The sequence below is a fragment of the Erpetoichthys calabaricus genome, chromosome 18 (genome assembly GCF_900747795.2).
Source record: "Erpetoichthys calabaricus chromosome 18, fErpCal1.3, whole genome shotgun sequence".
NCBI lineage: Eukaryota > Metazoa > Chordata > Cladistia > Polypteriformes > Polypteridae > Erpetoichthys > Erpetoichthys calabaricus.
In genome coordinates, this window is record NC_041411.2 from 75344484 (window position 1) to 75488662 (window position 144179).

The 144179-nt window shown below is 41.1% G+C and overlaps 2 protein-coding genes across 5 annotated transcripts; one reads left to right on the forward strand and one right to left on the reverse strand.

The window, feature by feature from the left end:
• Nucleotides 1–224: 224 nt before the first annotated feature.
• Nucleotides 225–53101, reverse strand: crbn (cereblon). The gene is made up of 11 exons (XM_028825143.2): nucleotides 52975–53101; nucleotides 42547–42656; nucleotides 41613–41815; nucleotides 37932–38081; nucleotides 30979–31141; nucleotides 22843–22905; nucleotides 20190–20274; nucleotides 14490–14605; nucleotides 13414–13478; nucleotides 10402–10533; nucleotides 225–4195 (listed from the first exon to the last, which is right to left on the reverse strand). Exons 1-11 carry the CDS (start codon nucleotides 53042–53044, stop codon nucleotides 4012–4014), a joined length of 1341 nt encoding a protein of 446 aa, XP_028680976.1. The 5' UTR covers nucleotides 53045–53101; the 3' UTR covers nucleotides 225–4011.
• An 8504-nt stretch (nucleotides 53102–61605) lies between these two features.
• On the forward strand, nucleotides 61606–68952 carry zgc:152986 (uncharacterized protein LOC101884054 homolog). Of its 4 annotated transcripts, none has more exons than XM_028825146.2 (3): nucleotides 61606–61683; nucleotides 63573–63795; nucleotides 68475–68952. In XM_028825146.2, the coding sequence occupies exons 2-3, from the start codon at nucleotides 63576–63578 to the stop codon at nucleotides 68795–68797; spliced, it is 543 nt and encodes a 180-aa protein (XP_028680979.1). In that variant the 5' UTR covers nucleotides 61606–61683; nucleotides 63573–63575; the 3' UTR covers nucleotides 68798–68952. The 4 variants fall into 4 exon arrangements, with proteins under 4 accessions (XP_028680979.1, XP_028680978.1, XP_028680980.1 ...); XM_028825145.2 differs by having other exon boundaries at nucleotides 61652–61703; XM_028825147.2 differs by lacking the exon at nucleotides 61606–61683 and adding an exon at nucleotides 61712–61815.
• Nucleotides 68953–144179: the final 75227 nt, after the last annotated feature.

Genomic DNA, 144179 nt, shown 5'->3' on the forward strand with positions numbered 1-144179 from the left:
ACAGAAGAAATACCATAGTTATAATATTATCAAAACTTTTCTTGGCAATTCCAAAACAGCCAATACTTTAGGAATAATTCACATACATAAAATTAAACACAGTGAACTTTTATAAAAATCATTACAATCTATATTCATACATAAATAGAAAAATATGCATAGTATAGGAGTTCCAAATTACACCATTCATTAAGAATCAACAAAAAATAATGTGAGACACAAAGTTAAATTTTCATAAATTATCTGTTTATTGCTGACTTAAGTTTACAAATCTCAAACTTTATTTAAAACCAATGACCATAAACAATACCTGATATGCGCTGTGGGTGAGCAGAGATCTAGAAAATAAACATTATTTAGGCTTCACATAAGCAGAAAAATAGTCATGAATTTATGTAATAAAATACATCCTTAATTTAGAAAAAAAACAAAAAAACTTAAAAATAAGACAATTATTTTATACAAAGTAATATAACCTGTCACCACTGTTGTGTGATATATATTAACATACCTCAATCACGCCATGCTACCTGCCCTCAACTGTGCACTAATGCCTGGAACCTAAACTAGACCAGCGGACCACCCCATTCCCCACAACAACTTAATAGAAATGGACTGCACAACACTGTTTATTTTTATTAGATGCAAACTATTCCTAAGGTTTACGATTTAATGTGAAGGAGGAAAGGGAAAAGGTTCCAAGTCAAACTGCTAGCAAATAAATGAATTATGAACTTGAGCTTTAAGGCACATTTTCACTATTAATTCTGATTTAGATCAAACACTACCAGAAGTCCGGTCAAGTTTAAATTTTTTGACCAGATCAGGCACCCATTTTGAACTTATCCAGAAGACTCAAGAGACCCAGCATATACGCAGCAGTAAGTACATAAAGATATTGGGCTTGCTCAACACACATACAAATAGGGTTATATGATACCTTGTGAAAGTATTTAAACCCTTTAAAAGCTTAAACATTTTGCCGACGTAAAAATGATAGCTACACATCTTTATTTTAATCAGTAACTGCATGCTCAAAATGAAAACAGTTTAAAGGCAAAATTATTTAATTGCTGGCAAATACTTTAAACATTAAAGGAATACTGCACCCAAAAATTATATTTATTCATATGTTAACTACACCATACGGTTTGTAATGATGACCAAAGGAAAAAAAAACGTAATCTCATGTTTTCATGGAGAATGGATATAGTAACATTTTTGATAGAACAGGAGCTTACGACGACTAACACTAGAAAACAGCAACTAATGTCAAAAATGTCCATGAAAAAAAATCTTGTTAGTTGTGTCGCATAATCCATATGTTAAGGCATCCAGTTGTATGCTCACAACATGCAAAGCAAATGCGTTTTTTTGCTAAAATATTCAAGTTTAAAGAATTACACCAAAAATTAATTTTTGTGGACTACTTTCATTTTCTAGAAATACTTATGTACCATTATTTTAGCAAAAAGTTTCTTTCGCATGCTGTGAGCATATGACTGGATGAATTGAGATGTGAATTTTGTGTCACAAATAACAAAAGGTTTCTTTCATAGATGCTTTTAATATTTTTTATCATGGTTCGTCACCATGCGACTCATTTTGTCAAAAATGTCCTTATCTCCGTTCTCCATGAAAACATGAGATTAAAAAAATGGTTTTGGCCATCAGTACAAACCAGACAGAGTAAGTAACATATACAAAATATAATTTTTAAAAATTGACGCTTGCCTAAGCTTTAGCTCCAACGTTCATGTACTATTGGTCACTCTCTGTATTCAAAAGAGAGTAACTGCATTCTTATTGGCCTCTGCCAAAATAAACTCGGGATGTCTCAAGAACTATTGGTCACACAGTAAATATTAAGGGAGGACAATGAAGACTAGAGTAACAATCTGAGGAAGACTGAACAAATGTGATAAAAATGAAAAGGCTGGAACAAAGTGGAAAACAACATGAAGGTCAGTCTCCCCTCTGACCACCACTGGCTTAATAACAAAGATATGGATTCAGCATCACTCCACCCAGGTACTTCTTCTAATATATATAAAGGGTAAGTCAGAGCTCAATATGCAAACAAAAATGAGACTTATGAGGGATGTCACTAAAAGACTAACAATCATCTTTGAAAATTTCAAATCATCAGGGGCTGACAATTGAATAAACGTGCATTGGTCAACTATAACAACTGTCTGTATGGGAGATTGTAAAGAAAAAAAAAGAGTTACTCTCTCATCATCACCTGGCAAAATCATTATGTGTAATGCATAATAGAGAACCACTTACATTTTGGGTACAGTCTTGTGGTCTGATGAGATCAAGTTTGAGCTTTTTAGCCAAAAATTCAAAGTACCCATTCTCTAGAGAAAGTCATCCACAGAGTGAAGTATGGATATAAACAGAATGCATTCTGCTTCAAGGATGCTCATCAGTAGAAAATAACTGAGATTTTAAAAATAAAAAAACGAAATGGAGTACATTATTGGATAATACTGTAAGAAAGCATGTTCTAGTATATCTTAGGAGATGAGTCACCTTTCAAGCAAGTCAATGACCTTAAGTAAAATGTCAAACTGAAAATGGTGTTCCACAAGTGATGTCCTAGGAACTTAAATAAGCTGGAACAAATGTAACAAAATGACTTGAAACTACTCACATTTAACCGGTAGCCGAGTATTAACGTCTAGGGTCTGAATTCTTAAGGAAGATACCTGTGTTTGATATCCAAGATATGTGCGGACAAAGATCTAATTTTTTGCCTTTAAAATTTCTCTTCTTGAGCACTGAAGTTTGAGACTGGAAGGATACGACTAAATACCACATGTAATCAAGCAAAATTTGAAAACCTTTTAATGGACTTGCATACTTTTCCAAGGCACTGCAGAGTACAGTAAACACAACTTTTCAGATTTGGTAGTATTTGCTCTGGATCAAACTATAGCAGATTTCAATCCAACAGGTATTAAAAAAGCAAGCAGATATGCCAAAGAGATTCACAACAATCTTTACTGAAAGAAACAAAGAGCATTTGCTGTTACAGAGGTATTAGACACATGAAAGGAAATATGACATAAGGTTTGCTAGGCTGTACATTTTGAATTATTATAAATGTTATCAAAAGTCTACTGGGGAAGAAATGAATCTGTAAGTGCAGAGAAATGAGAGTCAGGGTGAAGTAGTTACTAAGTCTCACTTTAATGTCTAAACAGCAGCTCCAGAACCTATTTTGAACAATCAAAAAGATAATAATAATAATAATAAAACTTTCATTGAACTATAAACAAAATCCACAAAATAAAAAATGCAAAAGAAGTGTATACACCAATTTTTAAAATTATAAATAGTTCCATTCAATAGAACTACAGCAACATTAAAGAAAGGTGTGATAGTTTTAACTGCTCTTATCACAGCCTTTTTCATAATACTAGATCACTTTCCTTAAGCACTTTAATAGTTTATCAGAGGTTCAGATTCACTTTACATATCAAGTTGCATCTGGTTGAAATGTACAAGTCACAGAGACGCTCTTCTTAAAATGCTTGTAAAGCAAAATACAAAAATTGCCTTGCCGACTTTTCTCAAGATTTCCATTTAAAGGTACGCGGTTGCAATTGTGCAGTACTTCAGTGGGGCATCCAAAGCTACTGTATTAACAAATAGCTGCAAAGTTCAGCATCATTATACATATATACAAAAACGCACAATACTGAGGAAACACAAATACCTGGGAGGAATTATGCACTGAGTAGGGGTTTTTCATTATGCAGTTCCCTCTCTTTGAGGGCTTCTTACCTGTTTATCAAAGCATGCTGCTTTACATAGGACCTTGGCACTGATTTACTAAAGAAAGTGTGTGTGTGTGTTACTAGCTCAAACAGAACAACAATAAACCTAACCTCGAGCTGAAGCCAAGTCACAGAACAGTACCTTAGTGTTCCAAGTAGATTCAGATAAAGAAACTAAATTATTTTAACAAACACTTTGTTCACTTTTTTTTCGCAAACATGTTTACAGACAAAGAAGCCTGGTGTTTTGCTCCCCTTCATCATCTTCTGTCTTAGGGATCTGAGGAAGAAGTGCAGAACGTGTTAATCCCCAAAACTTCTGTGGGGACATTTCTTTTTTAGTTGCAGTAAATTTCCAGCCCATATGTGACCCGCAGTTTCTGCACTGAGCTATTGTCCAGGCATATCTACAAAACAAAATGACAGTTGTTTATATTCCACTTTAATATTAAAGCACTATTTCCTTAGTTTCACCAACAAGATGAAAAAAAATATATATGTTATTTACAAAGGTATACGACGTAGGCTGAAAATTTGGTTGGAAGTTGGTTTTCTTCTCTTTGTATGGGAAGCGAATTCAAAAATATTTTGTACTGGTTTTATAATGCTCTCCAAAATAATGAATATTGACAACAATCTCCTTGAAGTCATCTGAGGTCCATTTAGTTGTTTTTCACTTATCTCTCAGACAAAAATTATTTGTGTTTGTCTTCTTTACACAAGTAGAAGGCATCTCAGACTGTATAATGATGACTAGTGATGAGCAAACCTTGGTGAATTCGCTTCACCTCAAGTTTGGCGAAAATGTGGAAATGCTCAGAAAATTCAGTGAACTCTGCAAAATGCTTTGAAAGTCAATGGGGAAGGAGAACTTAACTAGTTGTGAGTGGATTATAATGGTCCAATGGTCTTTAAAATTGTTCCTGAGGGCTAGAGAAATATGTGCCAACTATTCTGGACTAGGCCACCATGCCTCCCTGAGATGAGATTATATTCTGAGTCCACAATATTTCAAGTCCTACCCTCTCTATGCATTTCCTGAGCTTCTATCAGTAAGACTAACTAACACCTTCAGAGCAAGTGATGCAAGGGATTTGTGCTGTATACTCGGGCGGCTACCCCTGTCACTACCTGATCCGCGCTACGTAGCAAGGCACATAACATTCTTATTCTAGCAGTGAAGACACAACGTACAATGAACCTCTGCAGAACAACAAAATATTTTTCACAATATTCTCATTATAGTTAGCTAATATACCCCTCAAATGAAACAGTTTTTTTTTAAAAAAAGAAAAAGACTTGCAGAGTGCAAATCTGGCTAGAGTACTGATCGGGCAGTGGTATCACACATGCATATATGCCCAGCAAATTATTTACGCATGTGCAAAGCAGATTAAGAAGTACCATAAAGCGTAAGATGGAGTAGCGCGGATCAGGTAGTGACCTCTCCAACTAAAATAGTGGCTACAACTCTGTGAAGTCACGTGTCCTCACAAAGTACGATGGGACACTGGGAAAAACATGTCTGTCTATGCTGGAAGCACTGAGAATTTTCAGGGAAAACTTTGGTGAACAAGATCACTGCCAAACCTGGCAAATTCACTTTGGAAAAACGGTTTGGTGAATTTCACTGATCAACTCTACTAATGACAGATTGGGTAACTTGGTCTCCAATTATTTTAGCACCTGATTATAATAAAATAAATTAATTTGTGGTTTACCTACTTTGCAAATAAATGAATCCCAAGTTACCTAATACGTTTTCAATTACATGCTGTAATCCTTTTTAAAATATGCAGAATTTTTATATACAACTCTTTTGTTTTAAAAAGAACTATTGTTGGCTAATCAAAGCTGTAATGTAATTAAATGCAATGCATATATAAATACACAAAAACAAAATAGACTCAAATTTAATAAGTCCAAGTTAAAATCCACAATAGGAAAAACTTGAGATGGTGATTTTAGCTTTTTTCTGTGATGCAGCTACATTATTTCCTTAATATTTTCACTTGTACAATTATTAGAGGAATGATTCAGCTGATACATGGAAAGGTATGATGGTTTCCATAACCGTCTAAGAAATTCTACAAATCTCTGCATTACTCTGACAGCTGGACATTGAGTTGAGAATTTTACTAAAAATGCATCAACCCACCAATTAATTTTGCGTTTGATTGTCAGAGTAGTTAATCATTGCTGTCCACCTTTGAAATATTTGTGCCAAAACTACCACTCAATTTGTATTGCATCATACAAGTTTAGAAAGATTACAAACAGCTGCACTTCCTTATAGGAAAGAATGCAGATTCAGGAACTGTATGAACACAGAAATCTATAATGAAGTTACAAGAACAATTTCATTTAATTGGATAACACAAGGGGCAGCACGGTGGCGCAGTGGGTAGCGCTGCTGCCTCGCAGAAAGGAGACCTGGGTTCGCTTCCCAAGTCTTCCTTGCATGGAGTTTGCATGTTCTCCCTGTGTCTGCGTGGGTTTCCTCCGGGTGCTCCGGTTTCCTCCCACAGTCCAAAAACATGCAGGTTAGGTGCATTGGTGATCCTAAATTGTCCCTAGTGTGTGCTTGGTGTGTGTGCCCTGCGGTGGGTTGGCGCCCTGCCCGGGGTTTGTTTCCTGCCTTGCGCCCTGTGTTGGCTGGAATTGGCTCCAGTAGACCCCCGTGACCCTGCAGTTAGGATATAGCGGGTTGGATAATGGATGGATGGATAACACAAAAATCAATCTTTATATTATCTACAACCTGTTATAGCATTCATGCCCAAAGCAATGCAAGTATGTATATATAAAAAACTATCAGTTCTGATAATATAAATTTAACAATTAGAAAACTACTTGTATGAAAATAATTGAGTAAATACAATCAGCATGTGTTTATGAGAAAATAATCTTTTATGAACAGGCTATTAGAGTAGGAGACAAATACAAAGCTTACAACATACTCAAGTACCTGGTACTTTTTCTAATTTATAATAATGCATTGATTCTGGTATTGTTAGTAAACTTGCAGAATTCTCAGATGGCACAAAAAAATGGAGAGATGACAGATTTTGAAGATCCACCAAAATAATTCAAGAAGGCCAGCGCACTTATCAAATCTGGTTAAACACTTGTAAGATGAGGTTTAATTTAGGAAAGTGCAAAGTGCTACACGTGGGCAAAAGACAAATTCATTATAAATACAAGATAAAGCTAACTAAAACAATTACAATATGCAAGCTTTCGAGACAACTCAGGCCCCTTCTTCAAACAAGATGAAGGGACCTGAAGAAGGGACCTGAGTTGCCTCAAAAACTTGCATATTATAATCGTTTTAGTTAGCCAACAAAAGATGTAATTTTGCTTGATTTCTCACTAAATACAACATAAGAAACACTTTCTTAAAGTTAGAAACCTCTGAAAAGGATTTAGGGGTATGCATCAACAGAAGTGATTAAAAAAGACAAAATTATTATGTATTAATGTAATATCTTTTACATATACAATAAAGAAGGGATGCAATGCTCAGGCTACCTCATGTGCTTATGAAACTCCATCTGGAATACTGTGTGTAGTTCTAACCACCACACTACAAAACAGGCACTACAGCAGTAGTAGCTGTGCAGAGAAGAGCAACCAAGTGCATCCTGGGACTACAAGGTATGTCTTACACTGAGAGACTTTGGAATGTTCACCTCTTCAGTCTTGAGCAGAGAAAGCTATGTGGTGCTTAGTCTAGGTGTTCACAATTGTACAAGACATTGAAATAGTTGGTACAGCAGACTTCTTTCAGTTAAACAGTGAATCACATTCTTGAGGACGGCAGTAGAAATTAACAGGAAGGGCATTGAAGACTGAAGCCATGGTGTTAACATTCACACTAAAAGATGTGGGGTTGTGGAACAAATGACTGAGTTCTGTAGTTAAAGCCAAAATGTTTAGAACCTTTAAAATTAAATTAGGACAACTTAGTTAACAGCTATAGAAACAAGATTGATGGAATGAGTGGTTTCCACACATTTACCTGACTTCTATTTTTATTTTGTTAATATCAGTGATATGTGTGGATTAAAATATCAGTACTATGCTTAAGATTGAACAAAATCAACTAAATACAATATTAAATAATAACATAAGGTCTGAGTATGTCAGTGTAAATTCAGAATAGATCAAAATGTAGGTGACTAAATAAAATAAAATGATGATAAAATTAGATGACTCAGGCGCCGCTGCGAGTGGCAGCCTTTCCAGCAGCTCCGTGTACGACTTTATCTTTCTATCTTTTTATCTATTTCACTGATCACACCCACCACTTTCTTTTATGTGGACTCATTCCCTGGACACTTTTTACTACTTGGACATGGATTTTTACGCGCCGAGACTCGTCTTGTGAATTTCCCTTTGGGATTAATAAAGTAAGTATCTATCTATCTAAATGTAATGCATTAGTATGCTTAGGAACTGATAAAATTAAGTTTTTTTTTCAGTAAAGGAGTCAGTGGTGGCAGTTTTTCTAGATATACCAAAATAATAGGACATATTCTAGAGGGAGGGCATCCATTTCAATCAGATGAAATGTGTATTGGTGGTAGATGATATGCAGCCTACCACCAATGCCATGTAACTGGATGAATTTTTTGAATGTTCATTTACAATAAGGGTCAGGAAGGAATGATTGATTGACTTCATATTACATAATAGAATACTACAAGCCAAGGTGATATTATTAGTCCTGTATTGCTTAAGGAAGACAGAGGTTTCTAAGTAAGGTAGTTCTTCTCACTAATCACAGAGCCAGGGATGGCAATGCATTGCATACTGAAGTAAGAATTTCAGAGTACTCTGTACACAAGACAGTAACGATTCCATAAACCTACTGTTATGTAGGTTGAAGAAGAGCACAACCCTGGCAATCCAAGCATTTACATCTGCTCCTTAAATTTAAGTTTCTTAGAAACTATTGCACAAGATATAGCACATGCGGTAGTACAACTTTTTATGCAACTTACAAACAAGACCAGAAAAAAACTTCTAGGAAGCAATTTCCAGAAGACACGTAAAATCCTATGCATGTCTGTGGACCACTTGAAACAAGTCAAAGCTAAAAACAGCTAACCACAGCTTTAAGTTTACTTTGTGCAAAGGAGAATTGCAATGATTGCTTTCCGTGGTACATTTACTACTACTGAATTACAAAACTTTATGCCCTCTTAAAAACAACAGATCAAAATACCACTTCTTGTGGTTTGCAAAGCAAAGAAACATGTCAAAAGCAACCTTCAAAGAAATGCAACTGTTTCTCTATGTGGGGCTTAAGTAAATAAGCAAAAGAAGATTTTCTGTGTGGATATAAAAAACTGGTGTTAACTATTTTTCTGCACTTCACAAAAACAGCTAAAATAATATGAAAGCTCTTCCTTGTATGTCCTGTGAGATATGTTACCCTCTAAATAAAATGATGGCATATTTTACAGTAACCAGATTAAGGGTTTATCTGGCCACATAATCAGATTATTCGTGGAGTAGTCTACCTCTGTTAATCAGGTTTCTCAGAGGCCAATAACCTGATTTCTCTAACTGGAATAACGGTTCACATGGCATTGTAGAAATCAGGTTCATATGAGATGCCAGTAAATGCTCTAAGTAATACAATATGCTACAAAGAGTATCTGATGAATTACACTACAGGATTAGATAGATAGATAGATAGATAGATAGATAGATAGATAGATAGATAGATAGATAGATAGATAGATAGATAGATAGATAGATAGATAGATAGATAGATAGATAGATAGATAGATAGATAGATAGATAGATAGATAGATAGATAGACAGACAGACAGACAGACAGACAGACAGACAGACAGACAGACAGACAGACAGACAGACAGACAGATAGATAGATAGATAGATAGATAGATAGATACTTTATTAATCCCAAGAAAATTAAAGGGCACCATGTGACATAAGGAGTGCAAGTTGAGCGTTTGTAAGATTAAGAAAAAGCAGAGACAGCTACTTTACAAATTACTTTACAGTACATGTTCACATGATACTTAATGAGCAATTCTTTTGCATGTAACTACTTCTTTGATATTTTGTAAAGCACTTTGAGCTACATCCTTTATTAGAAAAGGTGCTATAGAAATAAATGTTGTTGTTTTACGTTTTTGAACGTGTTCAGTTTTATAAATAACTCTTTTTTCAGCCTGATAGCCCATGTGGATCTTTTAATAGTAAGAAATGAGAAACTGGTCTTACAGGAGCTAATGCTAGTTAATAAAGAAATGGTAATCACACATGCTCATTCACATATTTAATCGTGTAAATTTCAAGTAAGCGTACCAGCACTCTACTACGTTTAACCAAACAGAAGTACTCTATTTGCTGCATACGATATCTATTAAAATTCGTCTCCGCTAAACACACAGGTTAATAGTGTCTCCCTCTATTTTTGAACCCTTTAACCTTAAAGTAATCTTAACTGGGGTCTAGACTACACTTACACAATTTAATTTTTGAAAATGTTGGGTGCTTCCAGAAGACATTTTACATTATACAAAGACAAAGGTAACTTGATACATTGAAAATATAGAGCAAAAAGTTCACTTACCCAGGAAACCAACTGTGTTGGGTAGAAGGGCGGCCTATCAGGTTGAGATTGCAAGTCTTGTACACTGTCAGTGTCTCGTGCACATAACCATGTGGATTGACATATGCAGCCATGGGTCCACAGAGAGACAAACTGTGAAGAAATAGAAAGGAATCTTTTGCATCGTAATTATTTTGATTAGACTAGTATTACTACAGTCTGAAAAATCACTTTGTGTATTCTAAGAGTTTTGAAATGTTCAGGTAATTTGAAGTATTCTTCCTATACCTCGATTTAAAGTAACTATTCCAATGGAAGGTTATTTAACTAAGGTCTTCACTAAAAATGTACTCTGACATGATGGTTCTGGATTTTATACGTTCTTGTTCATGGTAACTATATTTGGCACAATTATAAAACTGGAGATCAGACATGGGAGGGCAGGCTCTTTCAAGCTCATTCAAATGATACAAAACGTCAGATATTGCTTGACAAACCCTACAAGCACACTCACTGGTAAAAGGAATAGAAAAACCCTTACAAAACCTTCAAAAACCTTCCTTACAAAAAAAAAAAGCAGGGTTACCCCATTCACCTTGATAAATTCTTTCAGTTTTGCAGAAAGTTGTTCAATGAATGCTAAATATTATCATTATATGTTGTAACAGAGGGGTATTAAATTACCATCAAGAAAGTGTAGGTTTAACATGGAAAATGTATGATCAGACCAATAAGATAGATAGAAAGAAAGATAGAAAGATAGATAGAAAGAAAGATAGAAAGATAGATAGATAGATAGATAGATAGATAGATAGATAGATAGATAGATAGATAGATAGATAGATAGATAGATAGATAGATAGATAGATAGATAGATACTTTATTAATCCCAATGGGAAATTCACATTAAAAGGGAGGAGAGTGATTTGGGAATTAAAATCCAATCAATACTAAAAACAGAATTACGGAGTGCAGAAAATAAAGAAAATTCTTTCATAGATGGATTTAGGAGTCAAAACGTATCAACAATATTTAGATCAGAAACAAACTTGTCCAGAGAGGAGGAGGCTGGAAGGAACAGAGTGACTGATCTGGGTGTTGCTTTATTGAAAAGCAGGTCAATAAAGAAATTCACATCAATCCTAGCAATTAGTTCAAAACTATTGTATGAAAAGAAAGTATTTTTATATGATGCAGTGGCATAAATTTAGCAAGTGTCATCCACTTCAAGCATAACACAGCAGAACCATACTGTATTGTCAACCCCAGAGGTAACATTCTTGAGCTGAAACTACTATCAGACTAAAATCATGAGATCAATTTTACAGGAGGACATGGAAGAAGAGGCAGCAAAGACAGGGCCTAGACGAAGCACATTGAGCATGTTTAGAAATTAGATATTTTCTTTGTAAAAACTCTGTCCATCTTATTATACAGTATTGTAAAAGACCATTAACTCTCAATCTCATCTGATGGGCAGACAATGACATCACATTCCACAAGAGAATGTTAAGACTAGCCATTATAAAAAAAGAAATACATGAGAGTCTAAAAGAAAGAATTAATGTTAGAGGACATTTAGCAAATAGAGGAGGGGGGTGAGGTATTGATCACCTCTAAAGCCATCTTGGGTTCAGAGAAGAGCTGTTGTGAGCCTGTGTGAGTTAGGTGAACTACGGCCCCATACAAAAGTCAGGCCTGAATACCTTCATGATCTGGGACATTGGTTGACAGGACTGCCTGGTCTGGGTGCAGTAATAGACAAGAAAAGGATTCTGTAACCTCCAAAGTGATCGATTATGCCTTCTGGACTTCTTGTCAGAAGATTTGATAGTCGTTATATCTTAAAGACTTGACAATCACCAGAGGACTCAGCCAGTGCTATGAAGGTGTAGGAGTCGGAGTGACCATCGTGACTCAAGAAATAACAGCATGCAGTATAACCTTACTCAGTATCTGACAGAATACCCAGGATTCTAAGGCTGTCCCTTCTTAGTTTATCCACTTGTTCAATTAATTTAAAACATAAAGCAGCTATTCCTGAGTTGACGGAGGACATATTGAAGTCATATCATTCAATCCGGCCTTGAAAGAAACTGAAGGATTTAGAGAGTTTATTCTATTCACACTTCAAGCAAGTGAAGCGAGCTCTTAAATCTGAAAATTTCCTTTGACTAACTGCATTCAACAAAGCCTGGAATATACTATAACTTTGTTTTTTGACAAACTTTTCAACTAACAAAGCTGAATGACTGGGATCAGCCACCTAGGTACCATCATGTCTGGCCTTGAGAGTTTGCTTAGGTGGGATGAGATTCATCTGTTCAGGAGGTGTTCTTCTGCTAAGGGCATCATTTCAAGTAGGTAAGGCAATATAGTCTTTTTTCTGGGTGAGTACTAATGCAGGGAGCAACTTATTAGATGGTAAAGAGCAAAGAGTGACTTGCAGAAAACAGCTAGTGTGTAGCCATTCCCTAGCCAGTATTGCATGAAATCCCACACAAATAAAATGATAATAGACACCGCTTCTTGTCTATTTTGCTTTGGAAAGGAAAATCAGTTTAATTTTTAACTATAATTTGACAAAAAAAAAACAAAAAATCAAGAGGTTAAATGTGAGAAAACTATTACATGAGGCTGCTTATATCAGCATTTGAAGCTGTGATGTTAACATGTTCCCATGTAGTATTCTCGAAAAAAAAACTCATTTGTTAGGAAATAAAACAGCATGCTTTATCTATCTATTCATCTACTTTATGAACCAATGCCATCCTTTACAGAGTCACCTGTACAGCCCACCCTGGCATTATCTGCCTCCATCTCAGCCTATACACATGATTTAGTAAGAAGAATTAAGTTTAGTCAGGCATGTGGCTCACAGAAACTTCTATTTGACTTTGAATTCAAATACATTACAAAAATCATTATTAACAAAAGCAGATAAACTCATAACATAAGTGGTTATTTTCTAGTGAGCTTCCAATTAATCCAAGTCTATAGTAATAAAACTAAATGGGAAAAGAAGGGTCTAACCTGAAGATTTCATTTTTTGATGTTATTTCTGTGTCTTGGCATTGTTTACAGCAAAGCAAAGTACACTGTAGGTTTAAAAAAACAAGACAAATGAACAGGAAGACTTCAGAACACTGTTCTTCTATACTGATCTGCTATAACAACACATAAAACATCATTTAATCAATAGTCATTACATGTATAATAAATATTCAGCATATTTGAGTTGTACAGTAAGCAGTCACTGAGTGAAGACTTTTTTTTCCTCCGCAACAGTCAACACACAAATCTTCATCTAATCAATAGTCATTACATGTATAATAAATATCCAGCACATTAGAACTGAATAGTAAGCAGCTGTGAGTGAACACCATCCTCCCTTCGCTTACAATGACTGAACATAATGATAATTGGTATCACGCCAGAATGATTAATTGCTATTTATTGCTGCAATCCTAACAAAGTAAATGGTTTGACAGTGTTTAATTAGTTGTTACACACTCCTGTTCAACCAAATCAATGGCTGATTTTTTTGAAGACCCTTTCAAAGCAGTCAAAATTAAAAGACACTTTAAAGACAATAAAAATATTAAATAAAGAAAATGCTCCTATCTGCAAAGAATATAAGTTTTATATTATTACTCTGAAACATACAAACTAAGTTATTTTTCGCAAGCTTTGAATAAAGTAGTGCTCAGATACAAATATTTAGAAAAATTATTCTACTTCATTAATTAGGAAAACTGGTCAATGTGACCAGCATCTGACAAGAAATAAAATTCTCTATCTAATGACACAAAACAGCCAGCACTCAAATAACAGAGGCCAGAAAATTAGATGCATTGCAATAGAAAACATACAATTTTCAGATGGTGTGATATATACTGTCCCACAAGGAGGAAACAAATTCAACATTTAAATCATTATGTATGTGAAATCACTAATTTAAAAAATATAGTTTATATGTGTTGTGGTCTTAACAAGGATAAAATTGTTGCTTTCAAAAATAGACTTCAGAGTGCATGATCATTTCTTGCTTCTAACTAATCAAGTGCACTTGCTCTGTTTAATTAAAAAAATGCAAAAACTATACTTACTCGATCCATTATGTCCAGCTCACAACGCAATCTCTGGATAGCACTGCCTATTTTCAAAAGCTGTATTCTTAATGCATCATCAATTGGCAGACATGCTGCAACTCTGTACGAAAAGTCTACACGGGAGAGAAGCAATATGACAATTAAAATACTTTGAAGAAACGCAAATGACTCCAAAGCACACATTTACTTACTGTTAGATTATTCATAAGAAGTGTTTTTTACATCGAAATTGTCAAGAATGTTTACATAGGGATAGGTTCACATACTATGTGAAAATAATTTTCTTGTGTTTGTAAAATAAATCAACAATGGCGTAATTTTATTCTTACTTTCAACAAAAGTAGCAAACATCACTAAAATAAACTGACAGTCAAAGACATGCCATTTCTGCACTAACTTGCAATGATATTCTGCTAAGAGCATACCGTTGTGCTTGAAAGTTTGTGAACCCTTTAGAATTTTCTATATTTCTGCATAAATATGACCCAAAACAACATCAGATTTTCACTCAAGTCCTAAAAGTAGATAAAGAGAAATCAGTTAAACAAATGAGACAAAAATATTATACTTTGTCATTTATTTATTGAAGAAAATGATCGAATATTACATATTTGTCAGTGGCAAAAGTATGAGAACCTCTACGATTAGCAGTTAGTTTGAAGGTGAAATTCGAGTCCGGTGTTTTCAATCAATGGGATGACAATCAGGTGTGAGTGGGCACCCCGTGTTATTTAAAGAACAGGGATCTATCAAAGTCTGCTCTTCACAACACATGTTTGTGGAACTGTATCAAGGCACGAACAAAGGAAATTTCTGAGGACCTCAGAAAAAGAGTTGTTGATGCTCATCAGGCTGGAAAAGGTTACAAAACCATCTTTAAAGAGTTTGGACTCCACCAATCCACAGTCAGACAGATTGTGTACAAATGGAGGAAATTCAAGATCATTGTTACCCTCCCCAGGAGTGGTCGACCAACAAAGATCACTCCAAGAGCAAGGCGTGTAATAGTCGGCGAGGTCACAAAGGACCCCAGGGTAACTTCTAAGCAACTGAAGGCCTCTCTCACATTGGCTAATGTTCATGAGTCCACCATCAGGAGAACACTGAACAACAATGGTGTGCATGGCAGGGTTGCAAGGAGAAAGCCACTGCTCTCCAAAAAAACATTGCTGCTCGTCTGCAGTTTGCTAAAGATCACGTGAACAAACCAGAAGGCTATTGGAAGAATGTTTTGTGGACAGATGAGACCAAAATAGAACTTTTTGGTTTAAATGAAAAGCGTTATGTTTGGAGAAAGGAAAACACTGCATTCCAGCATAAGAACTTTATCCCATCTGTGAAACATGGTGGTGGTAGTATAATGGTTTGGGCCTGTTTTGCTGCATCTGGGCCAGGACGGCTTGCCTTCACTGATGGAACAATGAATTCTGAATTATATCAGAGAACTAGCAAAATACCCGCGCTTCGCAGCGGAGAAGTAGTATGTTAAAGAGGTTATGTAAACGTATATATACATATACATATATACATATTTATACATATCTACATATACACATATCTTTGGTTTCCTCCCACAGTCCAAAGACATGCAGGTTAGGTGCATTGGCGATTCTAAATTGTCTCTGGTGTGTGGGTGTGTCTGGGTGTGGGTGTGTGCGCCATGCGGTGGGCTGGCACCTTACCCGGGGTTTGTTTCCTGCCTTGTGCCCTGTGTTGGCAGGGATTGGCTCATGTATTTAGGATATAGTGGGTTGGATAATGGATGGATGGACATTTGTATGCATAGCCCCATTTGCCCGTTTTCGTTTTTTTTTCTTTATTCAGTAATATTTCAGCAAACCCGGAGCTTGTCAGTTCAAATCCTGGTACTGACACCACTGTGTGACCCTGAGGAAGTCACTTCACCTGCCTGTGCTGCAAAAAACAAAAGTAATGTAACAAATTGTACCTCAGATGTTGCAAGTTGCTGGAATAAAGGCATAAGTCAAATAGATAAATATGTATTATACACATAGGAACTATTCATTTATTTTCAGTTAAGTCATCTGCAGCAAACCTTTATAAATGAGGGTTTCTCGTTTTTAGATAGTGCAAACTGTTTCTTCTTCATTGAGGTTTTCTCTTGGAGAGCTTTTTTCATTTCATTGAAAATTAAAGCAGCAGCTGCCAAAATATGTAGCTTTCTTATTAATTTTTCAACATTGTGTAAAATAACTTTATAAAGTAACATAAAAGGTTTAAATACTCGTTATCCTTTTACATTAAAATATTACTAAAGAGATACAAAAAAAGTAAAATGCATATGTTGTTTTTCTTTAAGGAGATTAAATATTACTGAAGAAAAAAAAAAAACTTAAACAACCAAATGGGGCTATGCATACGAACTTAAAAGGTTTAAATAAAACAGAAATATATACCTTTTATTTTTACTTCCTTAACTTGTGGAGGGTGTATCTTGTAGCAAAGCCCTAAGTTTTTTCATGAAAGCCCGTTTCAGTCAATAAGTCTTAAAAAGAGGTGTAAAGATATTGACAATAAGCTATGCAAACCCACCAAGACATGCAATCGTTTAAATCAAGGTGCGAGTCGAAAAACACCACCCGATACTATTAGTTAATGATTAACACATTTCTATATGTATTGTAAGCATACAATACAACTGATAATATGTTGCGCTTATTTATCTGGTGTACCGACATTTTTGCGTGTTTAACGGCTGAAATCTAACGTGGTTTGTGCCCTTCAGAATGAAAACAGTTAGCATTTACCTTTTTAATAAAAAGCGAGCTTTTAAGCCTGAGAAATCACTCCGTAAATGCACACGTTTAATTCTTGATCACTTCAAACAACTGAACTATCCAGAACATTTCAGGCATACATCCAGCATTCAAACTATGTATAAAAAGCACAACTGTTAAAGGAATTCAGCATTTCTTAATTGAAAATGTTCCTTTAATCCTCAACATGTCTCAATGAGTCGTTCTGGTGGTTTTACTTGACATTTTGATATTCTGGTTAATTGTGTTTGCAGTTGAGATGTTCTTTCCTGATTTATACTTGTTTTCTCGTTAATATTTGTTTTGCTGGTGTTAGTGTTCTGATTAGAGGTTATTGGTCCTTTGATGTCTTGACGGTTTCTTCTTAGAACAGCTCCTATTACGCAATTCCGTCACATACTGCTCTATTGTTTCTCCGCTTTTCTGGAAACGTAAAAAAACTTGTGCCACTCAAACGTCACATTGCGCTTTGCGTTGCAATACGTTTCGAATTTTTTAACAATTTTGTTCAATTTCATATTGTCTCCATCTTCTTCAAACTGAAAATTGTTATACACCTCTAGCGCCTCTTCACCAATTACATGTAGAAGCATAGACGCTTTCATTTTTTCACTTTTCCTATCTGCTTCAATCGCAACAAGATACAACTCGAATCTCTGTTTAAATCTTTTCCAATTTTCAGCTACATTTCCCTTTAACTGGAGATTTGGTGGGGGCTGTAATCCTAACATATTTGTTTTTCTCTTTTGCTAGAACGTCTTAGCGCTTTCTGATCACGTTTTCGGGTTACTAACAGACACGCGACTCGTTCAAAAGCTGAACCTCTTCTTCACATTCCTCTTGCAATCCGCCACTTCTGACACCATGTAATGATCTTGTTAGGTTCGTAGTTTAATCAATACACACGATTGAAAGATATAATAACTTTTTAATAGACAGACTTTAGAGATATTTACTGTACAAGTTACTAATCGTTCTTTAGTTCACGCCCATTCTCCTACTTGCATCGGCATTCACAGGCATTACTAATCATTCTGTACGTATCCCTTAATAGACCTTACTCATCAACTATCATTACAAAATCCAACGTGGTTTGTGCCCTTCAGAATGAAAACAGTTAGCATTTACCTTTTTAATAAAAGGCGAGCTTTTAAGCCTGAGAAATCACCCCGTAAATGCACACGTTTAATTGCACATGTGTTAATATGCATGCTTACACAGTATTAAAAGACACTCAAAAATGAACGTCATTTACCTTTGTTCTCGCGTTTGATAATAGGCGAGCTTTTATGCCTGAGAAATCACCCCGTAAATGCACACATTTAATTGCACATGTTTTAATATGTATGCTTACACAGTATTAAAAGACACTCAAAAATTAACGTCATTTACCTTCATCCCGCGTTTGACTCGTGCTGTAAATCTCTTCCTTGTTTTTAGTTCAAGTGATTACGTAGGAGGTGTGATGACGCGATACGTGACTCCGCCTCCTCCATTAGAGTATATGGACAAAAAACAGGTTCCAGTTATGACCATTACACGTAGAATTTCGAAATGAAACCTGCTTAACTTTTGTAAGTAAGCTGTAAGGAATGAGCCTGCCAAATTTCAGCCTTCCACCTACACGGGAAGTTGGAGAATTAGTGATGAGTCAGTCAGTCAGTCAGTGAGTCAGTGAGGGCTTTGCCTTTTATTAATTAGTATAGATTCTAAAGGAAAATGTCAGGACATCTGTCTATGAACTGAATCTCAAGAGAAGGTGGGTCATGCAGCAAGACAACGACCCTAAGCACACAAGTCGTTCTACCAAAGAATGGTTAAAGAAGAATAAAGTTAATGTTTTGGAATGGCCAAGTCAAAGTCCTAACCTTAATCCAATCAAAATGTTGTGGAAGGACCTGAAGCGAGCAGTTAATGTGAGGAAACCCACCAACATCCCAGAGTTGAAGCTGTTCTGTATGGAGGAATGGGCTAAAATTCCTCCAAGCCGGTGTGCAGGACTGATCAACAGTTACTGGAAACATTTAGTTGCAGTTATTGCTGCAAAGGGGGGGGGGGGGTCACATACTTTTGCCACTCACAAATATGTAATATTCGATCATTTTCCTCAATAAATAAATTACCAAGTATAATATTTTTGTCTCATTTGTTTAACTGGTTTCTCTTTATCTACATTTAGGACTTGAGTGAAACTCTTATGATGTTTTAGGTCATATTTATGCAGAAATATAGAAAATTCTAAAGGGTTCACAAACTTTCAAGCACAACTGTATGTACACTCTTGTGTCTAATTCTTCTCATTTTTTATGTCATCTGAAACTGGTTATACATACATACATACATACATACATACATACATACATACAAAAAAAGAAACTATTAAACATACTCAATGAGTATGTTTAAATATACATAATCCAAGCTTTTTAGTTTCTCATAAGGGTGTCACGGTGGCACAGTGGGTAGCACTGCTGCCTCCCAGTTAGGAGACCCGGGTTCACTTCCCAGGTCCTCCCTGCGTGGAGTTTGAATGTTTTCCCCGTGTCTGTGTGGGTTTCCTCCGGGTGCTCCGGTTTCCTCCCACAGTCCAAAGACATGCAGTTAGGTGCATTGGTGATCCTAAATTGTCCCTAGTATGTGCTTGGTGTGTGGGTGGGCTGGTGCCCTGCCCAAGGTTTGTTTCCTGCCTTGCGCCCTGTGTTGGCTGGGATTGGCTCCAGCAGATCCCCGTGACCCTGTAGTTAGGATATAGCGGGTTGGATAATGGATGGATGGGTTCTCATAGAAGAATCACAAGAACAACAGAGGTGTATTTTTTTTCTCTTTTTCTAAATTCACATTAATGTTGTCCTATATATACAGTATGATCTCTTACAGACAAAGCCATGAGAATGAACTAAATCTAACTTAATAAGCTTACCTATTGCATTTGAGGGGAGAGAATCATCTTTTAGATTTTCATCCCATTCGTGCAACTGTCTCTTTACTCTGTCCATTAATATTTCCTCAAGATTAGGCAGACAAAAGAAAAATCATTAACATTCAATGAAATACTACACAGGTTGTAAAAGGAGTAATCAATGAGAATTAATACCATAAGAATCTTTGCACCAACTGATGCTTTATTTAAAACTTTACTATTTTTTAATAATATTAATATTTATTTGTTCTAGGTAAAAGTATTCCAGAAAAGGTTAAATAACATGCTATTCAAACATAAGTTTCAGTAAAACAAAATTACAAGATTTAAAAAAAAAAAAAATCTGTTCAATCAGAACTGCAAACAATCACATATATTACTGAAACAGTTAAAATATATAATAATAAAACACACTAAAACCTCCACCCTCATTCAGATAATTAAAAAACTAAAGAAAAAAAATAAACACATGTGTGCAAAATGTATGCCTCCTAAAATATAAATAACTGTGTGTATGTATGCATGTGTGGGTGTATACACACACACACACACACACACACACACACACACACACACACACACACACACACATTATTTCAATTAATGGTACAATATATTCATATCTTGATTTGCTTTGATGTAATATACTTTAATAATCCCCGAGGGGAAATTTTCACATGACCTCTGGCGGTCAGAGCGCAGGTTCAGCCATTGTATGGGACCCCTGGAGCAATTTTCAGGTTAAGGGCCTTGCTTAATTGACTTTTTATATGTGTAATAATTCATTCAGGTATCTGTTTAAATACAACCACTTACATATAACCACACAATAAAAGAGATACATGAGTAAAATAAGCTAACATATGGCAATTTAAAAAAGACAATTGTAATCAACTTTAACCAACAGACAGTTAACATAATATTGTAAAAATGAATGTGAAATTTCAAATGAAAAAAAATACAAAAAATGAATGAAAGTGCTATGAACTACACATCTTCAAATTGCTAGAAAATGTAAGCTAATGAATATATTACAAGTACAACTATTTATGCCAGTTTCTCCCTCTCTAATTGTTAAAGTATATGAAACCCAGCAGCCAGTAGGGTACTTGGAAAGCTACAGAGGTGAAAAGGCCTTTGTTAAATTAACTTAACATTTAACATATACCGGCATGCTTTGTTTTTAAAAAATTAAAAACTGGAGGGGTTTTGGATTGAAGGTGGGTGGAGGCAGATTCAGTAGTGTGCTTCAGAAATTAGAGGCATAAAAACTAAAAAGTGAGCTCTTTCTCTTCATATTTCTCAGACGACTGAATCAGATATTGACATTCATAGCTGTGCATTTTACATTACTTTATGAGTTTAGAAATATATTAAGAAGGATGATGAACATTGTTCAAATGGGTTTTGAGTAAAATAACCTATTAGTATCTGTTACACACGTTTCAGTGGCAGCTCGGGGGTCTAAATAAGATTAAATCACTGGGACAGGGGCTAAATGAGTGGACTAACACTTCTTCTTTCGCCTTTTTCAGATGCTCTGAAGAGAATAGCCAAACCTAATCTTCCTCTTCCGGTTCCTCACCACGCCCATGATGACCTCATTTCTGTCAGCTACCTCATTATCTCGCCTCTTCCTTCTTTTGGGGCTATTTAACCACCCGCATAACCTTTGTTTTCAGTCTTTTCTTTTGTTGGAGACTCAGTGTATAGTGATTACTCTGCGGAATTGCCTTTAATAGTTTTGTTGTTTTCTGTACAATATATGGGGTGAATCCCCACAAAACTTTTTCTGCCTTTGTCTCTATTTTACATGTACCACTTTCAAAAACAATGTTGATAGGCTGGCCTGTTGGTCAGTTTCACAATTACTTCCATTCTTACACACAAATCAAGGTTCTTCAACTCTTTCACTTGGGGCAGCTGTTCTGTACTAACCTAAAAGCTACTCTTTTCCGATGAAAGCCTATGATCTTAGATTTGGTGACAGAACTTTTCACACTGGCCTCTCTACACACAAACCTTACTAGAAAGAACAGGTCTTATATGACACTAATAAGACCAGGCATGCAGCATCTTCCAAAAACAGTAGAGATGCAACCCCAAGGTCCCCATACTGGATTCTCTCCTAGTTTTGTCATGACATCATGTCCATGAAAAACATGAACAGCAGAGTTGAGTAAAAAAAGATGCATCCTGGGCAGAAATCTCAAATTAAATAGACTTGACTTACCACCAAGTATGCAAAATGCATGATCAGAAAGTCAAGAGTATCCCAACTCTACATTCTTCAACTCTGAAGTATGTACATAATCTATTTACTTGTATTACTTTTAGTGGCCTCCAAAAGATGTCAATACATATTCTGCAATTAAGTTTGTTTTACCCAGAATTATTTCCTTTGAATGCATTAATCTTTGTAACACAAAACCCCAAGAGATAGTTAGTACTAATTCCTTCTCATTATATTTTACTTCTCCTATAAACTCCCAATATACTTTTCTTTGTCTTAAATTAATGAAAAACCAATTAGGATATCAGTGTTGATAAAGGTACTTCTCTTGCAAGAACTCTAATATATACATGCAAGAAAGCATCACATCAAAAGCTAATAGTAACATAATTCAAGTTTTAATCAAAACTATTAACTTACAGAGTCATACAGAGCATAGACCCAAGCAGGCCATGATGTAAAACTTGCACTGTTAAACTTCCTCTGAAAAAGAAACACAAACATGAAACGAGATAAAAGCCAATTCTGGGACTCAAACTTGTAATAATTTATTTCAATAAAAGTGAAAATGAATTAACAATATACATAGTATCTGGTGGCATAGTGAACCAGAATACAGTGGAACCTCGGGTCACGACCATAATTCGTTCCAAAACTCTGGTCGCAACCCGATTTGATCGTGACCCAAACTAATTTCCCCCATAGGACTGTATGTAAATACAATGAATCCGTTCCAGACCGTACAAACTGTATGTAAATATATTTTTTTTAAAGATTTTTAAGCACAAAAATAGTTAATTATACCATAGAATGCACAGTGTAATAGTAAACTAAATGTAAAAACATTGAATAACACTGAGAAAACCTTGAACAGAGAAAACTAACATTGCAAGTTCACGCTACAACCTTACAAACTGCTCGCTGTAAACAATTTTTTTTAATGAATTTTAAAGCACAGGGAAAAAAATGAAAATTTGAAAAATCCTTAATTTATACAAAAACTAACCATAAACAACCAAGAAAACTAACCTTGCATGAGTCGAGTTCTGGCATGAAGGAAGTGAGGAGGAAGAACTAGCCACTCGTAGAAGGAGGGTTTTGCAGCAAATCTGTATGAATCTTCCTGGCTTTCTCACATAACATTGCCTCGCTTACGCTATCCCCTGCAAGTTGCTTCTCATTCAACCACACTAGTAACAGTTTTTCCACCTCTTCCAGCACTTGAGGGCTCTGCTTGGTTAACACTGTAACTCCTTTTGCAACATCAGCTGCTTTAATGGCCTCTTTCTGCTTTAGAATAGATTTTGACTTCTTGTACTCAGCTGCAATATCAGTAACACAAACGCCACGCTCATACTTTTCAATGAGTTCTTTCTTTAATTCGATTTCAATTTATTCGAACCTTTCTTCTCACCAACACTACCACTCTTCACTTGCTTAGAGGCCATGGTTAATTGCAAAATTAACGCAAAAGCACACAAAATAGAGCACAAAGAGTTCACAGCGACTGCACAAGCGTCTGACCGAGAACAATGTTCAGAAAGAGACTGAACACATGCGGAAATCATCGGCGCGTACGAACCAGAAGGGAAACTGGCTTGTTCGTCACCCGAGTGTGTGGTCGTAAACAAATGCAAAAGTTTGGCAAACTTTTTGGTCTTAACCCGATTTGTACGTGTTCCAAGACATTCGTGACCCGAGGTTCCACTGTACTTAGATAAACCCTAAAATGTGGTAACATTTTTAAGTTTTATTTTTTCCTTCTCAGTTTTCAAAGTCCAAAACCCTGACCCTTTTAGCAAGAAAAAGAAATACAAACTACTAGGTGGGTATAATGAGCAAAATTGGAGTACAATGGGGGACTATAATGAACCACACTGGAGCATAATTAATAATTGGTTTAATAACATACATAAGGCCTTATTACAAGAATACCCATATAAACTTGTCATCACGTGCCATTTAAAACACATCTTTAATGAGTTTTTATTTTGCAAGCACAAGAGATAACCAAGGGAAGGGTTAGTGACTGCACAGCGGACTACTACTTATTCTGTGACACAAAGCAATGCATAAAAAACTATTAAATTGACCCATTCATGTTAGAAAAAATGGGAAAATTACAAAAGTAGGAACAAAAAACAAAACATGCTGTGGCTCCCAGGCACTTCAAATCCACATCTGCATGTTATTGCATTGACTGGAGCACCTGACTCCACTTTTTCTCTTTCTGACATATGTTTTCCATCTTTGACTTTGAATATTTAATTAACACAAATGAAAATGCACTGTGTTGGGTGTGCAGTATACAATATGTGATTAATGTTACTGTCTTTATCTGTTATTATAACTTAAATACAGATCAGAGTACATTTTAGGAGTCCTTCTTAAGCCTAAAGAATTTCTGCATGAAACTTTCTTGTATTGTTTGTTAAGCCCAAGACTGACTTCATATTCCTTTTTCCAATTTGAACTTAGGTTACTGGTTGGAGTCTTCTTTCTAAGCAGCAGCCACCATATAACCAAGGCATCCTTACCTCTATCTCAACTAGCAAGGGGCTGAATGGTGTCCATTCAAACATGAAACAACCCTGTGGACTTATTAGTTGAGAGGTATACACAGGGCAATATCTGCAGGCATACCACTAATGAAGCACTGTTAAAAGTCATTGATTATGACTGTTAAATGGTTTAAAAATAACAGGAGACTTTGGGCAATTACATATTTAAGTTCTAGGAAAAATGAGGCTGTCAAATTAACAAAAATGATTCCCTTTTTTAAACAATTTAATATTATATGAAGGACTGAAAAGTAAATATAACGTGGGAAAATAAATGCTGTGCTTTTCTTCACCTTTTTTTTCACACAATGGCAGTTATTAAATGCCCACTACTACGATTACTGAAAGGAGGCAATGACTGACTCTGTATAAAATAACACATTAAATCACTTTTTCCATATACAGTGGAACCTCGGTTCACGACCATAATTTGTTCCAAAACTCTGGTCGTAAACTGATTTGGTCATGAACCGAAGCAATTTCCCCCCATAGGATTGTATGTAAATACAATTAATCCATTCCAGACCATACGAACTGTATGTAAATATATATTTATTTTAAGTTTTTAAGCACAAATATAGTTAATTAAACCATAGAATGCACAGCGTAATAGTAAAATAAATGCAAAAACATTGAATAACACTGAGAAAACCTTGAACAACAGAGAAAACTAACACTGCGTAATTTAATAAACACCCAAAAAAAAGTAACCTTGCAACAATGCCGCTACGAACCAATCGCTGTAAACAGAAGTGAAAACAAAATCAAGCCCAGTGCATTCTTTAACTGCCTTCCTACCTTATGTATCCAGCTCTCTCTCTCCCGCTGCCTGTGTGTGTGCCTCCGTCTCTCTCTCGCGCTGCCTGTGTGTGTGCACGGCTCTCTCTCTCACGCGCTGCCTGTGCGCGGCGCTCTCTCTCGGGCTGCCTGTGTGTGTGCACAACTCTCTCGGGCTGCCTGTGTGTGTGCACGACTCTCTCGGGCTGCCTGTGTGTGTGCACGACTCTCTCGCGCTGCCTGTGTGTGTGTGTGTGTCGTGCTCTCTCTCTTGCTCGCTGCACAGGAAATGCCCAGAGAGAAACTGAACATGTACAAACCGAAAGGGAAACTGGCTTGTTCGTATACCGAGTGTGTGGTCATGAACCGAGGCAAAATTTTGGCGAACTTTTTGGTCGTAAACCGATTTGTACGTGTACCAAGACGTTCGTGAACCGAGGTTCCACTGTATATATATATTGGGGCAGAGTAGATATTCTCAATGACATCAGGTAATTAAAACAAGTAACAGCATCCTATTTTTTTCATTGCTGTCTAGCTTACTCGCAAAAAGGGTAAAAACCTGAACTCAATGGCACTACTGTTATCCAGGATTATGCAACATTTAATAATTTGAGAAAAATAACATTTGATTGTGAGCTACCTTTCTAAAGCACTGAATAACGACTATTTGGTACTAATTTACAGATTATTTGAAAAATAACAATTTGAAAGAATACAATAACCGATATACAGTACCTAAATCAGACATTGTTGCACTTGAAAAAAACCCTGCGGGGAGGCAACGTCTGAAAAACTTTCAACTGATCTACAGAAGTTAATTCTCTTTCTGCATTAAAAGTCAGTAATACAACCTTGTTTGATGAATTTTTAGCTGCATAACCAGAATATTTCAGTATCAGTTTATCATATTTATAGTATATACCTACACTAGTACAATGTAATGTTGGTACATGAGGTTGGTGTAATTCAAATAATTTAAGGGTAATAACTATTAAAGGAAAATGGCGCCCAAAAATATTTTCTTATATGTTACTTACCCCATGCTGATAAAAAATTCAATCTCATGTTTTTATGCAGAATGAAGATAACAAAGTTTCTAATATAACAGTGTTTTATAGTGACCAACACTGGACAATAGCAAACAATATCAAAAGTCCATGAAAAAAATCTCAAATCACTTGTGATTCATAACACATATGTTAAGCCATCCAGTCATAAGGTCATGGCGTCTTTTTTACTAAGATGTTGTTAAACAAGAAGCTTCCCAAAAACACTCTTGTGAATGAAAATGGAACATGCTCTGAGTCCCCAAGACTATTAATTGAATATACAACACCCCATCTCATTCATTGGTTAGAAGTCCAGAACAGTAACAGCTTATTGATTGGTTAACATTGTGCTTCATGTGACATTAATAAAATTACAAATAGAATATGCCTCATGTGAATTTTCTCATTGGGATTAATAAAGTATCTATCTATCTATCTATCTATCTATCTATCTATCTATCTATCTATCTATCTATCTATCTATCTATCTATCTATCTATCTATCTATCTATCTATCTATCTATCTATCTAGTTTGGCGTATCCAAAATGCTTTAACAAACAGCAGGCCAATTTGCCTGTGTAGTTTTACAGTCTGCCACTAAACAAGGTTCTTCTGCTGTTGAATATACTGTAAGTGATGGGAGGTGGGGGCCTACAATTCAAAATGTTGCTCACATCTGAGCATGTTCCCTTTTCATTCACAACAGCATTTTCTGGAGGTGGTTTATTTAACAATATTATAGTAAAATTCATGTTTTTGGGATATTGTGAGCAAACCACTAGTTGACTTGGAATATGGACAATGTGACATGAGTAATATGTGAAATGAAAGTGTTTTTGAAATTGTTTGCCGTTGTCAAGCACTGGTCACCATAGACACCTGTTATATCAGAAAATTTGTTATTGAAATAAAACATTTTTCTTAGCCATCACTGCAAACTACATACGGTAAATGACATATACGGTAACAAAAAAAAAAATCTGGGCTGGAGTATTTCTTTAAGCTGTTCACGTAGTATAAACACAGTAAAATTAACAAGTGCATGGCAAAGCAAAGTAAGAGACAACAATTAATAACAGTATAATGTTTGTGTATATACTTTAAAACCTTTGCCCTAATAATGTCAGAGTTCTTCAAAAACAAACTGTCACGATGGCTTGTTGTCAAATGATTGTTACTACAGAAGTGAAATAGCAATTCATATTTTACTTGGGAAAATCTATACTCTTAAAAAAAAGTGTCATGATTAATTTTGCTTTCTGAGTTTAGAGGAGTTAAAAGGTGTCTGAAGACTCTGGTATCTCTTATATATATTTCTCTTCTGGTTCATCCTGCTTCCTGTTCAAAAGCGGTCCCGCCCACACGCAGCCGACACGGCATTTCTCGATTCCTATTCCTGCTCTTCCAAACCCCTCTCCATGCTGCCTGAGGCCTCCCATACACCCCCACGCCGCTTTTCTCGATTCCTATTCCTCCTTCAGACTACCGCGTTCCCCGCTCCTCTCTCATGACCTCATTGGTGTCACGTCACCGCCCTATATCTAGCCTGACCACGTGACCTTTTACTTCAGTCATGTGTGTGCCTGGGAGTCTTTTCTGTAGCCTGCTACAGAAAGGTACTCTGTCAACCATTGGCATTGGTTTCGCTCCTTGCTAATGGTTTTGCTCCCTTCGTATTTTCGTTATACTGCGACTGTTGTTTCCTAAGCCTTTATTATAAAGTGAACGACAGTATCTTCTCTGTCGACGGGTTTTTGCACAATTTCATCTCTATTCTGGGATCCGGCAACTGCCTGTTTCTATCAGTGGGTTATTTCTTGACACAAACGGTTGACGAAGGCAATGCACTCTCACTACGACATAGGGGAGTAGATTTCATTGCATCACATTAGGACAGATTTGGAGACATTCTTCCTGTTCTTTCCAACGCAAGTCGAGTCATTACAACAAGTCAGGAGTACTATCAATACATGGCAACATCTGGAGTTTATGGTGGTGAAGCAAAAATTCAAGCTCTATCTGAGATTCTCCATGCTACCATTGTCATTTACTTCAAACACGACCCCAACATCCCGCCTGGCATTTACAATTCTGGAAATACTCTCTTCATTATCTGTCGTCTCCACCAAAACACCTATTCACAACTGTGTCTTTCTAGAAGTATTTATTCTTCTTGATTTCTGAATTCCTTTCTCACCGTTTTCCGTTCCTATTCTTACACCGCTGTATGCTACGGCGGGCGTCGGCTAGTATTAAATATTTCATTAACAACAAAATTTCTGAGTTTATTGCTAAGAGACAACCCCACTGAAATGCAGAAGGTAATTTTTCAGAAAATATAGACAATCTGTTCTTCCTCCGTTAAATAGTTGGCTCCACAATTATTGGTATCCTTAATTAAGATAATGGAAAATTATATACGAAATAAACACAGAAAATGAACTACATATCATGCCCCAAAAATGGCAAACTAAAACCTTCATCCTAACAGAATTATTTTAAAAGAAATGGTTAATATTATATTATTTGCAAAGTCATGGGAGTCAAACTTGTTTGGAGAGGATAAAAGTACATATTTTTTATTACAATATTTAATAAATAATGAAATAATGTCACCGTTGTTAGCACTGCTACTTCATAGCTCTATAGTCTCAAGGATGATTTTTGATCTGTTTAATGTCTGTGTGGAATTCGTACTTTCTCCAGTGTCCTTGTAGGTTCAACCCCAGTACTCCAATTTTCCATCCATATTCTGAAGATACACATGTTAAACTACACAGAAGCTCAAAACTTTGTAAGTGAATATGAGTGTATCTACTCCATGTCTGTGTGTGTGGATGTGCACTACCCAGAACTGCTCCTTGCTTTGCACCCAGAGTTTCAGAGATAAGCAGACTAGATAATGGATGTATGCTTAACAAGTGTGGAGAACACCGGAAGAAATCTTTATTGTGCCATACTGAAAATTTTCATATCCTTAATGTCTAAGTTCTGTGCTTATGGAAGGTCCTATTCACTTACTTCCACATTTTTTAGTTCAGCCTAGAGAATGAAACTATACATTGCTGATTTTGTTTTTCAGTCAACCACTTTTAAGTGTATTTTAAGGTGTATTTAGGGCTAATTTTGAAGAAGCAGATTCACCAGGTATCGAAAACACAGCTTCCCGGTGAAGGCAAGCAGGCTTTTTTTTGCCAAAATATTCAGATATATATATTGCCAATATTTTTTTAGCAAAGGTCCCATAGTAAACAGAGCAAGACAGCCCAGCAACCTCAATAATGTTACATTACTTTTTACAGTTGGAAAAATATTATTTTCTTTGTATGCACACCAAACATACTGATAATGTTAAATTTTTGTCTCAGATGTCTACAGCAGTCAGTCCTAATCAATATCACTATGGCTTCTGGCAAACACCAGCCACTTCAGTTTGTTTCTTGTTTCCTCTGGCATTCCTTCAAAATGTACTATTGGAACAGATGTAGCATTTCATTTCTGGTTTGGAGGTTGGGTGACTTCAATATGCAACAAGGCACAGCAGTCCTTCACTCACAGCCATTGTATTTTTTTTAACCCCACAAAATCCAACTTCTTTAACGTGTAAGGGGCAAGATATATTTATATCCCTTTGATAAATAAATCACTAATGTAGTGGCTCAGAACCTCTCGGTCCTAACAGTGCAAAGAGGAATATTTACCTTGTTATGTAGTCTATATCATTATCTAATTTGTTAGGATCAACCATATCTGTACCTTTGTATTAGTTTTTCTGACTTTTCACACCATAATTGATTGCTCAAAAAATGTATTTTCATTTCAAACCAATGTGAAAAACTGGTAGGTACATATCCCAAAATACTTAAAAGTATTATTGTGGTAAAAAAAAAAAAAAATGGCTCAACCAAATATTAATGCATGATGAGTTTTGCAAGCAACACAGTACAGATCTGACTTTGAGATATTTGGCAATAAACATTTAACTTTTTCTTGTTGGTGCATGTGAGTTTGCAATAAAAACATAGATGGTGAAAAAGCTGAGTAACTGTCATATTCTCTAGCAAAATTTGAAAAGGTCCAAGTATCTGTCTAAATAAATTATGTAGGGCTGTCATCTGATTCAATAAGTGAAACTCGAATGATTTGTATTAAATCTAAAATTACCTTCTGGTACTTCTGCCACCAGTGCTGAGCTTGTCGGTGCTGCTTTGCTGGAGGTCGAGTGGCCGTATTCAGCTGGAGTCCATATATCGATCTGGGATGGACGAAGTACAGTGATGAAGGAAGGATTCTTTCGGGAAGTATCTGCACCTTGGCCAGTCTAATTCTGAAAAATATTAAAAGTATACCAATTATACTTTATTAGTCAATCAAAAAACGGAATATTATATTAAGAAGCAAATCATATACTTTATACACAGTTAAAATGTCTGTTTAAATATTTAGCACTTGTATGAACAAGACCTCTAAAGCTACAAAGAACAAAAGAAAACATTTCAGTCCAAGAAGACTGTAGTCCAGCACAACTCAATTCACAGCTTACAGAATATGGACATTATGGAATTTATTTGGAAGTACTATAGATCTGGCGGAAACCCAAGTGTTCGGTATTAGGATCTGCTAAAGCCTTGTTATTTGCCTTTAATCTTTAATGAAATATAAGCTACTGTTAGCATTACTTCAATATGAAGTTGACCTGGAATCCTCACAAATACAGTAGAATCCTAAGTACCCACTATAAGCATCTATAATTCTGTTACTCCATGTAAAAACTCCCCAGCAGCATCTGATATCTCTCAATAAGTATTCAAAACTTCTGTTCTGTCACATATGAATATCCAGGCTCCTGATACACATCTGAGATTTTAATGCTTCATTTTTTTGAATAACAGTATTACTGCAGACCTCTGTTGCTGAATCTATTGAAGCCAATGATGAAATCCTAAACTCAAGCAGTAAGTGCTGAATTATTATTTTTGTTGAACTCCATGAATAACAGCTTTCTGCTGTTATGCACCTAAAATCTGGAGTAGCTTGCCAATAGGAATTCGCCAGGCTAATACGGTGGAACACTTAAAAAAACTGATAAAAACTCATTATTTTAACATGGCTATCTCATAGCTTCATTTTAGTTTAATCCTGATACTCTGTATATGCATTTAATTATCAATATCATTCCTGGTGGCTCCATTATCCGTACTAACCCCTACTTTCTCTTCTGTTCTTTTTCTGGTTTTCTGTGGTGGCAATCTATGCCACCACCGCCTGATCAAAGCACCATGATGTCCCTACATTGATGGATTGAAGGCCAGAGGTCCACATGACCGTCATCGTCAAGTTCTTCCATGTGAACCCTGAATACAATGAGGACTGATTGTGAGGGCATTTATGTTAGGTAGAATGCCTAGAGGGGGCTGAGTGGTCTTGTAGCCTAGGAACCCCTGCAGCTTTTATTTTTTTCTCCAGCTGTCTGGAGTTTCTTCTGTCCTCCCTGGCCATCTGACCTTACTTTTATTCTATGTAATATTTATTTGTCTTTTTTCACTTTCTTCATCGTGTTAAGCATTTTGAGCTACATCATTTGAATGAAAATGTGCTATATAATTAAATGTTGTTGATGTACAAAATGTCAATGACAAACTGGCACCCATGGTAGAGACATGAGTGTTCTTTTTTAACAACACAGCTCATTTCGAACAGAAGGGAGAAGAGCTCTGTATTTAAGCAAGCTTGGTATGTTATACTGAAATGTGCTTCTTTATACTTTGTTTACTGCATTTTATCATTCCTTACTAGTGTTGTGTATTTTAAGAGGAAGAATGTGTTTAGTTTAGGCTCATAGTGCACATTTATCTAGCTTGGGGTAGCACAGATATATACTTTTTTGTTGCAATATAAAAAATTGTAAACAGGACTATCATAAGTTAATCACTATGCTGAGGAAAAAAGAAGTAAATCTGTACATGCATGACATACTAAGTAGCCTAATTATACGATCCTTCAGCATAAAACAACAACAATACCCTTATCTGCTTTAGCCCCAAAATATAAGGCACAGCTACTTCAAGTATAGATGACTTCAGCTTCAAAAGTAATTACTCAATGACCGGAACTGTGATACACATGCATGTATTCATAGAAAAGCTCTAGAGAAACAAAACCAGATGCCTTTGGAATTCAAAGAGGCTTCTAAATGTAGTTTTAAAAGTGCACTTCCTTCAAAGTACAAGAAAGGATCAGCAGTCTACACATTCACACCAGATGTTCAGCAGCTCACCAAGTTGTTATAACATGTAGCTATTAAAGAAACACAAGCAATATTTAAGCTGTCCTGAAAGTTAGCACAGCAAATTTCATGATTGTGTTCTAATACTTTCAAATACTTCAATGACCAAAGTTGATCTTTTCAATGAAAAACCTTCAAAAAACACATGTTTTCAAATAACACTTTGTAGTTTAACTTTTCATTTGTTTCTTTAAATTTCTGTAAACTCTTCAAAGGAAGAAGGATCTATTAACATGTCACAAATATAAGTTGCAACTATCGTGATTAATGAATGATTGCTGAAATTATTTTTTTTTAAGTTAAAACAATATACAGGTGGAATCCTGTTATAACAAAACTCATGGGACTTTAAAAATATTTCGTTATAACAGAAATTTCATTATAAATAACATAGGGAAAATATGTATAATACTGGGAGTGTGGCCATAGGCAATTAGTCATGTTGAATGGCAGCGGTGCAAAGACAGCTCCTTGGCTGCTCTGCTGCATCTGGTAAACAGTAAACCAAAGGCAAAGCAGCTGGTTTTCCTCTGCGGAATCAGGGATACCATGCACCATGCTTGTCACACAATGTTTAACATTTAACACTGGGCTTTGAACTGCACTTCCTCACACCCTCCTGATCTCTCTTCTCCGGACTGTGTCTGCCACAGCAGTGATGTCAAGCCGCTGGTGCTCCTCTAATCTGAAGATGGAAGCTAAAGCAGGACAGTCATCCATGCTGTGGCTCCTAACAGCTCCTATTCTGAATGAAGTCTTGATACTGTACCTGCCTTCTCTATACAGTAATAAAGTATCTATATTTTCCTTGAAAACCTGGACTCCTCTTCCTGTCTCTCATGCAACTCTGTGACTCAAGCTTGACAATCTCTCTATTATAAAAAAAAATCTTGGAAGGAAGGAGACGAGACGTGATTTTCTCGGAAAGACATTTATACGTCCCGCAAGAAAGAGATTTGACCACGCCCGGGGCCAGAAATAAAGGACAAAGAGTAGATGACAAAGTAGAATGTTGTAAAGAATTCAAAAATGTTGGCGCGGTACACATGCAGAGCAGGTTAGAGGTAATGGAAGTACGAAAATTCCAAAGTCTCAAAAAAAGGATAGGAAAGATCGCATTAGCGCAAACAAATGGAAATTATTACTCTGAAATAACGGAACAGCGAAAAGAGATCGAATATATTGTTCGGATTTAAACTTTAAGTCGGAGACTTGTAGATCGTCTAATTCATGTTGCTATCAGAGAAAAAAAAAGTAGTGTTTCTTCCCAATGAAGAGGCATATCTGCGAGAATTAAAAGATAAAAATGTTGGCTCAATACACATGCAGACCAGGTTAGAGATAATGGAAGTACGAAAATTCGAAAGTCTTAAAAAAAGGAGAGTAAAGATCGCATTAGCGCAAACAAATGGAAATTATTATTCTGTGAAATAACAGAACAGCGAAAAGAGATCGAATATATTGTTTGGATTTAAACTTTAAGTCGGAGACTTGTAGATCGTCTAATTTGTGTTGCCAGCGAGAATTAAAAGATTCTAAAAACGTTGGCGTGGTATTTAGTCCTGTGAGACGACTTTTAAAATGAGATTCTTTCAAGTCGCGCTCTACTTACAACTATTTTCAACAAGACCACGGTCATCTAACCTCAGTCGTGTGAATGCTTTTGTCAGACACACTTCCTGCACTCTCAGCTCTTATAAATTTTATCAGGACAATAATTTTATACGTTCTAGATGACACGTCAACAACAAAGTAACGAAAAAAGAGCATGGACAAACAATCGAGAAAGTCATTTTATGTATTAGAGAGAAAGAAATGATATTCACTCACAGGCAGTTATACGTTGTGTTTTCACGATGCAAGTCCAAACACGGAATCAAAATTCAATGAGATCTTGAAGAAAAGTTAATTCCAAATATTGTTTTTACTAAAGTTTTAAAGTAAAAGTGAAAATAATGCATACAATATGTAACAATTCCCATGAAAATAACAATCTCTTTAAATTGTATATCCGGTAAACCAAACCCGGGGATGGCTGAGCGAAGCGAGCAGTGGGCAGAGCCCCTTAGTATTTGTATAAAAAAACAGTGCCTCTTAAACTGCAAGAACTACTTTATTTGAAAATGAGACGTTAGACGTAAGCTTTTTTTTTTTTTTATAGAAATACAGGTATGAATACAGAATGAAAACGAGATGTTAGATGAAGATGAAGGCATGATTCCAAAATGCTTTCGCCACGTCATTTTTCTTCATTCCAGAATCAACTTTTTCCAGAATTGTTCATTTTTCTTTCAATGTAAACAGACGCTGTTTCTCACTTTTTTATTCATCTCAAAGAAAACTCTGAAAAGTGTTGTGTACGATGTGCCTACACTCTCGCCGAGCCAGCCTAAGACCGGAAATTTTACAAGAGAATGTCTTTGTCTCTTTGAGACAACCTGTTGACAGTGATACCGAGACTCCGCATGAGGAAGTGTAGGAATGGCCTTAAGTATTTTTTGCATTGCATTATTATCTTCAGTGGCCATTTTTTGGTTGAAAAAATGTTTGTTATACTTCTTTTTTTCTTTTTTTTTTTTTACTCTTCATTTCCTTAAAATGAGATTAGTTTAACATGATGTTCTATGAACATTTGACCCAAAAAAAGTATTCATTATTCTGAAAATGTCATTACTTCAGTATTTGCTATAATGGGATTTAACCTGTGTGTGTATATATATATATATATATATATATATATATATATAAAGAGGGTAGTGAAGGGTTTTTTGCAGGTATCAAATATAACGCATGGAGATTAAGATACTACTGTTACTTAGTATATTTTAAGGCAAAAAGTTTTAACATTATACTATAAATATACAGAATAAACAAATGACTGCAAAACAATTTTCATAAATGACAAAAACAAAAAGTAAAAGCAAACTATTAGTACAAGTTGGAGAACAATGATTTAGGGCAGTGGTCCCCAACCTTTTTGACAGCAAGGACCACTTTATTAGATGCAAATTTTTTCCACGGACCGGTCGGGGGGGGGTGTGGGGGGGGCAATTTTATACACAATTTACATAACATTTCTTTTATTATTAAGTTATTAAGCAGTTCGCATACGTTTGCAACCTGAGCTTTTTCTTCTTTTTTTGCATATAACAAAGACATATGCTTTGCATTTGCCATTCCAAAAGATTGCACATCACAAACATTAACACTGTTATCGTTTTTTTCGTGTCTGCCGTTTCTATAGGAGGGTGACAATGAGTTAAATTCCAATGGATGTTTTTCAAATGTTGACAAGCAATAAGCAAAAGGTAACACTGAAAACCACAGAAAACAAAAACAGCAAAAAAAAAAAAAACAACAGTACGTGGAAAGTTCGAAGAAAGAATTTTTTTACAATGTTTCTGTTTGGGGACCGTTGTGCAAACGTGCACATCTGAGCTGTGGCCACAGATCTAACTGCTCTGTGGATGATTCATTCAGGCATTTCAAGGTCACTTCGTTGTAATGAAAGCATCTGCTGAATGTACTTCGTAGTAACGCGATTTCTATAGACTCGTGTCATATGGGGAAACTGTCGGGACCGTAACAATACTTTGTTGTAATGCTCTCTCACCTCGGTCTCTCTCCTCTCTCTGCGCTGCTGCAAAGCCCCGCCTGCCAAGCGTTCTGAAAAGTCGGAGTGAGTCTCCGTTACCGGCAATTCTCTCGCGGCCCGGCTGTCAGACGGCTGCGGCCCGGTAGTGGGTCGCGGACCGGTGGTTGGGGACCCCTGATTTAGGGCACGCTAAAACAGAGCTTATTTTTATATTCAGCTGGAGAGTGCAAAACTATCACTAAAGACGACAATATTATTATTTATTTTCATCTGTAAAGCCTTATTATCATAGAGTGAAAGGGTAACATCTCAGGCAAAAATCCTCCTTGAAAGTACTTTTAATGAATGAATTATCAGATTAGGCGGCACGGTGGCGCAGTGGGTAGCGCTGCTGCCTCGCAATTGGGTGATCGGGGGACCCGGGTTCGCTTCCCGGGTCCTCCCTGCGTGGAGTTTGCATGTTCTCCCCGTGTCTGCGTGGGTTTCCTCCGGGCGCTCTGGTTTCCTCCCACAGTCCAAAGACATGCGGATTAGGTGGATTGGCGATTCTAACTTGGCCCTAGTGTGTGCTTGGTGTGTGGGTGTGTTTGTGTGTGTCCTGCGGTGGGTTGGCACCCTGCCTGGGATTGTTTCCTGCCTTGTGCCCTGTGTTGGCTGGGATTGGCTCCAGCAGACCCCCGTGACCCTGTGTTTGGATTCAGCGGGTTGGAAAATGGATGGATGGATTATCAGATTAATATACATATATATATATACATATATATACACATATATATATATATATATATATAGATACATATATATATATATATATATACATATATACATATATATATACATATATATATATACATATATACATATATATATATACATATATATATATACATACATACATATAAAAAATAACCTAAGGGAATCCCAATGAATATATGGAGAATGTTAAAATTTCACACATGAGGCACCACAGCAGGATTCAAACTAAGGTGAAAGTGCTGGGTTGCATAATTACTATCTCCTGAAAAACCCTGAGACCCTCTGCAAAAGTGTTCACTGACAATTTACCAGCCACCTTGCCACTAAAGCCCATCATGTGTTATATGTAAACAGCCAGCTATATGTACCACAAAGAACAAGAACACAGAGACCCAAGATTCACCCAAGCCATTGATGACATACAGTACTGTAGTTTTTGATCCAAAGATTCAGACAGTGTTATAATATAACTTTGCATACCCATCACTCTGCGATCTTAATTCGTGGACCTTAAATCGTTGTCTTCCAATTGCTTTTACTTTTACGGTTTCAATACCAAATTCTTGTTCTTCTCGAAAAGCGTATATCTCTGCAGTTGTGCCAAATTCTGCCTGCATGTCATTCATGTCACTGGAAGAGAAAAAAGGAAGCAGAATAAAATAAATAAGGAAACAACTTGGCCCATATTTCAGTAATAAGAAACTATTCACTAATATATCATAAACATAACTACATACAAGTGTGTGTTTCCAAACCAGATATATGGGTGTTCTGACCAAAGGATGGGGAGAACAGAGAGAGAGAGAGAAACAAAGAAAATGGCAGAGGAGCAGACCTGTCCCATTATCAAGCAGACATTCCTGCACCTGCCAAAGTGGAATGCCAAGCCACTGTAACAGCTCACGGTCGGCAATTACTACCTGGGAAAGCTGGGGGCAAGCAGTTCATTCATGAACTAGTCAAGGAATGACAAGAGGAAATAACTTACCTTTCTAAGCAAAAGAGGGCAGTACTGACTTGGATGAGAGTGACAGTGCCAATACTAGTAGTCAACGGGAAGATAAGCAACCTGGAAAACCTGGGTCTTTAAGGCTAACAGGGCTGATAAAGGGAGTCATTGATCTTGGAAGTGAGGATGGTTTGGGGAAAAACTCAACAGGAGAGAGGAAGAGGGGCAGTGCTTTTGTGGCTGATAATCGAGAAAAGTTGCCTAGAACACATTATTTATTTAAACCATGCGATTAAGTTGAATCGCACACCATTTATTTTCAAAAGCATCAAATACCAGAGATTGCTCTTTTCAAAAGAAATCCTCTGCAGAAAATGTTTTGTATATTGTTGATAGTATGGATTCTGCACTGTCAGATGAGGATAGTCAGTTGTCAGAAGAAAGTGAGAGTGTGGTGCTGAGAATCAGCATTAGCAGTACAATACGTATAGCAAGCAGCGTGACTTAGCACTGCATGAAATGGATTGCCTTCAGTGATATCATATACAGTAGAGTCTAACATAGTTTGACGTTTAATAGGCTTTTTCTTAACACCTCCCATTATCCAACATTTTCGCTTATCCGACGTTCTGCCGGCCCGTTTATGTCGGATAAGCGAAAATGTCGGATAATGGGAGGTGTTAAGAAAAAGCCTATTAAACGTCAAACTATGTTATAATTTTACACATTACAAGCCTAATACAGTGGAACCTCAGTTCACGAACATCTCTAAACACATACAAATCGGGTTATGACCAAAAAGTTCGCCAAACTTTTGCCTCTGTGCACGACCACACACTCGGTGTAGGAACAAGCCAGTTTCCCTTTCAGTTTGTGCGCGCCAATGATTTCCGCACGTGTTCAGTCTCTCCCTGTGCATTCCCTGTGCAGCGTTAGAGCGCGAGAGAGACACAGACACATGCACGCGCAAGAGCGAGAGAGAGAGACACACACACATGCGCGCGCAAGAGAGACACACGCACGCACACACACGCGCAAGAGAGATGCACGCACGCGCGCACACACAAACACACGCGCGTGCGCGAGAGAGAAAGAGAGACACGCATGCACACACACAAGACAGAGACACACATGCGAGAGAGACGCATGCACACACACATGCGAGAGAGACGCACGCACGCACGCACACACAAGCACCTGCGAGAAAGAGACAAACGAACGAACGAACGCACACACACGCGCATGAGAGACACACATGCACGTGCGTGAGAGACACGCATGCCAGAGAGGGCCAGCCACATAATTCACTGTAATCATGTTTTGCAATAAAACAACAGAAAAATTTAACTGAAAAAATGAACTTAGCAACAAAAAATAGACTACGCTCACGCTCGCAACTTGCAGTTCTTGTTGCTGATTGATGCGTTTTTTTTTTTTGTGGTTGGACGTCGGATAATACAGAATGTTGGATAAGCGAGACTCTACTGTACTATAAAGTAATAAAATACTGAGTGTTCATAGAGTTGTTAGTTATATGCTTTCCAGAATTTGAACAATAAAAAAGGCTGTTGATATTTTTTGAAAAAAAAAAAAAAAAAAAAGACTTTTTCTGAAAAAAAAGAAATGCTGCCTAAAGCCATGACAAAAAAAAAAAAAAAAAAAAAATCGGGCTTAGTAATTAATGTTACTTTTTTATTCAATGACAATTATATGTATTGAATATTAATGACATTTCATAGCATATTGTTATACTATAAGGAAAAAATGTCACTTTTCTATCAACAGTGCTAGGAATGAGCAAGAGATTTTCATTAATTATAAAGACAATTTTGGTCAGAATACCATAAAAGATAAAAAAATCAGAGTTATTATGTATAAAGAAGAGGGATGAATGTAAACATCAAATAGTTCATTTGAACTGAATGTAATAATTTATTTATTTTATTTTTTTTTGCTGAAACACAAATGAAATATGACAATCATCCCAACAGCCTGTGTTTAGCCTGTGGGAGAAAGATCTGTGTTCCTAGTGGAAATCCACCATTTCCTTCTCATTTATGAAGCCATAAAACCTACACTGTTTTCAACATGTGATATACATTCAGAGTTTTGGCATCTCAAACATCCAGGTAACAGTAAAGACAATGTGAAAGATTACCAAAGACATAAACCGCAAGGCTGGATTGCATTAGAGTTGAAAACAGAGTTCTCTGAGCCACAATTGGCTTGATTAAATTTTGCAGTATTGCCATTGGCTACTTGGAAAACTATCAGCCAAAAGGTTAACAACCAAACCTCGAGCTGTAGTGTAGCTCTCACAATGAAAAAAGTCTGGAGGGAAGCTGCATCAGTTACAGTGAAATCTTTGTGGAGATCCTTTATTTAGTATAGATTCTATGAACGAAACAAAAATACATTTAAAATCTAAATGGTTTATTATTATTCTGTAATGAAACCTGGAAGTCCAATGTAGTAGTTGATCTCTGGGTAGCACTATTTGAGTAATTATGATGATTTAATCCTTTGTACTGCTGCAAATAAAGTTCCCATTTTGCTTTTAATTATTGTTTTACTTATGGTCATAGTAACATCATAAAATTAAGACAACCCCCAGAACAAACAAGGATGCTCTGTGTCAAAACAAATACTGAAACTGGTAAACCATTTCAAAACTGCCGTTTGCTTGAAAATTAATATATATTTAATTTCATTACAAAATTCATGCTGGCAGCGACATGACCACGGTTTACAGTGACCCTAAAAATGACAGAGCTTACCTTAAGCTGCTCCTGCAGAAATCTCTACATTTATGTTTCCTTATTTATTTTCTTTATTTTCTTTCCTTACCAACTTATTAACTTAATTCTATACTACTATTCAGGCGTGTACCCAGTAGCCCATTTTAAGAAATTATCCTTTCATCTTTGAAGCTTCCCCTCAATTCTCATCCTTTTTTACCCTCTCCAGATTCCATTTTTGTTCAGCAAGAACTCAATACTGTAGAGGGTTAGTGTTTCCATACAGAAAAAGTAAATGAGGAGAGTAGATACCATTCCACTAGCACTTTCTTACAAATTATTATAAAACAATTTGTCATATACAAGTAGCTTTTATCTAATCCATAGCATGGTATTAAACATAACTAAGCAGTCACCCATAAAACTCTTTAGAAAACAGAACACAGACAGCAGCAATGCACAAAACACCCATACCTGTTAGCAAGAACAGCAAAGGTCCGGTCATGCTGGATCAGATTTCTCATCATACTGACTTCCTGTGGTCGAAACAACTGCAATGGGAGCGTCTGCCCAGGAATCAGCATCAGAGAGGAGTGAGGCAGCACGGGGATCAACTGGCAGCTGTCATCATCATGCACTGTTCGGCCATGAAATTCTTCCATGTCAGAACCCAGATACTAGACAATCATTTGAAAATAGAGAGAGGGATAGCATTTTCCATTAATATGGAACACAACATGATGCACAGTATTGTATTGTGAAAATTTACGGTCAAGTCTGAAGAAGACACAGAAGATTAGGATAACATACTTCATGGAATGAGCTGCTATGATCCTTTATATTTCTTAACTTAAACTGCATATGTGGCAGACTGCTTCATTCAATAAGTGTGTGTGTGTATGTGCATGAACAGACTAGAAACTATTTCAGAATGCGGTAATGTATCCATATTAGCCAAATCCCAAATGGAACTAACATTAGTTTACAAAAAGGAAGGTGATTCTTGATTTAAAAGTGCATATGCTGCTTCTTTATTTAAAAGTATCAACTCTGCCTATTTTACACCTTTAACAACACAAAAATGTGATTTAGTAAAATATTTGGAAATACTGTTTGGGGACAAGGAGCATTTTCTGTATACTTAAGGTATAAATGTAAACCTAATTTTTAATTACAAGCAAAATGATATTTGTTATTGTTACCACTAAACATTGCTGGTACAAACGAGGAAAACATGCACGTCTGTTTGAAACTCACAGGAGTGACCCTCCTGTGACATATTTAAAAAATGTTCATTTGTTGTCATGGCTAAAGAAATATTGTTGTATTTGTAACTTTTGTGAGTCAGATGGAATAAAATTAAAGTAAACTACGATGTTTACAGTAAATAAAAGCAGGCAGTACTCACTACATGTGATGTTGGCAGACTGGTGTCAAAGTTAATTATGTTTGGTTTTTCAGTGTCTTCTGCATCATTTTCTTCAGACTCCATCTCATCATCATCATCCTCATCATTTTCTAAAAATACACAATGATAAAAGAAAAAAAAAAATTAAATGTTATGATGACATGGACAGAAAAAACACTTAAAGAAAGATATCCCAAACTAAACGCCACAGCCATTTTTTGAGTATTGTACGAGTCTCACTTCAAAATAAAACGGATAGAGAAAAACACTGCTTGAACTGTACTGCATCACGCATCACGTTACATACTGACAGAAACAATATAACACACTCGTCAAACTTCAGCTTAGGGGGGCCACTGCGCAACAATCAGTCTTTTTGGATTGAGGGGGTTTTTCAATGTGTTTATCAAGTGGTAAATCTCACACTGAGGTGAACTTTTTTACATAATTTGACTTGTTGACTTGAGAGTGTTGTTCACTTGGTTGGCTGTTGTGAAGGGGCTTGTCTTCACCATGTAAATGATTCTGCGATCATCCACCACTGTTGTCTTCTGTGGACGTCCAGGTCTTTTTGCATTGCTGAGTTCACCAGTGCTTGCTTTCTTTCTCAGGATGTACCAAACTGTAGATTTTGCCACTCGTAATATTGTAGCAATTTCTCGGATGGGTTTTTTCTGTTTTCAGCTTAAGGATGGCTTCTTTCACCTGCATGGAGAGCTCCTTTGACCGCATGTTGTCTGTTCACAGCAAAATCTTCCACATGCAAGCACCAAACCTCAAATCAACTCCAGGCCTTTTATCTGCTTAATTGATAATGACATAACGACAAACTTGCCCACACCTGCCCATGAAATAGCCTTTGAGTCAATTGTCCAATTACTTTTGAGTCCCTGAAATGAAGGGATTATGTTAAAAAAATGCTTTAGTTGCTTCACATTTTTATGCAATCGTTTTGTTCACCCCACTGAATTAAAGCTGAAAGTCTGCACTTCAACTGCATCCGAGTTGTTTCATTTAAAATTCATTGTGGTAATGTACAGAACCAAAATTAGAAAAAAGTGGTCTCTGTCCAAATATTTATGGAGCTAACTGTAGCTTGTATTGATGGCCAAGAAAAATTTAGAATCTCAAGCTATCATGCAAAATGGACAGAAAAACATTTATAATATAACAGAACCCAATAGTGACCAAATAATAACGATCATAATTCTTTACATTTATATAGCGCTATTCTTGCTACTCAAAGTACTTTTCATAGGGAGTGGGGAGCCACTTCATCCACCATTAATGTGTAGCACCCACTTGGATGATATGACGGCAGCCATTTTTGCGCCAATTAGAGACAGCCGATGATTTGGGAGCTAGAATGACCAGGCCATGGTGGGCAATTAAGTCAAAACATCGGGAAATACCCTACTCTTTACGAAGGATCCCTAGGGTTCTTTAATGACCACTTAAGAGTCAGGACCTCGGTTTTACTTCACATCTGAAGGACAAAGTCATTTTTACAGCACAGTGTCCATTATCACAGCACTGGGGCATTACGGTCCACATTCAGACCACCTGCTAAGCACCCCCTGCTGGCCACACCAACACCTCTTCCAGCAACTTCCTGAGCTTTTCCTGGCTAGTCTCCCACCCAAGTATTGGCCAGGCTTGAACATGCTTAGCTTCAGGTGGATGACCTCTTCTGACGTGAATTTGGTATCATGTGGCTTCATATACATATGCAATGCTGTACAATGGGCAAATGAGTTAACAAAGTCAATGAAAAAATCACATTACTCATCTCGCGTAATGTAAATGTCAGTTATCCAGTTGTAGGCTCAAAACATGTAAAACAAATGCATTTGTGCTAAAATATCATGGAATAATCATTGTCGGGCTTAAACAAAACACTAAAGCCTTGTGGGATTGAACTGAAGTCAGGACTCTTGCCCAATGAAAGGTTAACTCTACTTTTATTCAAGTATGGCTGTTGCTTCCAGGGTACTTTTCAAGTTTCTAGCCCAGAGCCCTGCCACTCGCCCACACTGGCACTTAGAAGGCTCACTCTCCACTATGTCTCTTTGTCCTTAGCCACTTCTGCTTCTGACAAAATCCTGGCAGCTGGGCCACATGAAAAGCTGTTAGTTTAAAACAGACCCATAAACTGTTACAAAAACCAGATATTTGCTACAAATGAGCAGAGGTGTTGCTCATAATCAAAGGTAAGAAAAACAAGTCAGTCAATGATTTCCTCTTTAAAAGGAACCATTTAGGTAGAAAGAGCTTACTTAACAAGTATACACAGGACAGGACACACAAAGTTCTGTAAATAAAACATTCTGCCATAGGCTCATTTCCAAATATCTCCGGGAAAGCAAAACACATCACTGCAGGGCTGATTTAGAACCACATGGGAAGACCAGAAAGTAGTCAAGAAGAAGAAGAAGAAGTCAATTACGGCAGGAGTTTAGTGGAAAGGAAAAAAAAAAGAAAAAGAAAAACAGTCTCCTAATGACTGATTGCTTTTAGGGAAAACGTAGAGCCTGCCACCCACCCATGACCACAGTTAAACACCCTCGCTTTAAGCGTTTGCACAAACGGCAAAACCACAAATTAGAGCTCAGTGGTTTAAAGTCAATAACGCAGGGGCAAACAAGACAAGCCTCCACTGTAGGCCCCTGTAGTTAATCACTTGGCAAAACTGTTTTCTCTTTTCAGGAGAGTTTTCAACACACTTAAGCACCTTTACGTTCATCTACCTCCAGTGTTTTAACCCTGGCAGTAGAATGCCAATGCGGTGAACATTCCTGAATATCAAAATGTGGCTTGGGTAAACAAAACTAAACCGCTTAATCCAGTTCAGGGTCACAGGGGATTGGAGCCAATTCTGGTAGCATCTGGCGGAACTGAGGAAAGGGGCAACAAGCCACTTCAGGGCCCACTCACATAGGGCCAATTTAGAATTGCAATTTAATGTAAAACATACGTACTATGGGATGTGTCATGAAAACTGACGTGGACACAGAAAGAATGTGAGAACAACATCTAAGGGAGTGAGTTGAATACAGGTTGCTCATGTAATCTGTATGTGTGTGTGTGTGTTTACTGTCATAATCTTCTTTATTTATTTATCTGGTTTGTACAATGCTATATACTGTATACCCTGCCGTTCTTTCTTATATTCTGTAAGTGCCTTGAGCATGGGAAAGGTGCTATATAAATAAAACGTATTATTATTATTATTATTACAGGAAGATGGAGCCTTGAGCCAGCAGCACTAACCACTGAACCATCCAACTGCCAAATGTCAGTCAGTCAATCATTGTCCAACCCGCTATATCCTAACACACGGTCACGGGGGTCTGCTGGAGCCAATCCTAGCCAGCACAGGGCCCAAGGCAGGAACAAACCCGGGCAGGGCGCCAGCCCACCAGACAATTTAGGATCGCCAATGCACCTAACCTGCATGTCTTTGGACTGTGGGGGGAAACCGGAGCACCTGGAGGAAACCCACACAGACACGGGGAGAACATGCAAACTCCACACAGGGAGGACCCGGGAAGCGAACCCAGGTCTCCTTACTATGAGGCAGCAGCACTACCACTGCACCTCCGTGCTGCCCACTGCCAAATGTAAGTGCATTAATTTGATATCACACATATACACATTTTCCTTTATTCACCACTAACTAGCAAAAGTAGAAAAATGGCAGCTGTCATAAACCAAATCACAGACTGGACAGTATGGTCTCCATGACACTGAAGGTGTTGGACTGCATATTACAGATCTGAGCCTCAATCTCAGTTGTTTGCTCCTGGCCAAGTTCCTTAAGACACCACCGATATATTAGCGGCAAAATGACTTGGTGTGATTTTAGGAGGGTAAAGCTGCTATTAAACAACAGGAATCAATACAACACTGGCTTATAGACTTCAATATAGTTAGAAAACTTTGCAGACAATTCTAAAATTGGAACAATGGTATAGACTGAGGAGGCAGCAAAAACAATTTAAAAAAAAAAAACACCTCAGACAAGTTTCAGAATTTGGCAAACACTTGGAAAATGCAGTTTTAATGTAATAAAGTGCAACACAGGGGCAAAAGGGACGTCAATTGTAATAGCCTGATGGTAGACACTGCCCTACAAGAAGCAATCGCTCTATTATAAAAAAAAAAATCATGGGAGGGAGACTAGGGAGACGAGATCTTCTCGGAAGACAATTTGACGTCCCGCAAGAGACACTCTAACGTCACGCGAGACAAGGCAGTGAGACAACATTTAAAACAAGTTCACGGACATCTAACCTAGCAGTAGTTGGAATGCTTTTGGCAGACACACTTCACGTGCTCCCAGCTCTTAAAACAATGACAAGCGACAAGTAGAACACGCAGCTCGCCAGCAGCACCAAGCCAGTAGATGATCCAACCGCTTCTCCTAAGTGTGCGTTCAGCCCCCATCCCTCAAAACGCGAGCAGCAGAGACGCGAAGTGACAAAAGGAGAGCTGCTGTACAGGCTTTTAAGTGATCAACGTGCAGCGCGACAAGAAGAATACGCAGCACGCCCCCCAACACAAGCAGCGTTACACGTCCGGCGAGAAAGAGATTTAACCACGCCCGGGGGCCGGAAATAAAGGACAAGTATTGTTTTTACAAAAGTTTTAAAGTAAGAGTGAAAATAATGCATATGTGACAATTCTCATGAAAGCAACAATATCTTTAAATTGTATATCTGGTAAACCAAACCTGGGGGTGGCCGACCGAAGCGAGCAGGGGGCAGAGCCCCCTCGTATCTGAAACAGATTTAGAGGCTTATGTTGACACAACATTTTCATCATCTAAGCCAACGGTTCTCAAACTGTGGGGCGCGCCCGAAGTAACAAAAAAGGGGGTGCAAATGTTGCCATATGTGACGTAATTTAGCTATTCGTAGGAAAATTTTAAACTTGTAGTGGTGTATCGGCAGAAAAAAATATAGGAATAAATTTTATTAGGGTTTCAAAAAAAACGCTAGGGGGGGCGCGATTAAAACTGTTATGAAAACTCAGGTCGCAAATACTTAAAGGTTGAGAAACGCTGATCTAAGCAATGCAGGGAAGCAACTGGGTTATATTGTAAAAACTGTTGAATTTAAATCAAGGGACAGTATGCTCAGCCTATACACCAGGGGTAGGCAATGTCAGTCCTGGAGGGCTGCAGCTTTTTGTTCCAACCCAGTTTCTTAATGAGAAGTCGTATTTCAATGTTTCATTTTAGTGGTTCTCGCTTGTTAAGGTTCCCCACCCTTAATTACTTATTTCACTCTTAAACAGTTGCATTCCCTGTTTTTAATTCTCCTTATTAGCAATATGATGCAAATGACAAAGGAGCCAGCAGTTACACCTGTGTGGATTCATCCTGCACTGTTTGGTTTAATAAATTATTTGAGAGAAAAATGTGACAGACTGAAAAATGATCCATTTTAGGTTTCAAATCATTTGGATGATATCCGTGGAAAGGAAAAATAAGACCCTAATACTGCAGACTATCAGGCCATAAAATGAAATAATGTCTGTGATTGGCAAAGATTGGTTTCTAATTAAGCAATTGGGTTGGAACGAAAACCTGCAGCCACTGTGGCCTTCCAGGACCGCTGTTGTCCACCCCTGCTATACACCGATCTGCCACAACATTAAAAGCACTGACAGGTGAAGTGAAAACTATCAATTATCTCGTTACAATGGCACCTGTCAAGGGCTGCGATATATTAGGCAGAAAGAGAACAGTCACTTATGGAAGGTAATGTTTAAGAAGCAGAAAAAATAGGCAAGCATAAGGGTATGGGCAACTTTGAAAAGGGCCAAATTGTGGTGGCTAGACGACTGGGTATCCACAAAAAGAAAGGTCTTGTGTGGGTGCTTCCTGATATGAAGTGGTTAGCACCTACCAAAAGTGGTACAAGAAAGGAGAACCGGTGATGCGGTCATGGGCACCCAAGTCTCACTGATGCATGTGGGGGAGTGAAGGTGGCTAGCCCGTCTGGTCTTATCCCACAGGATAATGTGACCCACCAACACTGCAAAAAAGTATTCAGGAATACTTGGAGGATCATGACAAAGAGTTCAAGGTGTTGACTTATCCTCCAATGTTCTCAAAAACACTTCCAAGCACCTACCTATAACCATTTCAATCTGGAGTTTGAAGAGAAGAATTAAAATTGTTGCAAAGTTTCACCTTATCTCATATTTTATAATTTTAAAGTCAGAACAGAAGCCTATCTATCTATCTATCTATCTATCTGTTATGAATCTAGAAATGCAAGATGTGAAATGGCTGACACCTGCTGGCAGTACGATTAAACTGCAGAGGACAAATCTATGTGACTTGTTTAACTTCCCCATTTTAAAGTAAAGCACTGTATTTTTTTTTATCAACCCACAAAACACAAATACAGAAAGAAAATCCACACGCATATTAGAATGATCCGATTTGCCATATAGACAGTATGAATATGTGAAAGCAGCAAAACAAAGAAAAGAAGCCATCAAATAGCAAGAGGACGACAAGGTTAAGCACATAAGAAATCTGACAACCGAATCTAGACCATTCAGTCCATCGAGCATGTTTGTTTAGCTAACAGCTAAGCTAGCCAGAGCCGGTTAACCGACTATAAAAAACATTTTTAAAATACAAAAGTTATTTAGACCTTTCATTGAATTATCTTTCAAAATGTGTGCATTATGTGGATTTATTTATGCAAAGGTTGGCATGTGCAGATGATTCTGTTGAATCAGGACTACTTTGTACCCTATGTTACCAGGGCAGGCACCGGTCTCTCGTCACCATGAACTGGATTAAGCAGGTTTCAGAGTGTTCTTACAGACTCTGTCATGCATACTAAAGTTGCAGATTTAGTATGGTGAGCAGAAGATGACTGCACATATTGGACACAGATAAGAAGATGCAATTTAATTTGTCTGCTCACCTGGGCAAAGGTGGCAGCACTGCAAGGATGAAGTTTTCTGATTTCTCCAGTGCCTTCAGTACCATCCAGCCACCCCTGTTAATGGGTTATCTCAGAGATATATGCCAGTGGATGAACCTATGGTGTCCTGGATTGTAGACTATCTGTCTGGCAGACTGCAGTCTGTGAGCCTCAAGGATTGTGTCTCTGGTACGGATGTGAGCAACACTGGTGCACCACAAAGACCGTGTCTCCTTTTCCCTTCACTCTTGATACCTCAAACTATAAATATAACACCAGGTCTTGCCACTTGCAGATGATTCTGCACTTAATACATAAACATTAAACATTACAGGTCCTCAATTGGCTTCACTCTTAAACACACACCATATACCAGTGTCATCTGTGACAGTGAAAAGATGATTCCAGGATGCGGACCACAAAACACTAACCCAGTCATCATCGGTCCATTCATTTACTCATTTTAACCTTCTCTTTTTTATTTGCTAGCTTCAGATATGGCCTTTTCTTTGAAACTCTGCCTCTTAGGTCAGCATCCCAGAGTCGTCTTCTCTTTGTTGCAGACACCATTGCTGTATTTAAGGAAGAAGCCAACTGAGGACCTGTAAGCCGTTTGCTTCCCAAACTACACACTTTGATGTTCCTATCTTCTTATGCAGATGCCCATCTGGGTCTTGTCCCTTCTATTTCTATCCTGGTTTGATCCAGTTGGCCCTCTGCTCTCAAGACAGTATAAAAACCACCTTTGTACGAAATCTTCAGTTTCTTGGCACTCTATCGCATGGAATAACCATCACTATACAAAAAGAAAAAAACAACAGACTGGCACACTTCTCAAGAAAGTGGTTTAATTTACTGTAGGTCAGTTTTGAACGTAGAACTGAACTTTAGGAATGCCAGTACCTTGCCACCCAAGTGAACAGAACAACAGTTTTCAGTGGTGCTAATGCAATTACAAAGGTTTCTCTAATAACCAATTAGCATTTAAACCTGATAATTAGAGACCGGCAAAGGGAGTTGAATCATAGGACACTGAAGCAATGGCTGCTGAAAATGGGGCTTTGCATTCACATGTGCATAACAGATTTTTTGTTTTTGCATTTCTTTTTCACCTGAGTGTTTTTAGTTTATTGTTGTGTATTTGTGTCTATTGCTAGATGACTCGCAGAGTAAGATTTTCATTGTACTGAGTACATATGTCCATAAAGATGAAGTTGAAACAGATTAAAAATCAATCATTAGTGACACTAGTAATGTTCAAAAAGCTAACAATGTTCAAAATGAAAAGAAGACACTATGCTTTACAATAAGCATCAGCAAAAACCAAGATCACTCACTGAGAAAACAGAACTGATCTGATGCAAGAACCTTTTACTCCTGAGCAATTCTGTATTTGTGTTTCCTCCGGGTGCTTCGGTTGCCTCCCACTGCCCAAAGACATGCATTTTAGGTGCATTGGCAACACTAAACTGGTGGTCCCATTGTGTGTTCACTCTGCGATGGACTGGCACCCTGTTCAGGGTCTGTTCCTGTCTTGTGCCCTACGCTGTGCTAGCAGGGTTAGGCTCCAGCACCAATGACTCTGGTCTGGAGTAAGCAGGCTAGAAAAATGACATGTCATGTTCAAGAGTGAGCAGCTCCAGTGACCTTACAATATTATTATTATTACGCTTTATTTGACTGATGCCTTATCCAAGGTGAATTCCAACACTCGAGGTACTCTTGGTTACATTGTTTTTATTTTTCAAGTTGTAACACAGGCAGGTGAAGTGACTTGTCAGTAGCAGGATCTGAACCCACAACCTCTGGGTTTGAAGTCCAAAGCCTTAACCACTACACCACTCTGCCTGCCAACAATATTAAATAGTGGCAGATAAAAGAAAACTGTAAACATTATATACACAAAAGTATTACCTACCTAGTACTTCTGAAACATTTACAATTACTTATTTGGCTGACAACTTTATCCACAGTGGCAGATAAATAAAAAAACACTGTAAATATTATACACAGAAAAGTATAACCTACATAGTACTTCTGATACATGTACTTATTTGTCCGATGCCTTTATCCAAGATGGATTACATTATTTAGGATACAACTGGTTACAATTCTTTTATCTTTCCAATTGGAGCACAGGCAGGTCAAGTGACTTGCCCTGGGTCACACAGGTGTCAGTAGTGGGATTTGAACCTACAACCTCAAGGTTTGAAGTCCAAATCCTTAACCACTACACCACCCAGCTTACCAACAATATGAAATAGTGGTAAATAAAAACAAAACTGCAAATATTACATATAGAAAAGTATCAGCTACATAATACTTCTGATACATTTACGGAATGTAAAGGCGGCTCAAAACATTTATGATACAATTGGTTACATTTCATTTATCTTTCCAATTGGAGCACAGGCTGGTGAAGTGATTTGCTTAGGGTCACACAGCGTCAGTACTGGGATTTGAACCCACAGCTTCAGTCCAAAGCCTTAACCACTACACCACACCACACCGCTTGCCTGATACACCCGATTAAGTGATGGTATTATAACGGAGGCCCATTGTCTTATGAAATTTCCTGGGCAAAGTCGGGTAACAGAGCTACTATCTTTATATTATTACTAGCTGCGCTACCCACCTAATACTGAATGAAATTTAAATAATCAACATAGACCTCTGTATTAATGTTTGCAGTCCACCATACAATGCATATGTCTGTTATATGCCGTTTGGAATTGGATTCCTATGGGATGCATTTTGTTACTACAGATTTTTGTGATGTGCCATCTGTTGGAATGAAAGAAACAACAGGGCGGGCACACAGACAGACACCCTTTTATTAAGGTGGAAGATAAAGCCTACTACTGCAGTCCTTGAACTTTTTTATTAATATTTATAGAATTGTGCATTGACTGCCTTTTGCATTCTTCTTCTAATGCACAGTCATGGAGATTAACAACTCAGCATTTCACTATTGTACTGTGTGTGTCACTGTATGTGACCTGTCAAATTTGACTTGGTATGGCAGCCGCTTCGGTCACTATTTCTTCTGCAGTGGGTGAAGCACATCAGCACCTCCTACATCAGAACCTATAGCAGTTGTCGTCCAACGACTTAAATTGCAATTTTTTTTTCCTTTTCAAGTACGTAACGAGGCACCCGAACATTCACAGGAAGACGAGACGCGCAATAACAGAAACTAAAACTAAACCTCACTGTGCGGAACTTAAGCACGTTCCAGACCCTGATATATCTGCCGTACTTCATTCAGCCTGCGACTTTAGCGACACTTGACGATCGGCTAATTCTGCAGGGTTTGGCCCGTCTCCTTCAAGACGGTGCGCAGCTTTCTTAAAAAAAGTAAAAGCGAACAACACGAACGCGACGACAACATTCTACCCCGCAAAAGAACGCAAACAGCATCACGGACTTTTACTCTGTCAGGAAATATGGTGTGTAAATCTTTTTCTTTTAATTTTACCCGGTAAAAGCTGTAGCTGATTGCCCATGTTGTTGATATTCTGCTCCTCCCCGCCTTCTTCTTCGGCCATACTCTCTGTTTACATTGAGTGGACACCGACGACTGTGCAAAAACCGGGAAGGAGAGAGAGAACGGCGGAGCAAAGAGTAAGCGAGCGTCGGCGAGCAGGGCGGCATCTGCTGGTGAGGAAAGGTAAACGCACGTGCCTTTCGCTGCAGCGATCATGGCTTAAAATGTGTTGTCTTCAAAACTCCCTAAGAGCGGCTCTTTTTTTTGTGTCCCAATTTTTATTTGTTTATATGTGGCACAGAGGGTAATGCTGCTATTTCTTAGACACAGGGTCCCACTTTAATTCCTACTATCTGTTAGATTAATGGGCTTGCAATATACAAGCATGGGACCTACATTGCACATCTGGTGAAACATCCCAAGCCAATGAGACCCTGGCCTTGACAAAACATCAGTCTCCCCCAAACTCTGCCATCAGCCAAAATGAACCTACAGACACATTTATACACTCACTGGGCCAATTCTTAAGACAACTATGCTAATTCTTTGCAGGGCCTCCTTTTGCTCTCAAAACAGCTTCAGTTCTTCACAGCATGGGTTCCACAGGATGCTGGAACCATACATATTGATGTGATCGCATCACACAATTTCTGCAGATTTGCCAGCTGCACATTCATTCTGTGAATCTCTCATCCTGACATGTCCCAAAGGTGTCCTATTGAATTCAGATCCAGAGACCGAGGGGACCAACGAAGAACACTGGACTCATTGTCATATTCATGAAACCAGTCTGAGACAGCTTTAGCTTTGTGACATGGTGGATTATCCTGCTGGAAGAAGTCATTAGAAGATGGGAAATTGTGACCATGAACAGATGCACATGACCAGCAGCAATACTCAAGCAGAACATGCCAATGAAGCAATGATTGATTGGTATTAAGGGGCCCAAAGTGTGCCGGGAAAACATTCCCCTTGTTAAATTCTGACTCTACCATCACTATACCTCAGCAGCAATCGAGATTCATCAGACCAGGCTATGTTTTTCAAGTCTTCAGCAATTCAATTTTGGTGGCTCTGTGACCACTGCAGCCTCAGCTGGCTGACAGGAATGAAACGCAATGTGGTTGTCTACTGTTGTAGTCCATCCACCTTAAGGTTTGAATTATTGCACATTCTGAGATACATTCCTGCTCACTTCAGTTGTTCTGAGTGCTTATTTGAGTTACTGTAGCCTTTCTGTCAGCTTGAACTAGTCTGTCCATTCTCCTCTGACCTCTTCCATCAACAAGGCATTTCCGTTCACAGAACTGTTACTCACCAGATGTCTTTATGTTTTTCACACCATTCTGAGTAAACTCCAGAGACTGTTGTGAGTGAAAAACCCCAGGTGGTCAGCAATTACAGAAATACTCACACCAGCCTTTTTGGCAGCAACATGCAAGCCATGGTCATAACCACTGAGATCACATGTGTTCCACATTCTGGTGTTTGAACTTGATTGGCTGATTAGATAACCACATGGAGAAGCAGGTGTGCAAGTACTCAATGAGTGTATGTTGCTGCTGTCAGCAGGGTATAGATAGATAGATAGATAGATAGATAGATAGATAGATAGATAGATAGATAGATAGATAGATAGATAGATAGATAGATAGATAGATAGATAGATAGATAGATAGATAGATAGATAGATAGATAGATAGATAGATAGCACTATATAATAAAGTAAAACTTTATTTGCTCTAAGGGGGAAATTTGGCTTTTTACAGAAGTTCATTAAATAACACAAAAAATTTATGTAGATAATAATAAATAAATTAATACATACTGTACATATACAGGTATATATATCTACAGTGCATCCGGAAAGTATTCACAGCGCATCACTTTTTCCACATTTTGTTATGTTACAGCCTTATTCCAAAATGGATTAAATTCATTTTTTTCCTCAGAATTCTACACACAACACCCAATAATGACAACGTGAAAAAAGTTTACTTGAGGTTTTTGCAAATTTATTAAAAATAAAAAAACTGAGAAATCCCATGTACATAAGTATTCACAGCCTTTGCTCAATACTATGTTGATGCACCTTTGGCAGCAATTCCAGCCTCAAGTCTTTTTGAATATGATGCCACAAGCTTGGCACACCTGTCCTTGGCCAGTTGCGCCCATTCCTCTTTGCAGCACCTCTCAAGCTCCATCAGGTTGGATGGGAAGCGTTGGTGCACAGCCATTTTAAGATCTCTCCAGAGATGTTCAATCGGATTCAAGTCTGGGCTCTGGCTGGGCCATTCAAGGACATTCACAGAGTTGTCCTGAAGCCACTCCTTTGATATCTTGGCCGTGTGCTTAGGGTCGTTGTCCTGCTGAAAGATGAACCGTCGCCCCAGTCTGAGGTCAAGAGCGCTCTGGAGCAGGTTTTCATCCAGGATGTCTCTGTACGTTGCTGCAGTCATCTTTCCCTTTTTCCTGTCTAGTCTCCCAGTCCCTGCCGCTGAAAAACATCCCCACAGCATGATGCTGCCACCATCATGCTTCACTGTAGGGATGGTGCCTGGTTTCCTCCAAACGTGACGCCTGGCATTCACACCAAAGAGTTCAATCTTTGTCTCATCAGATCAGAGAATTTTCTTTCTCATGGTCTGAGAGTCCTTCAGGTGCCTTTCGGCAAACTCCAGGCGGGCTGCCATGTGCCTTTTACTAAGGAGTGGCTTCCGTCTGGCCACTCTACCATACAGGCCTGATTGGTGGATTGCTGTAGAGATGGTTGTCCTTCTGGAAGGTTCTCCTCTCTCCACAGAGGACCTCTGGAGCTCTGACAGAGTGACCATCAGGTTCTTGGTCACCTCCCTGACTAAGGCCCTTCTCCCCCGATCACTCAGTTTAGATGGCCGGCCAGCTCTAGGAAGAGTCCTGGTGGTTTCCAACTTCTTCCACTTACGGATGATGGAGGCCACTGTGCTCATTGGGACCTTCAAAGCAGCAGAAATTTTTCTGTGACCTTCCCCAGATTTGTGCCTCGAGACAATCCTGTCTCGGAGGTCTACAGACAATTCCTTTGACTTCATGCTTGGTTTGTGCTCTGACATGAACTGTCAACTGTGGGACCTTATATAGACAGGTGTGTGCCTTTCCAAATCATGTCCAGTCAACTGAATTTACCACAGGTGGACTCCAATGAAGCTGCATAAACATCTCAAGGATAATCAGGGGAAAGAGGATGCACCTGAGCTCAATTTGGAGCTTCACGGCAAAGGCTGTGAATACTTATGTACATGTGCTTTCTCAATTTTTTTATTTTTAATAAATATGCAAAAATCTCAAGTAAACTTTTTTCACGTTGTCATTATGGGGTGTTGTGTGTAGACTTCTGAGGAAAAAAATGAATTTAATCCATTTTAGAATAAGGTTGTAACATAACAAAATGTGGAAAAAGTGATGCGCTGTGAATACTTTCCGGATGCACTGTATATATATATATATATATATATATATATATATATAATGGAAATCAGCCTCGACACAGACAGACAGACACCAATGGTTCAATCACCAACACACGTTTATTATACATTTCTATTTACAAGTGTATCGCACACAACCCAGTGCCCCTGCACCACACACCCTCAGTCCAGGCCTCTCACACTCCTGTCCTCTCTTCACCGCCTCCACTCCACTCCTCCGAGCTCTGTCCTCTTCCAGCCGACGAATGGAGGGAGGCGGCCCCTTTTCAGTCCACCCGGACATGCTCCAGGTGCCTCCTGATGAGCATCCAGCAGCACTTCCTGGTGTGGCGGAAGTGCTGCCCTTGCACCCAGAAGCACTCCGGGTGTACACGGTTCCTGGAGCGGCAGCACTTCCTGGTGTGGCTGAAGTGCTGATGTCCAGGGCTTCCTAGGCATCTGGGCACCCCCTGGCAGTGACCACAAGTCCCTTTAGGGTTGAGCTTCCATGCTCTGTTCCCGTGGTCCCCATACCAACCAGGGCGGCTGCGCTCTCATGGTCCGGAGGAGGCGTAGTTCCTCTTCCGGTCCTTCCAGGCGTCCCGGCTGGGTAACGCCCCCAGCCGCTCGCCACAATATATTGTCACACACGTGCGAATGGGAGGCAGTCAAAGGGAATGCTGTATGCCAAAACAGGGGTTGACTGAATGCACTAATATTCTTTCTCCTTCCACTACAGATCCCCAGAAGGGAAACCGCATCTGGTTCCTCCACAGACTCCACTTCCTCCTCTGATGTCACTTCCAGCAACCTCCAAAGACACGCCTCTTCCTCCCTCCTCCTTATAAAAGCCCAGCAGATCCCTAATCCTGACAGTTCCAAAGGACTACTCTGCATCTTTGTTGCTGTTTTTTTGCCAACCTTAATTTCAAGTGTACAGAGTGGAACCCCAAACCTTTTCACGCTTCTCTTGTCTTTTCCTCACAATTGTGGAAACCAGGGGTGCTCCAGCCGCCCCAACCCTGATACAGACAGGCAGAGACACAAGTTCCAGCACAGCACACGTTTATTTACAAGTGGGCAAGCGCTTTTTCCCTCGCTCCATAAAGTGGTACAGTACAATAGCACGCCAAATACACAGTCCCTACTGTCTCCTTTTCCTCTCCTTTCCGCCTCTACTCCTCCACGGTCAAGCATCGTCCCTCTTCCTCCCGACTCTGGCTCATCGAATGGAGTAAGGTGCCTCCTTTTATGTTGCACCTGGGAGTACTCCAGGTGGCTCATCAGGGATAAGTGGAATCAATCCCAGGTGTGATTGAAACCCAAAGTAGGGTTCTACAGCCCCCCTTGGCAGCCCCCACAGAACCAACAGGGCTGTGCCAAACTCCAACTCCTTATGCGTGCCCTGTGGGAATCTGTGGTGCTACAGCTGCCCAGAAGGACTGCCCTCTAGCATCCTGGGGAGGGTAGTGCCTTCTGGATGTTTTTTCCACCGGTCCTTCCATCCAGCTGGCATCCTGGCACACACACACACACACACACACACACATATATATATATAGTTACGTCCATACGCATTGGTGATGGTAATCTCTCACCGAAACACAGGATGGTGCTAGTTATGATTATGGATTGCCCTGTAAGGAGAGGACAGATTTGATCTCTCATTTTGAGATACTCAGCCACTCTAAAAGAGGTCCTTGCTTAATTAAGAATCTTCTCATTTTCTCACATTTTAAATATGTGCTTGCTCAATGCCTAAGTATTTCTACTAAACTTTGTAGAAAAAAAATGTTTCCCTTCAGTGAATACTCTAACAGATGGCAGATTTCAATTACTTTTGGCTGTAGTTTTCATTTTGCTGTCCTCTGTTGCGAAATGCAGCCTTACAAATTTCTGGAGCCCAAATGACTTTGAGTCAGATGATGAACTGAATCTGGCAACTTTGCAGTCTGGAGTTCACTTCTTTTAGAATTTATGACAAGTATACGGAGTATTGCAGTTTTAGATATCTTAGAATTTGAACTGCGTTTCTGGATGTCTTAGGGTGCATTGCGAGATATCTCTGAATTTTAATTCAGCTTACCATAAGTGGCTCCCACTATGTAAAACGTGGCGGAGATTGGTTCTGCAGTGTGAAGTTGCCTAGAAGGCAAACACACATTCAGCTACAAATATTAAAATAAACTCATAAATAAACAACTGTCAAAGTCTGAAAAACACATGAATTAATATGAAGCAAAAGATAGAGACAATTAAGAGACCCCCGTGCATTAGAAGTTATGCCAGCAATAGACCTCAATATACTGTGGATAATTGGTGTGGTTTCATAGTAATAAGAATAAGACATATTACTGGTGGTGTGCACCACCTGGGGCCATACAGCTCCCCAACTCCGACACAGACAGACTCAGATTCCCAGTCAGTACGTCTTTATTTAAGTTGGGAAGCGTTTTACTTTTGCCCCCCATAACATAATACAAGCACTTAATAACGCAGACCCTTATTTTCTTCTGGCCTCTTTCCATTACCATCTCTGTCTCCGTCTCCACTCTCCCTCCAGCAAGCTTTGTCCACCTCTTCCCGACTCTGGCTCCTCAACTGGAGTGAGGCGACTCCTTTTATAGTCCACCCAGAGGTGCTCCAGGTGTTCCCTGACCTTCTTCCGGCAGCACTTCCGGGTGGGGTAGAAGCGGTGCCACAATGGGTTCAGCTATACCTGCAGAACCCCCTGGCGGCACCCACGGAACCCAACAAGGCTGCTCCAAACTCTAACTCCCAGCATGCCCTGCAGGGATCCATGGTGCTGTAGCAACCCAGAGGGTCTGCCCTATAGCATCCCGGGGAAGATAATGCCCCAAAGTGCTCTCTCCCTCGGTCTTTCCACCCAGCTGGCATCCGAGCCAGGTAATGGCCCTGGCCATCCATCACACTGGACTGATATAAATAGTTTTGATATTTTGAATAATTCTGTTATTGTGAACGTGATATTTTTATTGATTACATTTTTTTCTGGAAAGATGGAAATACTGTATATGACTCTTGTCTGGAATGCTGGTTCTTTAATGGCACTTTATGGTTCTCTACTGGGTTGTATGGTTCCTTGAAGACCTTTTGCTTTATTAAGCACCATTTCATTCTGGTAGGAGTTCTTTACATATGAAGTTGGTTCTTTGGGCAATCAAAGCCTAGAATGAAAAGGACATGTGATAGACATGGATTGAGAGGAAGGGGCCCACAGAGACGGCTTATGTATAGGGCACAGAGTTCTGTGCTACACCCCTGGTCCAGGTTTTCTCCATCTGTTAGTGCCCTACTATATAGGTAGCCTACCATATATTAAAGATTTTCTTTCCTACATATTACAAAGTTTTCTCAAAGCATGAAGAACCAACTTCATATGCAAAAAAACTCTTCTCAGAATGAAATGGTGCTTTGGCAAGCATTAACTCTATGAGGAACCATGCAACCCAGTAAAGAACCATAAAATGCCATTAACGAACCATTTTTTTAGAGTGTTAAACAAAATCCAGTTAAAATACATTACACCAACTGTGTATTTTCACAGTAAAAAGAAACTATTACAATAGATATACATGTAGATGTACATTTAAGCAATGTTTTAGCTGTCAATATCAATTAATTGTATCAATATGCACGGTCATGGTTTCATTGCCCTAAACTCTTTATTTGCATAAAGTTCGTATATTTGCATAAGAGAACGCCCCCTTGCAGCAAACTGCGCGTTCTTCCTTATACAGTAATCCCCATGTTCATGCACAGCGAGAAACTAAAATTTATTAATAGTTTTTCAGCGGGCCTGAATGTTTTTTGTGGTTATGGAAGCTGATTTATGTACAGTTATTTTTAATACACTGGCGAAACTGTAGCACACGCTGTATTAGGAAAACAACGCTTTATTCTCCACTTGACAACATGAATTGTGTTTTTCTAAACATTGACCCTGTGTTAGGATATAGCGGGTTGGATAATAACTTACTGACTGTTTTACATCAGATGATTAAAATAGTTGTTAACTTTTTTCATTATATAAGCGACGTTGTTAATCTCATACGGGTAAATGAAATGTGTTATGTATAGGTATAAGTTAAAAGTTACATCACTGAGCTACTTCCTTTGAGTCAGTTTGTTTTGTCATAATACTAAAATGATAAAATTATAATTGTTGAGTTCGTTAATTTTACTGGGACAAACCTTGCACCAGTCTGTGTTGCTGACTATTTTGACAGTTAAATGAGTGACAGCTCATCTGCCCGTCAATTAACGGTTCACTTACGAGCGCACATTCTTAAGATTGCACTCAGGGTTATTTACTCCATGCAGCCTGTTACAGATCGAAAACAATAAATGGGTCTTTCCGGAACCTTCAGGGGGCTGAGTCTTTTGGAAAGGTAAAAAAAAAGGCTCCTCTATAGCATCACTCTGAAGAACTACTCGGACAAAAAAGGTTGATAGGAACCAGGAAGGCTTAAGGTTCTATTGGCTTCATATGCCAAAGAAGGTGATGACTTAAAAGAACTCGAAACCCCACCGGCCTGACGTGCCATTTCGTCATTCGTCGATCTTTTAATAAAAAAGTCTCCTCGTTCGGAATTTTATTCATTTCGACCACAGATGACACAGACCGGTCCAATTAACAATGAGATGGACATTACATTAAGAAGTTGGTTGCACCCACATGTAGCCTCTGTGGATCTCAGGCATCGGGAATTGTCATCCATGACATACAGAAAGACGGGAGATCTGAGCAGTAAATGCCACTGATCAGGAAACTGATTGAACAGAAAGTTGGCTGTTCCCAACAACAGAAAACCGAAAAATAAACCTGCTTATAATGCACGGCTACACCCAATAATGGGCCAACAATATTTAAACAAAAAAAACATTCAAGAGATAACGTAATAGAAAATTAGAGTTTAATCGGTCAGGTGCTCTTTCAGATTCACAAACGGTGAAATGGTGCGTTAAATCACAAATCGGACATTATTAATAGAGAAATCGGTTGGAAAGAATGAGCGATTCTGCCAAACCAGGCGTGTAGTAACAGTTGTTTCAGATCCAAGATTAAACACGCAACCTAAACTCGTTAATTAAACCCATGATCGAGCGCGCCCAATTCCTCGCTTTAATCACTAAATGCCAAATCGCCGCCCCTCGCCTTTTATTTAACCATCCGGTTAGTTCTGAATTTAAATACATGAAGAAGAGAGATCAACTTGATTGATGTCCCTCAGTAAGTGGCTTGCACGTACTGTACGTAACCTTTTCCCGTAGGTTGTTATAATCCCGAAGCTTTTGAAGAAATGTCTGCGAGATCTTTCGAGTATAAGATTGATGTGTTCCTTCACGCGTAGAAGCAAATCGGGTAGGTCGGTGCAACAAGCCGTCTCGAGTCGGTTATGCAAAAAGGTGTTCCAGGGCGACAGACTTTGGAGCGCTAAAGCGGGTGTTCTGTCGATTTGTGCTGCCTTGTCGAAATAAGATACACCTACAAATTTATGTTTAAAAGTGAAACCGAAGTGAACGTAACATTTTTATGGTATTACTCCTCCTCCGCCAACATTTTCTGGGGTAGCACCTACCAATCGCGTTCAGCTTACAATCACAACAATGCTGAACAAAAGATAAACGGAGATTATAATGGGGAAAAGCATTGCAGTGAGACGTTGGATACACTGGACAGGGTTTAAACAATAAATGATTTTAGTAGGGTCTGTTTAACTTTTATTAATTCATTTACAAAACTTTATTGAATTGTTTTAGAATGATATTACGCATGAGCAGAAGCGCATTTTGATAGTTTGTATCGTTCGACAGAACACCGGGATGAGGTCCCGGATAACGCCAGATCGACGTAATTGTGTCCTCCATGACCCTTTAGGCCAAGGCGATGTACTGTTCTTTCGCTCGCCTTTGCAGTGGCTGTGCAGTAATAAAAACATTTTAAATAAGAACTTTGAGACCTCCTGTAACACGAAAGTTATTTAAAGTTAAAGATATTTCGCTTTATCTCCTTAAATTTTCTGGTTGTGGCATCATTTACTAATTGGGGGTGCACTGCTGCCTTGCTACATAGAGACCAGGGTGCTCCTTGTGTTCAGGTGGGTTTCGTTCTGCTTCTGTTTTCCTCCCATAGTCCTAAACCATGCAGGTCAGGTGAATTAGTGTCGCTAACCTTGTGCTCTGTGTGTGTGATCCTCCTATCGATGGACTGATGGACTATCGGATTGTTCCTCCATGTGATCCTCCTCCTGGATAAATGAGTTTAGAAAACTGATGGACTCCCAAATGTCCACAGGTGTGTAACACTCCACAGTTGTTGACTAGCAGGTATTTTTGGTGTCCGCCATGCTTGCCTTTGAACTGATTGTGTTCAGATAAAAATTACCATACCCTTTTCTAAATCCCCTTGATCCTAAGAAGGGTTTTTTGGGGGGGCTGGAGCTTATTCCAGGAAGCACAGGGTGCAAGTAAGGAACAATCCTTGGACAGGGTGATGGCCCATTCCAGGGCAAATAAGCACACATATGGGCAGATTTAGTGTTGTACATCCACCTTACCTGCCTGTCTTTAGTTTGGGGGGATTTGGGGGGGGGGGGGGGGGGGATGAGAAAACCCAGTTGGACATGGGGAGAACATGCAAGCTCCATGCAGGGTGAACCTGTGAACGGAACCCTGGTCTCTTTACTGCCAGGTAGCAGCACTACTACTGTGCCCTTCCATTCCTCTGATGGAACTGTGCTTGAGTTGATCACATTTTCTTCTGTTTTTCACCTCCACCTAAGACAAGACCTCTTTAGGATAGAAATGCAGGCCTGGAATGCATCCTGCACCATCCATCCTGCCATTCATTTTTGCCTACTTCAGTTGCTTGACTCAATAGGGTTGGTACCCATCTTGTTCACAATAGATACGTGCTGAGTGTCAACCCTGGATGATATGCCAGTTGCCCACACGGTGTTCCAAACCCCTCAAACTCAGTCCTGCATTTCTGCATCCTGTGCTATGTTTGGTAGTGTATCCTTCCATTAAAGTCTGTTTAAAGCTGCCTGTCTTAATATATGAACTGTGGATTATGGGGACACATCTGCCTCTTTTCTCATTTTCCTTCCTCTTCCTTAGGCCATGAAGGACCCACTTCTCATTCCTCAGCTAGCCCTCTTGTGGCTGCTGCTACTTCTTGATCCAATGTTAGCCGTGAAGGACTACTATGATATTCTCGGCATGTCCCCATCTGCCACTGGCCAGCAAATCAAAAAAGCCTTCCACAGACTTGCAATGAAGTACCATCCAGATAAGAACAGAAGTCCCGGTGCAGAAAGAAAGTTTAGGGAAATTGCAGAAGGTAAGTTGGTCTCTGCTGATGCCCACCATGGTGCCAAGAACTTGTAACTTAATTCAGATCAGGATTATGGGGTGGAGCCTAACCCAGTTAGCAGAGGGCACAAGGCAGGGACCATGGTCAGGGTGAACCCACACAAGGACCAGTTTGGTGTCATCAGTTTACCTAACAGGCTTGTCTTTGGACAGTGGGATGAAACCCACCCAGACACGAGCAGATTCCATGCATAGATGACCTGAGATGCAAACCCTGGACTCCTTACTACTGTGTGGGAACTGCTTGTCAGTAAAGGAATGTAAATGATACAGCTTAAACATCTATGCACCAGGGTGGCTGTAGTGTAGTGTGTGGCAGTCGGGTGACACCTTGGGAGGAGGAGAAGGCTATTTTCACATGCATGTCTCAATTATTTATTCCTATGCAGAAGGTAATTTTTTTATTTTTGTGCACTGACTTGAGAGAAGACCATAAAAGATTAATGGAAGGAATTATTAAGGATTAGATTGAGCAACTCCTCGCAAGGACAGGAGTTATTGTGAACAGACAGCATGGGTTCAGAAGATGGAGGTCGTGTTTTACTAATCTGCTGGAATTCTATGAGGAGGCAACAAAAAGATACAATCAAAATGAAGCAGATATTCTTGATCTGGACTTTCAGAAAGCATTTGATAAGGTGCCACATGAGAGGGTGGGCATCAAATTTAAAAAGTGGCAGTTCAGGGTGATTTTAGATGGGTGCAGAATTGTCTCTGACACAGGAAGCAGAGGGTGATGATGAGGAATGTCATCAGAATTGGGTGAAGTTAAGAGTGGTGACCAGCAGGGGGCAGTGCTGAGGCCGCTGCTATTTTTAATATACATACATGATTTAGATAGGAATATAAGTAACAAGCTGGTTAAGTTTGCAGATGATGCCACGATAGGAGGGTTAGCAGATAATTTGGAATCCGTTGTATCATTACTGAAGGACTTGGATAGCATACAGGCTTGGGCAGATTTGTGGCTGCTGAAATTTAATGTCGGTAAATGTAAAGAGTTGTACGTGGGAAGTAAAAATGTGAGGTTTGAATACACAATGGGCGGTCGGAAAATCGAGAGTCCACCTTATTAGAAGAATATAAATGGTCACAGTGGACTCTCTCAACTTCCTGACAGCCTTCTTAATGGCTTCTGAACTAACCGAATGTCAGGTTATATAGCGCCTTGACATGTGGAGTACAAGTCCCAGGAGGTTCTGCTCAGGTTTTATAACACACTGGTGAGGCCTCATCTGCAGTACTGGGTGCAGTTTTGGTCTCCAGGCTACAAAAAGGACCTAACAGCACTAGGGAAGGTCAAGAGAAGAGCGATGAGGCTGATTCAGGGCTACAAGGGATGAGTTATGAGGAAAGATTAAAAGAGCGGAGCCTTTACAGTTTAAGCAAAAGAAGATTAAGAGGAGACCTGACTGAAGTGTTTAAAATTATAAAGGGAACTAGGGGGCTCCGCCCCCTGCTCGCTTCGCTCGCCAACCCCTGGTGTTGGGAATGACAAAGAGCGTGATGTATGAATGAGATATAGAATAGTGTGACGGTGTAAATGATGCAAATAGAAAGCAAACAATAAAGTGTGTGGCACAGTGTAAAGGTTTATTGGAAAATTTCTTTGTACACGCCGTTTAAGTGTAAAAGGTAATTCCAGGTCAGAACTTGTAATGTCAATGAAGATGGTTATTGTTGTGATCAGAGTCAAGTTTGTCAGAGCTTAGAAAGAGTTGTGTCTCTCCAGGAAGTAATGGAATGACTTGGGTATTTATGTTTTCCACATTAATATTTTTTGGACATAATATAGTGCGTTGTGTTAAAAGGGGCATTTGGTCTAATGAGATTGCTGTTCCAAATCTGTCTGTAACTAAGTCGTCGCAGATAAAGGCTTTATGAATTGTAATAATATGTGAGTGAAGTCCATCTGTATTGGTGAGTGTACCATCTCCCAGTTGTAATAAGCAATTGTTATGATCTGGTTCTGGACATCGTATCTTTTTTACTACCTGTATCTTTTGAAAGCAATGCCAATTGTCTGCGTATTTTAAGGTGCAGTGAACAATAGCTGAGCGCATGGCATGTGGAAGAATAGCTAAGCACTGTCTAAAATCTCCTCCCAATAAAAGTACCTTTCCTCCAAAGCGAACATTATTATTCATAAACGTTTGTAGAAGTTTATGAATGGTGTTGAGTAAGTGACTGGATGCCATTGTACATTCATCAATAATTAACATTTTTGCAAGACGGATGTCCCGTGCAGTGCCACCGTTAATGTTCATAGTGGATACCGATTTGTAGGATCTTATGCAGTTGATAAAGATTTCACTTTCAGGTACATCGTTAGTTAGAAGCTTCAGTAGATATTCAGGATATGAATGTAAAGGAGGCAGTCTAATTTGACCCTTTTGACAACAATGTGTAAATGTATTACTTGTATTGCCAGTTGTTTCTTCAGGGAAGTGAACTGAATGACAATGATTGCAAATGACATTCATTAATCCGAATGAATTTTCCTGGTGTATGTTTTGCTTGCGCCGTTTGAGAGGCGCGTTGTTGCATGTGTAGTATTTGGGACGTGTTGTTTTGGAGCTGTAATCGATTTGCCTGTGCTGTGTGAGAAGCCCATTGTAGCCTTCCTTGCCGTTAACGTATGTCTGAGACGGGAAGTGTTTCGTTTTGAATCCGTGCCTGTTGCGATGCAGCACTTTGATAGATTGCGTCATGTGGATCTAGGATGTAGATTTGTGCATATTTGCGTTGTTGATTTGTTTCAGGGTGCACTGTTCCAATGCGATGCAGTATTTGTGCACATATGGGAAAGCAGTATGGGCCATTGCCTTTTGGTGGCCTGATATTTACTCCGGTAGATGCAAAAGCAAATGAACCATTGTAGGATCTAATGCAGTTCATAAAGTTTTTACTTTTAGGTACATCGTTAGTTAGAAGCTCTAGTTGAGCTTTGCATTTTTGGAGCCGAGACATTTTTTCTTTTAGAAATATGGATAAGTAATAAGGAGTATTGCACTCACTGTTAATATGGAGCCTTTTCTGCAGTTGAACGGTTAATACTGCCTTATTGTAATGAGATCCACCTATGCTGCATAGTGTGAATTGTGTTTGGTCCCGTTATCCGAGCGGTATCGTTTTGTACGTGTGATCGTGAATTCATGACTTGTTTGTTCTTGAGCGTGAGAAATATGGATAAGTAATAAGGAGGATCGCACTCACTGTTAATATGGAGCCTTTTCTGCGGTTGAATGGTTAATAGTGCCTCATTGTAATGAGATCTACCTATGCTGCATATTGTGAACGTGTTGAGATGACGTATGTTTAATACGGACGGTTCATTTAGAAATGGGGCTTTGTGTGTCATTTGTTATTTATGTTACTGTGGTCGTGGGTCTGAATCGTCGTTTTTGTGTACGTTTCGTGTGCTATGTCCGTAGTCTGTCCCGTTTCGTGTCCAATGGGCTTTGTGTGGTGCTCGCGGCTTCTTTTTTTTTTTTGTGTGCTTGTGGCTTGTTGAATCCTCCTCTTTGTGTGCGTCCCGTTTCGTGTGCAATGGGATTAAATCCTCCTCTGTGTGTGTCCCGTCTGTTGCTTGTGTGTGTGTGTATGGGGGGGGGGGGGTTTGCGTGCTCTTTTTTTTTCTTTTTTTTGTGTGCCAGGGGCTTGTTGAATCGTCCTCTTTGTGTGTGTCCCGTCCGTTGCTTGCTTGTGTGTGTGTGTGGGGGGGGGGGGGGGGGGGGGTGTTTTGCTCGTGCGGCGCTGTGTGCGTCGCCTGCATTTGACTCCTTTTTTCTGTGGTCTTGTCCGCCTCTCGCGGCGCCTCATTTCTTGGTGCGCCTGCGCAGTACGTCTTTTTGCGGCTACAGCCCATGGCCGGATGTCCCTGCATCCATCCGGTTTAGCATTCTCGGTTAGTAATATGGATTAGTCCAGTGGGAGTAGGACTGGCGAGCTTTGTTGGGCTGAATGGCCTGTTCTTGTCTAGAGTGTTCTGAGGATCAGGAGGAGAGATGTGTTTGGGGAAAACTGGCAAGAGTCAAGACCAGAAAAGACGCCTGACCAGTCGTCAAATTTGAAACACTAAGCAACAAAATGAAAGCCTTAACCAGAAAAACATTAGTTTTGTAACCAGGGATAGACCAAAATCGAAATAACTCCATGCACACCAACATGGGGGAGTGCAAATCCTACTGTTGGAAACTCCAGTATAGAAAGTGCTGGTCTTTATGCTGGTACCCTGAAGGATGTCTCATGGTGCGTACTCCCAGATGATTCTGGGAAAGATTACTGTGTGGCAACAGCCGACACTCTACTATACATAATATAATATTGCATTGAGCGAGAACATGATCAAAATTAAACTTTGTAAATATTACTTAATGCAAGGAATGATTAGGGTTTTCACAATCGTTGGAGTCCAAAATCTCATAATTTGTGTATTTGGACTGCCTAGGGAAGGCAGCAAAAATGGAAACATTAGAGCTTGGGCCTAAATAAGAGAGCCAAAATTTACCCTGGGGACAAAGTTCTTTTTACAGAATTTTTTATGTATATATTCCAGTGTTTCCCAACTTCATGAACTTTTCTAGTGTTTTATCTCCAATCTGTAGACCATCTCAAGTGTATCTGACACTTTCCACTTCTTTTCAGCTTATGAAGTTCTTTCCAACGAAGCCAAGAGACAAGAGTATGATGATCTGGGGCACCAGGGTTTCGTGCACGTCGACAGAGACATGGACGTTGACATGCAGTTCTTCACGTTCGTTTTTAATGACCTCCACCAGCATTATGACTTTGACACCGATGGTTTCTACCCTGAGGAGGAAGTCCAACTGAATTGGGAATTTCTTGCACAACCTGAGGGTGTGGAGGATGAGGAATTCCTTGGCGAGTCTTTGGAGGAGGAGGATGATCGAGGCTCTTTTTATGTGTTTGGGAAAGAGTTTGACGACTTGGCAGCCGAGTTTGTTTGAAATGCAGTAGGGTATGTTCTGAAAGTGAAACTTGTGGAGACAACTCTGTGGTTGGTTAGCACTTGTACAAGCCATGAGGGTGAGTAGCAGGGTGCTGGAGAGATCGGCTCCTGTGGTGGTTGGATGAGTTAAAATAAACCACACTGGTGGAAGAATTTCAAAACTAAGCCTCCTTTCCTCCGTATAATCCTTTATAACTGTCCATATTTCTCGGGTTGGGTATGCCACAAAAAGTGTAGCTTACTTGCTGCAGGGTCCAAACCTAAAGCCCCAGAACAGAACAAAGCAAATGTTTTTAAATTTGAACGTGAGAGTCTGTAAGCTTTGTGCCCTGGGAACCAAGTTACCCAAACTATTTTACAACATTTCAGTACTTAGTCATATGAAAAAGTCTGAGAACCCCTCTTAATTCTTTGGATTTTTGTTTCTCATTGGCTGAGCTTTCAAAGTAGCAACTTCCTTTGAATATCTGACATGCCTTATGGAAACAGTAGTATTTCAGCAGTGACATTAAGTTTATTGGATTAACAGAAAATATGCAATATGCATCATCACAAAATTAGACAGGTGCATAAATTTGGGCTTCCCAACAGAGTTATGACATCAATACTTAGTTGAGCCTCCTTTTGTAAATCTAACCGCCTGTAGACACTGTCCTCCTATAGCCTTTGAGTGTCTGGATTCTGGATGGAGGTATTGTTGACCATTCTTCATACAAAATCTCTCCAGTTCAGTCCAATTTGATGGCTTGCAAGCATGGACATCCTGCTTCAAATCATCCCATAGATTTTCTATGATAGTCAAGTCAGGGGACTGTGACGGCCATTCCAGAACATTGTACTTCTCCCTACACATGAATGCCTTTTGTAGATTTCCAACTGTGTTTTGGGTCATTGTCTTGTCTTGTTGGAATATCTAACCCCTTTGTGACTGATGCTTGAACATTTATCCTGAAGAATTTGTTGCTATTGGGTTGAATTTATCCGACCCTCGACTTTAAGGGCCCCAGTCCCTGAACTAGCCACACAGCCCCACAGCATGATGGAACCTCCACCAAATGTGACAGTAGGTAGCAGGTGTTTTTCTTGGAATGCAGTGTTCTTCTTCCACCATGCAAAGCACTTTTTGTTCTGACCAAATAACTCAATTTTTGTCTCATCAGTCCAAAGCACTTTGTGCCAAAATGAATCTGGCTTGTCTAAATGAGCATTGGCATACAACAAGCGACTGTTTGTGGCGTGAGTGCAGAAAGGGCTTCTTTCTCATCACCCTGCCATACAGATGGTCTTCGTGCAAACTGTGCTGAATTGTAGAACGATGTACAGATACACCATCGGCAGCCAGATATTCTTGCAGGTCTTTGGAGGTGATCTGTGGTTGTCTGTCACCATTCTCACAATCCTGCTCATATGCCGCTCCTGTATTTTTCTTGGCCTGCCAGACCTGCTGGGTTTAACAGCAACTGTGCCTGTGGCCTTCCATTTCCTGATTCCATTCCTTACAGTTGAAACTGACAGTTTTTAAACCTCTGAGAGAGCTTTTTGTAGCCTTCCCCTAAACCAGGAGACTCCACAATCTTTGTTTTCAGATCTTTGGAGAGTTGCTTTGACGATCCCATGCTGTCACTCTTCAGAGGAGAGTCAAAGGGAAGGAAGCACAACTTGTAATTTTACCTCCTTAAATACCTTTATATCTCATGATGGACACACCTGACTATGAAGTTCAAGGCTTAATGAGCTCATCACACCAAGTAATCAGCATTGAGCAGTGACGGGCATTCAAATCCGCACAATGACAAGGGGACCCACATTTGTGCACAGCCAGTTTTTCACATTTGATTTAATTTCATACAACTAAATACTGCTTCACTAAAAATCTTTGTGCGGAAAACGCCGCAATACTCGGATATTCCTAGGAAATGAAAGACATACCACTGTTATCTTTTTTTGCTGAAAGGAGAGTCAATTATTATGCAGGCTGAGAGGGGATCCTTAAACCTCTGGCAGTTTAGTGCTTACCTTTTCACCATTTTTAGGTTTTAAGAAAAACTGAAGTGTTCTAAAACTTTTGACCAGTAGTGTATCAATGAAAAGAGGCAGCTACAACCAAACAATCTCACTCTGCACTCCAGAAACACAGCTAAACAAACCAAGAAGCCAGAAACCTACTAATCACAATAGTAGCGCACTCTACACACGAACGATCCACTGCAGGATTCACTTCCTGCTGCACACTGTAAGGCTGTGGGCGGTCCTTCAGTGGTGACATCAGCATGGCCCTGCCTCTTGGGGCTCCACCCACAAAATATTGTAGACGGTACACGTATGTAGGACAAGCCAATAACAAAAAAATATAAATGCAATAAACATGTGAAGATTAAAATAAAGACATAGAAAATAAAAAGCCAGGGACCATATCCTGTCTGAAACATGACAATACTGTAATGCCCTGCACCTTCTGGAAATTCCACAACGTCATAAATAAAATCTGAAATTCTCTGTTGAGTGAGCTAAATCAGAATGATGGCTGTTGTGACAATAACTTTTGTAAAATCAAATTTATTGACTCCTGGCCAATGGTTGCCCCTGACGTTTTCTCCGGCACCCTCTTCAAATCACTTAACTGTGCAGACTTTGAAGCTGCACTACGGTTTGTAAATTGATTTGCACAAAAAGCACCAGCCGCGTCATTCAGTGTTCGGGGTGGAGACACGTCCGTGTGGCAAGACCGAGGCCGGCGCTTAGTCCCACTGCTCGTCGATGAGTATTTTGTAACTTCAGATGATTCCCTTCTGATGCGATTGCCAGTGGTGGGACTGAACTGCTGCACTTGCCTTGCCATAATGGCTCGCTTGTTTATTCGGGACCCTCACAAGCAGACAATTCAGGGCTTCCCAGAAAATCTCTTTGTGTTTGCAGGCAATTTTAAAGAAACAAAAAGGCTGTAGAGCCGGGGGGGGGTCTCAAACCCGGTCCTGGGGACCCCCTGTGGCGTAAGGTTTTTGTTCCAGATTTATAATCGGTGACAACACCTGAGAACGCTGATCTCATTTAATTAGCTGGGTTTTTTTTTCTCTTATTCTACATTCAGAAAATCATAGCATGATTTTTGCATTTTTAAGACATTTAGAAATATTTCTGCTTTTGCTATAGATTTAAATGCTTAACTCTCTTTTATTGATTTCATTATATTTTACCCTTTCACTGTGCAGTTCTTCGCTGTGGGCGGCACGGTGGCGTAGTGGGTAGCGCTGCTGCCTCGCAGTTGGGAGACCTGGGGACCTGGGTTCGCTTCCCAGGTCCTCCCTGCGTGGAGTTTGCATGTTCTCCCCGTGTCTGCGTGGGTTTTCTCTGGGCGCTCCGGTTTCCTCCCACAGTCCAAAGACATGCAAGTTAGGTGGACTGGCGATTCTAAAAAATTGGCCCTAGTGTGTGCTTGGTGTGTGTCCTGCGGTGGGTTGGCACCCTGCATGGGATTGGTTCCTGCCTTGTGCCCTGTGTTGGCTGGGATTGGCTCCAGCAGACCCCCGTGACCCTGTGTTTGGATTCAGCGGGTTGGAACATGGATGGATGGAAAAACGAACAGAGCAGATCCACCCAGGCAAACAACACGGGATAATCAAAGGCTGCAACTACTTTAGCGTCAGACCTAATTAGTAAATAATGGGTTAATTAAACAATTCGAACAATCAAGATCAAATTATTGTTAAAAAAAATTCTTCCCCTATACAGTAATTGCTTGGTACATTTTTTATATTTTTTTCAAATTTTTTCTGATTTCTATTTTGTTCCCAAAACACAGAATTTGGGAGATTACAGTTCTCTTAATTAGCCCAGGAGTCCAATTTAAAAACAGAAGCTGGTTGGAACAAAACCCTTTAGCCACAGGGGGTCCCCAGGACCGAGTCTGGGGAACACTGCTGTAGAAGATGGCTGCACCATCACATTATACGAATACTCGTGAGGGAATCGTAACCGTTATTCTTATTATTAAAGTGCACGTTCATGTACCTGTTGTAAATGGTGCTGGATTGTGATTGTGCTCATCGGGAGCTTTGAGATCTGCTCACCAACTATGGAAAATGTTAGTATGTCGCATCTTTCAAGTTTTTGGCAAATTGAGAAAATGTTGTCGCCGCCTATAATTAATGATCTCTTGATTTAATTTTTCCTGAGCTTCACGTATACACGATATATTTTTTTTTGTCACGAATCAACAACAGCTTCCATTGAAATCGCGCTGTAGCTGCGGGTGTGTCAGGCAAGATCAAGAGCTGGAAAAACGCGTACCGATAGAAATCTCTCCGTCCAAAATTCGTTTTAAAAGATTTAGTGAAAATTCGAAGCAAATAGTCCACACAAGAAGAAAGAAAACGGTTTTTATATTCGTAGAGTAAAAAGCAAAAAATAAAAAAAATGTTTATTCTCTAAAGTTAGCTTTTCTTGTCAAACTTCAGTTGTTTCTATAATTCAAGATGCTTTACTTCGCCTTCAGTACACTCTAAGCGCACGGCACTAAACGTTCAACAGAGCATGTTAACTTTCATACTATCGAGCACGTAAGGCCCTTCATGCCTTACACACAGTAAGGCAGGTCGCTAACTGAGACTAATCTTTAATTAGATTTAGATTATATCTTGCCTGAAGAAGGGGCCTGAGTTGCCTCGAAAGCTTGCATATTGTAATCTTTTTAGTTAGCCAATAAAAGGTGTCATTTTGCTTGGCTTTTCTCTACATTCATAACGGCTAACACGGTACAACACCCTAGTACATCAGAGAGACAAGAAATAGTTAGAATATGACAATTCAATTTAGCTTTGTGTCTATAAGAACCTCCCATAGACTATTAGACTATGCACTTATAAATAGGCAAACATTTCATGTAACTTAAAATAACTCGCTCTTATGCGCGCAGTCGCAGCATTTAAATCACGTGATCATTATCTGACTTTTTCATTGGTAGGCGGTCATTCCTCATTGGTCCACAGAGTTGCTAGGTTTTGTTCTTGCAGTTTGTTAAATGCTGTGTACATAACTAGCTTCTTCCATCGAGCTATGACCGGAATGAAGACATATTTGGCAATCACCACTACCTTATAACATCAGGAAAGACCTAGTGACTCCAAAAACTAAAAAAAAAAACAAAACTCAATTTTGAAAATTAATTGCACGTGAGCACGTTATTCACAGACCGAATAAAACACAATCTGAAAATATCGGCATTTGTCTTGTGTGTCTGTGACACCTGGCTAGGAAATGATAAAAGGTTTGAGTAGGATAGAAGATTGTCCTTAAAGTCTGAAGTCGCAGGTTTCCCCTCCTCTTATAAATGTCTTTTCATCAAGTGATAATTCGTAATGCTCAGCTGTGAATTGCATCTATTGTGAGATAAACACGAGACGATCAGCAGTGTCCTATCATGTTTATGAAGCACCTGTGCTCTTGAGCAGTTTATCTTTTCTGATTTTTGTAAATGAAGCTTTGATTTGTAAAGATGCTCTATTGCCCTTTTTGTTCTCAAGCCAGGGGTTGACTGTTGTCCTCTCTCTTGTGAGGCTTTTTCTGGACAAGTTTTTTCTTTTCTGATTTTTGTAAATGAAGCTTTGATTTGCTGCGGTGGGTTGGCACCCTGCCCGGGATTGGTTCCTGCCTTGTGCCCTGTGTTGGCTGGGATTGGCTCCAGCAGACCCCCCATGACCCTGTGTTCGGATTCAGCGGGTTGGAAAATGGATGGATGGATGGAAGCTTTGATTTGTAAAGATTCTCTATTGCCCTTTTTGTTCACAAGCCAGGGGTTGATGGTTGTCCTCTCTCTTGTGAGGCTTTTTCTGGACAAGTGTATCTTTTCTATTTTTTGTAAATGAAGCTTTGATTTGTAAAGATGCTCTATTGCTCTTTTTGTTCACAAGCCAGGGGTTGATGGTTGTCTTCTCTCTTGTGAGGCTTTTTCTGGACAAGTTTATCTTTTCTAATTTTTGTAAAGGGTTGGTAGCGAGATCCTTCCCCAAGTGGAGGAGTTCAAGTATCTCGGGGTCTTGTTCACGAGTGAGGGAAGAATGGAGCGTGAGATCGACAGGCGGATCGGTGCGGCATCCGCAGTATCGCAGTATCTGCATCGGTCTGTCGTGGTGAAAAAGGAGCTGAGCCGCAAGGCGAAGCTCTCAATTTACCAGTTGATCTATGTTCCTACCCTCACCTATGGTCATGAGCTATGGGTAGTGACCGAAAGAACGAGATTGCGAATACAAGCGGCTGAAATGAGTTTCCTCCGCAGGGTGTCTGGGCTCTCCCTTAAAGATAGGGTGAGAAGCTCAGTCATCCGGGAGGGGCTCAGAGTAGAGCCGCTGCTCCTCCGCATCGAGAGGAGTCAGATGAGGTGGCTCGGGCATCTGATCAGGATGCCTCCTGGATGCCTCCCTGGTGAGGTGTTCCGGGCACGTCTAACCGGGAGGAGGCCCCGGGGAAGACCCAGGACATGCTGGAGGGACTATATCTCTCGACTGGCCTGGGAACGCCTTGGGATTCTCCCGGAAGAGCTAGAAGTGGCCGGGGAGAGGGAAGTCTGGGCATCTCTGCTCAAGCTGCTGCCCCCGCGACCTGACCTCCGATAAGCGGGAGACAATGGATGGATGGATAGAAGCTTTGATTTGTAAAGATGCTCTATTGCCCGTTTTGTTCACAAGCCAGGGGTTGATGGATGTCCTCTCTCTTGTGAGGCTTTTTCTGGACAAGTGTTTCTTTTCTAATTTTTGTAAATGAAGCTTTGATTTGTAAAGATGCTCTATTGCCCTTTTTGTTCACAAGCCAGGGGTTGATGGTTGTCCTCTCTCTTGTGAGGCTTTTTCTGGACAAGTTTATCTTTTCTAATTTTTGTAAATGAAGCTTTGATTTGTAAAGATGCTCTATTGCCCTTTTTGTTCGCAAGCCAGGGGTTGACTGTTGTCCTCCCTCTTGTGGGGTTTTTGTGGACATTTGGTGTTGTGTTCAGAGTTGGCTCCTGCTGAAGCCAACTGGTTGTCTTTTGGGCCTGGCCGAGTTTAGGTGAGCCTCTTCTGGGCAGGTTCATCCAGGTGCTGGCCTGCTTCTCGACTTTAGTTTCGGAGGCCTCACCCTCTTTCTGCCGCTCCAAGTCACAAGAGCATGACTCTTATTGTTGTGGACCTCATGGGGTGTGTCTTGCATTCCATTGTCTCTTCTCGTTTCTGGTAGAAATATAAAAGGAGAACATGTTTTGAGACATCAAGAGTACCTCCTCCATTCCCCTGAGACTTCTCTGTGCTTTGCTTTCACTCTGGGCATCCCAAGGAGGTGGCCTGAACTGTGACACCGTATAGCCGTGCAAATGTCCCCATCTATTAGTGACAAGTAACATCATGGAGCAAATCTGCTTTCAGTCTCCTGCTGACTACGAGTACCTGCATCCTGATTCTGGATGAAGAGTGCAGCTAATCTACAGTAAGCCTCCCTACTTTCAAAATAAATTCCATCATTCCTGCTTCTGCTAATCTTCACAACCAAAAACAGAATTTTGTTTATCTGAGTAATTGCAGGCTCTCGGGTGTCAACAGCAGGACCTAATCTCAGATGGCAGGAGGTTTGTCTCGGCCTAGAAAGATAAAATGAAAGGCCAAAAAAAAATACCATAATAACTTGGAAAATTGGAGCTGCCATACCCACCAGAGCAGAAAAATCTGAACACTCGTAGAAGCAGCAGATTTGAGTTTTTAACTTTTCAGTGTTCGTTGACTGCCAGTGGCTGTCCAAGGACCTCACCTGACTGCCATATTGTGACCTTCAACAGGTGGGGCCTTAGAGCTGCAGCCCCTGAAAAGAGACAATGAGTTGAAATGCCATTGTGATGTATCCCCCACTCGCAAGGGAATGGTGGGTCTCTCATTGGATGGCATATCCAGGGCCAGCATGTGGGGTGACGTGATAAAGTGACTTTTTTTTGACATTAAACAATAATACTGTAATGGCCAGGAAAGTTAGGCGTCTTCATTCACTTATTTCCATGTTCAAAGGTAACTTTGACCCCCAGCTCAGTCTTCAAAGTTGTCATGCACTGTAGGGGTGCAGAGAGGTCCTTGAAGAAAATCTGCGCACAACCTCATCTTTCAGCATGACAATGACACAAAAGTATATGGCCAAGACACCACTGAAGTGGCTTCGGGACAAGACTCTGGGGTGTTCAGTCAAACCTCTAGAGAACATCTGCGCAGTGGTAGTGCTACTGCTTTGCAGTAAGGAGACTGTGGAAGATTGTGGGTTTGCTTCCCGGTTCCTCCCTGTGTGGATAGCGCTTTGAGTATTGAGAAAAGCGCTATATAAATGTAATGAATTATTATCTGTGGAGAGACCTGAAGATGACAGTTCACAGACTCTTCCCATCCTGTATAACGGAGCTTGAGAGGATCTGCCAGGAAGAATGGGATCAACTGTCCAAATCCAGGCGTGCAAAGTTTGAGTTTTCATGGATAAGTCTCTACAATGCTGGAATTGCAGACAAAAGAGGCTTCTGCAATGTACTGAATACAGATCTGAATACTCCTAAGAAGAAGATATTTCAGTTTTAGATTTTTAATAAATTTGCAAACCTTTCTGAAAAATATTTCACTTTGTCATTGTGGGTTAATAAGTGTAGACTGATGGACAAAAATGGTGAATGTATCCATTGAAAATAAAATCTACAACACAATAAAGTGTGCAGAACGTGATAGGGTGTCTGAGTAATTTTTTAATGCACTGTGACAAGAATGTGCCTTGCCTCATATAGTAATATTTAAAATGCAGCCCTGACTGCATCCTTCTTTCTAATTGCTTCATCTTGTCAATATTCTTGCCTGTAGCCGTGCAGTTAACTTGCCCTTTCTAAAGACGGACATTTTTCATGTTTTCCTATCGATTAAGTGTTGGGTCACTTCCCTCTTCTGTCACTAGGTGGAGCTACATCTAAGTTTCTCAGGCTGTGCATCTCGTCGTGTGCAAATATCAGCCAGCGCGTGTATTTATATCTATAACTGCACACATAACTATATATGGGTCCATTATGTTAGTTTTATTTATTTTTAAATAGAATCATTTCTACATTTCTGTTCTTGGAAAGCGCACCAAATGCATTTTAAATGGATGAAGTGGGCTTGTTATAATAAAATTAGATTTTAGGAAGGCTGTGGAGCAGAGCGCTGACGCCGCTGTTTCTTTGAATTAAGTGCCTGTTTCGTTGGCACAGTGATTAGCACATCGGCGTCACAATTTCAAGGACCTCCGTTCAGTTCACTGTTTTCCTGGTTGTTAGATATCTTTTATTGCGTTTAGTTTTTCGTTCTTTTAGTTTTTAATTAGTTTTAGTGTTACAACATTAATGTAATTTCGCGCTCTTTTTAGTTTTTCACCATTTTGTCGTTCTTTTTTTGTAGTTTTTATTTCGTTTAAGTCCAGCAAAAGCGTCCACACGTACAGTGTTTTGCAAATTTAAACACAGAAAAGGAAACCAATGAAGAATTGGGCCTCCAAAGGACACCCCATTTAATGTCCTGTTTAAAGGAAGGCATACGTGACGTCTGGTATATGGTGGTGTCCTACCATAGCTTCTAGGAATATGAAAATACAGTACGTCCTCTTGTGAAGCCACAGCCTCAGTGAGCAGCTCCTTCCACTCAGGCGCCTGTTTAAGTAGCGGAAGAATCAGGAGGGCGGGGCTTACTGATCTCCGTGACGTCAGAAGTCTTTCGGGTTATCCTCCTCCATACTGAAGGCAACGGGAATTGTGTTAGTCGCTGCCGTGTCCCATCCAAACCTTGCCCTGTGTTATTACTTGAAAGGTACAGATTGTTATTTTATTCATGTTGTATATCCGTCATCTGTTTACGTGCCATTTTACTGTTTGTGACTGAGCTACGCTTTGTCCTGATAATGTGACAGCTGAAGGCTTCCAATATAATCAAAAAACAAGTTGTGGTGTAACATTTGGGAACTTAACTGATTTAAAAGTTGGCGCCTAGTCAAGCCACACAGAGGTGATAGAACCAGCAGCCTTGTCGGCGACTGTCCAAGATGTTAGCCATCAGAAGGCCGCACAACCTTCAGCCATTTAAGCCCCTCCTGATGCCTGCGGAGACTTATTTAAGTATCACAGGGACAGAGAGCCCGTCTCGACGCATTGGCAAGAAGCGGCGATTTTTTTTTGTTTTGTTACGCCATTCATTTTTATTAACAAAAAGATCCAAATTGACAAAGCGGCAACAATTATAACGTGCAACAGATAACAAACAGCATGAAAAATCGAGGCAAGACACAGATAACAACACAAAAACACGCCACCGAGCCAGCTGCAGCCCTGACGGCGGAGATCAAAACAATTCAGAATACAAAGAAAGTTGTGAGCTTCGAAGAATCAAAAGCCACCTTGGCACCCATATAGCAAAAGACAGGTGTCAGCAGAAAAAACAAAATGGAGAGAATGAAAGGCGGCTAATTGGGTGTACGAAATCACAAAGACAGACTTTATTCCCTCCGGATGGAGTACTTTGTGAGATGGAGCTGAGCAGATAATAGGCGCACAGAGCAAAAAGTGAGCAGTAATGAGGTGTTAAGAGGGAACTTTTTACTAGGGGAGCAAAAAAAAAAAAGAAATCCTCAGGATCTTGGAAGAAGTGAAATGGACAGAGTGCTAGTGTAGGAAAAGGAGAGTGGTCCGGCGGATTGAACCCGCACAGAGGGATAACATTAATAGAGGAATGGCAGGCACAGAGCAAGACCCTAATAAAGTGGTGCTGACATACAGAGAGCTCAGAAAAGTATGCAGACCCCCCATCACTATCAGCTCACTTTAGTATGCTGTAAATTTAATTTTTAAATGGATACATTTGCCATTTTTACCCATCATTCCACACTCAATAACCCATGATGACAAAGTCAAAAAAACATGTTTTGAGAAAGGTTTGCGTATTTATTAAAAATCACCAACTGAAATCTCACACTCCTAGAAGTAGTCAGACCCTGTGCTGTAGTCAGGTGCCTCCTTGTTTGCTCTCATTCTCCTCGAATTGGTTCTAGAACCTGCTTGCAGCCCACCTGTGGCAAACTGAACTGACTGGACATCGTTTTAGAAAGGCACACGTGGACCTGCGGATGGAGTGGAGAATTGTTGGAATCCTCTACAGGTCGGGACACCAACCAAGCCAAGAAGGAAGACTCTGCAGACCCCAGCGATCAAATTGTGCTGAGGCAGAGATCAGGACCATTTTTTGTTCTTCTGGAAGAAAATTTCAACAGACACCCCCAAAACTGGAATGGACCGGTTTAAGCAATAAAAACACAGGCAAGAGAAAGCGTCACTCATTATTCTTTATCTAAATCTTGCAAGAGGCAACAGCGTATCATATTAGCAAGTGTTGCAAAGGACCGAGCGTCCCCAGCGCTATATGTGTACAATTCATTGATTAGATCACTACTCATAATCAGAAAACTTTTAACCTGTGTGGTGCCCGGATGGGGGTGGTACCCACCTGGGACGCCCAGGAAGACAGGAGGAGGGCTTATTCCTCCTCCAGACCTCGAGGGGGCGACCGCCCTGGGGACCGCGGGTACAGAGCTGGGAAGCTCGACCCTGTAGGGGCCCGTGGTCACCGCCAGGGGGACCCCAATACCTGGAGGACCCTGGACCGCAGCACTTCCGCCACACCAGGAAGTGCTGGGGGGAAGAGGAACAGGGACACCCGGAGTGCTTCCGGGGAGACAGCTGGCACTTCCGCCACACTGGGGCGTGTCGGTGGGAGATTGCCGGGAACACCTGGAGCACATCCGGGTGCTTATTTAAAGGGGCCGCCTCCCTTCAAAGATGGACTTGAGTCGGGTGGAAGAGAGGACAAGGTTGTTGAAGGAGAGAAGGAGGCGGTCTGAAGAGAAAGAGAAAGAAGGCATTGTGATAAGGCCTGGACTGTGGGGTATTGGGGCTTGTGAGTACAGATGGATTGTATAATGGAGACCCAAAATAAACGTGTGTGGGGTGATTTAAACGTGTCTGCCTGTCTGTGTCTGGGTCATATTCCACACCTGATTGGTTGCACCCAGTTGCTAACGGGACATGACAAGCATTGATACCTTAAACAACCACAATCAACCCGGACAACTAGTTTGACCGATAGTCCTTAAGAGAATGTGATGTTTCAGGAGGGTTCACTCCATGCACGGGACGCACGTTCATTTTTATGTTCTGAACCATATGTTTCCTAAGTGTGCCATCAACAGGAAACTTAGCGCATAACAATAGCACAATGATTACACCTTAAAATATAACAGTGGTTCTCAATCTGTGGGGCGGGCCCCCCTAGGGGGGGCGTGAAGTAACAAAAAGGGGGGGGCGCAAAGATGTGAAAAAAAAAAACAAGAATCGAAAATATGAAAAATACATCTATTGAAACCAAAACAAATTAACTTAAACTACATTCTGATACTAGAAAAATAAATATAGAGTTAGATAAATGTTGATAAAAGTTAAGTAGGTATAATAAAATATGCATCTATGATATATCATTAATTAAAAAAGAACAAATTGGTATTAGTGGGCTCCTTTCAAAAAAACCATAGGGGGGCGCGATTAAAACTGTTATGAAATCTCGGGTCGCAAATACTTAAAGGCTGAGAAACGCTGAAATATAACATTTTCTTTAAGCTTCATATAAAAATAACTAAAAATGCATTTATCATCTCTCTATATATTGTAGAACGAGCCTCGGACACAGACTGGAAGACATGTTATAAAGCACCACCACACATTTATTTTACAGTTAATATTTACAACAGTCAAAAAGTGCACACACAAACCCCCAAGATACTCCCCCAAAGTCCAGGCCTCTCACACTCTGCCTCGTCTCTTCAGGCCGCCTCCACTCTCTTCTCCAGACTTCGTCCTTCTCCTCACCCGACTCCAGCCCTCAATGAAGGGAGGCGGCCCCTTTTATAAGCACCCGGATGTGCTCCAGGTGTCTTCCAGCAAACTTCCACAGACACGCCCAAGTGTGGCGGAAGTACCGGCTGTATCCCTGGAAGCCCTCCGTGTGTCCCTGCTCTTCTTCCCCCCAGCACTTCCGGGTGTGGCGGAAGTGCTGAGGTCCAGGGCTCTCCAGGCATTGAGCTTCAAAGCCCTCTACCTGTGGCCCCCAGAGCAACCAGGGCAGTCGCCCCCTCGTGGTCTGGAGGAGTCCTCCTGGGTGTCCCGGCTGGGTACCACCCCCAGCCGCGTGCCACAATATATAAAATCCAATGTCTGTCTGTCTGTCTGTCTGTCTGTCCACTTTTAACGGATTTAGATCTGTTTTTTTTCTAGAATTTGCTTGAACATTCTGGTTGATTTTGAGACTTCTCTCATCGTGCTAAGTATCAGAGTTCGCTTGCAGTGCCGATTTATTTGCGCGAATCCAAGAGAGAGTAAGACACAGTGGGCCAAGGGTCCTCCTCACTCACACGCCATCCTCGTGGCATGTACCTTACCTCCACTTAGCTAGCAAACGAGAGAACCACTTAACGGATTTAGATAGGGTTTTTTTTCTAAAATTTGCTTGAACAGTTTGGTTGATTTGCGATTTCTCTCATCTCACTAAGTATCAGAGATCGCTTGCAGGAGCGGTTTATTCGCACTAATCCCAGACAGAGGTTGTGGAACGAGGGGATGGGGAAGCGTGACGTCAGCAGTGGGGAGTCGGTCTACCTCTGTGTTTTGGAGCGTAACTTCCCTCCACTTAGCTACTGATACCTGTTTGTTTATTGATTTTTAAAGTTTGTCCTGTTGCACTACTACATGGGAGGAGCCGTGGTGGACGGCTAGAAGTGAACAATAAAATAACAGCTTCACCCTTTGAGCATATAAAGACTCAGCGCATGCTAGGTGCTCTTTGAAGCAGGGTTCAAATTCAACTCTTACATTCTCCACAAAATGACCATTCACAAAATCGGGAACAGATTTTTAATACGATCCTTTACTACAATTCTAGCCACACATCCTGAGCTTTGCTTATTTCATTTTAGTTTTCCTGGCTATGATCCCTGCTTGAATTCTGACTTCTCTGTGTCGTCTCCTGACTCTCTCTCAAAATTGCTGTCACCCTGCACCAGTAGCCCAAATGCAGGCGGCGGTTGATTTGTTGTGCGAGCAGCACAATAATCAATTCAAAATTGATTTAAAATTTAGAAACTTTAAATAGAGACCTAACTAAACCTAAAAAAAGTGCATCTCAGAGCTGCAAATGCAATTCCCTCACAAAAGACCTGCTCTGATTTGACTGTGCACTAAAAACTACAAAGGGATGTCACACCCTTAAAGATCCCTAAAGTAGGCCAGGGCCTTCCCTATCCTTCCTTGAACAGGCCTCACCTTTGGTAGCCTGACCCTAAACTCAATTTGCAGACTTCGGAATACAAAGGCCTAAAGGGGCCTCCAAAATATTGTAACTTTTCCAAGAAAATACCAAACAAATCAGCTGCTCTGTTATGATTGATATTCTTACATTATTCTTGTGTTCTCATTAAGATTTTAAATTTAGTTTTTCTGGAGTTTTCTGACTCTGAGAGTAATTTTTTTCCGGTGAAAGATCCGTGAAATCGTTATCTCAGTGTAAGGGTCTAGAAGAGTTTTACTACTTCTTGCCATTTGCATGAGCCTCTCTTTAATGTGGTAAAAATGCAGCCGAAATATGACATCCCTGGGTGAATAATTAGAAACTTGTTTAGGTTTATGCAGTCTATGGGATCTCTCTATCGTCAGACCCACCAATTCAAGGTCTGGCAAGAGTGCACTTAGAAATTTTTGTAAGTGTTGTGGCAGCTGTGTATTATCTATATCCTCCGGGATCCCTATCAGTCTAACGTTACTCCATCTGGAGGTATCTTCCAAAGCAGTAATCTTCCCAGACGGCTTGCTTATTTTCTCCTCCATTACAATTTCATTATGAGCCTTCATAAATTCAGACATTTTTGTTGCCATATGTGACGTGTGTTCTACAATATCTGCTATGTCTCGTTTAAGGCCGTAATTGATTTCTTAACATCAGAACAAATGCATTCACAGAGCTCTTCCAGAAGTAGAATCATTTTTGTTTCGGTAATGGGTTGATCAGTAGTTTACGCGTCCATTTTTTCTTTCCCACCTCAGTTGAAACAGAGGATACCAGTGAAAGTGTAGGGGACAGGCTGTGGTATCCAGAGCGGTTTGTTTAGGCTTCAAAGTTGAACCTCCAGAAGCGCCATGTTTGTTTCTACATGTCAAGCTTTCTGAAGTCTGTCAGTGTTGCTGGGCCACTCTTTTTAGATTTTTTCCCCCATTTCTTATAGGAAGTAATATCTCAAGTTCAAATAACTGCTGACGATGATGATTGTATGCACGCTTTTTTACCCAGCCATACTGAGTAACCAGGCAAGAAGGGCTTTGGGTCAGGAAGGTGACAGAGAACCAAATGGCCACTCTAAGAGAGCTACAGACATCTTCTGCTGAGATGGATGAACCTGTTGGGAAGATGGCCATCTCAGCAGCACTCCATCAATCAGGCGGTTATGGTAGAATGGCTAGATAGAAGCCACTCTTACCAAATGGCACTTAAAGGACTTTAAGAACAAGAGGACTAAAGATTCTCCTTGAACTAATGAGACGTAAAATTGAACTTTCTGGACAGAACTCCAAGCGCTACATCTGGAGGAAGACCAGGCAATGCTCTTCAGTTGACTAATACCATCCCTACGGTGGCAGCAAGATGAGACTGGCCATTATTGAGGAAATGATGAAGGGCAACCAAATACAGAGAGGACCTTCAAGAAAACCTACTTCAGAGTCCACGCAACCTCAGACTTTGGATTTGAGTTTCCTTGGGTCAGCTGGTTTGGTGGTTGCCCCGCCTTTATGCTCCTTTTAGGGGACCTCACACCCATTTCCTTAAATTTGAGACTCCACGTCCCACAAGAGACATGTGATTGGAGTTGGTTGTATAGGAAGTACCGTCAGTGAAGTGATGAGGAAAAGAGTGGCCAGTCTTTAGTGGGACAGAGAGAGAGATGAGATGAGATGAGAAGGTGTGGCGGTGCAGGACTTTTAGATGGGCAGGTGTGTCAAGACCTAATAAGAAATACCCAAAAAGGCAGGAGGTTTTGTTCTGCCAGTTTGAGAAGGCAGAGAGATTTTCAGACAGGACTAAGTATTGTGTGACTGTCCCATCCAAGCCACTTAGAAATTGAAAGCAAAAACATTCCCCTCAGCTATGAATTAGCCTAATTCATGTCACTCTGAAGACATTCTCGAGTTCCACATCTTCAGGTGATTGGGCAAAAGCAAGAAAATGCTTTCTAATTAGCAGCGTAACCTTTCTGGCGAATATTTATAGTTCATCTTCCCATCTTCCACTTTCAGGGCACTGAATGCTAAATTCAAGTACCATATTAATGCCTCTTCTTCCACTCCATTACACCGGGATAAGCGTGCTGATTAACATCCTCCATGATAGCATAATAATTGTGAAGGGCTTCACCATCCGTGCCTGCTAATTTCTTTCCCTTTTCATTAATTTAGAAGAGTGCTCCTCCAAAGCTGAGCTGCTGCTCTGTACTTCACTGAACTCTCGCTGCTGTGCCTCATCGAAGAGACACATCTCTGATTTTTTTTCTAAGCACGTTCTCGTCGACTGGGAGGAACACACGAGTCCAATTGAAATGTTGGGGTGCCAACTGGGTGCCCCCGCTTACTGCAATAAGAAAGTGGTGTAAAATAACAGTCACACGATGGTGTCTATAGGGAACAAAAAAGGTAGGATCAGCCATTGGCTGGAGTAAAGAGGGTCTAAAGAGTGATAGATAGATAGATAGATAGATAGATAGATAGATAGATAGATAGATAGATAGATAGATAGATAGATAGATAGATAGATAGATAGATAGAACAGCTTCAGGGCTTGAGTGAGTGTAATTCTCCCACCTGGACCATCTGTGCCTGTATCTCTGCAGCCGTGGCCTGGATGGTCACTCTTACATCTTGGGTTTCAGACATCATCTTTCATCTTCTCCTGCTATGATCCTGCTGACTACGCCACTGTAAGACAAAGACAAGACAAATGAAATGTTTCGGGGGCACTTTGCGGCCAATCCTGCATAACTAAACAATTGAAAAAATGAAAATAAAGCGCGTGATAAAACACAAAACGATAGAATCAGGCAGACTGCTGAAAATGGCGTTTTTTCCATTTACAAGGAATTCTGGGAGGAAGAGGTGGGTCCAGGTGGTCGGACCTCAGAAGTGACATCATGGATGGAATGGTGTCAATCTTCCTTTCTGCAGAGAGGGTAGAAGAAGAGAGATTATTAGACAGAGCCACCTCATGGCTCGGTGGAGAATTACACTCACTCAAGCTCTTAAGCTGTTCCCCATGTGCACACGTGTGAGTTATGCTCACAACTAAACTGACTTTTTAAGGTATTACATTAGGTCATGTGTCCGGTCACATGACCAAATCTTATCCACAAGATATCAGGACATCAGTTTTAGGGATGATGACACGTGATACCTGCTGAATGCGCGCTGTGGGAGTGCACAGTTACAAACAGTCCTAACTCTGGAGCTCGCTTAGTTGTAAGGCTGTGGGACGCAATCTGCTTCCTAAGCTAATGGAAAAGCAGAAACTCTTAGCTAAGCAAGTTGCCGTGGAACACATGAATTAGCTCAAGCGTCCAGAGGCAGGCTGCTTTGTTCTGTCTTTGTTGTCTTTTTGCTTTATTTGCTTTTTTTTTTTTTTTTGCAGGTAATAGTCTACCTGCTTGCGGTCAATGCAGTCTAATTACATTCAGAGTGCTGATTTAAATAAAGTCATTTAGGACACGCCAATCAAAGCCTGAAAGACAAAACCAAACCAGTCGTGCAAAACGCAGACTAAGCATTTGTAGAGTTTTCATGGCCTGTCTGTCACAAGGTCCTCAGTTCAAACAGCAATTGGCCTCAAGTCCATACGACCTTCAGCAAGGAAGGTGTGTCTGTTATCACTCACGTGTGATTTGGGAGAAAACTTGAAGGTCCATCCAGTTGTAATTCCGCTCCGGGCCAAGTGCTGGCACTGTTACCTAATGCTTCTCCTCATTTTTGTTCCAACAGATTGGACAACCGGCAGTCCCGCTGTGATGTCACTTCCGGGTTGTCGTCTCCTAGCCCCACCCTTTCTTGTCTGGCGTCCTGCCAAACTGCGGTAAAACTTCCTTTTAAATCAGGTGTATCAGATTCCATTTGGACTCCGTAAGGCACTGGTAATCTTTCGACACATAATACTCCAGATTTTGAGGTCCTCCCACCCTTTGTGTTTTCAGATATACCTTGTCTCACACACATGCGAATAGGGGGCAGCCAACGGGCCCGACAAAGAGTAGAAGTCCGCAGGAGGGGACTACTGGACGGTGCGCTAATGCCTTTCACTCTTTTTCAGCAGGAAAAACGAAGAAACGAAACCCGACAAGACGTAAACAAATGACTCACCAACAACGCACTTTCCGCATCTGTCTACTGTGATTACTTCATGTCCGGTCCGCCTGTCTGGCTCCCCACACTGATGTCACCTTCGTTACCCCACTCCTCAATCACCCTCATTTCCTCCCTGATTGTATTATTTCTGGTTCCACCTCATAAAAACTACCTCTGGAAACTGCCTCATTGTCTGATCGTGTACTTTGTATGCCAATGTCCGGTACCTCAGTGCTACTGCTTGGCCTGCGCTGTACATACCATACGGGGACGGTTTCCCCAACCTTTAATCGTTATCTCAGTGTCTTATCTTACTTCACAATGTCTAGTAATAATAGAAAAAAATCCCCCAAACCTTCATATCCAAGCTGTATCTGCCAGTCAGTTGTTACAACAAAAGGACCACCCTGAAGTGGAGTAATCCAAAAAACTGAACCCCAACCTAAATCCTCAAAACAATTAGTTGAGAAGTGGCTGTGACTTCATTGGAGTCATTTCTATGCCAAAATTCCCAAATATAAAAGTCAAAAGTCTCTCTGAGCACTAGTCCAATGAAGTAATAATTAATTAGTAATCGAGTTAACAAGAAAAAACGCAGAATGCTTGAGGCAAAAAGATTCATTACTTATTTAACATAAAAAGAATTTTAATTGAACTATTAACACAATTGACTCAATTAACAAAAGAACCAAACTAAACAGAGACAGTAAACCTTGAAAGAGGTAAATTGATAATTAACTTGCAACAAGGTAATAAACCAATGACTAATCATAACTGGCAAGCAGGGAAAAACCGTAAACCTAAAACTAAAAACTGAACAGTGAACATCTAATTAAACCAGTAAATCAAATTGTACTAATGCTGGATTATTCAAATGGGTTGCCAAAGCCTAGAAAATAATTTAACTGTCTAACAAAACTCAATCCAAGAAATAAGATGAAAGTTTTAAAAGCGAACAAACAGAAGGAACAAATTTAAACCGACAATCTGATTGCACAGGAAATCCGCACAGAAGAGTTAGACCAGCGTTTCTCAACCTTTAAGTATTTGCGACCCAAGTTTTCATAACAGTTTTAATCGCGCCCCCCCCCGTAACGTTTTTTTGAAACTCCAATAAAATTTATTCCTATATTTTTTGCTGCCGATACGCCTCTACAAGTTTAAAATTTCCCTACAAATAGCGAAATTACGCCACATATGGCAACATTCGCACCCGCTTTTTGTTTACTCCTAGGGGGGGGCGCACCCCACAGTTTGAGAACCGCTGAGTTAGACTAACAATCCAGGAAATCAAAACTCAAATACTACACAACCATTCTCAACTGTCAAGATCTGTGCGGAGCTCTCGGCCCCTGAACATTAGAACAATCTAGACGAGAAGAGGCCATTCAGCCTAACAAAGCTCACTGGTCCTACCCACCTAATTCCTCTAACAAAACATCATGTCAAGTTTTACTGTAAAAGTCCCTAAAGTCCTCCTGTCTACCACACTACTTGGTCTCTCATTCCAAGTGTCTGTGGTTCTCTGTGTGAAGAAAAACTTCCTAATGTTTGTGTGAAATTTACCCCTAATAAGTCTGCAACTGTATCCCCGTGTTCTCGATGAAATCATTTTAAAGTCACCGTCTCGATCCACTGGACTAATTCCCTTCATAATTTTAAAACCTTCAGTCAGGTCTCCTCTTCATCTCCTTCTCCTTAAACTGTCAAGGCTCAGCTCTTTTAATCTTTCCTCATAACTCATCTCTTGTAGTCCTGGAATCGGCCTAGTTGTTCTTCTCTGGACTTTCTCTAGTGCTGCTATGTCTTTATGGAGACCAAAACTGTGCCAGATGAGGCCTCACCAGTGTGTTATAAAGCTTGAGCAGAACCTCCTGTGACTTGTACACCACACATCAAGTTGCTATATAACCTGACATTGTGTAAGACTAACACCATCTGCCAGTTGTTCGTGTTGTGTCCACTATGACTTCTAAATCCTTCTCATAAGGTGTGCTTTCAATTTTCAGACCTCCCATTTTCTATTCAAACCTAACAATTTTACTTCCTACATGTAACACTTTACATTTACTTACTTGAAATTTCATCTGCCACAAATCTGCCTAAGCCTGTATGTTGTCCAAGTCCTTCTATAACAACTCAATGGATTATCAGCCAATCCACCTATCTTGGTATCATCTGCAAACATAACCAGTTAATCCCTTATATTCCTATTCAAATCATTTATATATATTAAAAATATCAGAAGTCCTTTTTTAATATAAACACTCCTTTTGCCTCTTAAATGTGTCCTTGGCTCCAGCTGTGTTTTCTTTAAGAGTCTCAAACATGACAAAAAGGTTTGAGGCTTACAAAGCTCACCCCTCAAAGCAGGCCAAGTCCTTCTCTGGTCTACCCAAGGAGTCTTACTCCAGATTCAGCCAGTCCTTAAACTACTACCCCTGGCATTGGCCTAGGCAGGGCCCAAAATGTGTAATTGGCTTTATCTGTTCAGAAATAACTAAACAGTCCGAAGAATTATCAAAAACGCAGACAAAATAGAAAAACTGTTAAAACTCTGGCTTAAATTAAAAAGGGCAATAAATAAATACATAAATTGTGGTTGCCCAAGTGAAGGAGGGTCAAGAAAAACAGGAATATTTAGGAGTGCCAACATGTCTCTTCCCGTTTACTGATAGGGTCCAACAAAAAGCAAAACTCGATGGCATGGGAAGAAAACAACAAAAGTAAATGTCACATAGTGGAGTGGCTTCTAAGTGTTTCAGGTCTGCCAATGGGTCGTCTGACTTGGAGCTCCTTCTGTAAGGTCATCTCCACGATAATGACACACACCTCCTTCCGGATGATCATCCTATTGAAGCTCCTGGACCAGAAGGTGTGGGGTCAGTTGCCCTCAATTTGTGGTTTCTCAAGACTGTGGAGGAAGAAAAAAAAAATGACAAGACCATAAGTGGGAGCGCCCCCTCTCAGCCTGGGGTGGTATCACATACCTGGGAAGAGCTTGGATGGTGATCCTCAGACGTGCAGGTGTGACATAATTAATTGATTGATTGATTGATTGATTGATAGATTGATTAAAATAAATAAATAAATAGGCATTTTTATTTAACATAAATAAAGAAAAATAACAAAAATGCTCAACTTAGCCAAGATGAATTGCCTAAATTGCAATCCAAGGTAAACATGTCTCAAAAAAGCACAAATCCAAAAAGTAAACCAAACACAATAGTGAGAATATAAACCAGCAATGCCCAAAGAAAGCAGTTCCTACATAAGGCTGCAGCTCATTTCAGTGAACCTCTACTGGATCCCTGAAGCTCTCAGTCAGTTCTACACGGAGGATCCAGCAGCAGTAACGTCAGGGTAGCCCCGCCTCTAGGGGCTCCACCCACAAAGAACATTTAAAGAAACATAAAATACTCCAAAGTCCAATCTGACCTGCAACAACCTGTCAGTGTCTGCTGCGAAGCAACGTGAAGCAGGTGTCAGTCAGGGGCTAAAAGGCGGCGGGGCAACTTGAATCAGGCTTTTCACTCAGCGTCCATAAGGCCCTTATTCTCTCTCCTGTGGTTGAACTCCCTGCTAGTAACCAGTAGAGTCAGCACCTTCCTTCCATTTTTGTTATGGGTCTCCATAAAGCACTTATCCTCACTCCTGTGGTAGAACCCCCCGTACTGGTAACCAGTACAAACCTGCCTTCAAGTTTTGTTATGGGTCTTCATAAGGCCCTTATTCTCTCTCCTGTGGTTGGACCCCATGCTAGTAACCAGTAGAGTAGATAGATAGATAGATAGATAGATAGATAGATAGATAGATAGATAGATAGATAGATAGATAGATAGATAGATAGATAGATAGATAGATAGATAGATAGATAGATAGATAGATAGATAGATAGATACTTTATTAATTCCAAGGGGAAATTCACATACTCCAGCAGCAGCATACTGATAAAGAACAATATTAAATTAAAGAGTGATAACAATGCAGGTATAACAGACAGACAATAACTTTGTATAATTTTAATGTTTGCCCCCCCCCAGGTGGAACTGAAAAGTCGCATAGTGTGGGGGAGGAACGAATTCCTCAGCCTGTCAGTGGAGCAGACGGTGACAGCAGTCTGTTGCTGAAGCTGCTCTTCTGTCTGGTGTTGACACTGTTTAGTGGATGCAGTGGATTCTCCATAATTGATAGGAGCCTGCTGAGCGCCCGTCGCTCTGCCACGGATGTCAAACTGTCCAGCTCCATGCCTACAATAGAGCCTGATTCCTCACCAGTTTGTCCAGGCGTGAGGTGTCCTTCTTCTTAATGCTGCCTCCCCAGCACACCACCACGTAGAAGAGGGCGCTCGCCACAACTATCTGATAGAACATCTGCAGCATCTTATTGCAGATGTTGAAGGACACCAGTCTTCTAAGGAAGTATAGCCGGCTCTGTCCTCTCTTGCACAGACAATCAGTATTGGCAGTCCAGTCCAATTTATCATCCAGCTGCACTCCCAGGTATTTATAGGTCTGCACCCTCTGCACACAGTCACCTCTGATAATCACGGGGTCCAGGAAAGGCCTGGGTCTCCTAAAATCCACCACCAGTTCCTTGGTTTTGCTGGTGTTCAGGTGTAAGTGGTCTGAGTCGCACCATTTCACAAAGTCCTTTATGAGGTTCCTATACTCCTACTCCTGCACCCTTATGATGCAGCCCACGATAGCAATGTCGTCAGTGAACTTTTGCACGTGGCAGGACTCCGAGTTGTGTTGGAAGTCCGATGTATATAGGCTGAACAGGATCGGAGAAAGTACAGTCCCTTGTGGCGCTCCTGTGCTGCTGACCACAATGTCAGACCTGCAGTTCCCGAGACGCACATACTGAGGTCTGTCTGTAAGATAGTCCACGATCCATGCCACCAGGTATGAATCTACTCCCATCTCTGTCAGCTTGTCCCTAAGGAGCAGAGGTTGGATGGTGTTGAAGGCGCTAGAGAAGTCCAGAAACATAATTCTTACAGCACCACTGCCTCTGTCCAAGTGGAAGAGTGATCGGTGTAGCACCTTCTCCTGGTATGTGAACTGCAGAGGGTCGATGGCGTGACGGACCTGTGGCCTCAGGTGGTGAAGCAGCAGCCGCTCCATGGTCTTCATCACATGTGACGTCAGAGCGACAGGCCTGAAGTCATTCAGCTCACTAGGACGTGATACCTTTGGGACTGGGGTGATACAAGATGTTTTCCAAAGTCGAGTAAGAGTAAGAGTAAGAGTAAGCACCTGTCTTCCATTTTTGCTATGGGTCTCCACAAGGCCCTTATCCTCTCTCCTGTGGTAGGACCCCCTACTGGTAACCAGTAGAAACCTGCCTTCCAGTTTTGTTATGGGTCTCCATAAAGCCCTTATCCTCTCTCCTGTGATTGGACCCCCTGCTAGTAACCAGTATAGTAAGCACCTGCCTTCCATTTTTGTTATGGGTCTCCACAAGGCCCTAATCTCCTCTCCTGTGGTAGGACCCCCTACTGGTAACCAATAGAGTCAGAACCTCCGTTCAATGGCAGTGGGAGGCAGAGGTCAGGGAAAGACAAAAGAGCTCTGGATCAGCCTGGTGGCACCTTGGAGCTGCGCTTCATTCTCTGTCGGCCGTGCTACACTAATGATGCTGAGTCAGAGGAGTAGATCGGCCCCTCAGTCTTCAGACTTCAAAAGACCTCAGAAGGGATTCTCAACTGGAGATGAAGTGTAATTCAGCCCCCTGTGCAGGAACAAATCCAATTTTAATTCAAACATTCCTCGGAACAAGGAAAAGTGGATCTCAGGTGCAAGCAAGCGTGAAATGAAGTTTAGTAATGAGTTTCCATTACTGCCGTAAAAGGTAATCAGTTGGCTTAGCATACTGCTTTGTCAAAATCAATTCCATCATTACTTTCAGTTTTTGTGCCTGGACTGCCAATTACCGCCCCTGCCGAGTGCTCTCCGTGGGCTCCAGTCGATATCCATCTCTACGTCCCCCCCCCCACCCACAAAAAAAAAAAAAAGAAAACACGTGAAGTCGAACTTTTCCCACAATGAAAATGGATTAGCTTATCTCTACGCAAGTCGAAGTCATCAATCATCTGGCAATTTCATCTGTGGAGCCGAAAGGAAATTGCAAATAAACGTTATTGTCTTCTGTCGGTGGATTCAAAAACGTAATAAGGGTTTGCCTCACAGGGAAAGCGTCTGTAATTAAAACACAGGGTAAAAAAGAAACAAAAAAACAAACACACACATCTGTGCTCGCAGCCCCCTAACCTCATTTTAGGGCTGGCAGTGCCATTCTCAACAAGGCGGGTGCTCACCTTGAGCTCCTCACTGTTAGCATTAGCCCCTTTTACACCCTGAAGGCATTTCTCAGCAATCTCCGCCTCGCCCCAAAATTAAAGCTTATTATTCAAAAAATAAAGGCAGGACCAGCAATATTTCACTAAAATCTGACCGATAACTTCTCAAATGTGATAGAATCTGTGTTTGTGTCAACTTTAAACATTCCTTTACTTAGAAACTGCTGCTAAACTAGAAAAACAAAAAACAAAAACGGCGCCCAGAGTCATTTTTTCAAATTGTTGTTTTCTGATACAATAAATCTCGTGTACACGTAATGGCGGGGCAGTTATTTTCACCGCTGAGGGTTACATAGACATGTCACCTCTCCAAATGGACCCAATAAAACAGTGAATCATATAAAAACCCTGAACCCCATCGCCTAATTCACTCTTACACCCAAGCATGCCGCTGTCCCACCTACACGTTTACATTGTTTGCTCCTTCTTCAAATCGAGTATTTTTTTTATTCCTTGCGCCCTCAGCGGTGTCTCGTTACGTCCATATATGGACATAGTTTCCTGCAGGGGGCGCTCCAGCCGCCCAAACCCGACACAGACAGACGCAAGGCACAAGTTTAGTGCAGCACACCGGCTTTATTTTTTGCTTCCCCGGGAGACCACCGTGCCGAACGCCACACTGGCTACTATGAACTTGTCAAATATTTCCATCAGCTTGCAGCACACAACCTCTCAGTAACTCCAGTCTGCTGTGGCCCTTCTTGTCCAATGCCACTGTGTTGTCAGACCCGTCCAGTTTGTTGTTTATACGGACCCCCAGGTACTTGTAGCTCTGCACCACTTCCGTCTTTCTTTTAATAAAAGTCATAACTCGGCAATTTGTAAAGCTATGCATTGCACAACATTTACGTCATTTAACGGCTGCTTTTCATGAATACGATCACATTTTTGATAATTGATTCTTTACCGGTGGTCTGTGCCCCCTAAGAGAAACTTGCAGAAGGTTAAAGAGGACAAATTTCCAACCTAAGCATGTGGTTCTATCGTTTTATGCTCTTTCGAGGTTGCCGATCATGAATATTTTGATTTTTGATTTGACTAGGGGTCTCCACCCCTGCTCGCTTCACTCGCCCACCCCCGGGTTTGGTTTACCGGATATACAATTTAAAGAGATTGTTATTATCATGGAAATTGTTACATATGCATTATTTTCACTTTTACTTGTCCTTTTGCCACTTCGCATTGCTGCCGCTCACGTTGTGAAAGGTTGGGTGGGCTAAACGCATGCTAAGGAGATGCTGTCAGATCATCTGCTGGCTTCCTGCTGCTGCTGCTGGCGAGCTACGTGTTCTGCTTGTCGTTGTTTTGAAGAGCTGGGAGTACATGAAGTGTGTCTGCCCAAAGCATTCCAAAAACTGCTTGGTTAGATGTCCGTGAACTTGTTTTAAATGTTGTCTCACTGCCTTGTCTCGCGTGACGTTAAAGTGTCTCTCATGGGACTTCAAATTGTCTTGGCGTGACGTTAAAGTGTCTCTCGCGGGACGTCAAATTGTCTTCCGAGAAGATTACGTCTCATTTCCCTATACTCCCTCCCAGGATTTTTTTATAATAGAGAGATATATTTTGTTAATCCCCGAGGGGGGATTAGCGTTTTCGCATGACCTTTTGGGGGGGTCAGAATGCAGGATCAGCCATTATACATCGGCCCAGGAACAATTTTCAACTTAAGGATCTAATGGAGTAGAATATGATCACATTTTGATATCTGAGTCTTTACCGGTGGTCTTAGCCCACTTAGAAGCACTCCCAGAAGGTTAAGAGTGACTCATTCCACACATAGATAGATAGATAGATAGATAGATAGATAGATAGATAGATAGATAGATAGATAGATAGATAGATAGATAGATAGATAGATAGATAGATACTTTATTAATTCCAAGGGGAAATTCACATACTCCAGCAGCAGCATACTGATAAAGAACAATATTAAATTAAAGAGTGATAACAATGCAAGTATAACAGACAGACAATAACTTTGTATAATTTTAATGTTTACCCCCCCCCCCCCCCCCCCAGGTGGAATTGAAGAGTCGCATAGTGTGGGGGAGGAACAATCTCCTCAGTCTGTCAGTGGAGCAGGACGGTGACATAGGCATGTGAGGTGTCATCTCAGACTATTTCAAGGTCAGTGATTATGAATATGAGGTTATTTTTGATTTCTGATCCTTCACTAGGGGGGGTCTATCCCTTTATGGGCCTCTAACAGATATTTACACTTCAAACATATAAATTGAAGCATACATTTCAATATTTAAAATATATGATGCAACTCTTTGTATTTATTATGTACTTCGACCCCATTACATTTCTTATGAAGACCCCCCTCCCCCCATTAGGTTATTTTTGATTTCTGATCCTTCATTAGGGGGTTCTAGCCCTCTATGGGCCTCTACCAGAGGGTGACGAATGACAAATTTGGATGATAATTGAGAATATTTAGACTTTAAACATTTAAATTGAAGCCTATATTTCAATATTTAAAATATATGGTGCAACTCTTTGTATTTATTATGTACTTCGACCCCATTACATTTCTTATGAAGACCCCCCCATTAGAGGCAGCTTGCACTAATTCAGATTTTTTATCATTATTTCACAATATTAAAAAATAAATATGGTTATATGAAAACACCAACCTTACCAAAGTGCCCCCTGAGGTGCCCCCTGAGGGCCACGAGGATGTCCCCACAGTCCCAGGGCAGAATGGCGTGCCCAGGAGGAGCGCCCCTTGGCCATGGGTCTTTACGTATTGCAGATCAGCCGCTCCGCTCTTTATTATATTAATAATGTGTTCACACTGGGGAGGGAGTGCGTTGTGCTAACGAGTCCGATAACATCTCCTCCGTTAAATGTTTTCGCACTAATAATGCCTCGCGGTAATTTCATCAATAAGCCATTCTTTTTCTTTTCACTCCCAACAGGGAACAGGCGAGCATTTCAGACTACTACCAATTGTTCCATTCCTCTGAGAGTTTTTCATTCTCTTCTCCCTTTTTTTGTTTTTTTGCCTACTTCATCAGTTTGTGTGCAAGTGTAGGCCAGCATGATGATGAATTAGTAAAAGAAACCTTTACATTGTTGACATTTTGGAAATAAATTAGGGCAGTGTGGCACTTGGGAGGCAGCTGTGCAGAATTTGTAAAGAAAGGGAACTTCAATGACATGCGGCTTGTTGAAGTGGAAGGAGCCTGGTAAGTCGTGTATTGACGTCTTTTTATTGTCCACTCCGCTCAGCTTCGCAGGTCACCGTCAAGACGGCCATAATTGGGACAGGCAGGCCTGTAGCGGCTGATTAGTGGCTTTTGTCAACACGTCGTCACGTAGAAATACCGAGCTTTCACTCTTACCGAGGGCCATTATTTCCTACTAAACGGAGCCATGACAGGGGGCAGCTCAGAAGAAGCGGCGGGACATTAGGACTCAGATCTGCTTTTGCTCATTTAGTTTACAGACTGCCATCCTAATTTCCTTAAATGAAAGTCATGTTTCTGCTTGCTATGGGAGGTCCCCGGAGACACCCTACTCCAAATGCCATGTCTTCCCCCCTCAAAAATGGATTCTAGGGAATGATTACAATAATCAAGCAGGACAGTGGCATGGTGGCTAGTGCTTCTGTGCCCTTGCCCTAAATTCCAGATCTGCTTGGTTGGCCTCAGGGCTGGATTGAGACCTTTAGAAGCCCTAAGCACTTCAAAGATTTTGGGTGCCCCCATATAAATGAGCTACACTCACTCTCAGTGGACGACTGAATGGGACCGCCAACATGGACAAGACGAGAACGATCATGTGAGGTGACTGTGTGGGGGTTGCAAGATTCTAACTTTGTTGTATTCCCAAGATTAGTTTATCTCGTTAACCTCTGTTATTACCTCTTTATTATTATTTTTATTATCATATAGATAGATAGATAGATAGATAGATAGATAGATAGATAGATAGATAGATAGATAGATAGATAGATAGATAGATAGATAGATAGATAGATAGATAGATAGATAGATAGATAGATAGATAGATAGATAGATAGATACTTTATTAATCCCAATGGGAAATTCACATTCTCCAGCAACAGCATAATGATATTAAATTAAAGAATGATAATAATGCAGGTGAAAAACAGACAATAACTTTGTATAATGTTAACGTTTACACCCCCGGGTGGAATTGAAGAGTCGCATAGTTTGGGGGAGGAACGATCTCCTCAGTCTGTCAGTGGAGCAGGACGGTGACAGCAGTCTGTCGCTGAAGCTGCTCTTCTGTCTGGAGATGACACTGTTTAGTGGATGCAGTGGATTCTCCATAATTGATAGGAGTCTGCTCAGCGCCCTTCGCTCTGCCACAGATGTTAAACTGTCCAGCTCCATGCCAACAATAGAGCCTGCCTTCCTCACCAGTTTGTCCAGGCGTGAGGCGTCTTTCCTCTTAACGCTGCCTCCCCAGCACACCACCGCGTAGAAGAGGGCGCTCGCCACAACTGTCTGATAGAACATCTGCAGCATCTTATTGCATATGTTGAAGGATGCCAGCCTTCTAAGGAAGTATAGTCGGCTCTGTCCTCTCTTACACAGAGCATCAGTATTGGCAGTCCAGTCTAATTTATCATCCAGCTGCACTCCCAGGTATTTACAGGTCTGCACCCTCTGCACAGTCACCACTGATGATCACGGGGTCTATGAGGGGTCTGGGCCTCCTAAAATCCACCACCAACTCCTTGGTTTTGCTGGTGTTCAGTTGTAGGTGGTTTGAGTCGCACCATTTAACAAAGTCATTGATTAGGTCCCTATACTCATCCTCCAGCCCATTCGTGATGCAGCCCACGATAGCAGTGTCGTCAGCGAACTTTTGCACATGGCAGGACTCCGAGTTGTATTGGAAGTCCGATGTATATAGGCTGAACAGGACCGGAGAAAGTACAGTCCCTTGTGGCGCTCCTGTGTTGCTGACCACAATGTCAGACATGCAGTTCCCAAGACGCACATACTGAGGTCTGTCTTTAAGATAGTCCACGATCCATGCCACTAGGTATGAATCTAATCCCATCTCTGTCAGCTTGTCCCTAAGGAGCAGAGGTTGGATTATATATATATATATATATATATATATATATATATATATATATATATACTTGAAATAGGCTGCCAACGATGAAAGTTTGGTTCAGTGAACAACAGGTCTCAACAGACTTTAGTCCAACAATAGAACAATACAGACAGGCAAACATGGTGGTTTAAAAGCTGGGCTGGGGAAGTGATGTCATCGGGGCAGGAACTGGAAGTGATGTCATCAGGCCCGGAACCGGAAGTGATGTCATCTAGTCTAGGCAAAATTTCCTTTGGTTGGTCTGCCGATGAAAAAGAGGAAGGATCAGTGCACTCTGCCACCCCCTGGTCTGGCATGGAATTATCTCTTTGTGAGCTCTTCAGCTGCCTCCATTGTGCATGTGTGTGACAATACATACAGTATGTATATTGTGGACCACCGGGGAGCACACAGCCGCCCTACCCCGACACAGACAGGCAGACACGTGTTTTATTTACAGCTGGGGAGAGCTTTTCTCTGCTCCACACATAGCACAACACACTTCTTCTCTCTCCTTTCTCTTCCTCTCTTTGTCCTTCCCCTCCACTCCTCTCAGGTAAGCTTCATCCACCTCCTCCCGACTCTGGCTCTCTGAATGGAGTGATGGCCCTAGGAGTGTTCCAGGTGACTCATTAATCGGACCTGGAATCCCTCCCAGGTGTGGTGAGCGCCCAGTATGGGGCTCTGCAGTTTGCCCTGGCGGCCCCCATGGAACCCAACAGGGCTGTGCCAAACTACAAGTCCCAGCGTGCCCTGCCGGAATCCGTGGTGCCACAGCCACCCAGGGGGGGCTGCCCTCTAGTGTCCCGGGGAAGGTATTGTGTTGTGGATGCTCTCTTCCCATCCCGGCCTTCCATCCAGCTGCCGTCCTGACCGGGTAATGGCCGTGGCCGCCCCTCACAAGAGATAAAAACTCGCTACAGTTATTCTCTCTTTATAAACATGAGCCCCAGTGCTCTTTCGACAATCTGGAGTTTATGCTGCTTAACCCGTCCGGCCCATGGAACAAGCAGGAGATGAAAAGCAGCCCTGCACAGTCGGTGAATGAGCAGATGAGAAGTTTATTGCAGGTATGAAGTGGTGTCCTCCATCTTCGCAATGCCACAGAGAACTGTGTGAAATTAACAAGCTCATCAAAATATGAACCACTGGCCGGTGCCCCCTGTCTTTTACTGAGGCGAGGACACACATGAGTATTGAATACTAACGTGGCTTAATCTCCAACACCTCCTGGGTGTCTCCTGGAGTGAGCAGATTGCCATTCCATGAACCTGGGCTGGATGGTAGGAGTGTGATGCCATGCAGCATGCTGGGCTTCAGCTGGCATTTGAGTGAATCACATCTGACTGGGGACGGCAGAAACGTTAGCTTGATTTCAAGGTTACCTCTCACTCAACGACAGTAGCCATGACAGCTAGAGTAAAACCGAAGGATCAGACAGGAAAGTTCAATTCAATCCTCAAATCCAACAGCCGCTAAGCGGATTTATTCTCTGTCTGAAGCTGTGTTAGTGAGGTGCAGAGAGGCAGATCAACCCAAGTGGGATTTTCACTTGCAATCTCCATGTTTCATATTTGCGGCTTGTAATTAGACGGAAGAGTTGCTCATCTTCTGAGGACTGGCACAGGGAAGACTTCCTGGGGGTGCCGTGCGAGGCAGTGGCGTAGCCAGCTTGCTGAAAGGCCCCTGAGCAGTGCCCTGAGGTGGGGCCCCTCCTGACTAGCATAACTGTTAGTAATTTATTTGCAACTAGATCCTAGGGGCCGGCTGGGCAGTAGTGTCTGCGACCGCGTCATTATCAGATCACACTCTGGTGACAAACAAACCGGCTCTCTAAATGGAATTCGTAATAACTTTTTCAATTTACAGAAGCTGTAAGTTAGCAAAATAAAATAAATTGTGGGAATGGAAGATGGGAGGTGTGGGTAGTAGTAGTAGTACATAAATATATGAAGGACTAGCTGTCCCCCGTGGCTCCGCTCACATCGTAGTGAAACAGGACAGTGAGGAGGGCCCCGCCCCATTCCCTACTCCTGATGTCACACTACCTCCTCCCCTCGGCCCGCAGCCTCTGTCTCGGATTAGCAAGCGAACTCTGATTCTTAGCACAATGAGAGAAGTTGCAAAATCAACCGGAATGTTCAAGCAAATTCTAGAAAAAAGCCCGATCTAAATCTGTTAAGTAGTTCTCTCGTTCGCTAGCTAAGCGGAGGTAAGGAACGCCCCGAAGCTGGCACATGAGTGAGGTAGGCCCCGCCCCCTCCCCATAGCCCGCTGCACGTCTCTCAGATTTGCGAAAATAAATCGGTACTGCAAGTGATCTATGATACATAGCGCAACGAGAGAGGTCTCAAAATCAACCGGAATGTTCAAGCAAATTCTAGAAAAAAGCCCAATCTAAATCCGTTAAGTAGTTCTCTCGTTAGCTAGCTAAGTGGATGTAAGATACACGCTCCGAGGCTGGCATGTGAGTGAGGTAGGCTCCGCCCCTTCCCCTCAGCCCGCTGCACGTCTCTCGGATTCGCGGAAATAAATCGGTACTGCAAGTGATGTATGATACATAGCGCAACGAGAGAGGTCTCAAAATCAACCGGAATGATCAAGCAAATTCTAGAAAAAAGCCCAATCTAAATCCGTTAAGTAGTTCTCTCATTTGCTAGCTAAGTGGATGTAAGATACACGCTCCGAGGCTGGCATGTGAGTGAGGTAGGCCCCGCCCCCTCCCCTCAGCCCGCTGCACGTCTCTCGGATTCGCGAAAATAAATCAGTACCGCAAGTGATCTATGATACATAGCGCAACGAGAGAGGTCTCAAAATCAACCGGAATGTTCAAGCAAATTCTAGAAAAAAGCCCAGTCTAAATCTGTTAAGTAGTTCTCTCGTTCGCTAGCTAAGCGGAGGTAAGGAACGCCCTGAAGCTGGCACGTGAGTGAGGTAGGCCCCGCCCCCTCCCCTCAGCCCGCTGAATGTCTCTCGGATTCGCGAAAATAAATCAGTACCGCAAGTGATCTATGATACATAGCGTAACGAGAGAGGTCTCAAAATCAACTGGAATGTTCAAGCAAATTCTAGAAAAAAGCCCAGTCTAAATCTGTTAAGTAGTTCTCTCGTTCGCTAGCTAAGCGGAGGTAAGATACACGCTCCGAGGCTGGCACTTGAATGAGGTAGGCCCCACCCCTCTCCCCTCGGCCCACTGCATGTCTCTCGGATTCGCGAAAATAAATCAGTACCGCAAGTGATCTATGATACATAGCGCTGTGAAGATGCAACTCCCTTTAACACAATGTAGATACACAGTAGGCCTTATCAACTTCAGGCAGGACAGTTTCTGGTTTATCTGCAGTATTATAAATGAAACTTGGAGAAATGGCACATACCTGCACCCTTTCCAGTGCTCGTGAAGGGGTGTGGGGCGGTGTCAGTGGTCGCTGAATGGTGCGTCTTGGGTGGATTTTAGATGGTGTTGGAGGCGTGTCTCCTCTGCGGGCTTTCCAGGAGTTAAGTCGGCGGCTGGTTGTCTGTGTCCTTCGGGAGGCGCTTGCTTGCAGCCTGGGGCTTCGAGGCAGCAAGATAGGGCACAGCAATGGGTCTTTGAAGGCTGGATTTGTTTTTTGATTTGGTTTTTGTTTTGTTGCTTTTGTTGTTCGCCGAGGAGGCGCAGTTGAGGAGGACCAGTGCGGGTGTCGGGAAGTGTGTGTGTGGGCGAGAACGAGCGCCATCTGGTGGTCAGGTGAGTGTGTGTGCGGATAGCTCTCAGATTTAAAGGTGCACAAGACGCGGGGGGATGGGTGTCCAATAATAATAATAATAATGCATTTTATTTACATAGCGCCTTTCCTGTGTGTCCAGGTCCCTTGTCAGCTGATTGCTGGGAGAACTTATAAAGAGGAAGTGTAAGAGGAGGAGAGAGAAGGCTGGGTGAGCAGGAGGATGGACAGTGTGGCTTCAGAACAGGAGCAGGTTAATAGAATGAATTTATATTTGAGAGAAGGACCCTGAGGGAACAATTGGATGGGTGCATTTTTTGCAGGATTTTTTTATTTTTTTATTTCCTTTTGCAATGCACAACTTTTGTGACTGTTTGTGCTTTTTCCAGAACAATAAATTGCACTTTTTTTTCAAATTGCATTTCCGTGTCGGAATCTCTTACTGTTCCACTGACCTCGGTCCCTCTATCAAGAACTTGCGGTCTCAAAATGGATGGGCAGCCAACACAGGGCACAAGGCAGGAACCAATCCTGGGCAGGGTGCCAACCCACAGCAGGACACACACACCAAGCATACACTAGGGCCAATTTAGAATCACCAATGCACCTAACCTGCATGTCTTTGGACTGTGGGAGGAAACCCACGCAGACACGGGGAGAATATGCAAACTGCACGCAGGGAGGACCCGGGAAGCGAACCCAGGTCCCCCAACTGCGAGGCAGCAGCGCTACCCACTGCACCACCGTGCCACCTTTCTTGAAAATGTTAAAATAATTTTAAAAAACCATTAAGTAAAACCTCCCTTTTTTTCCCATACTTCATTTAACGGTCAAACCGTCAATCACCCCTGCAGTCTTCAGCCTGATCCTGCAGCCACCAGCGATTCCTGAAGACCCACTCTGGTGTTGCTAACGTCCACATGAAAGTCCTCCTCGTCTTAAGGATAAAACTGCGACATTAAAGGAAGGAGGCATCTGAACAGCCAAATCAGAGCCGCCGGTGCTCCTCTTCGCCAGTGTCCGTGACTCGGCCCCCAGGATTTTCATAAGACTTAATGTTTAGACCGGCGACTTCTTGTCTTCCACAAGGAAAACCACAGCAGTTTCAGCTCAGGGACCCCCTTCGTAACAACCTTCCAGAAATCAGATTTGCATTGCGGACTCCCCAGTAGCCCCTGCCACCTCTTCTACAACCGTTGCCTTTTTTTTTCTGTTCTTTTCCTTTCAGGTCCTTCATTGACCCAAATCCGGCAACCTTCCGTCCTTTTTCTCGGCCTTCGGAGAGCCCCCCCCTTTTTCTTTGTTAACTATCTCCGCTTCATTCCAATTCCCACTCAATTAGCTACAAACCATTTCAGAGCACGTGAAAAACAGCCCAATCGATTAAGTACATATAACAATTACAAACGAGTGAAATGAATTAATCAAGCGCTCAATCCAAAGAGATGAAAAAAAAATGAACACACCACCTAAGTGCAAATCTCCCTAATCAAACAATAAAATATACTTTAACAATAAAGAAGAAACCTCTGTGCCTTCTAACACCGTGACATCTTCACGTGCCAGTTGGTGCCTCCCTTGTGATGGGCGTCTATGTGAGCCATCTTGTCTCATTCAAGTGGCAATTTAAAATGCGACTGTGAAGAAAACAGGTCTGGGTAAGTGGCCAGCCCAGTAAATTAGAAATAAAAAGCACATAAACCATGAGTTATGGCTGGTCCCAGTGGCTCACTAGTGACATCAAATCTGCAAGATTTTCTGTGTTATGCTCGGCCGTGAGCAGGTGCTTAGTTTCCCTCCATTTGCCACAAATGAAATGGCTACCATCTGGATCATAAGCAGTTATGTTATCATGCTCATTTAGTTGGGGTGTTGCTTTTAATGAGCGAGTAAAATATGGCGGCCTTGTAACACGACAGCAGGGGTCAGCGGCAGCGCTGTGTGCTACAACAGGTGACTTGATCCGGTCAGACAGCAAGTCCAGCCGAGGAGCAGCTCCGCTAGGGACACAGCGCCCTCTACAGGTGCCTGGTATCTTATCAGGACCCACTTCATACCGAGACCTCTCTGCAGTTTGCTTGTTTGGTAATGGATAAGGTGACATATGAAGGTCCATGGGCGATCCAAAGTGCTCGAGATGGGCTTTCAGTGAAGCAATGGAACAAAACAAGCAACCCAAGATTTCGTAGGGGCAAATTTACACCTCTGCTTATTTCACTTGTCATTTGAATCTTCATAATATCACAACGGTTATTTTTCACAATGTTTCGTTTTTCCACACGTTGTCCCCTGCACACGTGACAGTACTGGTGTTATTACTGCTGGCATTGCTTGCTGGTGTCTTTCACTGGCTGTCTGTGGAGCACTAATCTGTTCTACGTACAAATAACAAAAGAGCACTAATCTGTTCTACGTACAAATAACAAAAGATGGTTTATTTCCAGGGTGTCATGGTTTCTTCATTTTGGTTTCTGGTCACCATCTGTGTGGATTTTGCGTGTTCTCCTCATTTAGCACACAAGCTTGGGCAGATCTGTGGCAGATGAAATTTAACTGTAGTAAATGGTGTGGACAGTAGGGGGCGCTCCAGGTCCCCAAACAACCAACACAAACAGGCAAGAACACAATTTAAAAGGGCAAAGAGTCTTTTATTTGTGGGATACTCTTCCCCGAGTGTTTCCCAGCATGGCCACATGTACAAGTATGAAATAAGCACAAGTCTCGGCACAATAAAGCATTCTTTACTTCCTTCTCTTTTTATCACTGTCTCCTCCACACCTCCTCGCAAGATTTGTCCAATTTCCACCCGAATCTGGCTCATCAATATGAGGCTTTTCATCTTTTTGTGCAATGAATATTGATAATGATTTAGGGTTTGGGCGGCACGGTGGCACAGTGGGTAGCGCTGCTACCTTGCAGTTAGGAGACTTGGGGACCTGGGTTCGCTTCCCGGGTCCTCCCTGCGTGGAGTTTCCATGTTCTCCCCGTGTCTGCGTGGGTTTCCTCCGGGCGCTCCGGTTTCCTCCCACAGTCCAAAGACATGCAGGTTAGGTGGATTGGCGATTCTAAATTGGCCCTAGTGTGTGCTTGGTGTGTGGGTGTGTTTGTGTGTGTCCTGCGGTGGGTTGGCACCCTGCCCAGGATTGGTTCCCTGCCTTGTGCCCTGTGTTGGCTGGGATTGGCTCCAGCAGACCCCCATGACCCTGTGTTTGGATTCAGCGGGTTGGAAAATGGATGGATGGATTTAGGGGTTTTTTTTTCTTATTTGATGGCAGCGTTCATTTTGATTTTCTGGTTGTGAATCTTTGCATGTCTGTTGGCTTGTGTCTCCTCTCCTGGTCCTCTTCTGGCTGTACAGTGTCACACATGTGCGCTTAGGGAGCAGCCAAAAAGGTCCAAATGAGAGCTAAAATACAAAAGACAGATGGTTGGAAACCAGTACTAATGCCTTTTTCCCTTCTTCAACAGACCTACAGAATATTAACGACTCTTTTTCATCCCAAAAACCCAGTTGACAACATCACTTGTGGCCCAAAACAACATTGTCACTTCTGGTCTCCTCATGATGATGTCACTGAGGAAGAGAAAACATTATTAACTGTAACGATTATAAGAATCCATCCATCTATCCTAACTACAGGGTCACAGGGGTCAAGGCAGGAAACAAACCCTGGGCAAGGCGCCAGCCCACCGCAGATGATTATAAGTATTTAACTCACAAATACCAATGACTGTATTTTTTTATTAATCATGCTGCAGAGAGCTATATGGTTTATTACTTCTATATCATTTGATCTTCATTTAGGTAGAAAAGGAATTAAGTTTATGCACAGAATATAAGACTGGCTTGCATTCTTTTATGAGAAAATGCTGACCTCTTGATACTAACAGAACACCCTGTGATATTATAAATCTATATATTAATAAATAAGGATTTATTAATTTAACCAGACAAAATCTAAAGAAGATATTAAAGCTATAAGAATGTAATTTCTTTGTAACTAATGTACTGAACTATAAGAAACTGCTTTAAACTGGTCTTGTGTGTGTGAGCTGATAAGGAATGTGAATGCCCTGATAACTCTTTATTTTGGTAAGAAACTGTGCACTCCTGCATGTAATTAGTCAGGATGTAACCGTCACTTACAGCAATCTACAGTGCATCCAGAAAGTATTCCCAGCACATCACTTTTTCCACATTTTGTTATGTTACAGCCTTATTCCAAAATGGATTAAATTCATTTTTTTCCTCAGAATTCTACACACAACACCCCATAATGACAACGTGAAAAAAGTTTACTTGAGGTTTTTGCAAATTTATTAAAAATAAAAAAACTGAGAAAGCACATGAACATAAGTATTCACAGCCTTTGCCGTGAAGCTCCAAAATTGAGCTCAGGTGCATCCTGTTTCCCCTGATCATCCTTGAGATGTTTCTGCAGCTTCATTGGAGTCCACCTGTGGTAAATTCAGTTGACTGGACATGATTTGGAAAGGCACACACCTGTCTATATAAGGTCCCACAGTTGACAGTTCATGTCAGAGCACAAACCAAGCCATGAAGTCAAAGGAATTGTCTGTAGACCTCCGAGACAGGATTGTCTCGAGGCACAAATCTGGGGAAGGTTACAGAAAAATTTCTGCTGCTTTGAAGGTCCCAATGAGCACAGTGGCCTCCATCATCCGTAAGTGCAAGAAGTTCGAAACCACCAGGACTCTTCCTAGAGCTGGACGGCCATCTAAACTGAGCGATCAGGGGAGAAGGGCCTTAGTCAGGGAGGTGACCAAGAACCCGATGGTCACTCTGTCAGAGCTCCAGAGGTCCTCTGTGGAGAGAGGAGAACCTTTCAGAAGGACAACCATCTCCACAGCAATCCACCAATCAGGACTGTATGGTAGAGTGGCCAGACAGAAGCTACTTCTTAGTAAAAGGCACATGGCAGCCTGCCTGGAGTTTGCCAAAAGGCACCTGAAGGACTCTCAGACCATGAGAAAGAAAATTTTCTGGTCTGATGAGACAAAGATTGAACTCTTTGGTGTGAATGCCAGGCGTCACGTTTGGAGGAAACGAGGCACCATCCCTACAGTGAAGCATGGTGGTGGCAGCATCATGCTGTGGGGATGTTTTTCAGCGGCAGGGACTGGGAGACTAGTCAGGATAAAGGGAAAGATGACTGCAGCAATGTACAGAGACATCCTGGATGAAAACCTGCTCCAGAGCGCTCTTGACCTCAGACTGGGGCGACGGTTCATCTTTCAGCAGGACAACGACCCTAAGCACACAGCCAAGATATCAAAGGAGTGGCTTCAGGACAACTCTGTGAATGTCCTTGAGTGGCCCAGCCAGAGCCCAGACTTGAATCCGATTGAACATCTCTGGAGAGATCTTAAAATGGCTGTGCACCGACGCTTCCCATCCAACCTGATGGAGCTTGAGAGGTGCTGCAAAGAGGAATGGGCCAAACTGGCCAAGGATAGGTGTGCCAAGCTTGTGGCATCATATTCAACAAGACTTGAGGCTGGAATTGCTGCCAAAGGTGCATCAACAAAGTATTGAGCAAAGGCTGTGAATACTTATGTACATGGCATTTCTCAGTTTTTTTATTTTTAATAAATTTGCAAAAACCTCAAGTAAACTTTTTTCACGTTGTCATTATGGGGTGTTGTGTGTAGAATTCTGAGGAAAAAAATGAATTTAATCCATTTTGGAATAAGGCTGTAACATAACAAAATGTGGAAAAAGTGATGCGCTGTGAATACTTTCTGGATGCACTGTATGTATGACCTCAAATGAACTGCCATGCTTTTTTTCTTTGGCTAATGAATAAGCTAGGTAATATAAGAGAGGATTTTTCTTTTCTTTTCCGCACACTGTCTGTTCTGACCAGCCAGTGGCACTGAGCTGGGGGGGTGGGGGTGCAGTCACTTTAACTCACCAAGAATAAAGAATAAAGAAATTGCTTTTTATTTAAATTGGTGTTTGTTTTCCCGCTGTTATCGACTTCAGCGTCCACATCACTCTCCATCGTTATCTGATGACATCACTTCCAGTTCTCCCATGATGATGTCACTTCCGTCCTCTCCGGATTACATCACTTCTGATCCCCGTATGATGACATCACTTCCTGTTTCCGTTTTACTCTGTCATTTCCTGTTCCTCTGCCTTGTAACTTCCTCTGTGATCATATAAAAGAACCTTTCTACTGTACGCATTTGTCAACTGCATTTCAAACATCTGGCCAAAGTATCAGTGTGAATTGATTACTCTGCATTGAAGAGATTATACGGGGAATGTTTGTTTCTGTCTTTTTATTTCTTGACAACAGAATTCATTTGCTTATCTGGATTCAGACTGTGATGACTTCCCACAATCTGATGCTCATGACCCTTCCAGCATGCTCAGATTGCTCTAGTGCTCTCTGCTGGACACCGGTCTTTTATTTCATGCCAAGAGGTTTTGTCTCTTTTGCTTTTAATTCCAAATTTCAGAATTCTTTTAATGTTTATTCTGTAGATGTCAGCAACCATCAGAAATGAGCTTCGCCTGCAGAGATGCACCAGAGAAAGGAAGAGACGGCTCACATCGTCTTGTGGAACGGCAAGCACAACCCCCCCCCCCACCCACATCCCAGACAGACTCCACGCTGCAGTGCCGTTTAAAGTGGGACATAAAAACAAGAGGAGCCCACAAGAGGCCCTGAAGGCAGCGATAATTACTCGTCTGAGGATATGGGGGGATAAAGGTCCCTGTCAGCCTCGAAGTTCTGTAATGGCAGCAGAGACAGGAAGCTCACGAGATAAAAGAAAAGAATTATTGTTCTTCGGTCGAAGTAATACAGAAGAAAGAATTCTTAAATGTCACAGTCCCACGGGCTCTGACTGCAAGTGAAGAATCGCTGGGCAAATGCGTCATTTTAGGACTGGGATTGGGAAGAGCAGACATGCGGCAGAGCTAAGAGGAGCCCACTCAGTGGGCATCACATCGGCAAGTGAACGGCACCCTCGATCCTCAATGCCCCTCATGTGGATTTCAACAAAGAGCAGCACTTGAATTCTGACTGAGCAGTCGTTTGGAATTAAATCCACACGGGCTTTTAAGGCCCGCCCCACCCTCTTCTTCAGCAGAAACATGAATGCTGACTGGTGTTTTCATTTTGCTCTCCTCTTTTGTCATAGCTCAGTGGTAATGCTAATGGACAGATATTGTTAGATTTTATTCATGTTGTCACGCACATGCACAGCTAAAGGGCTCAAAAGAAGGTAATCCCACGCCGGGCCAGGGGGTGGCTGAGTGCAGCAATCCTTTCTCTTTTGTCCCTGCAGACCAAACACCAGCTCTGGTTCCAGGTCCAATGATATCACTTTCGACTCCGATGATGCCACTATTAGGTCTGGGCCCAATGAAATCACTTCCTGTTCTGGACCTGATGAAATCACTTCCTGTTCCTGGCCTGATGAAGTCACTTCCTTTTCTGGACCCAATGATGTCACTTCTTCTATTCTTTCTGTTAGTCAGTTCTGTGTTGGACTCTTGTCTGTAAAGACCTACTACTCATATTTTTGCCTTTTCACTTTCTTATTTACAAAGTATAGAGAAAGTATGGGAATCGTGAAAACATTCAACATTGAGATTTTGATGAATCTTGATGCTTTAGACCTTCCTGAGTCTGAAAATACCATTTTTTAAATTCTGTCTGTGTGTAAACACGATAAATCAAACGCTCCAACCTCAGCCAATGAGATTTTGTACACCTGCTTTATATCAAAAATAAGAAATCCCATCAACTTTTGGGCAACATCTGGCAACTGGAAGAGGTACTTTAGCTGAATACTTTTGCACATTTTCAAGTAAATTGTTCTTATAATTACTGATAAAAAATTCAGATTTTGTATAGATATTATGATTTCAGATATGAAATTTGAGAAAAATTACTCAACCGAAAGTAGTATTATATTTAAACAACCATCTGAATTTTTTGCAGCTGGTGAAAAAAAAAACAAAATCTGCAGGGGTTCCGAGGCCACGAGACCACCCAGCCTCCAGTGGGCATTCTACCTAACATCAATGATCTCAATCAGTCCTCACAGTTTTCAGGCTTTACATGGAAGAATTAGACGATGACGGTCATGTGGCCTTCAATCTATCAATGTAGGGACGGCATGTTTCCCTGATCAGGTGGTGGTGGCGCAGATCACCATCACAGAAAAATGGAAAAAGGACAGCAGAGAAGGTAGGGGTTAGTATGGATTGCGGATCCATGATAAAAATGTTAATTAAATGCATATACAGAATATCAGGGTTATATTAAAATGAAGCAATAATAAGCAATAAGTCATGTTACAATAATGAGTTTTTAGCAGTTTTTTAAAGTGCTCCACCATATCAGCCTGGCGAATTTCTATCAGTCAGCTATTCCAGATTTGAGGTGCATAACAGCAGAAGGCCGCCTCACCACTTCTTTTAAGTTTAGTTCTTGGTATTATAAGCAGACACTCATTTGAAGATCTAAGGTTACGATTTGGAGTGTAAGGTGAGAGGAATTCAGACATATAGGATGGAGCAGATTATTTAAAGCTTTGTAAGCCATAAACAACATATAAATGTAATGAATTATTACTATTATTAAAGTCAATTCTAAATGGCACGGGTAACCAGTGTAACGACGCTAAAACTGGCGTGATGTGCTCGGATTTTCTTTTCCTAGTTAACATTCTGGCTGCTGCATTCTGCACTCATTGAAACCGACTGATGTCTTTTTTTTTTTGGGTGGTCCTAAGAAGAGTGCTTTACAGTAATCAAATCGACTAAAAACAAAAGCGTGAACTAATTTTTCAGCATCTTACAAAGTTATAAGGGATCTAATTTTTGCTATAATTAGTCTGTCGAGTGGTGTTGTGCTGAGTTGATCTATTGAGTATTTCTGATATTTATTCTACAATTGTGTATGTGATTTTGGAGGTTTTTATTTTATCCAACCTGGAAAAAGCACATCAAATGCTGTCGTACATCAAAGCAATGGTAATCACATTTTTGCAGATAGACGGACTTATTCATAAAGAGTTTGTTCCTCGCAAACAGACTGTTATTTGGCAACGTTACACTGAACTGTTGAGGATAAAACTAAAAAATATACAGAGAACTGGCACACACAAAACTACATTTTGCGCCATGACAGCACGCCGGGTGCACGATGGCAGCCAAATTCAATGTGGTGGTTGCTTTGCATGCCCCCAGAATTCTCCTCATCTCACTTTTTGTGATTTCTTTTTTGTTCCTGAAAATTACAAATTTATACTAGAGGCTGGACGATTTGCAATCGTGGAAGAAATCCAGGAAAAAAAACCATAGGAGAAGCCACACACGGTAACAGAAGATGAGTACAGGAAAGGTTAACGGGGTTAGGGTTACAAGAGTAACGAATCTCAAAGAGAGAACTTTAACAGCGGCTAAAATGGAATTGCTCCAAGTTGTACTATACGATTCCAGGAATTTGTTGGGTTCCCGCTTGTGTGCAGGAATAAAAACACCACCCTCGTCTCCTGCCTGTTCTGGTCCGCTAGCTCATTGCCTGGGGTTATGGATGTACAAGAAAGGGAGAATTACAGTAGCAGGCAGTCCAGGGGGCGTCATTAGGATTTGCAGGATCTTAACCCATTCTGTGAATTTCTTACTTGGATAAAAACTTGAAGAGTTGGGGTTTCTTTAGAACTTTTATGATCGTCTATACAATATATAATATCAAAGTTTCCCCCTTTGGTTTTTAGACAATAATCAGGAGGTCAATCAAACTTGATAGACAACAAGATCAGAGGCTTACCAATATTATTCTTATACATTCTGGAAAAAAACATCAGGGGCCGTGTATAATAAAACAGGAGCTAAAACGTCTGATGCCCCCCTAACTCCCAGCACCACTGTGATCAACTAGGCTGGTAAAAGTAAACAGTAATGAATTAAGATCTAGAAATGGGATTTGGGACATGCTGTTAAGAAATACATAGTCTCCTTCTTCTTCTTCTTTCGGCTGCTCCCGTTAGGGGTCACTACAGCGGATCATCTTCTTCCATATCTTTCTGTCCTCTGCATCCTGTTCTGTTACATCCATCACCTGCATGTCCTCTCTCACCACATCTATAAACCTTCGCTTAGGCCTTCCTCTTTTCCTCTTCCCTGGCAGCTCTATCCTTAGCACCCTTCTCCCAATATACCCAGCATCTCTCCTCTGCACATGTCCAAACCAACGCAATCTCGCCTCTCTGACTTTGTCTCCCAAACGTCCAACTTGAGCTGATTCTCTAATGTCCTCATTTCTAATCCTGTACATCCTTGTCACACTCAATGCAAATCTTAGCATCTTTAACTCTGCCACCTCCAGCTCTGTCTTCTGCTTTCTGGTCAATGCCATCGTCTCCAACCCATATAACATAGCTGGTCTCACTACCGTCCTGTAGACCTTCCCTTAATTAATTTATACTTGAATGTATACATGAATAAAGTGTATGTTTCTTTCCTGCCAGTTTTAGCACCCTGTCTTGTTTCCTGAGGTGAGATATAAAAGGTAATTAAACATATTATATAATGGGGATTTGGTCTCACTACCATCCTGTAGGCCTTCCCTTTCACTCTTGCTGATACCCGTCTGTCACAAATCACTCCTGACGCTCTTCTCCACCCATTCCACCCTGCCTGCACTCTCTTCTTCACCTCTCTTACACACTCCCCGTTATTCTGTACTGTTGATCCCAAATATTTAAACTCGTCCACCTTCACCAACTCTACTCCCTGCATTCTCATCATTCCACTGACCTCCCTCTCATTCACACACATGTATTCTGTCTTGGTGGTCCTACTGACCTTCATTCCTCTCCTCTCTAGAGCAGATCTCCACCTCTCCAGGGTCTCCTCAACCTGCTCCCTACTATCGCTACAGATCACAATGTCATCAGCAAACATCATAGTCCACGGGGACTCTTGTCTAATCTCATCTGTCAACCTGTCCATCACCATTGACAATAAGAAAGGACTCAGAGCCGATCCATGATGTAATCCCACCTCTGTCACTCCCACCGTAGACCTCACCAATGTCACACTTCCCTCGTACATATCCTGTACAACTCTTATGTACTTCTCTGCCACTCCCGACTTCCTCATACAATACCACAGCTCCTCTCGAGGCACCCTGTCATATGCTTTCTCCAGGTTCACAAAGACGCAATGCTTCTAGCCTTCTCTAAACTTCTCCATCAACATCCTCAGAGCAAACATTGCAGACACAGAGTCTGAATTAGGGCAAAACAGCGGGTCACTTAGCCTTACTTGTGTCCCAGTTGTAAAAACACACACAAAGCAACAGACCTCCAGGTTATCTCTGCAATTATAAAGAGCCCCGGGGTGATGTTCACTATAGAGAAGGTGCTACAGTATATAAAATAAAGATGTTTATGTGATTTTGGTGTTTCCCCCAAAAGGTAAAGCTAAATAATGCCTACTGATTAGATGCTTTCTCTAACAGCTTTCACTAAGACCCTCAAGGTTATTACTAAGGGGTCACTATTGGGCTGTCCTGTGATTCTATTATATGTTGGTAGTTGGCCATTAGCAAAGTGCTCACAAAAAAGCAGAACAGTAAATATAAATAGCTTAAGGTTGGAGTGAAGTGCCTGCAAAGTGCACTCCACACTTCCAGGCCTTCCGCAGCCCTTTAGTGTTTGAGTTTCTCATGACTGAACTAAGTTCAGTGGCTTAGGGCTCTGCCTTAGAGCTAAACATGGCAGCATCTGCCAATCCCCCTTCACCTCGTGCCCCGTTAGCTCGTGTTGTAGACTTAAACCTTATGGCCCCCCATTTAGACTAAGACCGCTAAGAGCGTTTTCAAGTCATCCACCTGAAGCTAAGCAAGTCCGGGCCTGCACAGTACTTGAATGGAAAACCATCAAGGAAACGCTTGGGTTGCTGCTGGTAGAGGTGTTGGTGAGTCCAGCAGGGGGCGCTTACCCTGTGGTCTGAATGTGGATCTTAATACGCCCCAGTGCAGTGACAGGGACACGTGCTGTAAAAATGGCGCCATCCTTCAGATGAGATGTAAAAGTGAGTTTCTGACTCTTTGTGTGGTCATAAAAGATCCCTAGACATCCTTCATAAAGAGTAAGGTGCACCCCAATGTGCACCTCGGACTGGTCATTCTGGCCTCCTAAACATCCCCTGTCTCTAATTGGCTATCCCTCTCACCACTTCACCACCTAATAGCTAATGTGTGGTGAGTGTTCAGGTGCAGAAATGGCTGCCATCGCATCATCCAGGTGGGTGCTGTACATTGGTGGTGGTTGAAGTGGCTCCCCACTCCCTATGAACAGTACTTTGAGTAAGTAGTGAGAAAAGTGCTATATAAATGGAAAGAACTATTATTATTATTTAGCAAGAAATTCAAGGCAGTATGGTGGCAGACAGCCTAACACTGCTGCCTCCTCGATCACATGTCACAGTTTGAACAGTTTGTGTGGGATTTGTGGGTTATCCCCATCTTTGCAGATATTGTTCTCCTGGTCCTCCCTTAAATATTCTGGTTCTAAAATTGTACTTTAGTGGGTTGTAGAATTTCTTGTAGAATGCATTGCATTCTGGGAAAAGAATTTTGCTTTGGAAAGGTTCCCCACATGTTGACTGTGAAGATGCAACTCCCTTCACAACACTGTAGGGGTTTCTTTGCCCTCACCAGCTCCTTGCAGGGCAGTTTATAGTTCCTCACAGAGGTGCCCTGTCCATTCTCAATAATATAAATAAAATTTTGAGAAATAGCGCGTACCTGGTGCACATGAAGAGGGGTGTAGGGTGATGTCGGCGGTCACCGGGTGACGCGTCTTAGGAGGATTTTAGAGAGTGTTGTTGGCGAGGAGTTGCCGATCCTCCGTTTCTTCTGCAGGTGCTTGCTTGCTGCCACCGGTTTGGAGGCAGCAAGATAGCGAAGTGCAATAAAAGTTTTAAAAACTGCCTTTTTTTAATTAATCGCTGCTTTTTTGTTGAGTAGGTGCGGCTGAGCGGGCGTGGAAGACCTGTGCAGAAGTCGTGGAGAACAGGTGAGTGAGCGAGTGGGGGCGAGGGCGTGTGCGCGCGGACTCAGGAGGTGTACGTGAGCGTGAACAAGCGCCGTCTGGTGAACAGATCAGTGAGCATGTGGGGGCGTAACAGAACAATGTGGGTCAGCTGATTGCTAGTGGAACTTATAAAAACTTAAAAAACTTATAAAAATTGTGAATTTCCCCTTGGGGATTAATAAAGTATCTATCTATCTATCTATCTATCTATCTATCTATCTATCTATCTATCTATCTATCTATCTATCTATCTATCTATCTATCTATCTATCTTATCCTGCCTACTATACTAAAATCTATCTATCTATCTATCTATCTATCTATCTATCTATCTATCTATCTATCTATCTATCTATCTATCTATCTATCTATCTATCTATCTTATCCTGCCTACTATACTAAAATCTATCTATCTATCTATCTATCTATCTATCTATCTATCTATCTATCTATCTATCTATCTATCTATCTATCTATCTATCTATCTATCTTATCCTGCCTACTATACTAAAATCTATCTATCTATCTTATCCTGCCTACTATACTAAAATCTATCTATCTATCTTATCATGCCTACTATACTAAAATCTATCTATCTATCTATCTATCTATCTATCTATCTATCTATCTATCTATCTATCTATCTATCTATCTATCTATCTATCTATCTATCTATCTATCTATCTATCTTATCCTGCCTACTATACTAAAATCTATCTATCTATCTATCTATCTATCTATCTATCTATCTATCTATCTATCTATCTATCTATCTATCTATCTATCTATCTATCTATCTATCTATCTATCTATCTTATCCTGCCTACTATACTAAAATCTATCTATCTATCTTATCCTGCCTACTATACTAAAATCTATCTATCTATCTATCTATCTATCTATCTATCTATCTATCTATCTATCTATCTATCTATCTATCTATCTATCTATCTATCTATCTATCTATCTATCTATCTATCTATCTTATCCTGCCTACTATACTAAAATCTATCTATCTATCTAAGGACAAGCTGGATGAAGGGCAAGACGTCCAGGGTGAGCCTGTTAGCCATTAAAATGGAGCAATAATTGGGTGGGTGCAATTTTCACAATATTTTTTTTGTTGTTGTTTTTGCTTCAGATATTTATTGTGCTGGATTTTTTTGGTTTTTGTACTTTTTAGGACTATTTTAGCCATTTGTTGCACAAAGAAATTGCACCTTTTTGTCAAATTGCATCTCTGTGTCTGCCTGTCTTACTGTCCCTCTGTCAAGGACCTGGGGTCTGCTAGTTTTATCTGATAAGGACCTGAGGGCCTGGCATGGACAGAACAGAAATCTTTAATGTCTAACGGGCTATCTAGAAGGAAGCAACCAATCAAGGACCCCCTGACCTCAGCCAGTGTGATTATGTGTAGCAATAGGTCCTGTTAAAATTGGGACGCCACTGGCATTTTAGAATATGTGCTATCATCTGTTCATGGCTATTGATAGATCCTCTGACAGATCTAAATAAATAAAGTTTCTTTCTGGAAGTTTAAAGTGGGAACCTTAAAGGGTTTTCCTGAGGCATCACTCTGAAGACCCACTATGGCACATTTATTTTTAAAAGTGCTCCAGTTTTTATCTAACATCGTATAACATGTGCATGTGCAACAGATTCCACAAGTCTTCAGATGCCCCCCTTCCCTTTCTGCTAGATTTCATTTAAAATGGATAAATTGGCCCATCTGTCTACACTTTATAGCCCACAATGACAAAGTGAACACACCTTGTCAACAAAGGTCTGCAAGTTTATTCAAAATCCAAAACTGAAATTTAGAAGTAACTAGACTAAAAAGTCACATAAAATCGTTGCACTTTTAGACTTCGGATTTTATATATAGATAGATAGATAGATAGATAGATAGATAGATAGATAGATAGATAGATAGATAGATAGATAGATAGATAGATAGATAGATAGATAGATATAGATATATATATACACAGTATAGAGTAGATATGGGCCACCCTGTAGAATAGTAATATTACAAGTACAGGGCAAAATGCAAGAGTAGATGATATCACATAATAATTTAACATTTAAGATTAAACCTACAGCACAAGAACGCATCCCAAAAGTGTAGGGGTGTGGACACTTTCAGAATGCGCCAGGAGTGTGGATGAGCAGTTCAAGATGGCACACTAAGAGGGACTGCTTTAACGAGTGAGCCCAGCGATGAACTGGCACTCCATCCAGGGTTGGCTCCTGCATGCCACCTAAATCTGCATGGATAGGCCCCAAAACCCCCCCATCCCATAGCCCTCTTAAACCAGATAAAGCGAATTTAACCAGGTTATGTTCCAAAATAAAGAAGAAGCAATTGGATGTCAGATAAGGGAATGACTACAAGCCAGACAAGGTGGCCTGTGCGCGGTGCAGGCGGCACGTGGCACCTCCTACTGTATTCCGACTGTCAATACGCCGATGACTGGAGGTCGATATTTCTGTGTGTTGCCGGCTGTGATTAAAGCCTTTGTATTTTGTCGAGCCAACGTTGGGCTGTCACTGCAGGGAATATCATTTCTACTACACCTAATTAGTGCCAACTGAGCTGCAAAAAAAAAAAAGGAGTCTTTTCAAATTAAATTATGCACCTCAGGTTATGAGATGTAAATGAATTATGAGGGAAATCAAAAATAAAATATTTTGTTAGTCAGCCCGTAATCATAGGTTCCTATTAAGTTAATTGAAAAGTCAGAAGGATCAGTCTTGAGAGGGCTGATTTAATTAGCCTTCTAATCATCACAAGGAAATGCAAGCGTAGCTGTACACTTACTGCACGCATACCGCCCCCTCCCATAATAACAAGCCCCATGTGCCTATGTTACCCATGATGCACAGCATACTCCTGATGTGTCCACGTTGGAGTGACCTTGTCATTCCTCCAGTGAGCCAGCAGAGGGAGACATAAAAAGCACTTTGGTAAAACTAATGAGGGGGTTCTTGCTCAGTCTTTACTTCATATAGTGCCTTGTGTATTGTGTGTATTGCAGCTAGACGAATATTGGGCTGTTTGACTCGGTAACACAGTAGAATGGGTTTTAGGATTTGGTTATCAAGGCGCCCCCTGGTGATGGCTTCAAACCCATGGCCCATGGTGCAAGGGGCTGCCCTCTATCAGTCCAAGGAGAAAGTGTTGTGAAAAAGCCCTTTCCCCCAGTCTTTCCATTATTGGGGTGTCCTAGCTGGGTGAGGGCCCTGGTTGCCCACCACAATATATATATATATATATATATATATATATACAGTGGAACCTCGGTTCACGACCATAATTCGTTCCAAAGCTCTGGTCGTAAACCGAGTTGGTCGTGAACCGCAGCAATTTGCCCCATAATTGTATGTAAATACAATTAATCCATTCCAGACTGTACAAACTTTATGTGTATATATATATATATATATATATATATATATATATATATATATATATATATATATATATATATATATATATATTTGCAGTTGGAGATCCACAAAGGGCGAAAAAAACGAATCACGTATCATAAAATAGTTTTATTCCTGAGCTTTCAACCCCTATCAGGGGTCTTCATCAGAGGATAATGCTTAGACTTACAAGAATCAAAGGCAATATATAGCAACACATTCAGTATGGGGGGGGACTAAGTCAGTATGATCGGGGGGGGGGGGGGGGGTATAGTTTAATTAATGTGTATATGTCCTTCTTAAGTTGGCATATGCTGGGTTTATGTCCAAGTGTCTGTTGATGGCGTTTTCATCTGATAGCCAAGACTCAGCCAACTCTCTGGCGCTTTTTGTACTGGCCTTAAATTTTACTTTTACGTTGTCCCAGTTGAATGTGTGTCCTGTCGATTTAGTATGTGCATATATCAAAGATAGTGCGTCCTTTCATCTGACGGCGTTGCGATGTTCCTGTACACGTGTTGAGATTTTTTTTGACGTTTGTCCTATGTATACAGCTGAGCAAGAATTGCATGGAATACTATAAACTGTGTTTCGTGTTTCGGCTGTCGATTTCTTGTTTTTAGCATTAAACAGGACCATGCGCAGATTGTATATATATATATATATATGCGCAGATTGTATATATATATATATATATGCGCAGATTGTATATATATATATATATGCGCAGATTGTATATATATATATATATATGCGCAGATTGTATATATATATATATATATATATATATATATATATATATATATATATATATATTATATATATATATTGTCACACACGTGCGATTAGGAGGCAGTCAAAGAGCCTAAAGGTGAGTGAAATATCGCGAGATATGGGTGTCACATGGTGCTTACCTAAATCTCTTCTCTTTACAGAAAACCAGAGGAAAAATAATTGCCCCGATTCCGGGTTCAAGATGGCCGCCGATTACATCACTTCCGGCCATCTCCACTAACCTCACTTCCGACTCTGCAATATCACATCACTTGCGACTCCTCCTGATGATGTTATTTCCGGTTCCTGTTTTGATGCCAACCATTTCCTTTTCCCATAATCCTTTCTGTATTTAAACAACCATATTTCAATAGTAAAACTGTCATTTGTTCTGAATTTTAAAAAGACTTGTGATCACTTCTTCCCTTTTGATATTGTCTTAGGGCAATATACGGGGACGGTCCCCAAACCTTTTTTTTTGTGTCTTTTGGACTTATTTTTGAAAAAACTTTACAATATGTATATATATATATATATATATATATATATATATATATATATATATATATATATATATATATATATATATTAGTTTTTAAGCACAAATATAGTTAATTATACCATAGAATGCACAGCGTAATAGTAAACTAAATATAAAAACATTGAATAACACTGAGAAAACCTTGAACAACAGAGAAAACTAACACTGCAATAGTTCACGCTATAGTGCTAGGAACCACTCGCTAAAAACACTTTTTTTTAATGAGTTTTAAGCACAGGGGAAAAAATGAACATTTGAAAAATCCGTAATTTAATAAACCACCAAGAAAAGTAACATTGCAACAATGCAGGCTACGAATCGATCGCTGTAAACAGAAGTGAAAACAAAAACAAGCCTTCTCTACCTTATGCGTCCCTCCCTCTCTCAGTCGCTCGCTCTCTCTCTCTCTCTCGCGCTCTTGTGTGTGTGTGCTCGCGGCTCTCTCTGTCTCACGCTGCCTGTGTGTGTACCTCTGTCTCTCGCGCTGCCTCTCTCTCGAGTGCCTGTGTGTGTGTGCGCGTCTCTCTTTTGCGAGCCTGGAGCGCCTGTGTGTGTCTCTCTAGCCCGCTGCTGTGTGTGTGCGCGGCTCTCTCCGCTCCTGTGTGTGTGCGCATCTGTCTCTCTCGCGCTCTTGTGTGTGTGCGTAGCTCTCTCTGTCTCACGCTGCCTGTGTGCGTGGTGTACCTCTGTCTCTCGCGCTGCCTCTCTCTCGCGCTGCATGTGTGTGTGTGTCGCGCTCTCGCGCTCTCTCTCTCTTGCTCGCTGCACAGGAAATGCACAGGGAGAGACTGAACATGTACAAACCGACAGGGAAACTGGCTTGTTTCATATACCGAGTGTGTGGTCGTGAACTGAGGCAAAAGTTTGGTGAACTTTTTGGTCGTAAACCAATTTGTACGTGTACCGAGATGTTCGTGAACCGAGGTCCCACTGTATTTGATTGATTTTGCTAGCTTAATACACAGGAGATGAGGCAACATACCTCACCTCTAGTGGGTGGCCCAGCCCTTCGTATACAGTATTTCTCTGTATGTGGCCCCCAGTGAAAAAACTTTGGACACCCCTGTTCTAATGTTATGGGGCTTCTTTGCTCTCATTTGGCGTGAATGTGTGTGTCTCGGTCGTTCCATCTTGGTGCTCACTGCAGGATTATTCTTGATGTTGCTGCAGAATGGCCTAAGCTGGTTCAACGCATGACTCTACAGTAGAGTCATTTTTATTTCAATGTAGTCGTGTCTTCTTGAGTATTTTTATGACTGTGGCCAAGCTTTAGTGTGCGTGCCAGAAAACTACAAAGCCCCGTCATGATTTCTATGGAAACTACAAAATGAGTGCCGTTCTGTGGATGTGAAATCGTGACATCATTCATTCTCCTAGTCCTTGCTGGGACTCGTCATATCGGCTTCTCGTGTCCTACTACTCTGAGGAAGGACAATTTCTTATCCTAGTCAGACCTTTAGTGCGATTCCTTTCATTATTTCTCAGGCACTTGATAAATGTGTGCTGCTGTCCATGGCGCCCCCTGCAGGACTGAACACTCTTTAGCAGTGATAAGTGACTGGCCAGGCAGTTAACGTTAATATGAACGTGGCTTTTGAGTGCGTATCTGTGATGGGTGCCCACTGGCCAGCAATGCCACGGTCTCATGTTCACTGCAGATTGAGTTTCAAACGCTGCAATTTTTTTACATTCATTCTGGCACCCCGTCCACTTTGCTCTTTAGAGCCACAAGCAGACACATTAAGCGCTGCCTTCACAACAGATGACCGTAATAATCCTTTAGCCAGAGTGCCTGTGACAGCGACATTAAGCGAGGCCGAGGGGCACCTGCCGGCAGTGGTGTTGACTGCGGCCGCTTGTTCCGCTCCATCGCCGCCGTGTGTCAGAGCGGAGCTGACAGAAACAGATGCTCTTAGTGCCAGGCGGCTGCCGCCAACCCCCTGCAGGCACCCGGCCCAGCAGCATCAGCTGGCTCCATTTCATATTCTCTCACTTGGGTTTATGGATGTGGTTCATCAAATTAGGACTGCAATAGAGTAGGAGATGACTCCTTTGGGTGCCAGAGATGGGTAGAAAGAGGCCAATCTTCTAAGCTTAAAAAAAAAGAAAATATAGAAAATAACGCCAGGAACCTCCTTCTGGGCTGCCATGAGACTGCCTGGCATGGGCTAGCGTGGGGAGAACCATGGGAAAATATGAAATGCCAACTACCGGTCCTCAGTACTCATCTGCCAAATTGTCCAAGTCCTGGTGGACTTAATAATTAGTTGTATGTGCAAAAATAACCTTCAGAGGGCCAGCATGGGGAGATCACCAAGAATGGGGCATGGAGGGTGGAGAGGAGCTGGAATAGTCCACTGGCCTGCCCACTGCTTCGGGCATTCAGAGTGACGGAAATCATGGATTGAATGCCAGCTGTCCACTTGTTTGGTAGGCACATTGCCATAACATAACATGTAAAACATTTCTTCAACCTTTGGCCCTTGAGAAGGGAAATCTACATTCTAAAGTTGATTTAAAAAGTGAATTTAACCATCGATTAAAATACCAGGCATGATTTAGATTCAGAGTAGAAAACTGGCAGCCACTGCAGCCGTCCAGTACACACCTTCGAATCATTACTTGGAAAAATAAAAATGAAACGCTGCCAGGAGATGACTTTTACCGGGCCAAGGTGGGTTCTGCTTGAGCCTTCGGTTGTTGTGAAAGGCTCCATCTTCTCATGGTGATCACCAGCCAGTGGCACCCGCAGAAATCAGCTGGTGGAACATTCTGTACTTGAAAGATGTCAACCAGCCGTGAAGCTGAGTGAGGTGAGTGGTGGGCTGATATAGAGAAATGGCAGAGTGACAGCTGCTGCACATCAACACGGCCATCAGGGGGCGCTGTATTAGAAAAGGTGCTGAATTGAAAGTCATGACTGCCTATCAGCACTTTCAAATATAGATAGATAGATAGATAGATAGATAGATAGATAGATAGATAGATAGATAGATAGATAGATAGATAGATAGATAGATAGACACATCCAGGACACTAGATGTCGTCTTCACTGCAGCATGGAGATGCCCCAGATTCCTGCTGGGCACCATGGGAGATGAAGTTCGGCTGCACAGCCCTGCTGGGTGCCGTGGGTGCCATCGTGTGACGCTGTAGGGAGACGCAGGGATTTCTATTTTCCCTATACTCCCAAGTCACGGGGATGGAAGAACAGAAGTACATCCGGGCTAAAGAAAAATGCAAGTCTTCATCTGACCCGGAAGTACTATTAAATCACATGGACAGAAGAACAGGAGCACTTCCAGGTCAAGGACTATATAAGGACTATGGGAGACCCAGCAAGCCGAGCTGGAGTTGGGAGGGAGTGTGATGGAGCTGCTGGGAGAGGAGGATTGATTTATTGGATTGTATTATTGATTTATTGTTTATTGGGGTGATTGTGGTGTACTGTGGCACAATATCAAAGAAAGAAGAAATTAAATTATTTCTTGGTGCTTTTACTTGGTGTCTTGGACGTTTGTCTGCGGGGTTTGAGGAGCGACAGCGCCCTCTAGTGTCACAATAGATAGATTTTAATTTTAGTGTAGTCGGCAGGATAGATAGATAGATAGATAGATAGATAGATAGATAGATAGATAGATAGATAGATAGATAGATAGATAGATAGATAGATAGATATGCATATATTAGAAATATTATCTATTGGATTGCAAACTAACTAGATAAACAAATATATAGATATGAAACATACAATGTAATGGATAGATATGAAAGCGCTATATGATGGAGAGGCAGATACTCTCCAAATTGTTGGTCTCTGATGGATGGTCTTTAGAGATGTGGTGTCCTCCATGCATCAGCAGGTGATGCCTTCGCCATGTTCAGATCTCAATGGTGTAACTCATTCAATGCCTCTGTTGATTGCTTGCCATTGCGAGTTGTGCCTGCTGTTGGCTACAAGATCTTATTTCCTGTGACGGCGAGTTATCTTTAGTGATGAGTTTCCCTTCTCTCAGATAACAAGAGATTCACACGTGAAGTTGACATGGAGAAGAGTTTGATCCAGATCACTCTCCCAAATGCCATGAAGACCTCTCACCTCTCTCTCTGCTGCTATAGGCAGGTTGATCACTTGATTACAGACATTGAGAAGATCCCGGGACCCATCTTATCATCTTTTGTAGCAGGCTATACCTTTTGCCTTATCCCAAATTTAAAGAATTGCCCAACCACAAAGGCGTACGTGATGTCGGCACTATTACTTGTTTCTGAGAGAGCTTGTGTGAGCCATTATGATATCCCCATCACTTGGTTAGATGTGCCACTGGACTCCAACCTGAATTATTACCTGCTATGCCTTAAGACAGTTTACAATGGCAGCCACAGGGTTTTTTTCCAGTTATAATGAATCCCACCTATACAGTAGCTCCATTTGCAACCAGTAAATCAATTCTTTAATAAAACTGTAGTCAGGTGACCCATTCAGTGGTACGAAGACAAACAGGACCCCTGCTTCTGAGTCTCATTTACATGTATGTTACGTGCCCACATCTTTATTTTTTAATTGGGTTCTTAAGGGCTTCCATCCACCTTGCATTATAAGAGCTAAATGTTATTATTTCTAGCTGCACAGTGATGATGCCCCCCAATGCTGGCAAATTGAAATTCTGCATATCCTGTTTCCATGGCGACCTAGGCTGGACAATTTTGCCATTGCGCTCTGCTACACTGGGGCTGAACAGGCTTCAGAATCACATTCATGGTGGTGTGGCTCACATGCCTGTGTGTGGAGACCGTGAAAAGTATTAAAAATGCTCAGGCTGATTGTCACATGTGTTCCTCACACAGGCACAACGGCAGCACCAATGGCTTTTGTGGGAAGATATAATAATGCAAACCAGGCTGTGGCTGCACACTTATTCACATTTTTCAAATCGGACCATGCAGATCTATTGCTCTTTCATTTGTTGTTTGGAGGAAAACATTCATCCATCAATCCATCCAATTCCAAACCTGCTGACTGTGATCAGGGCCGCAGGGAAGCTGGAGCTCATTCTGTCAAGCACTGCATACAATGCAGGAACAACTCCTGGACAGGACACCAGTCCATCACAGGGTGAACACACCACACACATCCACACCCACATTAGCGCCATTTTAGTAATGCCAGTCTACATAACCTGCATGTCTTTGGACTGTGGGAGGAAAGCCAGACATGTGGGGAACATTCGGGGAGCACAGGAAATCATAAGACGGTCATCAATTTCCAGTAATTCAGTAGTTCATTTAAATAGTTTGGAATCCCAGGGGGCCATCAGGGGGTGCTGTTATAGAAAAGGTGCTGAACTGAGTGTCATGACACTTTGGGATAGATAGATAGATAGATAGATAGATAGATAGATAGATAGATAGATAGATAGATAGATAGATAGATAGATAGATAGATAGATATGAAAGGCGCTATATAATATACATATAAATATGAAAGGTGATACTGCATTTAACATTCATAACAGGCACTACATGTAGGTAGATTTAAAAGGTGCCATATAATTCACATTGCATGTCAGGACAAAAACCAAGCCATGAAGTCCAAGGAACTCTCTGTAGACCTCCACGATCAAACTATGGTGAGGTATATAACAGAGCAAGGGGTTAAAACCATTTCTGGAGCTTTGAGTGTTCCCAGGAGCACAGTGGCATCAATAATTGTGAAAAGGAAGAAGCTGGGAACCACCAGGATCCTTCCTAACCAGGCAAGAAGGGCCCTAGTCAGGGAGGTGATCAAGAGCCCAGTGGTCACTCTAACTGAGCTACAGAAGTTCTGTATTGGAAGGACGACTACCTGAACAGCACTCAGGCATTTATGGCAGAGTGACTAGACTAGATAGCCCTCTTGGACTGAGAGAGTATGAGGACAAAGGTTCTCTGGTTTGATGTGACAAGAACTGAACTCTTTGGGCAGAAAGTACAGAAACGGCACTAACGCGGGTTGTAAATGACATTCTGATATCCTCTGATGAAGGAAACTCCACTGTAATGATGTTTTTAGACTTAAGTGCAGCATTTGACACCACTGACCATTCGATTTTACTGCACAGGCTAGAAAATGACATTGGGCTTACAGGCACCGTGCTCGCTTGGTTTAGTTCTTATTTATCAAATTGATTCCAATATGTACAGAAATGTTCTGACAGGACTCCATCATTATACACAGAGGTTCAATATGGTGTCCCGCAGGGCTCAGTAATCGGACCTTTACTGTTTTCACTTTACATGCTTCCACTGGGATCTCTCATTAGGAAACATCATGTTAATTTTCACTCGTACGCAGATGACACCCAGTTATACCTCTCATTTAGATCAAATGAAGTTTCTCCGATGTTGTCTTTAATTAGTTGTGTTAGTGAATTAAAGGAGTGGATGGATGAGAGCTACTTGTCTTTAAACACTGATAAAATAGAGATGTGAATTGTTGGAGGGAATGACGCTGATCACAACAATATTCTGTTATCATTAACTCCGTTGGAATCCCCATTAATTTTACTGAATCAGCCCACAATCTCGGAGTTATCTTTGACTCTAGCAGGTCATTTAAAGCGCATATTACAAAGTTGTTCAAATCAGGTTTCTTCCATCTTAAAAATGTTGGGAAATTAAGGCGCTTTCTAAATAAACAGGACTCTGAGAAATTAATTCATGCATTTATTTATAGTGGGATTGACTACTGCAATGCGGTGCTCACTGGATGTTCAAACTGTTCTTTATACAGCCTCCAGTTAATCCAAAATGCGGCTGTAAGAATTATTACAAGAACAAGAAAATACAAACACATAACTCCAGTTCTTAAATCCTTACACTGGCTCCCGGTTAAGTTTAGGGCAGATTTCAAAATCCTCCTTTTAACATATAAAGCATTAAATGGCTGAGGTCCGGCTTATTTGTCTGAACTTATCATGACTCACAAACCTGAGCACACATTAAGATCTCAAGATGCCGGTCTGCTTGTGATTCCAAGGATTAATAAAATAACAGTGGGAGGTCGAGCTTTTAGTTACAGGGCCCCTAAACTGTTGAGTGGTCTGCCTGCTACTATAAGAGATGCCCCTTCAGTCTCAGCTTTTAAATCCCGGCTGAAGACTCACTACTTCAGTTTAGCACACCCTGACTAGAGCTGCTGATTAACTGTACAGACTGCATCTCTGTTGTTAGTCATTAGCACTAAAACAGAAGTAACATGATCGTTATAATTTGTTACTAACCCTCACCTACTCTGTTTCTCTTCTCGGTACTCAAATGTGGCACTTGGTGCCCACTGCCCACCTGCCAAGTTGTTTTGCCTGCCTAAGGTAAAGTCATCCCTGATGGAGGATCGCAGGAATCCTGGGAAAGAGGGGGTCCTTTCATCAGATTAGTGCTATTTCAGCTGTGGAATGGCCAATAGGGGGAGACAGCTTGATAAATGAGGTCTCCAGGACTCTAAACAAATCCAAATCATATTATGGGATATCATCTACTGTTAAATTCTACTCTGTACTTCTAAAATTTTTATTTTTATACTGTATTGGGGATCTGTTCTGTTCTGTGTATTGTATTGTATTGACCCCCTTCTTCTGACACCCACTGCACGCCCAACCTACCTGGAGAGGGGTCTCTCTTTGAACTGCCTTTCCTGAGGTTTCTTCCATTTTTTCCCTACAAGGGTGTTTTTGGGAGTTTTTTCTTGTCTTCTTCGAGAGTCAAGGCTGGGGGGCTGTCAAGAGGCAGGGCCTTTTAAAGCCCATTGCGGCACTTCTTGTGTGATTTTGGGCTCTACAAAAATAAATTGTATTGTATTGTATTGTAACTCCAGGAACTGTGTCTGGTGAAAATCGAGGCACTGCTCATCACCTGCCAATACCATCCCTACAGCGAGACATGGTGGTGGTCACATCATGCTATGGGAGTAAAGGGACAGGCAGACTGGTCAGAACTAAAGGAAATGTGAATTCAGTCAAATCTAGTGGGGTCTTTGAAGACAGCTTTCTCCTGTGTGGTCACATCCTCAGACTGGGGAGACAGTTTGCTTTTCAGTATGACAGCGACTCGATGGATACAGCCAAGAGAACACTGGAGTGACTTCAGAACAAGTCTCAGAGTGTCCTTGAGTGGCCCAACCAAAGCCCAGACTTAAGCTCCATAGAGCATCGGTGGAGAGACTTGAAGATGGCAGTTTGCAGTCGTGTCCCATCCAATCCAACAGAGCCTGAGAGGACAAGCCAGGTAAAATGGGATAAACAGCCATATCCAGGCGTGCAAAGCTTGTGGAGACTTAGCCAAGAAGACTCAAAGCTGGAGTTGCTGGCAAAGCACTGAATTAAGGGTCTGAACACCTATAGGAATGAGAGATTTAAATTTATGATTTTTAATAAATTTGCAATTTAACTAAATCTGAGTTATTGAGTGTAGATTAAACAGCCAAAGCGTAAAATGTATCCATCTAAAATTAAATCTACAACACAATAAAGCATGCAGAAAGCGAAGGGGTCTGCATACTTTCTGAATCCGAAGCACGTCAAATGAGAAGAGGCCATTCATACTCTTTTGTAGTTATTTGTCACCTATTAATTGGCACATCCAATTATACAATGTATACAGTATGTGACACTAATGACCCCACAAACTCATAGCAGCCATGTTGTCCCAGTGTTGCATATACAGATGTTTTTCTGGACTACTTTAGTTGCTCAGTACTCAAGCGTGGCTCCCACCCATTTCACTCCTTCCTCTGACGCTCCCACCTTTCTGTGTGGCCCCTCGTCTGCTCTACCCCATCCCCTGTCCTGTATCACCCGCTTGCCACATTTGTTCCTGAGCAGCCTGGCAACTTTCTATAATGCAAAGAAAAGCCATCCATTAGCTTGCCACCTGCAAAGTTTTTTTTTGCCATCTTATAAGAAGTTGATTTATGTGAAAGTAAATGAAATATCATTATTTGGTAATTACAAGTTAAAATGAATATTAATGAATGTCCTTCTGCTGTTCCTAAATGTATTTGTAAGCTTCAGTGCACAGTGAGCTGGCGCATCATTCATCTCTGCACCCACAGAGTATCACGAGGAGATACGAGGCGGCTGGAGCTGAAGTGATACGTGGTAATGGAGGAGAAGCCTGAGTGACTTCAACTTGAGTTCCATCTGCCCATCCATCCTTCCATTATCTGTATCTGCTCAGAATCATATGAGCTGGAGCCCACCCTAGAAACACTAAGGACAAATATGGCAATGATGCAACACCTGCCAGTGCTCCAGTTGCTTGTACCCGGTCATTAGAGATCTGCCGAATGTACAGTAGAGCTGAACGAGTGGGCCCTCCTGAGTCCTGTCAGTGCAAAGTGCTACATACACACTGTCCTGATGATGGGACTCGTCTCCTCCTGAAAAACAGGCAAAGCTGACCGGACAAGAGAAATTTAAAGTGAAGTAGCGCATTGCAAAGTGCAAAGTTATTGAGCCGTTCAAACAGGAGGAGAGAATATGAAATTAATGACTCAATTAATGAATTAATTAAGATATATTACGACAGGCCGAAACCCAGTTAAAGCTGACCAGATCAGGGGAATTTAAGATCAATAAATTATAAGTTACTAAGCCATAAAAATTGAATGAAGGCGTGAATTAATTAATTAATTAAGACATATTATCAGCACATTCAAACTCACTGACCCTAATCAACCCAAGACAACACAACAGATACGGTGCAGAGACTGAATTGTCACTGTTGACTACAGAGAGAAAGACAAAGGGAATCCACATGTGAAACTCACTATATAATAGAAAAATAGATATGACAGAAAGATATACAGCAGATATGTAGGGCAATGTACAACAGACAGATAGATAGATAGATAGATAGATAGATAGATAGATAGATAGATAGATAGATAGATAGATAGATAGATAGATAGATAGATAGATAGATAGATAGATAGATAGATAGATAGATAGATAGATAGATAGATAGATAGATAGATAGTGTTATGCATGCACGTCTGTGACTCGCCTTCCAGACTCCTATGAAGTAGGTACAGTTACCCCGGGTCGAGAGGTGGTGCTCACACTAATCTTCTCCTCTTTTCTTCCCTCCACAATACCAAGAAGACACCCAGTGAGGGCAACTGACTTCAACCCTTCCTGGTCTCCTACCTATAAATCTTGCCACGTCCAGACGGAGATGGGCGTTTGTGAACAGACTGCACCGTAAAATGAAGCCTGACATCACTTGAGAGAGAGAGGTTGGGAATCTCGTTAACTCAGCCTGATGGCTTTTCTAATTTTACCTTTTCTTTATATTGTTTGTACTGGAGTGCATAGCAGGCCTTTTTCTTTACATTTTTGTGATGGCATTAAAACGGGACAATTGTGTTGGCACCTAACATTTGTCTGTGGGAACCTACACTGCCTTATTCAGCCACAATAGATAGATAGATAGATAGATAGATAGATAGATAGATAGATAGATAGATAGATAGATAGATAGATAGATAGATAGATAGATAGATAGATAGATAGATAGATAGATAGATAGATAGATAGATAGATAGATAGATATGAAAGGCACTATATAACACAAAGATGGACTGACAAGTTGACACTGCCTCCCCTTTCTCTCTCTCTCTCTCTTTCATTCTTTGTGTCTTTAAAGTTAACAAAGAGTTAACATGAGTGTGCCCTCATGTGGTGGCATGTTGTGTTTTACTGGCGCCTGTCAGTGCCATTTAACTGCTAGCTAAGAAAGTGAGAATGACGAGAAGTGCAAATTTATTCACTGTCATATTTTAAATTATCTGCAGGGAGGCAGCTGGATGCAAAGAAGGCGGGATGCCATCGCTGAGGAAGGCTTAAACACAAACAGAAGAGGCGCCATTAGGAGCTCCTTGTTCAAGTAACAAACAGCTTTCCGTGTGAAAAAGCCACAAAGTTTGTTTTTTTTTTTGTTGATTTGTTTTGTTCTTATTCGTCTGCTCACATCTACATTTGAGTTCCATTCTCCCTAGCAGGTGTCAGGGTGTCCTCTGTACAGAAACAGGAGACCTTTGAACCCTGCTAATACGTGTCAGGGTCAGCACCGTCCAGGCTGCCTGTCCTCTTCACTTCATTAGCAGTGTCATTCAGTGGTGGTGACCTGCAGCGACACAGCCAATGGCCACACGGCAGAGAGGTTCACACGCAGAGCGGCAGCGAGTGATGGCCCTGACCCTGCGAGGCTGTGCATGGGAATCTCGGGGCAGATGGCATTAAGGACCCTGCAGATTCTTTCACACCACTGCCACTTTCAAAGCCCCATTGTTTGCTCATTGTCTGCTGGATGCTTTTGCAGAGGCTGGCTATGAGCACCAGAGCAGAATGGAGAAGCCGGCGAGGGCCACACACTTACAGCACTCTGAATTAATCTTCCTGCCTTTTGCTCTGCTAGAGATTAAAAACCCAGTTTGCATGAAAATCAGCATAATCCAAAGACACAGAATATATCAAGGGGGCTTTGAGGAGGTGGGACAGGTGTCATATGCTGGTGCCACAGCGGCGTGGGACAGAGAGATGTGAGCTGTGAGTCCTTGTTGCAGGCGTTCAGATCTGATGCTGTTGAGGGGCCACCTTAATGTGCAAAATGTCTGCAATTTTTGCTAAAGTGTTATTACAGTTACTTCCCGGAAAGGCGACGTCTGCAATAAGCAGGAAAAATGCTGTTCCCACAATGCTGTGCATTTGAATTGAAGATCTGCCTCTCTGTCCATACATGCAGTTGAGTTTGAATATTCAATATGTCCTTTCTCCACGAAAATATGAGATTAAAATTTTTCTTCGGACACAACTACAAACTACTTGGGGTAAGTAACATCCCAAATCTTGGATTTCTTGGAGTGTTAATTGACAGCCTTGTGGGTTGCTTTAGAACACCACAGCCACTAGGGGGAGACTCTGCCTTCATACAGTCTCTAAAGGAGTGGGCACATGAGCAGAGCCACCGATGCACTCATTACTGGTAGAGGGGGAACACAGGTAGACCCCCTGATATACTCATTACTGCTGGAGGGGCACAACGGGAGAGCCACTTGGTATAATCACCAGTTGTGGAGGTGCACATGGGTAGAGATAGATAGATAGATAGATAGATAGATAGATAGATAGATAGATAGATAGATAGATAGATAGATAGATAGATAGATAGATAGATAGATAGATAGATAGATAGATAGAAAGTAGTTAGTATAGTAGACAGGATTAGATAGATAGATAGATAGATAGATAGATAGATAGATAGATAGATAGATAGATAGATAGATAGATAGATAGATAGATAGATAGATAGATAGATAGATAGATAGATAGATAGAAAGTAGTTAGTATAGTAGACAGGATTAGATAGATAGATAGATAGATAGATAGATAGATAGATAGATAGATAGATAGATAGATAGATAGATAGATAGATAGATAGATAGATAGATAGAAAGTAGTTAGTATAGTAGACAAGATTAGATAGATAGATAGATAGATAGATAGATAGATAGATAGATAGATAGATAGATAGATAGATAGATAGATAGATAGATAGATAGATAGATAGATAGATAGATAGATAGATAGATAGATAGATACTTTATTAATCCCAATGGGAAATTCACAAGAGCCACCACATATACTAATTACTGGTAGAGGGGGCACACAGGCAGAGCCACCAGATATACAGTATTCATTACTGGTGGAGGGGGCACATGGGCAGAACCCCTGATATACTCATTACTGGTGGAGGAGCACGCAATCAGAGCCAACTGATGCACTCATTAATGATACAGGGGGCACACAGGCAGACCCTCTGATACACTCATTACTGGTGGAGTGGGCACATGGGCAGACCCTTTCATGCACTTAATACTGGTGGAGAGGCACACTATCAGAGCCACCTGTTGAACTCATTACTGTTGGAGTGGGCACACAGGCAAACCCTCCATTATACATATTACTAGGACAGGGGTCACACAGACAGAGCCCCTAATATATTCATTACAGGTGGAGATGCATGCGATCAGAGCCACCTGATACACTCATTACTGAAACAGGGGGCACATGAGCAGAACCCCTGATATAGTCATTACTGGTGGACTGGGCACATGGGCAGACTCTTTGATGCACTCAATACTGGTGGAGAGGCACACTATCAGAGCCACCTGTTGAACTCGTTACTGTTGGAGTGGGCACACAGGCAGACCCCCCGATATACATATTACTAGGAGAGGGGTCACACAGACAGAGCCCCTAATATATTCATTACAGGTGGAGGTGCATGTGATCAGAGCCACCTGATGCACTCATTACTGGTACAGGGGCACACAGGAAGACCCTCAATATACTTACTACTAGGAGAGGGGACACACAGGCAGACCCCCTGATATACTCATTACTGCTGGAGGGGTCACACAGGCAGAGCCACCCAATGCACTCAATACTGCTGGAGGGGGCACATGGGCAGACCCTTTGATGCCCTCATTACTGGTGGAGGGGCATACAATCAGTGCCACCTGTTGAACTCATTACTGTTGGAGTGGGCACACAGGCAGACCCCCGATATACATATTACTAGGAGAGGTGTCACACAGACAGAGCCCCTAATATATTCATTACAGGTGGAGAGGGTACATGATCAGACCCCCTCTATACTCATTACTGATGGGGGGGGCATATGATCAGAGCCACCTGATGCACTCATTACTGATAGAGGGGGCACGGAGGAAGACTCCCAATATACTTATTACAAGGAGAGGAGTCACACAGGCAGACCCCCTGATATACTCATTACTGGTGGAGGGGGCACACAGGCAGAGCCCCTTGATGTCCTCATTACTGGTGTATGGCCCATGGTGTCAACCGCCTGATCAACAGAGCACAACTGGAGTCCTGGCTTGTGCACATTAGCAGAGTCTTCTGTAAGGAAATCTATTGTCCCCTTTGATCTTGTTTTATGCTTTTAATTAAATTAGGTTTCAGAAGTTCTTCTCTATGTGCGCTGGGGTCAGTTTCAGATTTCCATAAAGTGTGGTGAGATATCAAAATATTCTAATAGCTTGAGACAAGTTTAAGCACCTGATGTTACAATGGAGGACTTGATAAGCCTTACAAAGGAAATCTTAAAGGTCAACTTAACCAGAAATAATAAGAGAAAATGCCATTTGATATTTGAAATCAAACTCACCGAGATACGACATGACTCTGTTTAGAAAGAAACGGAAAGGAAATTGGTCGTGAAAACTAATTCTAGCCTCGGTAAAGTTTCCTCGGGTTCTGTACTTGTGAAGGGTCAGCCTTTGGTGAATTTTCAATTGTTTGGAGTCGAGCCTCCTAGACTCAGTATGGTGGCTTTGAACTGGGCCCCCTGTTGGTGGTCTGTGTTGAATTTCTCCATCCTCCTTGTGTCTGCTTCTTTTTTTTTATCTCCTGGTACTCCAGCTTTCCCCCCATTTAAAGAAGTTTATCTTAGTTCTCTGTGAGTGTGGACCCTGCAATGGACTCACACCCAATCAAGTGCTGGTGCCTCTCTTGTACACAATGTTGATGGTCCTCCACAGCCCTGAATTGGATTAAGCAGGTTTGAGAATAATTGGTGCATCAGAGGGCCCCCTTCCGGGCTCTTCTGAGGTAAGCAATACCACCCAAGGACAAGAGGTGGAGCTGTAACTAACAGTATCATCTCTTTCTATCCTCAAAACTCTGAAGAGACGCCCAATAAGGGCAACTGACTCTGCCAGTTCCGATTGGAAGAGTATCAACTTGAGGCGCTCCCAGGTGACGTCTCATTTGGTTGTAGACTCGCCGCAGGACGCAGCTCGACTCCCCAGCTGACCGCTTTAACTGTCATGATCAGGGCTGAATTTTTGTCACCAATTTTAGACACCATTTTTATGTAACCGTCGTTAGGGTCGCATTCCCACGTTTCTAGGGGTGTGGTCTCCGGGGTCGTGACCTACAAGTTCATCAGCCTGATGGGATAAAAGGTCAAGCATTCGCACCAAGCTTTATCCGATCTGTGGATAAATCCTTTAAAACTTGAAAACAAACTCTCTCTTTGATTTGTGACTGTGATTTGTGGCACTCATCTGGATTTTGGTTGCTTGTTTAATTAAGTTATTTATTTTTGCATCACCAAGCTCTGGGGTGACCCGATTGGCACCCCAACATTTATTTTAGATCTTGTGGCATACCTCACTCGAACACATACTGTAGTTTAAGAAACTTGTGTGTGTATTTTTACCAAATTTGGGGTTTTGATACATGTTGATTTCATTTCTGATGTTAGTTGAAATGATTTTCTTTGTTAACATAAGTCTTGGCTCCTGTCATGTGACTGTGATCGTTGTTAATGATTACGTCATTAGAAGTGACTGCATGAAAATGGCAGCAATCTCACTCTACTTTATCCCTCAGTGGATTCAAGAATGTTTGTGTTGTGATTCGAAGCCTCGATTAACACCTATCAACAGGCCAAGGCTCTTCCTAGCGTGCCCAGAAAAGGCCTCTCCAAAGGCAGCCTGGCCTGCCATCTCCACCAGCCAGCTTCAAGCCTGTACAAAACCAAAAAATGGGGAAGGGGCTCTTAAAAAATTCAGAAATTTCCCAAAATAGATAAAAAATACCCGACAAGAGAGGGATTAACCATAAACAACAAGCTTGTAAAGAGCGAAGTCAATAAATCTTTATGTAAAATACTTCAGAAAGGAGTCAAAAATGATTTGCCTAAAAGGTAATCTACGGTAACCAAGTCTCAATTTTCTTCTTCTTCTTTTGGCTGCTCCCATTTAGGGGTCACCACAGTGGATCATCTGTCTCCATGTATCCCTGTCTTCTATTTCTGCCTTCATGTCCTCCCTCACCACATCCATAGTCCTCGTCTTTAGCCTTCCATTTTTCCTCTTACCTTACGGTTCCATCCTTAACATTAATTTCCCAATGTCCCCCTCATCTCTCCACTGTATGTGCCCAGACCATGAAGTTTTTAATTTTAGTGTAGTTGGCAGGATAGATAGATAGATAGATAGATAGATAGATAGATAGATAGATAGATAGATAGATAGATAGATAGATAGATAGATAGATAGATAGATAGATAGATAGATAGATAGATAGATAGATAGATAGATACTTAACTTGCATAACAGACAGATATTAAAACCTGCCAGGCATTGGTGGCTGACACACCTCTGCCTGCGCGAAGATACCAGCTGTAAGGTCATCTGGAGCCCCCCTTTCATGGATGTTTTACTTCTTTAATCTCAGAACGCCTCTAGGTGAGGCAGTATGTTAAAGAATGTCTCACTGCCACACCATGCAGCTGGATGTAGATCCTCAGGAACTTCCTTAACTCATCAGCTGGTATCGTCCCCAGTAAGATCTTTCATTGCCTTCTATAGCTTTAAAGAAGCTTTACTGACGAGCTCACACGGCCGATTCCTCCCACTGAGTATGCTGAAATTCTCCAACTTATCCCCCTGCATTCTTCCACCAGCTTGGCATACCGTGCCTTCTTCCTTTTCATAGGCTTCTCTTAATGCAGCATCAGGGGTCCCACCCCTTCAGGCTCAAACCCCAAAGGTCATAGAAAGTAATTGACAGAATAGACTAGACAGAAATACTTAATCATAAAATAAAAATAATAACACAAAATGCTCATTAAAATATAAAAAGGGGAAAGAGAAAAACATAAATTACAAAAGAATCCACAAGCTCCCTGGATTGTCAGACGGAGCCATTCTGCTTTGTTTGCATGACTTCATTGAGGATGCTGGATGCTTGCTGTTGTGAATGTTTGACTGTTGTGATACTCCATCAATGTGCACGCTGGTGAAGTTTGCACAGGACAAACTTGCAATCACTATTCCTACTTAGCAAGAAAAAAACGGTAGTACATTATAACGATGGCCGCGTCCGACGCTTCATTACCCCTCGTCAAGGGCCATTAGCGTTCTTAAGGATTACATTTTTCAAGTGCAGGGCTGTTTTCTCTTTTGACTTCTCCAATAAAGCACATCTAAGCGCGTCACTTCCCAGCCTGTGGCGGGTCTGGTCATTTATCTGCAGTGTCCAGCACACACACAATGGCACGGCACAGCTCCCTGGATGTCTTGCTAGGAACATTTCAAGGAACACAATATTCAAAACGTGGCCATAGCTGCAAAACCAAAGGATTTCCAATGTCGCTTAAAACACAAATCACTCCACTGTGTTCTTCTTTCCCTCTAGAGAGTTGTGGTGATTTACAGTATGTGCCCTGGACTGAGGGGACGATCCTCAAGTTGAAATGAAAAATCTCACTTATTGATTTCCCTTATACAGTATGTATTATAATGTTCAAACATGTAGGAGCAAACCATCAGGAAGTGCCATAGAAAGTGGGCAAGAATTACAATAGCGATGTGTCTGTGGTACTAGGGTGTTCTACCAAGTTAGCCATTATGGATGCAATGAGAAGTCAAGCAAGATGACACCTTGGCTAACTGAACCGATTAAAAATATGCAAGCTTTCGAGGAAGGCAGGCAACCTAATGTAATCGGTAATTGTCATGTTGCTTGACTTCCAGTAGTACCACATAAGAAGGTTTGACCACAGGCCATGCAGTGAAAGAAAATGAATATTGTGAGGAAATCTCAGCTTTATGAACACAAATAATGCATTAGAAGAAGAACTGGGATAGACCCCAGCCTCTCTGTCCTTATGGCGGTCCATCAACAATGCGATGACCATGTCATCTATCTATTCTTCCACGACATGAGTGTACTAAGATACTACTGCTACACATTCTCAGACTGTGTGGACACTGAAAACTCAAGTTCAGCAGAAGATGCAGATGTGACTGATGAATTCATCAACGATACTCCTCACAAAGTCGTATTCTTGTCGCTTTTGCAGACAGCTTTCCTAGATTTTGCGATCTGCTGCAAGTTTCTCCAGTGCTTCGGATGAGAAGTTTCAAAACTTCAAAGGTATTTTTCAGATAGCTTTGTTGCCTTCCAGGTCTCTTATGAATGGATTCCAGTTCTCCATACAAACCAATATGGGGGAGACGACATGAATGCACCTGAATTGACCAAAGCAGCAGATAGGAAGAGAAAACAGACATTTTAACATAACATAACATGACATGACGTGACAACAGACATAACGTACCACAACACATTGTGACATGATATGATGCGAGATGACGTGACCTAACAAGAGGTTATATTATATGACATGAGATAACATAGCGTAGATGACATGACGTAATATAGCATGAAATAAAATGACATAACTAACATGACATAACATAACAACATAACATGGCAGAATATAAAACAACAAAATTTAAGATGAGTTTACATAACATGACATGAGGTTACATAGCTTAATAAAACAATATAAAATAACATGACATGTCACAATACGCGCGATTAGGGGACAACTAAAGGACTTGAATAAACGTAATTCCACGCCTAACCAGGGGGTGGCAAAGTGCACTGATTCTCTTTCTCAATTCCTTGCAGACCATTCTCGGGAAGCCCCGCCCGGTCCTGGGGCATCCAACGACATCACTTCCAGTTCCAGCCCTGATGACATCACTTCCTTTACTTCCATTTAAAAAGCCGCCATCTTAAGACAGCAGGCAGTTCTGTTTTGGACTCAGTCGTGTGAACATGTCTGTTCTATTTAATCAATTTTGCAGCTGAGAAATATTATATGGGTGGCTGCCCCAAACCTTCCCAATGTCTCTTGGTAATTTTTGTGACAGACATAACGCATGACATAATTAAATAATGAAATAAAACCAAACCTGAGCCAGCCCATCAACTCTGGATGTACCCCAGCTCCTACTACATATCCTACATGATCATTGGACCTCAGTGGCAGAGCTAACAGTCAGCTGTGGTGCTCCAAGAGTTAAAATGTTTGTTTGGCTTTCATGTTAGAAACCACAAGGCCCAATCCAGGGACCCCACCTCAAAATGTTGAACAAAGTAGGGCTGAGCCCCTTGCTGAATTGTCCACATTAGGTCCTTCAGTCATTTTGGGCCCCAGTTCTTCAACACCACACACATGCCAGCCTTATTCTATGGATTCCCTTTGTCCTTTTGACTTTAGGCCCCAGCCTCTTTTTTTTCCATCAGTGCAGCGTTATCAAGCCAAGTGTGAATTAAACCCCGCGTGAAGTTCATATTTGCCATTTGGAGGCCACATTTACATTTAAGAGAGATGGCATTTGCGCACAGCTAGTGGAAAAACTTTCATTTCCTTCTTCACTGGCATGTTAAATCCCACGCTGTGGCAGGTGTCGGGGGGCAAATGATTACCATACTCGGCGCAGCTAACAAGGCAACACATCTCCAGAGCAGCAGTTGATTTTGAATCAGTGGTCACATGGCGTCAGACAAAGAAAAAATGTAATTAAGACGAGGGCACAAAAGGGAGAACCAGGGCTGAGGACCCTGAGGCACACTAAAGCAAATCCAGTGGTGAGGCTGTTTGGTTCCATGAACAGACAGAGGACATCAGATCAACAACATGTGCATCTGCAGCCTGCTTTTTGGGATTGTGTGTCTGGACCAGTCTGCCCAGTTTGGAGGGTGCTTTGGGCTATGGGTTCAGTTGTTGAGGTTGTATAGATAGATAGATAGATAGATAGATAGATAGATAGATAGATAGATAGATAGATAGATAGATAGATAGATAGATAGATAGATAGATAGATAGATAGATAGATAGATAGATAGATAGATAGAAAAGGCACTATATAAGATAGATAGATAGTATAGTTGGTAGGATTAGATAGATAGATAGATAGATAGATAGATAGATAGATAGATAGATAGATAGATAGATAGATAGATAGATAGATAGATAGATAGATAGATAGATAGATAGATAGATAGATAGATAGATGTTGTTTGGGTGAACACTTCAGGGGAACCAGAATTGTAGAGCGCTGCAGGGTTTGAGGGACAACTCTTAAATTTTTCTTTAATGGTTCATCTTTGTGATCCTTGAGCAGGTCATTAATCCTGGCTGTATAGAAATGGAAATTGTGCCCCCTTGTGGATTATAAACATCAATCAATCAATCAATCTATCTATCTATCTATCTATCTATCTATCTATCTATCTAATCCTGCCTACTATACTACAAATTAATATCTATCTATCTACATATAATGTAAATTGATGGGCTTGAGCAAAACCTGCAGCCCCTGCTGCCCCCCAGGACTAGAGAGCCCCCCTTTCCCAGTTATTCTTAATTCTTCTGTTTTTGAATTCTCTTTCATAATAATAACCATAATCCTGCATCTTGAGATGGAATTTTAATTCCGCGAGCTCATGTTTTGGTTGGCAGAGCACCCCATTTTGCTGATTTGTTTCTTTATATGTTTATTAAGTTGGTAAAATAAATATTATCCGTCATTAAATTTTACAGCAGAGTGCTCAGAGCACAGAAGTATGAAGTTATCACAGTTGGAAATGACATCTTAGGGAGTCGTCTCCCTGCTTGTCTTCTTGATTCTTTATGTATTTATTGCTCCCTTGGGATCAATAACGTGACTGGAAGGAGTCTGGCTTTTTTTTTTTTATGAAGCCAGTGATGTATAGAATGGACAACATAACAGATAATAAATAGCTAATTACAGTAAGATTTCAGTGCAGGTCAGAAGACATTTGTTGGGATCAGTGCCAGTTAGTGGGGAAACGACTTCAACATTTCATGTTTATTTATTTAGTAAAGTGAATGTTCTTTGACAGTAAGCCTGAAGGAAAAACAGATCCCGATAATCCCAGTAGAGTGCTGTGCCTTGCGTTCCGCTCTTCTGGTGCGACACAGCAATCCACATACCAAGAGATGGCAAGGAAAAAGAAATGAGCATTGAGGCATTTAGGACCCCGGTGGTACCATAGTACTTCAGCCCCCCCCCCCAACAGCAGGGAAGCACTGTGGGTTTCTGGAGGGTCATTACTGACCCATCTACAGACCACAGTGAGGTTCTTATTTGTATATGCCAATCAACATGCACTGCCTGGTGCCATGATTAGTGTCTATGACTGCCTTACCTTGAAACTTCCATCTTCCTTACCTGGGAGATCTCAGAACATTTGAAACATTAATTATTGTTAGTGATGAGCGAAGCCATTCATATGAAACTGAATTCACCATGAAGTTTAAAGTTTGGCTTTACAAAAAAAGTCTGCGGAAACAAATTATGCTTTGCCACAAGTGAAATTTGCACCATTAGCGTGTCTATATTCATCTCATCTGCGGCTGGCCTTCTTCTTCAAGTGTAGACTGCTGAGAGTGGAGGGTGCAGCTAAAGAGGTAGCCTCTACCAACGCTAAGGGCAGACTGCTTGGTTCTATTCCAACAGGTTTCAAGAGTGGTCATTCCACTAAGGGGGCTCTGCTCAGGGTTACAAGGAGGTCATCTGTCCTCATCCTGCTAGATCTCTCCTCCTCTATCTTCAACATGGTCAACAATCAGGTCCTCCTTGGCATCACTGGGATTGCCCTCAGGTGGCTGATGTCTTAACTCTTGTAAGGAGTCCTGGTGTGTGGAGATGTCAAGAGTGCACCAGCCCGATAGACCAGCGCCGGACCCTCTCCTCTTCTCTTTGTACACCACCTCCCTCACCGGGCCCTATCATCCAGTCCCAGCGTTTCTTCTATCAGTTCTATGCTGACGATATGCAGTGGTGTCTGTCTCACCGATATTACAATCTACAGTCATGGCCAAAAGTTTTGAGAATGACCCAAGTTTTGGTTTTCACACAGTTTGTGTCTTCAGTGTTTTTAGGTCTTTTTGTCAGATGTTTCTCTGGTATACTGAAGTACAATTACAAACATTTCAGAAGTTTCAAAGGCTTTTACTGACAATGACATTAAGTTTATGCACAGAGTCCATATTTGCAGTGTTCTCCCTTCTTTCTTTTTCAAGACCTCTGCTTTTCATCCTGGCAGGCTGTCTGTCCATCAACCTCTGGGCCAAATCCTGACTAATGGCAGCCCATTCTTGCATAATCAATGCTTGGAGTTTGTCAGAACTGGTGGGTTTCTGCTTTAGGACTGACCACACGTTCTCAATGGGAGTAACGTCTGGGGAGTTTCCTGGCCATGGACCCAAAACTTCAATGTTTCGTTCCCCCAGCCACTTAGTTCTCACTTTTGCCTTATGGCCCGGTGCTCCATCATGCTGGATTGTCCATTGTTGTTCACCAAACTGTTCTTGGATGGTTGGGAGAAGTTGCTCTCGGAGGATGATGAGGAAAAGGGACATCTGGACATCTTTGCTCAGACTGCTGCACCTCAGTGATCCGGATGTGGATTATTAGAAGAAAATGGACGGATGGATGAAGTTAAATCATGACTCTGGGTGTCATACTGTCTAACAGTATGTTTCAATTGACATCTGGTGGTTCCATGATGTTAAAATTCCCATTTCACCACTTGTGTTAGGCAACTAAAGCAGAAAGGAGGACTCAGTGTGGCGTGTGTGTCATTTCCTCCGTATTCAGACAAGAAGGTTGCTGCTGCTTGGCAACCAGCCTGCTGAAACAGTCTGACACCTTACCTTGGGATGAGGGCTTCTGGATATTTTAAGATGTGTTATCTGGGTATTCACATATACAATATAATGTGCCAGCACGAAATAGCTAGAGAAATCGTAAAATATCATCAACAAAAGTACAATGTGTAAAAGAAAAGTACAATGGCAAGCCTAGTGATTGTTAGGGTGGAAAGGACATTAGGAATGCTGGAATATTTCCTGATAGCTCTGCCGTAACAAAGCTTTGTGTTTTATGCCCAGAAAGCAAAGAAACAAAACAAAATAATAATAAAAAAAAAAACAAATATGTAGATTCAGTCTCTCATACGCTTCTGAGAATCACCATCCAAGCTCTTCCCAGGTATGCCATACCACCCCTTGGCCAAGAGGGGGCACTGCCTCTAACAGCTTGTCATTTTCTTCCTTCACAGTCTTGAGAAACCGCCCTGTGTGGGCTAGTGAGCCCTTCCCCTTTCTGGCCCGGAGCTTCAAAGGGAAGACCCCCCCAAGAAGGAAGTGTCATTGACCACAGAGATGACCTAAAGAAAGGAGCTTCATGTTCAAAGAAGCAAATAAAGCCCACTCGGCTACGTGCCACCTGTTTATGTTTTATCATTTTCAAGCCGTCGAGCGTTGTTCTTATTTTCAGATTTGTTAGAAAATGGGTAGGGCCGTGTTGGCACCCCAAACTATTCCAGCTTTTTGTTGAGTCTTCTTCCCTACGCCACAACAATTCCCATTATTGGAGTCTGTCTGTTCAAGAAATAAAAATAAATCTCTCTATTATAAAAAAAAAATCCTGGGAGAGAATGACTAGGGAGATGAGATGTGATCTTCACGTGAAGATCACAGAAGACACTTAAAAGACCCGCGAGACGAAAGAGATTGGCCACGGAGCATCTCATGGGGACCTTAAACATGAGACTTTGTGCCAAGAGATTGACCCAGGACCATCTCGCGGGGACGTAGAACACGAGATTCTTGCAAGCCACACCCTACTTACAACCAATATCAAATAAGACAACGGGGCAGCAAAACATTCAGTCATGTGAAGGATTTGAGCACACACAGATCCAGGGCTCTCAGTGCATATAAAGCATATAAGGACAATACGTTATAAATGAAACATCGACAACTAAGTGAAGAAGAAAGAGCAGCGCGGAGAAAAGAGACTCCAAAGCGTTGGAGAGAAAAAAATGTAAAAAAGAAAAAGAATAATCGAGGTGCAAATTCAGAAAATAAGGAAAGTAATAATCAGTCCGGAACAAGTGGAATTGAAAAAAAAGCACGTCCAATCGGGCTCAGAATTAAAAGAAAAAGTAT

Excerpts from the sequence above, each read along its gene's own strand:
- crbn (XM_028825143.2), bottom strand. The coding sequence starts at position 53,044 with ATGGCCGAAGAAGAAGGCGGGGAGGAGCAGAATATCAACAACATGGGC. Across the intron at positions 42,657-52,974 it reads TCAGCTACAGCTTTTACCGG|AAAATGATGAGGATGATGAT; the intron begins GTAAAATTAAAA and ends GTGTATTTTTAG. Across the intron at positions 38,082-41,612 it reads TTTGCTGTTCTTGCTAACAG|TGACATGAATGACATGCAGG; the intron begins GTATGGGTGTTT and ends TTTCTCTTCCAG.
- zgc:152986 (XM_028825144.2), top strand. The coding sequence starts at position 63,385 with ATGATATGCCAGTTGCCCACACGGTGTTCCAAACCCCTCAAACTCAGT. Across the intron at positions 63,463-63,572 it reads TGCATCCTGTGCTATGTTTG|GCCATGAAGGACCCACTTCT; the intron begins GTAGTGTATCCT and ends CCTCTTCCTTAG. Across the intron at positions 63,796-68,474 it reads GTTTAGGGAAATTGCAGAAG|CTTATGAAGTTCTTTCCAAC; the intron begins GTAAGTTGGTCT and ends ACTTCTTTTCAG.